The 144,179-nt window shown below is 41.8% G+C and overlaps 2 protein-coding genes across 4 annotated transcripts in view; both read left to right on the top strand.

Moving 5' to 3' along the window:
- Positions 1 to 28,486: 28,486 nt before the first annotated feature.
- Positions 28,487 to 117,071, top strand: MAP3K1 (mitogen-activated protein kinase kinase kinase 1). Of its 2 annotated transcripts, none has more exons than XM_060191331.1 (20): positions 28,487 to 28,527; positions 74,435 to 74,585; positions 80,369 to 80,569; positions 85,534 to 85,734; positions 88,325 to 88,441; positions 88,851 to 88,999; positions 93,480 to 93,601; positions 94,774 to 94,855; positions 94,971 to 95,154; positions 97,099 to 97,383; positions 99,320 to 99,441; positions 100,509 to 100,600; positions 100,870 to 101,059; positions 101,625 to 102,900; positions 103,986 to 104,138; positions 105,378 to 105,540; positions 108,602 to 108,733; positions 110,753 to 110,895; positions 112,407 to 112,538; positions 114,355 to 117,071. In XM_060191331.1, the coding sequence occupies exons 1-20, from the start codon at positions 28,502 to 28,504 to the stop codon at positions 114,502 to 114,504; spliced, it is 4,071 nt and encodes a 1,356-aa protein (XP_060047314.1). In that variant the 5' UTR covers positions 28,487 to 28,501; the 3' UTR covers positions 114,505 to 117,071. The 2 variants fall into 2 exon arrangements, with proteins under 2 accessions (XP_060047314.1, XP_060047313.1); XM_060191330.1 differs by lacking the exon at positions 28,487 to 28,527 and adding an exon at positions 28,558 to 29,742.
- Positions 117,072 to 143,565: 26,494 nt separating this feature from the next.
- SETD9 (SET domain containing 9) overlaps positions 143,566 to 144,179 on the top strand; it is a 15,004-nt gene continuing 14,390 nt past the window's right edge. For both annotated transcript variants that reach the window (XM_060191329.1, XM_007538440.3), the window contains exon 1: positions 143,566 to 144,074. In XM_060191329.1, the coding sequence (XP_060047312.1) occupies positions 143,977 to 144,074 (98 nt within the window). In that variant the 5' untranslated portion in view covers positions 143,566 to 143,976. The remainder of the gene's footprint in view (positions 144,075 to 144,179) is intronic.

The following is a 144,179-nucleotide window of genomic DNA, read 5'->3' as shown; positions in this document are numbered from 1 at the left end:
AGAAGCTTTATTCACGAGCGGGCAAACATGTGCTCTCCTGTCTTTCTCCTCTGGCGGCAGAGAGAGACCCTTAAACTAACCACCACACAGATCTCTCCAGCATCCTTCTCTTTACGCGGCCGCACCAAGAACTCTCCAACTACTTAGCATAGAGGGTGGGGAGAAAGAGGGCCCACGAAACTAGCAAGGACCAAACCAATATGAAACATACCAACAATTCAGAAGTAGTAATAGGTGTAGGTGTAACTTAAAATAGAAGAGAAGGCAGCACCATAAAAAATAATAATAAAAAAAAAGCAAAAGCAAAATCAGGAATGTCATCATAAGCCCTTTTTCCTGTTTTCCTAGAACCTTGCCCTCACTATAAAGTAGCAATGTCAGGGACTTTCCCAGTCTACAAAGGGAGACTGGGTCATCCTGCCCTGCCACTCAGGGAAGACTGGTCCTGAAATGAGTGCAGCCTGCAATGTCCCTAGCTGTGGCCATGAGCTGCTGAGCACAGACCAATAGGGACTCAGAGGTTACACAGGCTCTGGTGCTCAATATAAATATATATGGGCCCTGGGACAAGTGAATGAGGGTAAATAGTTAATTTTATTTATAGACTTTTTTCTTTTTTTAAAAAAATTTATTCATTTTTTATTCCCTTTTGTTGATCATTGTTTTATTATTGTAGTTATTATTGTTGTTACTGATGTTGTCATCATTGTTGGATAGGACAGAGAGAAATGGAGAGAGGAGGGGAAGACAGAGAGGGGAGAGAAAGACAGACACCTGCAGACCTGCTTCACCACCTGTGAAGCAACCCCTTGCAGGTGGGGAGCCAGGGGCTTGAACCAGAATCCTAATGCTGGTCCTTGCGCTTCGTGCCACATGCGCTTAACCCGCTTTACTACCACGCAACTCCCTCATAGACTTTTTTCAAGATTGGAAGCTACTCTCTGCCCTAATCCAACTTTTTTCTACTCCGACACCATCTTCTCCAACATTTTTGTTGAACTTCATGTTATCTATCAAACTCAAACAAAAACTACGATAGTTGTGGGCCTCTAAGGAACATGCCTAGACTGAACATCCTAGCTTCTTTCCACACTAAGACCTCTATTCTTATCTTCTCTCTTGCTACTTTTTGGTTCCTGTTCATTAATCATTTTGTCCTACTTTTTATCTTTCTGCCTTTTTGCCACCAAGTTGCAAATACTATCATGCATCTATCCTGACTTCCTTGAGCAGACAACTTCACCAATGTGTTCTGGAACCTCACCTCTCCATAACCCTACCCCATTAGGGAAAGACAGAAACAGGCTGAGGATATGGGTAAACCTGCCAACTCACATGTCCAGTGGAGAAGCAATTACGGAAGCCAGAACTCCTACCTTCAGCACCCCCAAAATAATTTTTGATCCATATTCCCAGTAGGGGAGAAATGATACGTAGAAGATGACTCTGACCTCTAATTCCATCAGGACCCAGAGAAAGAAGAGAAAAAAGGGAGGGGCAGTGAATGTAGTAAACAGATGTATGTGTGACTTGGAAAGGAAGAGAATAACCACAGGGGGGAATAGGAGGGTGAGGGGTAAATATATACAAACATAGACAGAAATAACAGCTAAGCCATATCTACAACCTTAAGAGAACTGCTGTAGCTTACAATGAAGGGATTGGGGATTCAGAACTCTGGGAGTGGTGTGGAGTTTTACCCCTGTTATCTTCTATTTTTTAAAATCAATATTAAAGCACTAATAAAATTAAATCAAAAAAGAAAAAAAGGCAAAAACATATATAGATAGGTAGACAGATAGTTATAGAAATAATAGTCAAACCTTATCTCTGACCTTGAGAGAACCTCTACAGTTTCCCATAGGGAATGGAGACACAGAACTCTTGTGGTGGGAATGGTGTGGAACTGTACCCCTGTTATTTTGGAATTTTGTAAATTGCTAAAAGAGAAGAATAAGGAGAAGGAGAAGAAGAGGATGAAGAGGAAAAGAGAAGAGAGAAAAAGAAAAAAGAGACTATTTATTATTATTTAAACTATTTATTTTCCTTTTTGTTGCCCTTGTTGTTTTATTGCTATAGTTATTATTGTTGTTATTTATGTCATCATTGTTAGATAGGACAGAGAGAAATGGAGAGAGGAGGGAAAGACAGAAAGGGGGAGAGAAAGACACCTGCAGACCTGCCTCACCGCTTGTGAAGTGACTCCCCTGTAGGTGGAGAGCCGGGGGCTCAAACTGGGATCCTAACAGCAGCCTTTGCACTTTGCGCCACATGTGCTTAACACGCTGTGCTACCACCCAACTCCCTCTTTAGGTTTTTCTATGTATACTATCATGTAGTCTGCAAATAGGGAGAGTTTGACTTCTTCTCTTCCTACCTGTGCCCCTTTAATTCCTTGCTCTTGCCTGATTGCTATGGCAAGAACTTCCAACACTATGTTGAATAGTAATAGTGATAGTGGGCAGCCCTGTCTAGTACCTGAACTGAGGGGAAATGCCATTGCGTTTGATGCTGGCTATAAGTTTGATATATATATACATATTCCACTACCTTCAGGAATTTTTCATCTATTCCCATTTTTTGTAGCTTTCATAAAGGGATGTTGGAGTTTGTCAAAGGCTTTCTCTGCATCTATTGATATGACCATATGGATTTTGGTCTTGCTTTTATTGATGTGGTGGATCACGTTGATTGATTTACATATATTAATCCAATCTTGCATCCCTGGGGTAAACCCAACTAGGTCATGATGAACAATCTTCTGAACATACTGCTGTATCCGGTTGGCTAGAATTTTGTTCAATATTTTAGCATCTATGTTCATCAGAGATATTGGTATGTAGCTTTCTTTTTTGGTTGTGTCCCTGTCTGCTTTTGGTATCAAAGTGATGTTGGTTTCATAGAAGCTGGGAGTATTCCTGTGTCTTCAGTCTCTGGAAGACTTTTAAAAGTAGAGGTATTAACTATTCCTTGAAGGATTTGTAGAATTCATTTGTAAAACCATCTGGTCCAGGACTTTCATTCTTGGGAAGGTTTTTGATAACTATTTCAATTTCATTGGCTCTGATGAGCCTGTTCACATTATCTAGTTCCTTTTTATTTAATTATGGAAGTACATAAGTATCTAGGAAATTTTCCATTTCTTCCAGGTTCTCTAGCTTGGTGGCATAGAGTTGTTCATAGAAGCCTCACATGATATGTTGAATTTCTGTGGTGTCTGTTGTGATATCTCCTCTTTCATTTACAATATGATTTATTTGGATCTTCTCCCTTTTTTATTTTGTGAATCTAGCTAAAGGTTTATTGATTTTGTTCACTCTTTCAAAGAACCAACATTTATTTTCGTTGATCTTTTGTATGGTTTTCTTATTTTCAGTGTTATTTATTTCTGCCCTAACTTTAGTTATTTCTGTCTTTATGGTTGCTTCAGGGTTCCTTTGTTCTTCTTCTTCTAGGTCTTTAAGATGTGCAATCAGGCTGTTTATTTGTGCTTTTTCTTGTTTCCTAATGTGTGCTTGTATGGCTATGAACTTCCCTCTCAGTACTGCCTTAGCTGTGTCCCAAATATTTGACATATTGTGTCTTCATTTTCATTGAACTCTCAAAACATTTTGATTTCTTCCTTTATTTCCTCTTTGACTCAATAGGTGTTAAGTAGTGTACTGTTGAGCTTCCACATTTGGGGACTATTAATAATCTTTTGTTGATTATTGTTAGTTTAATTCCACTGTGGTCTGAGAAGATGCTTGAGATGATTTCAATGCTCTTGAATTTTCTGATGTTGTCTTTGTGGCCTAACATATGGTCTATCCTTGAGAACGATCCATATGGACTTGAGTAGATGTGTATTCCAGTTTCTTTTGGTGAATGGCTCTGAAAATGTCCAAATATTTCTAGTTTTCCATCTCATTTAGCTCTCTCATTTCTTTTTTTTAAAGATTTTATTTATTTATTTGTTTGTTTGTTTATTTATTTATTTATGAGAAAGAAGGAGAGATAAAGAACCAGAACACCTATGGGCATCTAATCTTTGATAAGGGGGCCCAAAGGATTAAATGGAAAAAGGAGGCTCTCTTCAATAAATGGTGCTGGGAAAACTGGGTTGAAACATGCAGAAGAATGAAATTGAACCACTTTATCTCACCAGAAACAAAAATCAACTCCAAATGGATCAAAGACCTAGATGTCAGACCAGAAACAATCAAATACTTAGAGGAAAACATTGGTAAAACACTTTCCCACCAACACCTCAAGGACATCTTTGATGAATCAAACCCAATTGCAAGGAAGACTAAAGCAGAAACAAACCAATGGGACTACATCAAATTGAAAAGCTTCTGCACATCCAAAGAAACTATTAAACAAACAGAGAGACCCCTCACAGAATGGGAGAAGATCTTCACATGCCAGACATCAGACAAGAAACTAATCACAAAAATATATAAAGAGCTCAGCAAACATAGCCGCAAAAAAGCAAATGACCCCATCCAAAAATGAGCAGAGGAAATGAACAAAACATTCACCACAGAGGAGATCCAAAAGGCTAACAAACATATGAAAAACTGCTCTAGGTCACTGATTGTCAGAGAAATGCAAATTAAGACAACACTAAGATACCACCTCACTCCTGTAAGAATGGCATACATCAAAAAGGACAGCAGCAACAAATGCTGGAGAGGATGTGGGGACAGAGGAACCCTTTTACATTGCTGGTGGCAATGTAAATTGGTACAGCCTCTGTGGAGAGCAGTCTGGAAAACTCTCAGAAGGCTAGACATGGACCTTCCATATGACCCAATAATTCCTCTCCTGGGGTTATACCCCAAGGACTCCATAACACCCAACCAAAAAGAGGTGTGTACTCCTATGTTCATAGCAGCACAATTCATAATAGCTAAAACCTGGAAGCAACCCAGGTGCCCAACACCAGATGAGTGGCTGAGAAAGCTGTGGTATATATACACAATGGAATATTATGCAGCTATCAAGAACAATGAACCCACCTTCTCTGACCCATCTTGGACAGAGCTAGAAGGAATTATGTTAAGTGAACTAAGTCAGAAAGATAAAGATGAGTATGGGATGATCCCACTCATCAACAGAAGCTGACTTAGAAGATCTGAAAGGGAAACTAAAAGCAGGACCTGATCAAATTGTGTTAAGTAGGGCACCAAAGTAAAAACCCAGTGGTGAGGGGTAGACATGCAGCTTCCTGGGCCAGTGGGGGTGGGAGTGGGCAGGAGGGATGGGTCACAGTCCTTTGGTGGTGGGAATGGTGTTTATGTACACTCCTAGCAAAATGTAGACATATAAATCAGTAGTTAATTAATATGAGGGGGAAAATCAATTGTATGTCTCAAAGTTTCTCAAAAGACAAACTGAATCTTTTTAATATATAAGCTATGTATTTGATATGCGGACTCTCTCAAAAGCCTAGACCAAGTAGATTAGAAGCTTCCAATAGCACAGCTATATACAAGATACTTGGTACTGTACAGCAAACCATAACAAAGAGACTTTTCAAAGTTAACCCAATTAACAAATAATGTGATGATAATATTAACTATCGATTGTCTTTTTGAACCCTAAGACAGCAGGAACCTCACATCTTCACTATAGAGCCCCTACTTCCCCCAGTCCTGAACCCTTGGATAGGGCCCACTTTCCCGTATACATCTCCCAATCCAAACCAAATAATATTGCATCCGCCGATCACAACCTAACCAAAGCAACGATTGCCACCTCAACATGCTTCACCTCAGACTGTATCCAGAGACTTCACGTGTGGAATGACAACCCTTCAGCTTCATTACTCGGGTGAGACCTTTCCTTTTATAGTACACTCTAATTTCATCTCAGGTAGTTCACTTTCTAACAAAGTCCCATAGCCTAGATATACACCAGTTTCTGTGAGAGAGAGCTTATGTGCACACGTATCCATAAACTACTGCAAAATATATACCTGAAAGCAGAAGTACACTAGAGTTTGCAGTGAGTACCTCCCTAACACTTCCTCTCCACTATTCCAAGCTTGGGATCCATGATTGCTCAACAAATTGTTTGGCTTCATATGTTAACTCTCTTTTCAATCACCAGGTTCCAGATGCCACCAGGATGCTGGCTAGGCTTCCCTGGATTGAAGACCCCACCAATGTGTCCTGGAGCTCAGCTTCCCCAGAGACACACCTCACTAGGGAAAGAGAGAGGCAGACTGGGGGTATGGACCGACCAGTCAACACCCATGTTCAGCGGGGAAGTAATTACAGAAGCCAGACCTTCTACCTTCTGCAACCCTCAACGACCCTGGGTCCATGCTCCCAGAGGGCTAGAGAATGGGAAAGCTACCATGGGAGGGGGTGCGTTATAGAGATTGGGTGGTGGGAATTGTGTGGAGTTGTACCCCTCCTACCTTATGTTTTTGTTCACTAATCTTTTCTTAAATAAAAAATTAAGAAAAAAAAAAAAGAACCAGACATCACTCTAGCACATGTGCTGCTGGGGATCAAACTCAGGACCTCATGCTTGAGAGTCCAAAGCTTTATCACTGTGCCACCTCCCAGACCATGCTCCCTTATTTCTTTATTGATTTTCTGCCTGGATGATCTGTCAAGCTGAGAGAGTGGGGTATTGAAGTCCTCTACTATTACTGTGTTGCTGTTAATATATTGCTGTAGCTCTTTCAGTAGATGTTTGATGTATTTAGATGGCTTCTCACTGGGTGCATAAATGTTAATAATTATTCAGTCCTCTTGAATGATAGATCCTCTAGGCATTAAGTAATGTCCATCCCTATCTTTTTTAATTTTATTTATTTTATAGTCTATCATGTCAGATATGAGAATAGCTGTTCCTGCCCCTTTTTGTGGGTCACTGGCTTATATGATCGTTTTCCATCCTTTCACTTTGAGTCTGTGTTTTCTTATTTTTATTTATATATTTAGACAGAACAGAGAGAAATGAAGAGAGGAAGGGAAGACAGAGGGGGAGAGAAAGATAGATACCTGCAGACCTGCTTCACCACTTGTGAAGCAACTTCCCTGCAGATGGGGAGCCAGGAGCTTGAACCAGGATCCTTGTGCAGGTCCTTGCACTTTGCACCACCTGCACTTAACCTTCTGTGCTGCCGCCTGACTCCTTTCTGCGTTTGTCTTGTTGAGTTAGGTGGGTTTCCTGTAGACAACATATTGTTGGGTTGTGTTTTCTGATTCATCTTCCTACTCTGTGCCTTTTAATAGGTGAATTCAGGACACTGACATTTATTGATATCATAGATTGAAGATATTTTAATACCATTCTTGTAGATTTTTAGAGTGTTCTGATATATGCATATTTATGGTGGTCTGACTTTATAAGAGACTTTTCAGAACTTCTTTCAGGATAGGCTTGGTGATAGTTGATTCTTTCAACTGTTGCTTGTCTGAGGTTTTCATGCCTCTATCTAGTCTGAATGACAGCCTAGCAGGATACAGTAGTCTTGATTGAAAGTATTTCTCATTGAGCACTTGAGAGATAGATATCTTGCCATTTTCTTCTGGCCTGTAGTGTTTATGTGGAGAAGTCCACTGCTAATCTTATGGGTTTTCCTCTGTAGTTGACTCTTTGTTTTTCTCTTGCAGCCTTCAGGATCTTTTCTTTATCCTTATTCCTTTCCATTCTAAATATGATGTGTCTTGGTTTCTTTAAGTCTGAGTTAATTCTGTTTAGGACCCTCTGGGCTTCTTGAACCTTTATGTCTTTGTTGTTGTCTAGACTAGATAAGTTCTCAGCTATTATGTCCTGAAGAATGCTTTCTTCCCCTTCTTTCTTTCTTCCTCTGGTAAGCCAGTAGTGTGTATGTTATTTCTTTTGAAGTTATCCCATAGGTCTCTGTTGTTATTTTCAGTATCTCTTAATCTCTTTTTGAGATCTTTTACTTCTTTTTTAGTTGTCTCTAATTCATCTTTGATCTTGCTAATTCTGTCTTCAGCCGCATTTATTTTATTCTCTCTCCCTGCTACTGTTTTTTTTTTAATTTCCTTATTGGGGAATTAATGTTTTACATTCAACAGTAAATACAATAATTCGTACATGCATAATATTTCCCAGTTTTCCATAGAACAATACGACCCCCATTAGGTCCTCTGCCATCCTTTTGTACCTGTATTCTCCCCCCTACCCACCCCAGAGTCTTTTACTTTGGTGCAATACACCATCTCCCTTCTACTGTTTTCTGGAGTTCATCTATTTTGTTATCCTGTTCTGATACTGTTTTAGCTTGTTTAGCTAGTTGTGTTCTTAGCTCAGCTATTTCACCTTTCAGCTCTTTAATAACCTTGAGATAATTAGGGTTTTTTTTTCCAGAGTCTCATTTGTTGTTTCTGCATTTCTGATGACAATTCTTTGAAATTCTTTATTCCCATGTACCCTTACCCACTTTTAAAAAATGTTGTCTGCCTTATAGGAAATAAATCAATCTGTCCTTATTTGCATGGGTGATTAGTAGTAAGTAATTCAGAAACCTTACTTTTAAAAATCAACAAGTAAACTACTGTCAAGAATCATTTTTTTCTTATTTTATTTATTTATTTATTATTGGGTAAAGATAGAGAGACATTGAGAAGGGAAAGGGAGTTAGAGACAGAGAGATACCTGCAGACCTGCTTCACTACTCATGAAGTTTTCCCCTTGCAGGTGAGGACAAGGGTTTGAACCTAGGACCTTGTGCATTGTAATATGTGTACTTAATTAGGCACACTACCACCAGGCTCCCAAGAATAAGTCTTTTCTAACTAAGAAATTGTTTCACTCAGGTGTAGAATATAGCTAATGAATGCAAGCAAAATTTAAAAGGAAAGGAAGGCAGAAAAGACAGAATCAAGAAAGAGGCAATAGCATCCAAACTCCTTTTTAGGGGCAGGGGGTTTGGTGGTGGATGTGAAACTATAAACCTGAAATCTTACCATTTTATAAATCAATGTTAAATCACCAAATATTTTTTAAGAATTTTTTTTTTCTAATACTAAGTTCTTGATGGAAAACATTGCCTCATTTTCCACAGATGAAGGTTATACTTTATGACTACTGTGTGGTGACTGACGCAGCAGAAACATAGGGCCAGAAGTTTTCCTACTACTTTATAACTCCTGAAATATAGAAACAAGACCAGCAAATGAAGACTAATAATTTGAATTTGGACTATTGTCCATTTGTGTCAGATTTTTTTTTTTACAAAATATTGGAGATGAAAGAGATGGTTGGTATCTTCTAGTTGAGAATTGTCAGGGAAGGGACCGAATGATTCACCCAAAATGACTAGCACTGAGCAGATCACTTTCTCTCCTCTCCTCTCCTCTCCTCTCCTCTCCTCTCCTCTCCTCTCCTCTCCTCTCCCGGATCAACTAGGAATACCAAAGGAGACCTCCCGGACCGAAACAAGACAGGACTAGAATGACCACAGGAACCCAGTAAATCACCCGTGAGTACAAACACGCATGGCTGGTGACAGAGAGGAGAGAGGGGCCTCCACCAACAAGGGGACAGCTGAAGGGAGGAAAGGACTCCCCAGAGACTCACCAAGTGCAACTCTGAGTCTCCATTGCTACTACCCTCAGAATCTGGAGCAGCAACAGGGAGGGACACCAGGGGACAGAGATCTAACCGGGAAACTCAGGAGAAGACCTATACCTCCGTGGCATAGCTGAGGGGCTGTGAAAGTCTCTTTGCATAACCACTGGATTATCTCTGCCACACCCTGCTTTATCTCTTGGTCAGGAGTCAGTGATTAAGCGAAGAAGCCTATTGATAGTTTAAAAGCCCTCAGACTCCCATAGCCTACAGGGAAGAAAAAAAAAGAGGCTTTTACACCACTGAGTTCCAACTCAGGGATTGAAAAAACTGTTAACTTCCACCACGGTAAAACCTTTAATTAAATTACTTAGACATAAGTCAATCCAGGCAATAGTGATCAATAATTTGAAAAGTACTGATAAAGGGAACTCATAACATAATATATAAAATGGTTAAAACAACAAGAAGATATATTGGAGACTCGAACCAGGACAAGAGTCCAGCTAAAAGTCCTCCAGAGGGTGAAGCACAAAACAACGAGTTCAACATCCAAACATTAGCTAAGGAAATAATAACAGGAGTGAGTAAAGAATTTGAAAAAAATTGTAATCAGAAATGCAGGAACAACAAATGAGAATATGGAAGAAAATTCTAATAATCGCATGGTTATTAGAGAGCTGAAAGCTGAAATCACTGAGCTGAGAAGGCAACTAGCTGAACAAGCTAAAACAGTATCAGAGCAGGGCAACAAAATAGATGAACTCCAGAAAACAGTAGAGGGCAGAGAGAATAGAATCTATGAGGCTGAAGACAGAATTAGCAAGATTGAGGATGAATTAGAGACAACTAAAAAAGAAGTAAGAGATCTCAAAAAGAGATTAAGAGATGCTGAAAACAACAACAGAGTCCTATGGGATGACTTCAAAAGAAACAATATACGCATTATTGGCTTACCAGAGGAAGAAAGAGAAGGAGAGGAAGAAAGCATTCTCCAGGCCATAATAGCTGAAAATTATTCTAGTCTAGACAACACCAAAGACATAAAGATTCAAGAAGCCCAGAGGGTCCCAAACAGAATTAACCCAGATCTAAAGACACCAAGACATGTCATACTTAGAATGGAAAGGAATAAGGATAAAGAAAGGATCCTCAAGGCTGCAAGAGAAAAACAGAGTCACCTACAAAGGAAAACCCATAAGATTAGCAGCAGACTTCTCCATACAAACACTACAGGCCAGAAGAGAATGGCAAGATATCTATCGAGTGCTCAATGAGAAAGGCTTTCAGCCAAGAATACTATATCCTGCTAGACTGTCATTCAGACTAGATGGAAGCATCAAAACCTTCTCAGACAAGCAACAGTTGAAGGAAGCAACCATCACCAAGCCTGCCCTGAAAGAAGTTCTGAAAGGTCTCCTATAAACAACCAGACCACCACAAATAGGACATATATCAAAACACTCTAAAACTCTACAAGAATGGCATTAAAATATCTTCGATCTTTGATATCAATAAATGTCAATGGCCTGAATTCACTTATTAAAAGACACAGAGTAGGAAGATGGATCAGAAAACACAACCCAACAATATGTTGTCTACAGGAAACTCACCTAACTCAACAAGACAAACACAGACTTAAAGTGAAAGGATGGAAAACTATCATACAAGCCAATGGCCCACAAAAAAGGGCAGGAACAGCTATTCTCATATCTGACATGATAGACTTTAAAATACATAAGATTAAAAAAGATAGGAATGGACACTACTTAATGCTCAGAGGATCAGTCAATCAAGAGGACTTAACAATTATTAATATCTATGCACCCAATGAGAAGCCATCTAAATACATAAACTTCAACTGAAAGAGCTACAGCAATATATTAACAGTAACACAATCATAGTAGGGGACTTCAACACCCCACTATCTCAACTTCACAGATCATCCAGGAAGAAAATCAGTAAAGACATAAGGGAGCTAAATGAAGAGATAGATAAACTAGAACTATTGGACATTTTCAGAGTCATTCATCCCAAGAAACTGGAATACACATTTTACTCAAATCCACATGGATCATTCTCAAGGATAGACCATATGTTAGGCCACAAAGACAGCATCAGCCTATTCAAGAGCACTGAAATCATCCCAAGCATCTTCTCAGACCACAGTGGAATTAAACTAACACTTAACAATCAACAAAAGATTAGTAACAGTGCCAAAATGTGGAAGCTCAACAGTACACTTCTTAACAACTTCTGGGTCAAAGAGGAAATCAAGGAAGAAATCAAAATGTTTCGAGAGTTCAATGAAAATGAAGACACAAGTTATCAAAATATTTGGGACACAGCTAAAGCAGTCCTAAGAGGGAAGTTCATAGCTATACAAGCACACATTAGGAAACAAGAAAAGGCACAAATAAACAGCCTGATTGCACATCTTAAAGACCTAGAAGAAGAACAACAAAGGAACCCTAAAGCAACCAGAAGGACAGAAATCACTAAAGTTAGGGCAGAAATAAATAACATTGAGAATAGGAAAACCATACAAAAGATCAATGAAAGTAAATGTTGGTTCTTCGAAAGAGTAAACAAAATCGACAAACCTTTAGCCAGACTCACAAAACAAAAAAGGGAGAAGACCCAAATAAATCGGATAGTAAATGAAAGAGGAGATATCACAACAGACAATGCAGAAATTCAACATATCATGCGAGGCTTCTATGAACAACTATATGCCACCAAGTTAGAGAACCTGGAAGAAATGAATGATTTCCTAGATACCTACCAACTTCCAAAACTAAGTAAAGAGGAAGTGGATAACATGAACAGGCCCATCACAGCTAATGAAATTGAAACAGTTATCAAAAATCTTCCCAAAAATAGAAGTCCTGGACCAGATGGTTTTACAAATGAATTCTACAAAACTTTCAAAGAAGAACTAATACCTCTACTTTTAAAAGTCTTCCAGAAGATTGAAGACACTGGAATACTCCCTGCCAGCTTCTATGAAGCCAACATCACCCTGATACCAAAAGCAGACAGGGACACAACCAAAAAAGAAAACTACAGACCAATATCTCTGATGAACATAGATGCGAAAATATTGAACAAAATTCTAGCCAACCGGATACAGCAGTATATCAAAAAGATTGTTCATCAAGACCAAGTGGGGTTTATCCCAGGCATGCAAGGTTGGTTTAATATACGTAAATCAATCAATGTGATCCACCACATCAACAAAAGCAAGACTCAAAACCACATGGTCATATCAATAGATGCAGAGAAAGCCTTTGACAAAATACAACATCCCTTTATGATCAAAACACTACAAAAAATAGGAATAGATGGAAAATTCCTGAAGATAGTGGAGTCTATATATAGCAAACCTACAGCCAACATCATACTCAATGGTGAAAAACTGGAAGCATTTCCCCTCAGATCAGGTACTAGACAGGGCTGCCTACTATCACCATTACTATTCAACATAGTGTTGGAAGTTCTTGCCATAGCAATCAGGCAGGAGCAAGGAATTAAAGGAATACAGATTAGAAGAGAAGAAGTCAAACTCTCCTTATTTGCAGATGACATGATAGTATACATGGAAAAACCTAAGGAATCTAGCAAGAAGCTTTTGGAAATCATCAGGCAATACAGTAAGGTGTCAGGCTATAAAATTAACATTCAAAAGTCAGTGGCATTCCTCTATGCAAATACTAAGTTAGAAGAAATTGAAATCCAGAAATCAGTTCCTTTTTCTATAGCAACAAAAACAATAAAATATCTAGGAATAAACCTAACCAAAGAAGTGAAAGACTTGTATACTGAAAATTATGAGTCACTACTCAAAGAAATTGAAAAAGACACAAAGAAGTGGAAAGATATTCCATGTTCATGGGTTGGAAGAATTAACATCATCAAAATGAATATATTACCCAGAGCCATCTACAAATTTAATGCTATCCCCATCAAGATCCCAAGCACATTTTTTAGGAGAATAGAAAAAATGCTACAAATGTTTATCTGGAACCAGAAAAGACCTAGAATTGCCAAAACAATCTTGAGAAAAAAGAACAGAACCAGAGGCATCACACTGCCAGATCTCAAACTATATTATTATAGGGCCATTGTCATCAAAACTGCTTGGTACTGGAACATGAACAGACACACTGACCAGTGGAATAGAATTGAGAGCCCAGAAATGAGGCCCCACACCTATGGACATCTAATCTTTGACAAAGGGGCCCAGACTATTACATGGGGAAAGCAGAGTCTCTTCAACAAATGGTGTTGGAAACAATGGGTTGAAACAAGCAGAAGAATGAAGCTGAATCACTGTATTTCACCAAATACAAAAGTAAATTCCAAGTGGATCAAGGACTTGGATGTTAGACCAGAAACTATCAGATACTTAGAGGAAAATATTGGAAGAAATTTTTTCCGCATAAATTTTAAAGACATTTTCAATGAAACGAATCCAATTACAAGGAAGACTAAGGCAAGTATAAACCTATGGGACTACATCAAATTAAAACGCTTCTTCACAGCAAAACAAACCACTACCCAAATCAAGAGACCCCTCACAGAATGGGAGAAGATCTTTACATGCCATACATCAGATAAGAGTTTAATAACCAATATATATAAAGAGCTTACCAGACTCAACAACAAGACAACAAATAACCCCATCCAAAAATGGGGGGAGGAATTGGACAGAATATTCACCACAGAAGAGATCCAAAAGGCCGAGAAACACATGAAAAAATGCTCCAAGTCTCTGATTGTCAGAGAAATGCAAATCAAGACAACAATGAGATATCACTTCACTCCTGTGAGAATGTCACACATCAGAAAAGGTAACAGCAGCAAATGCTGGAGAGGATGTGGGGTCAAAGGAACCCTCCTGCACTGCTGGTGGGAATGTCAATTGGTCCAACCTCTGTGGAGAACAGTCTGGAGAACTCTCAGAAGGCTAGAAATGGACCTACCCTATGACCCTGCAATTCCCCTCCTGGGGATATATCCTAAGGAACCCAACGCATCCATCCAAAAAGATCTGTGTACACACATGTTCTTGGCAGCACAATTTGTAATAGCCAAAACCTGGAAGCAACCCAGGTGTCCAACAACAGATGAGTGGCTGAGCAAGTTGTGGAATATATACACAATGGAATACTACTCAGCTGTAAAAAATGGTGACTTCACCGTTTTCAGCCGATCTTGGATGGACCTTGAAAAAATCATGTTGAGTGAAATAAGTCAGAAACTGAAGGATGAATACGGGATGATCTCACTCTCAGGCCGAAGTTGAAAAACAAGATTAGAAAAGAAAACACAAGTTGAACCTGAAATGGAATTGGAGTATTACACCAAAGTAAAAGACTCTGGGGTGGGTAGGTGGGTGGGTGGGGAGAATACAGGTCCATGAAAAATGATGAATGAAATAGTGTGGGTTGTATTGCTAAATGGGAATCTGGGGAATGTTATGCATGTTAAAAAAAAAAAAAAAAAGAAGAAGTAGAAACGCAAAGCAGAAATTGACTGAGTTTGGAGTATGGCACCAAAGTAAGAAAGCAGAAGTATACTAGAGTTTGCAGTGAGTACCTCCCTAATACTTCCTCTCCACTTTTCCAAGCTTTGGGTCCATGATTGCTCAACAATTTGTTTGGCTTTGTATGTTAACTCTCTTTTCAGTCACCAGGTTCCAGGTGTCATCAGGATGCCGGCCAGACTTCCCTGGATTGAAGACACCACCAATGTGTCCTGGAGCTCAGCTTCCCCAGAGACCCACCCCACTAGGGAAAGAGAGAGGCAGACTGGGAGCATGGACCGACCAGTCAACGCCCATGTTCAGCGAGGAAGCAATTACAATTACCTTCTACCTTCTGCAACCCTCAATGACCCTGGGTCCATGCTCTCAGAGAGATAGAGAATGGGAAAGCTATCGGGGGAGGGGGTGGGATATGGAGATTGGGCGGTGGGAATTGTGTGGAGTTGTACCCCTCCTACCCTATGGTTTTGTTAATTAATCCTTTCTTAAATAAAAAAAAAAAAAAGAGAAAAAGAGAAAAAAAAAAACAGTAACACAATCATAGTAGGGGACTTCAACACCCCACTATCTCAGCTTGGCATATCATCCAGGAAGAAAATCAGTAAAGACATAAGGGAGCTAAATGAAGAGATAGATAAACTAGAATTATTGGACATTTTCAGAGTCATTCATCCCAAGAAACTGGAATACACATTTTACTCAAATCCACATGGATCATTCTCAAGGATAGACCATATGTTAGGCCACAAAGACAGCATCAGCCAATTCAAGAGCGCTGAAATCATCCCAGCATCTTCTCAGACCACAGTGGAATTAAACTAACACTTAACAATCAGCAAAAAATTAGTAACAGTCCCAAAATGTGGAAGCTCAACACTATACTTCTTTTTTTTTTTTTTTTTTTTTTTTTTTATTTATTTATTTATTTATCTATTTATTTTAACTTTTCTTTTTTTTTTTTTTTTTTTTTATTTATTTAAATTTTTAATTTAAGAAAGGATTAGTGAACAAAGGCATAAGGTAGGAGGGGTACAACTCCACACAATTCCCACCACCCAATCCCCATAACCCACCCTCTCCCATGATAGCCTTCCCATTCTCTAGCCCTCTGGGAGCATGGACCCAGGGTCGTTGAGGGTTGCAGAAGGTAGAAGGTCTGGCTTCTGTAATTGCTTCCCTGCTGAACATGGGTGTTGACTGGTCGGTCCATACTCCCAGTCTGCCTCTCTCTTTCCCTAGTAAGGTGTGTCTCTGGGGAAGCTGAGCTCCAGGACACATTGGTGGGGTCCTCAATCCAGGGAAGCCTAGCCAGCATCCTGGTGGCATCTGGAACCTGGTGATTGAAAAGAGAGTTAACATACAAAGCCAATCAATTTGTTGAGCAAACATGGATCCCAAGATTGGAATAGTGGAGAGGAAGTGTTGGGGAGGTACTCACTGCAAACTCTAGTGTAATGCTGCTTTCAGGTATATATTTTGCAGTAGTTTATGGATACGTGTGCACATACGCTCTCTCTCACAGAAACTGGTATATGTCTAGGTTATGGGACTTTGTTAGAAAGTGAACTACCTGAGATGAAATTAGAGTGTACTATAAAAGGAAAGGTCTCACCCGAGTAATGAAGCTGAAGGGTTGTCACTCCACACGTGAAGTCTCTGGATACACTCTGAGGTGAAGCATGTTGAGATGGCAATCGTTGCTTTGGTTAGGTTGTGATCGGCGGATGCAATATTATTTGGTATGGAATGGGAGAAGCATACGGGAAAGTGAGCCCTATCCAAGGGTGCCAGGACTGGGGGAAGTAGGGGCTCTATAGTGAAGATGTGAGGTTCCTGCTGTCTTAGGGTTCAAAAAGACAATCAATAGTTAATATTACCCACACATTATTTGTTAATTGGGTTAACTTTGAAAAGTCCCTTTGTTATGGTTTGCTGTACAGTACCCAGTATCTTGTATATAGCTGTGCTATTGGAAGCTTCTAATCTACTTGGTCTAGGCTTTTGAGAGAGTCCGCATATCAAATACGTAGCCTATCTATTAAAAAGATTCAGTTTGTCTTTTGAGAACCTTTGAGACATACAATTGATTTCCCCCTCTCATATTAATTAACTACTGATTTATATGACTACATTTTGCTAGGAGTGTACATAAACACCATTCCCATCACCAAAGGACCGTGACCCATCCCTCCCGCCCATTCCCACCCCCCACTGGCCCAGGAAGCTACATGTCTACTCCTCACCACTGGGTTTTTACTTTGGTGCCCTACTTACAATTTGATCAGGTCCTGCTTTTAGTTTCCCTTTCAAATCTTCTAAGTCAGCTTCTGTTGATGAGTGGGATCATCCCATACTCACCTTTAACTTTCTGACTTAGTCCACTTAACATAATTCCTTCTAGCTCTGTCCAAGATGGGTCAGAGAAGGTGAGTTCATTGTTCTTGATAGCTGCATAACACTATACTTCTTAACAACTTCTGGGTCAAAGAGGAAATCAAGGAAGAAATCAAAATGTTTTGAGACTTTAATGAAAATGAAGACACAAGCTATCAAAATATTTGGGACACAGCTAAAGCAGTCCTAAGAGGGAAGTTCATAGCTATACAAGCACACATTAGGAAACAAGAAAAGGCACAAATAAACAGCCTGATTGCACATCTTAAAGACCGAGAAAAAGAACAACAAAGGAATCCTAAAGCAACCAGAAGGACAGAAATCACTAAAGTTAGGGCAGAAATAAATAATATTGAGAATAGGAAAACCATACAAAAGGTCAACGAAAGTAAATGTTGGTTCTTCGAAAGAGTAAACAAAATCGACAAGACTTTAGCCAGACTCACAAAACAAAAAAGGGAGAAGACCCAAATAAATCGGATAGTAAATGAAAGAGGAGATATCACAACAGACACTGCAGAAATTCAACATATCATGCGAGGCTTCTATGAACAACTATATGCCACCAAGCTAGAGAACCTGGATGAAATGAATGATTTCCTAGATACCTACCAACTTCCAAAACCAAGTAAAGAGGAAGTGGATAACATGAACAGGCCCATCACAGCTAATGAAATTGAAACAGTTATCAAAAATCTTCCCAAAAATAAAAGTCCTGGACCAGATGGTTTTACAAATGAATTCTATAAAACTTTCAAAGAAGAACTAATACCTCTACTTTTAAAAGTCTTCCAGAAGATTGAAGACACTGGAATACTCCCTGCCAGCTTCTATGAAGCCAACATCACTCTGATACCAAAAGCAGACAGGGACACAACCAAAAAAGAAAACTACAGACCAATATCTCTGATGAACATAGATGCGAAAATATTGAACAAAATTCTAGCCAACCGGATACAGAAGTATATCAAAAAGATTGTTCATCATGACCAAGTGGGGTTTATCCCAGGCATGCAAGGTTGGTTTAATATACGTAAATCAATCAATGTGATCCACCACATCAACAAAAGCAAGACTCAAAACCACATGGTCATATCAATAGATGCAGAGAAAGCCTTTGACAAAATACAACATCCCTTTATGATCAAAACACTACAAAAAATGGGAATAGATGGAAAATTCCTGAAGATAGTGGAAACTATATATAGCACACCTACAGTCAACATCATACTCAATGGTGAAAAACTGGAAGCATTTCCCCTCAGATCAGGTACCAGACAGGGCTGCCCACTATCACCATTACTATTCAACATAGTGTTGGAAGTTCTTGCCATAGCAATCAGGCAGGAGCAAGGAATTAAAGGCATACAGATTGGAAGAGAAGAAGTCAAACTCTCCTTATTTGCAGATGACATGATAGTATACATGGAAAAACCTAAGGAATCCAGCAAGAAGCTTTTGGAAATCATCAGGCAATACAGTAAGGTGTCAGGCTACAAAATTAACATTCAAAAGTCAGTGGCATTCCTCTATGTAAACACTAAGTTAGAAGAAATTGAAATCCAGAAATCAGTTCCTTTTTCTATAGCAACAAAAACAATAAAATATCTAGGAGTGAACCTAACCAAAGAAGGGAAAGACTTGTATACTGAAAATTATGAGTCACTACTCAAAGAAATTGAAAAAGACACAAAGAAGTGGAAAGATATTCCATGTTCATGGGTTGGAAGAATTAACATCATCAAAATGAATATATTATCCAGAGCCATCTACAAATTTAATGCTATCCCCATCAAGATCCCAAGCACATTTTTTAGGAGAATAGAAAAAATGCTACAAATGTTTATCTGGAACCAGAAAAGACCTAGAATTGCCAAAACAATCTTGAGAAAAAAGAACAGAACCAGAGGCATCACACTGCCAGATCTCAAACTGTATTATAGGGCCATTGTCATCAAAACTGCTTGGTACTGGAACATGAACAGACACACTGACCAGTGGAATAGAATTGAGAGCCCAGAAATGAGGCCCCACACGTATGGACAGCTAATCTTTGACAAAGGGGCCCAGACTATTAAATGGGGAAAGCAGAGTCTCTTCAACAAATGGTGTTGGAAACAATGTGTTGAAACATGCAGAAGAATGAAACTGAATCACTGTATTTCACCAAATACAAAAGTAAATTCCAAGTAGATCAAGGACTTGGATGTTAGACCAGAAACTATCAGATACTTAGAGGAAAATATTGGCAGAACTCTTTTCCGCATAAATTTTAAAGACATTTTCAATGAAATGAATTCAATTACAAGGAAGACTAAGGCAAGTATAAACCTATGGGACTACATCAAATTAAAAAGCTTTTTCACAGCAAAAGAAACCACTCCCCAAACCAAGAGACCCCTCACAGAATGGGAGAAGATCTTTACATGCCATACATCAGATAAGAGTTTAATAACCAACATATATAAAGAGCTTGCCAGACCCAACAACAAGACAACAAATAACCCCATCCAAAAATGGGGGAAGGACTTGGACAGAATATTCACCACAGAAGAGATCCAAAAGGCCGAGAAACACATGAAAAAATGCTCCAAGTCTCTGTCAGAGAAATGCAAATCAAGACAACAATGAGATATCACTTCACTCCTGTGAGAATGTCAAACATCAGAAAAGGTAACAGCAGCAAATGCTGGAGAGGATGTGGGGTCAAAGGAACCCTCCTGCACTGCTGGTGGGAATGTCAATTGGTCCAACCTCTGTGGAGAACAGTCTGGAGAACTCTCAGAAGGCTAGAAATGAACCTACCCTATGACCCTGCAATTCCCCTCCTGGGGATATATCCTAAGGAACCCAACACATCCATACAAAAAGATCTGTGTACACATATGTTCTTGGCAGCACAATTTGTAATAGCCAAAACCTGGAAGCAACCCAGGTGTCCAACCACAGATGAGTGGCTGAGCAAGTTGTGGTATATATACACAATGGAATACTACTCAGCTGTGAAAAATGGTGACTTCACTGTTTTCAGCTGATCTTGGATGGACCTTGAAAAAATCATGTTGAGTGAAATAAGTCAGAAACTGAAGGATGAATATGTGATGATCTCACTCTCAAGCCGAAGTTGAAAAACAAGATTAGAAAAGAAAACACAAGTCGAACCTGAAATGGAATTGGAGTATTACACCAAAGTAAAAGACTCTGGGGTGGGTGGGTGGGTGGGTGGGGAGAATACAGGTCCATGAAAGATGATGAATGACATAGTGGGGGTTATATTGTTAAATGGGAATCTGGGGAATGTTATGCATGTACAGACTATTGTATTTACTGTTGAATGTAAAACATTATTTCCCCAATAAAGAAATAAATTATTTTAAAAAATAACCTGAAGGCGGAGAGAGAAAGGGCATGGAAAATAGGGAGAACACTGATTGATAATATCTTCCCAGTGAGGTGAATGAAAACTCAGAATTGAGGATAAATTTGGCATGCAGTAGAGCACAGCTGGCTGGGTAAGAACACATTTTAAGTGCTGCATTAAGGAATTTGGTTTTTGTTTGCTTGTTAGGGAGAATCGGGAGTGGCAGGGCAGAGGGGCGGAGGAGAGACCCAAACACTGAAGCTTCCTTCAGTGCGGTGGGAGCCAGGCTCAAACCTGGGTCATCACATGGCAAAGCAGCATGCTATCCAGGGGTGCTGTTCTTGAGGCCCTGTTTGTTTGGGTTTTGCTTGTTTGTTTTCTCACATGAAGTAGTTTGGGTTCTCTGGTAGGCTGTAGAAAGCCACTGGTAAGAAAAAAAAAAATGACTAGCACTGACAGTGCTAGTAACTGACTCTTGGTTTGTTGCTATTCATATATTCACGTTGCCTTTTCTCCAGAAAATTATGGTTTGAGTTTTCCAAAACATCCTAAGTCCTTGAGATTGGTAAGATCCCCCCCCGTTGACTATTGAAATACTATAAAGTAAGAAATGTTATTCATAATCTCACTACATGATTTCTTTGGTGGAATTTTGCAGGACCTTCACATTAAAGGTGTATTTGGAGATCTAACCCCCTGGGCATGGGAAATGAAAACAAGAATAAAAAAAAAAAAGGGACTACATGAAACTAAAAAGCTTCTACACATTGAAAGCAAAGTATACAAGGGTAACCAGGCCACCTAATAATCTGAGAAGATATTTGCACATCACAGGTCAAACAAGCAGCTGATATCAAGTATCGAGAGAAATCGGGGAAAATGTATGAACACTTTAAATGTATTTTGCAACAGCGATAGATATGATTTAGTTACAAAAACCAAACAGAAAAAGACCATTTTGTCATGCACGAAAGAGAAAACAGCAGTCGAGGCCAGGTGGTGGTGCACCTGGTTAAGCTCACATATTGTAATGCCCAAGGATGCAGGTTCAAGGCCTGGTCCCCACCTGCAGGGGGAAAGCTTCACAAGTGGTGAAGCAGGGCTGCAAGTGTCTATCTCTCTCCCTCTCTACCTTCCTCTCCTCTCTCAATTTCTCTGTCTCTATCCAGTTGTAAGTAAATAAGTTAAATTAAACCTCAGTTAAAAAAAAAAAAAAGAAAAGCAGCAGTCAACATGGTTCCCAAAGAACTCAAAGAATCATTGCAGGTTAGCAATAGTAAGCATAAATTAGGGCACTGTAAGATCAAATTTCATAATTTGTACTTTTATTTGAATTTATTTACTTTATTTTATTATTGCCACCACAGTTATTGCTGGGTTTCAGTGTTCACCGTGGTCTCCTAGTCAAGATCTCTAGATGCCTGCCTCCATGGGTGGCCAACACTATATCATTTCTTCTCCAAAACAGAAGATTCCGGGTGCATCTGGGTGACAAGTCTAGCAGATAGAGACTTGTCTCAAGTGGCCTCCCCCAGGGCTCTGTTCTGGCTCCTACGCTATTTAATATTTACATCAATGACCTCCCAGAAACTTCTTCAAGGAAGTTCATCTACGCTGATGACATCTGCTGTGCAACTCAGGCATCCAAGTTCGACATCCTCGAGGAAACACTCACGAAAGACATGTCTCTGATATCTGATTACTGTAAAAAATGGCGACTAATCCCTAGCACTACAAAAACGGTATCATCTGTTTTCCATCTACACCATGCCTCGGCCTCGCGTGAGCTTAATGTGCAGCTTGACGATATGAGAATCCGGCATGAAGCCCAGCCAGTCTATCTTGGCGTTACTCTCGATCACACTCTGTCATTTCACAAACATCTCATAAAAACTGCAGCAAAGGTGGGCACGAGGAATAACATCATTGCAAGACTGGCCAGCTCCTCATGGGGCACGAGCGCTTCCACACTACGATCATCATCTCTGGCATTATGCTATTCCACTGCAGAATACTGTGCCCCAGTATGGTTCCGTAGCCCCCATGCCCACTTGGTCGATTCCAAATTATATTCCTCCATGAGGATAATTTCTGGAACCATCCGTTCCACCCCGGTTCCATGGCTGCCAGTTCTTAGCAACATCGCCCCGCCAGATATTCGTCGGGATGGGGCATCATCTAAGTTCATTTCCCACATCTACGCTCGACCGGACCTGCCAATATACGCGGATATCTTCGCCCACCCTGTCCAACGCTTGACGTCTCGTCACCCAATCTGGTCCCCTACGCCTACACTGAACTTCTCTGTTCCAGTCTCTTGGAAACAGAGTTGGCAGTCAGCTGAGGTAAAGAACAAACACCTCATCACAGACCCCTGCAAGCATCAACCCGGCTTTGACCTAGCACGTTATGATTGGGCCCTCCTCAATCGCTATCGAACAGGCCATGGCCGGTGCGCCGCTATGTTCCATCGCTGGGGAGCCAGAGACGACCCGAACTGCCCCTGCGGCTACAGACAGACTATAACCCACATAGTCAACGACTGCCACCTTTCCAAATTCAAAGGAGGTCTCGAAACTACATCAGGCTCAACCTGACGCTGTTGACTGGCTACGGAAGAAGAGCAAACTCTAGAAGAAGAAAAAGTGTTCACACTCCAAATCCACTGTTCTGATAACCACTTCCATCTTCCTATCTTAATTTTTTTTTTGGTTTGTTTCTTTTATTTCATAGGACAGAGAGAAATTGAAAGGGTAGAGAGGGAGAGAGAAAGACACCCACAACACTGCTTCACCACTCATGAAGCTTCCCTCCTGCAGCTGGAGACAAGGGCTTGAACCTGGATCCTTGCACATGGGATTGTGTATATTCAGTTGGTCACACCACTGCCAGACCCTAGTTGTAGTTTTATTTTAAATATAAAATTCCAACAGGGCATGGTGGTGGCTCTCCTGATAGAGTGTACAAGATACTGGGTACAAAGACAAAGATTTAAATATAAAAACCAATTGAACTGTTCTCATTGGTTACTACAGGCTTAAAGTACATGTAATAGAGGCAAAATAATTAAATGACTAGTTAATAAAAGAGAATCTTAAATACTTACATTGGATTTTTAAAATACTTATTTGTAGAATCTTCAGGTTCACAAGACAGCTCATCTGGAAGGACACTCTGCCCTTGCACTACTTAGGTTCAAATCCCAGTACACTACAAGAGATAATATGGCACTAAGGAAAGTATCTGTGTTGTGGTATTTCTGTTCGTATGTCTTTCTATCCTCTATATTTCTCTTTCTAAAACAGTTGGCTTCTGTAATTGCTTCCCTGCTGAACATGGGCACTGAAAGTTTGATCCATACTCCCAGCCTGTCTCTCTCTTTCCCTAGTAGGGTAGGGCTGGGGAAGCAGAGCTCCAGGACACATTGGTGGGGTTGTCTGTCCAGGGAAGTCTGGCTGGCATCATGCTAGCATCTGGAACCTGGTGGCTGAAAAGAGAGTTAATATAAAGCCAAACAAGTTGTTGACTAATCATCAACCTAAAGGCTGGAGTAGTACAGATGAAGAGTTTGGGGGGGGGGGCTCTGTTCTGTAGATAGTTAGTAGGCATATTTTAGTTATATTCCAAAGGGCCTGTGGAACCCTAAAGTAACCAGAAGGACAGAAATAACTAAAATTAGAGCAGAAACAACATCGAAAATAAGAGAAACAAAAAAGGTCAATGAAGCCAAATGTTGATTCTTTGAAAAAATAAACAAGATTGACAAACCCCTAGCCAGACTCACTAAAAAAAAAAAAAAAAAAAAAAAAGGTAGAAGACTCAAATAAACAAAATTATAAATGATAGAGGAGATATCACAACTGACACCACAGAAATCCAGAAAATCATGCAAAACTTCTATGAAGAACTATACGGCACCAAGCTAGAGAATCTGGAAGCAATGGATCTTGTTTATTAACCATTTTGTCTCACTTTATATACTGCCACCTTCCAGACTCCAAGTTGCAGACACTATCATGAATCCATCTGGGCAAACCACCTCACCAATGTGTCCTGGAACATAACCTCCCCAGAGCTCTACCCGACTAGGGAAATATGGAAACAGGCTGGGGATACAGATTGACATACCAATGCCCATGTCCAGCTGAGAAGTAATTACAGAAGCTAGAACTCCTACCTCTGCACCCCAAAAACAATTTTGACCCATACTCTCAGTGGGGGAGAAGAGATAGGAAGAATAGGGTAAGAGGGCTCTGAACTCAAGCTCCATTAGGACCCGCAGAGAGAGGAAGAAAAAGGGAGGGGGCATTGGATGTAGTAATAGGGCTATGTGTGGCTTGAAGGGGAAGAGAGAACTGCACTTGGAAGAAAAAGAGGGCAATTATGTACAGAAGTAGACAGATAGTTGTAGAGATGATAGTTAACCCATGTCTGCAACCTTGAGTGAACTGCTGTGGCTTGGAATGGAGGGATTGGGGATTCAGAATTTTGGTGGTGGGAATGGTATGGAATTAGACCCTTGTTGACATGTAATTTTGTAAATCAATATTAAATCACTAATAACATTTTAAAAAATGGCTGCTGGTAGCAGTGATTCAAAGTGCAGTCAAGGAGACCAAAAACAGGAAGAAACCAAGTTTAGGTGGCCAAGAGGTGTTTCACCTGGTACAGTGCACATTACCATGTGTGAGGACCTGGGTTTGAGTTCACAGACATCACATAGAAACTCCTGCAGAGGGAAGCTTCACAATCAGAAGAGTGGTATTGTAGTGTCTGTCATCTTCTGTCTGAAAAGAAAGGGTGTGTGGGGGAGGGGAGCACTGGGAACAGTGGATCTGTGCAGGTACCTAGCCTCAGCAATAACCCTGGTGAGCAAACACGGCTAGACCAATTCTCCTACAAGTACTCCATAATAAATATTTTAAGCCTGATGGAACCCCAGATCTCTATTCTCAAGTCCACATTCTTTTTTTATTTATCTGATTCAAACGTAAGTCTCACAGAGATATGAAAACACATGCACACACACACAGGTATACAGAGATCTGGAATTCTATTCAAGCCAACCCAGTAAGTATCCACTGATAAAAGTATTTGTAGATAGAATTGTTTCATGTAATTTTATAAATACAAAAATTAATAAACAATATCTCAAGAAGAAACTTTTTGTATGTGTATAGTAGGTATTTAATAAGCACATGATGAATATGCAAATTGACATATTTCTGCCAATGCACATTAAATTTGATAATGGCAATGTCAGTGATATTTATGCAAAGTGAAGAATTGCACTTAATCCTGCAAATGGATGGGATGTAGGAACTGAAGTGTGACTTAGGCAATTCCCAGAAGTAATATATGGAAGCAGTGATCTGTAAAACACTAATGAAAAGGTTACTAAAATTGTCGTTGCATAAATGAAACCAGCACAAGCCTTATTCTATTTGAGAGAAGATGGAAATAAAAGGCTGAGAAATAGTCTGAGCTTTCAGAGCAAAAGCAACCTTTTTTTTTTTTTCAAGATGTTGTTTATTTATTAATGAGAAAGAGAGGAGACAGAGAGATAGGGAGAGAACCAGATATCACTCTGGTACATGTGCTGCCAGGGACTGAACTCAGGACCTCATGCTTTAGAGTCCAGTGCCTTAGCCACTGCACCACCTCCCAAACCACAAAAGCAACCTTTGAAGAGATATGCTTTCTTTGTGTAATTAAAGAAATCAGATTAAGGCAATTCAACATATGCCTCTGGACTGTAATATAAAGCAGGTTTGGGCCAGGTGGTAGTGCAGCAAGTTAAGCACACTTGGGGTGAAGTGCAAGGACTGGGTGAAGATCTAGGTTCAGGTCCCTGGCTCCCCACCTGCAGGGGGGTCGATTCACAAGTGGTGAAGCAGGTCAGCAGGTGTCTATCTTTCTTTCCCCCTCTCTGTCTCCCCTCCTCTCTCTGTCCTATCCAATAACAATAACAAAAATGAGACAAATGCCCTTTGAGAGCAGTGGATTCCTAATGCAGGCACCAAACTCCAGTGATAGCCCTGGAGGCAAGAAAAAAAAATTAAAATAAATAAATAAATAAAAATTAAGCAGGTTCCAGCAGCATCAAAACTAGAGCTGAATCTTAACTATGTTTAAGACCCCAAACTACCACTGCAGTCCCATGGGATAAATTCTACATAAGGCAAAGGGAAAACACTCTTGTCAGCCAAGTATACCCTTTGATTATGTTTCTCTCTTAAAGTGGGTTTGTCCGTGTAGATGCTAAGGGCAACTGGATTATTTACATAGAAGAGTGCATGTAAATAAAGAGATAAAAGGTTTTGCTAAGTCCATCAAAATGGGAGCAATTTTAAACAGTTAAAGGCATCCACTTAGCTTTTGTCATTTACAGGTACCTGAGTTTGTGTGTGTAATTTTCAAGGTTTTTCTATCTAAGTAGGAACAAAGACAGTTTATTCTTTTCAATTTAGGATTTAGTAGGCATGACAATCCGGGATGACCTGGGAAATGACTACTATTTTGGTTTGGATGATACTCTTGGCTACCCTTCAAAGAATACACAATTACATACAGTCTAAATAGAGACTTAATTTTTTAAAAAAATATTTATTTTATTTATTTATTCCCTTTTGTTGCCCTTGTTGTCTTATTGTTGTAGTTATTATTGTTGTTGTCGTCGTTGTTGGATAGGACAGAGAGAAATGGAGAGAGGAGGGGAAGACAGAGAGGAGGAGAGAAAGATAGACACCTGCAGACCTGCTTCACCGCCTGTGAAGCGACTCCCCTGCAGGTGGGGAGCCGGGGTTCGAACCGGGATTCTTATGCCGGTCCTTGTGCTTTGTGCCACCTGCGCTTAACCCGCTGCGCTACATCCCGACTCCTGAGACTTAAATTTTTTAAGAGATTTACCTAAACTTTGAAAATTTGTACTGTTAGGTGCTAACAGTCAAGACACGAGCTCATTTGTCAAAATCAGGGTGGTTTAAGAAAAATCACTAGGATACCACCTTCCCCCTCATTTAACTTTTATACACAACGGGTTTTCATTTATTATTTATTCTTAAGAAGTCAACAGTTTTGTAGACAATTCAGATACTTGTCTATACATATGAAGACTGACAAAATAGCTCTCACCTTTCTTTTCGAGAGACACGCCCCCCCCCCCAAGCCCCCAAGTCTTAATGTTTCCTAAAATGTTAAGGATTCTGCTCCTAGGCTCCAGGGCAGGTGCCTTCCCAGACCAGCCAGCTCCTGGAAAGGAAGGTCTTGAGAGAAACCAGCCCGAAACTGAAGCCCTACTGCCTGGAAAAAAAGGTAGAAAATCATTAACATATAAATGGCTCTTTTCCATTCCAAAGCACCTTATCACAGAAACGCCCCCGGGGGCCTGGAAAGGCCCGAGCGCCCGGCCCCGCGACTCCCCGCTGCCCGGGTGGGGGCCGGCGGGGGGTGGGGGGGGGGAGAGGGAGGACGTGCGGCTGCAGGCGTCGGGCTCGGGGAGGGCGGAGACCTGGCCCGGGAAGGGTGGCTTCATGCAGCACTTCCTGGCGCAGAGCTGGGTCCTTCCCCAGACGTACTGCAAGTGGTGTTTCCCAAGGGCAGCGGAGAAAAAAGAAAAAAAAAAAAACTTTCTGCAGAGACACCGCCCCCCCCCCATGACTCTCTTTCTCACCAGTGGCAGGTGGGTGGGGGGACAGCAAAAACGGGTGTCCCACATGGGAGTCTGCAGGCTGTGAACAAGATGTTCCATGGAACTTGGGAGTTTTGCTGTTTGCAGCACGACTTGGCTGTGGGGGCCAAAGGAGGTTGAGAGTTTGGTCTTTCAACAGGATCATCGTTTTGGGGCGGCACCTCTGTTGAATTTAGGACGCCTTTCGTTTTGCTCAAGGCGACAGCCCGGGTGCCACCTGCGCGCCCCCCACGGGAAGGGGCGTGGCCCGAGTCCCCGCGCGCCCCCTGGAGAGCCGAGCGCCACCCACGCGCCGCAGAGCCCCGCGCTCGCGTCCCTGCACCCGAGCCGGGCGCGTCGGCCGAGATTGCGGCGCCCAGGAAGCCGCACACTGCCGTCCCCAGGCTCCTCCCATCGCCCGCCGGGGCGGCCCGGGACTACCTGGCGGCGGGGCGGGCGCTGCAGCGCCGCAGACCGGGCGCCCCAGCGGCCGCCGCATCCCCGCGCTCCTCGCCCGCCGCCACCGCGCCCGGCCCACCCCGCTCACCTGCCGGCCCCGGCCGCCCCGCGCCCCGCGCCCCGCGCCCCGCGCCCCGCGCCCGCCAGCCCGTCTCCGCCGGCTGCGCTCCCGCCGTTGGCGCAGGCGGCCCTACGCCGGCGGCGCAGCGCCCTCCCGTCCGCCCGCCCCCTGCACTCTCCCCGCCTCCTCCCTCCCTCTCGGGGGCCGAGCGAATGTAGCCCGCGAGAGAAAATGGCGGCGGCGGGGAATCGCGCCTCGTCGTCGGGACTCCCGGGCGCCCGGGCTGCGAGCCCCGAAGCGGGCGGCGGCGGAGGGGCCCCCAAGGCGAGCGGCGCGCCGGCGGCCGCGGGACTGCTGCGGGAGACGGGCAGCGGGAGCCGCGAGCGGGCGGACTGGCGCCGGCGGCAGCTGCGCAAAGTGCGGAGTGTGGAGCTGGACCAGCTGCCCGAGCCGCCGCTCTTCCTCTCAGCCTCTCCGCCGTCCTCGTCCACCTCCCCGTCCCCGGAGCCCGTGGACGCGGCCGCGGGAGGAAGCGGTTTCCAGCCCGTGGCGGTGCCGCCGGCTCACGGAGCCCGGAGCCTCGGCGGCGCCCACCCCGCGGAGCCGGCGGCCGCGCCGGACGGCGGCTCCCAGAGCCCCGCGGGGGCCGAGCCCGGGGAGAAGCGCGCGTCCGCCGCCGAGCCCCATCCCGCAGCGGCCCCCGCGGGGTGAGTAGCTTGGCCGGGGGCGCAGCGGTGCTGCGGGGCGAGCGGGGGCGCAGGGGCAATGAATGGAGCCTGGGCACCGCGCGGCGGCAGGGGGCTCGCCGCACCCGCACCCGCCCCCCGGGGGCGCTTGGCGACCCGTCGGCATCTGGGGGACACGGGACGGGGTGGGGGCGCGGGGCAGGAAGGATCCCGAGACTTTGTTATTGTTCGCCGACAAGTGACAGACGAGCGAGCGGCGCCGTGGGGACCGGGGAGCGAGGTGCGGAGGCCGGGCGGGGTTTGTGGGCTCCGGGCGGTGCGCGAGCCCGGGGCAGGGGGCACGGCATCCCGGGGGCCGCGGCTCCCGACTGGGGTTCCGGGCAGCGCCGGCGGCTTGGCCGGAGCGTGCGAGCGGGCGGTGGTCAGAAAAGGGGCGGGGTGGCCGGGCAGCCACAGCCCGGGGCTGGCTGGGGTCCGTGCGGGGGTCGGTGGGCAGAGGGGCCTTGGGCGGGGTCCCCGCGGCCGTGACAGGCGCAGCCCCGTGGCAGGCACCGGGGATCCGAATGGAGCCGGGCGGAGCCCCGGAGCGGATGGCTGTAACGCCTGTCAAAACCTTTGCCCGGGGCGAACGGGCTGCGCCGGCTCGGGGGCTGCCACCTGATGGGACTCGGGTTTCCCGATCGCCCCCCCCTTCCGCTCCCCTGGGGGCTCGGGGTGCTCCCGGGAAAGGCCGACTGCACCCCGATTCTCTTTGACTTGGGTTTGAAGTTTGAATCTGGCCTTTGAAGTTTGCATTGGGTAGAGTGGTGCCAGAGCCCGGGACCGGATGTGTCAGCCATTCAGTGTCTGAGCGGAGGGGACCGGAGCCCGCAGCCCCTCTGGCGTGGTGGGCGACCGCGGCGTCCGAGCCTCCTTCCCTCGCGGCGCGTCTGCGCGGGCTGCGGACCCCGGGGCGGCGGTGCGGGGCTCCCCGGGCCAGGGTCGCCTCTGCAGCCCGTGCACGGTGACCTCTGCACAGAGGTGCTTGGTCTCACCCTTTTTTGGGGGGTGGGGTGGGGCAACTGGAACCCTTTATGTTAATGGAAATCATTTTAAGTGTGACAGCCGCAATCCTTGTTTAAAAAAGGAAAGAAAGAAGAAAGAAAGAAAGAAAGAAAAGAAAGAAAGAAAGAAAGAAAGAAAGAAAGAAAGAAAGAAAGAAAGAAAGAAAGCTGGTCGCGTCAAACCACAGTTGAGTTTGAATTGCTGGCAGTGTTTGTGCGATTGTCAGCCGTTGCCCTGCAGTTTCCTGACTTTTACCGCTGAGTATTTTAAATACTTTCGTCTTAATGTTTGTTGCCCTGTGGGCTGAATTTGGTTTTGGTTCGTAACCCAAAATGATTTGGGTACTTTTTGGGGGGGGGTATGAAAAAGTTTGTTGATTTGTTTAAGGCCACACTGTTTGTTTGTTTGTTTGTTTTTACTTGCAAGTTGCGCCGCCCCCCTCCCCCCAGTGCTGTGGTAACACTGAGATTCAAGGAGCTGTGTGTGTCTCTGGTTTTTTCCCTTCTGTGTGCACTTACATATGCAATTTAGTCTTAACAAGAATCACATTCCTCTACACTTATCTTGTTTCTGTGCAGACTGGATTAAAATTTCACTACAATAATTCTTCTTCTAAGGCAACTGTTACACAAATGAACTCCAGACAAAAATATTTACACACCCCTCCAAATTTGAGGAATTAATCTTATTGTCATAAGACCATCTTTTTGGCTACAGCGAATAATTCAGAAAGTGTCAGCATTCTGGTCATCTTAATGAGCTATGAATAGTATCAGAACAACCGCTGTAATAACTATAGAATTGTTTATTGTGACTAAAGTAAAAAGGTAGATAGAATTCAGGGATTAAGTAATTCATGCTTAATTTTTTGCATTTTGTAACTTAGACTTTTCTTCCTCTTTGCTTAAGGGGAAGATTATAAATGCACAGTAAATAAAATTAAATGCTAATAAGCATAATCATTTTTAAAATGATTAAATTACACCCTATAAGTCTTGTCTAGAGGTTTCATTTAGAGTAAAATGTTGGTTCTCTTGACTTTTTAAGGTTGATTTTGCTTCCCATTTCCTTGTTAGTGGGATTAAAATTCATTTGAATCTTCTGACATACTTTGACTATAAGCAGTTCCGTAAAGTCTCAGTTGAGCTTTACATTTTACTTTTTTTTTGGCAATAATTACACACGGCTTTGGGGGAGAAATCTAATATTGAGATTTTTAAATGTTTCAGTAGTTGCAATATGGCTTTGAAGGTCCTCCCCCTTCTGTCTAAAAATTGAATGTATTTTTTAACAGAAAATTCTGATTTTTTTACTTCATGAGTTCTTTTAGTTTTTGATCACTAGATGTAAACATTGAAAGTGCAGAAAATAAAATTTGTGAAGAATAAATTTTAGAAGCAATATTCATAAAAAGAGAAAAAATTCACGTCTGTCCTTCCCCAGGGTAATGACTGAAATCAGTGAAAGTTTTGTGCCTGTAAGTGGCGCCCAAGGGTTTGGAATTTTTCCTTTTATCATAGAATTAGGGGCTTTTTTTCCCCCTTTCTATTTACTGTCTTTAAAATACAGTGTTACTTTCTGTTGAACAGGCTGTTGTGAGTTTGGTAGATATAATTATCCCATCCTATTTTTGTAACCAAAAATAAATAAATAAATAAATAAAACCCTAACTAGCAATTTTCTGACCTCATGAAAGCACAAGATATGCTGTACTTGTTAATGTTAGATTTTGTTTAAAAACTAGTAGACCGGGGAGTCGGGCGGTAGCGCAGCGGGTTAAGCGCAGGTGGCGCTAAGCACAAGGACCTGCTAAGGGATCCCGGTTCGAGCCTCCGGCTCCCCACCTGCAGGGGAGTCACTTCACAGGTGGTGAAGCAGGTCTGCAGGTGTCTGTCTTTCTCTCCCCCTCTCTGTCTTGCCCTCCTCTTTCCATTTCTCTGTCCTATCCAACAACAATGACATCAATAATAACTATAACAACAAAACAACAAGGGCAACAAAATAAATAATTAAATTTAAAAAGAAAAAAATAAATAATAAAAAAAACTAGTAGACTACTTTTATATCCTCATATAGACCTCACTTTTCACTTCCTTTTAGAAACTGTTAGGTTAGAAATATACCTTAGTGGTTTTTTGTTAATTAGAGGAGGTAAAGGAACACTATTACCTAAAGATAAGTTAAAATTTTTAATAGGCTATTTTATAAAGCAGCAGAAGTAGTTACATGGATTTTATAATTTTTGTGCTTTCTCTCTCTCCAAGTTGTATTTTAAATCAGGTAAGAAAGTTAATGCATTCTTCAAAGATTAACTTTATTAAGTATAATTCTGAAAGAGAAATATCTGAGCAAGAATTGTTGCCAGCTTTTGTTTTCTTTCCATATCTGATTTTGGCACAGAGGACTGGTTAATCAACATTCCTTAATATATGATTTCCAATATGCTATAATAACTCCATTTTGTTAGGTACAAAAAGCAGGAAGTAGCCCTGTCCATTGATTTTCTTTCACATCTCCTACAGCACCGCAAGCATAATATGTTGTTTACTTTAGAAATAGCTACCTGTGGACTAAAAAATTTCAAAGTATGGAAAGGAGTGTTCTCTTTGCTTTTAACAAGAGGAAACAAACAAACAAAACCCACAACTGCTGCTTGCTTGCCTGTGCTGTCTGCTGAGCAACCCTTGCTCAATGAGAGCATTCCAAAAGGAGAAATGATGGGAGGGGCAAGGCAGGTTAGTGGAGAAGGCATTCTCCTGAGGAAACATGGGTGTCTCTGATAGAAAGCACAACTCTTGTGCTCTGTTCCCTTTCCTCTTGGGTGGAGTGAAATCAGTGTAAAAGACAATAGAAAAAAATATGACACGGGGAAAACTAAGTCTCCAGAGTCTGCTAAGAGCTGCAGCCTATTGCATCTGTAACCGTCAAATGTTTGCTTTTACCAGATACAAGAAGTATATTCCGAGTTGTCTTTAAGAAGTAATTTGATAGGGCAGAGGGTAGATAGCATAATGGTTATGCAAAGAGACTCTCATGCCTGAGGCTTCAAAGTCCCAGGTTCAATCCCCCACACCCATAAGCCAGAGCTGAGCAGTGCTCTGGTTAAAAAAAAAGTAGTAGTTTGAGGATATTTTTAAGCATGGAGAAAATAATCAGAAGCAGGATTAAAGTAAATGACTTACTGCAAAGCAGTGAGTTTAGTGGTGTTCACTTATTGCATGAATATAAGAACATTTTAGCTGTGACTAAAAGCTGTTTATTGAGTATACTGATAGATGTTTCCATACCACTTATTCCTTGCCTCTGTGTGTTGGACATTAAATGCTTTTTTACCTTTTGTTATCACTGCAGCCTTGTGAGATATTGTCATTTCTGGTTTTGAGAGGTAGAAACTCACCTGAGATGCTCACATGACCCCACAAACCAGCCAACAGAACTGTGTTCAAGCCCAGTCTGATCTGACTACACATCTAATTTCATTCTACCACTCAAAATGTTGAATTCATTTTTTTTCCTTCTCAAATTAATAAGCAAATTACTGATCCCTAAGGAGGAAGTTGTTTTGCAGAAGCCCTAATAGACTAATAGGTCTCTACCTGGGTTTTGCCAGTACATGTCTCTTGGTAAGCAAATGCTTGCTTAGTTTTCTGTAACCTGGTCTCAGATTTGTAAAAGAAGCAGACTCAAACCATGCTAAAATCGGCTCAGAATGCTAGGCAGCGAGTAGACGTAGTTAGTGTTGAGTATTTCTTAGATTTATTGAATTGTGCTGAATTAAGTCACAAATGGAAGGAAATAAAAGAAGCTTGAAGTAAGATGATTCATTCATCTTTCCTTATAACACACAGAGAGGAACTGTTTCGATGTTAACCAGACCACACCACTCTTTGTTTTATTGTTGCATATTTTATTCATCCCACATCCGTGAGCTGATCATGTGAGCGCATCCCCTCTGTGTTGGTAGGTATGGACAGGCCTCACTGAAAATACCTCGCTAAGAGCTGCGAAAGAAATGCCAGTACAGAGGACACCACAGATTGAAATTAGTGTTCTGAATCTTATCTACAACATTCATCACTGCACTCCTGCAGTAAATACAATGCTGCCTCCCTAAATTTCTGGAAAATTATTTGGCCCTCATTTTTAAGAGCAGTCAGCTTTTTTCTACCTTACAGTCTGTCTATAGTTTATGCTCTTTCCCTGTGATTTCTTTCCCTTTTCTAAGTACAAATATATAGTGCAGCTTTTCCATTTGTACCTACACTCTGAAGAGGGATACATGCAGAACTACAGGTTCAGACATGATTTTTTTTTTTTTTTTTTCCTTACAAGAGCGTATGGGGAACAAGAAATTCAGTCTCTGCCAATCTGGTTTAAAGACTCAGTTTATATTACTAGTAACAACAACTCTACGAGTTAACAAAACATAGGGAAATGTAAAATATGCTCTAGGCCGAAGATCATGCTGAAGATATCCTTGTCTTCATTTACTTTATGACATATCACACTTGCTATAGGCATGTTTAGTATGGAAGGGAGTTCTGTGTTGTTAGTGATTGAGTCCTTTGGAATATCAGTCTAGTTCGTTTACTTAATAGACTGAGATGTTTTAGCATGCCAAGAACTGTTAAGTTCTTAAGATCTACCAAGCATATATTTTTGAAAGAACACTGTCAACCTGGGGATTATTAATGAACCCATCAAGGCTCTGAAGACTAGAGGAAGTTTTTGAAGCTTACACAGTGCTATAGTTAGGACATGAAATTTATCACTTGAAAGCAGAATGATCACACTGGTCTAACAGCATTCTGAATACTAAATATCAGTTGTTAACAGATAAGAAGCTCACCATAGATATCTTAGTAGCTTCTTCTGTCTTGTAGCACCTAGACTAGTGTCAGGGATCCATGAATATTAGGTGCCGATAAATGTCTTGATAAATTAATTTTTTTCCAAAGAGATCATTTTGAAAGTAGTATGTTGGGAGAACAACATCTATGGTGTGATTGTGATTTTTAATCATGGTTTAGCTTAAGGTGAGTTTTGAAGATCAAAGCTATGTCTTCTTTCTGCAAGGTCACTGCTGTTTTGTACCAGTAGTTGATACTTTGCAAGCAAGTTGTTGCTAATACTGACCGATTTTATGTAAAGCAATGCTTAGAACTAAGTTACAAAGTAATTGGAGCCATGCTTTAATAGCTTATGTTGAGAAATTGAGTTCCTGGTATTTGAAAGCTTTTAGCTGTTGGGCGAATGGGGGCTCCTGGTTTTCTTAACCCTGACATTTTCCCTGATGGTCCATTGCTGTCCTGGTGAACATTAATGTTAGAAGATCCTCAGGAAGCTGGGGATAACAGCTCACTTATTGAGTATGTTGTTTGCCCCTGCTTTCAAAACCGGCCCTCACTGCCTTGAAGGAAGATTTGGTGTTGTGGTGTCTCTCTCTCTCTCTCCTTTCCTTGTCTCTATCTGAAAATAATAATAATAAATACAGGAAGATCCTCCGGGCAGTCCTGAGGTTTCTGTCTCCAGCCCTCACCATGATGTCTCCTGAACTCCAGACACACGGATTAACTGTTCACATGATATATCCATATTCAGATGTTCAGAACCAGATTAGTGACTTTTCTCTACACTTTGACCTACTGAAAATATGTTCCCTGCTTGTGAAATGACAAAACTAGGACCTAGGGAGTTAACTTTCTTGTCTCTACTCTTTCCTTAGCTCATCATATCATATCATGGGAGTGATAACTCCCATCATCAGAGGCTAGTAGGTAGTCTGCTGTCATGTTTTTAGTCCAGTCTTCCGGGCTTCAGTCATTTCAACTTCAGTATAGTAGCCTCCTAACTTGTTTCCCATAGACATCTTACTCCCTTATATTCTGTTTTTCATATTGTGTAGCCAGTGGGATCATGCCAAAATGTAAATCTGATCCTAACAACTTTTTTCAAAAAAAGTAAAACACCAAAAAAAATTAATTTAAAAATTTTCAATTGCTTTGCATTTAAATAAAGAGCAGAGAGCCCTTTCCATACCCCGCTGCCTCTCTGCCTACCTGGACCGGCTCTCCAGTCCTGCCTCAGATCATATTTGCTCAAACCCTGCACACCACCTCCCACCACAGGGCCTTTGCACCTATCCCAGCCTTCAGCTCAGTTCTTTCACTGCACAGATTTTAGCTTGTTGGTGCTTCCTTAGGAAAATTTTCCTTGCCTGCTCTCTCAGAGTGGCTGTGTTGGCATATCCTTTCTGTCACTGCTGCAGTTTGTACTTCTTATCTCATTTGATGAATGGCTCTCTGCTCTAGAAGACTTTTAGATATAAGCAGGTAGAGCTTATGGGTGGGCAAGGACCCAGCATGATGTTGAATAAGTGGATTTGTGTAATGTGATATATAGCAAGTCCTATCAGCTGTTCTTTCTCTTTGGTCTTTAGTAGTAGGACCTAGCTGAGATAGGGTTCAAGGGCAAAAGTCTAGACTATCAGTGTTACTGAATTGCTGGTTTGTGATAGATTCATTGTCAAGTGTCTGGACTGTTGGTCATGCTTAAAACTTCAATGAAGTATGCTAATTTCATGTGATAGAAAGCAAATAGCTATAGAGCGAGCACCTATTACCAGGAAGAGGAATTTTCTAGCTATCTTTAATTTTTCTGCTTGTGTAGAATGTACATGTGCAGAAAGATGTTATGCATTAGTTATTCCTTTTTTTCAAGTTCTCAGAATATTATCTAAACTTAAACTACTTTCAGGATTCTTATCCCAACCCCAAATTAATAATGTATTAATTTGTTGCTGATAATAATTCAACATGAGATAAATAGAAGTTTACATTTGCATTAAAGAAAAACTTCTCTGGGCAAGTACTTTATGAAATTTCAGAAGGAAAAAAAAAGTGCTATAGAAAACGTTTTTAAAGTTTACAGGTGGTAACTTAACGCCAGAGCCTCCCTTATCTAGAACATGGTTCAGGTCTAAGAAGGCTTTACTGCCAAGGGGTTTGTAACAAAAGCTGTCCTTTGAAGTTTTTCGATTTTTGCACTTAGAACAGTTACAAGGTCATTGGCTCAGGGCTCACTGACACTTAAAAAATTGTTCTTGCAGTCTTGTCCATTTGGTGTCTGTTCCTAACATGCAGCAATGAAAAGCAGCCGATTAGAGTGCTAGGATTTGAGAAAAGGATAGGTTGTTTTTTTGTTGTTGTTGTTGTTTTTAAAGACATCAGTATAGGCAGAGAGACCTGGCAACAAAAGATGATTTGAAAACATGGCAATTGGAGGATGCCTAGCATTGGAATAGTCAGTTCCACATACCAGGATAGAGAAAATGACAAATTTATTTCCATTTTATATGGTAGTTCTATTTATATTCCAAAGTGCTTCTTAAGCATCAGTTTGATTGTTTGTAAAGTGTGATCATATTCATATATATATACCAACTGGCTAATTACTACTATGTAGTCATGTTTCTGCCTATTTGGTGAACTAAAGTTAGCTTATAATAGAAAGATTCCCATTCAAGATGGTGGGTTAAAGTATTCTGATCCTGGTTGGCCTTGATAATAATAAATGAGCGGTTATTCAGAATTTCATGAAGTTGGATGCTGTTCTTTAGAAATGCTTTGTAAGCGTTATCAGTGTGGTTAAATCTTTTGATTCATATGTTGTCGTTTTTAACTTTTTTTTTTTAACAGTCACCAGTATACGTACTGACCTTTCTTGTAGTTAGATTTTGAGGAGTTGGACAGTAAGTTCCAGCTTTGTGACACTGACCAAGCTGTTGAATTACTATAGGGATTTTGATTTAATGGGATAGTTACTTTCACAAGCATCCTGAAGGTCTTCATAACTCTTTTGTGACAAGAATTTTGAAGCAGACATGTCTCATTTCTTCTTTTTTTCTTTTCTTTCTTTCTTTATTCCCTTTTGTTGCCCTTGTTGTTTTATTGTTGTAGTTATTGTTGTTGTTATTGATGTCGTTCGTTGCATAGGACAGAGAGAAATGGAGAGAGGAGGGGAAGACGGGAGAGAAAGAGAGACACCTGCAGACCTTTTTCACCACTTGTGAAGTGATCCCCCTTCAGGTGGGGAGCTGGGGGCTCGAACCAGGTTCCTTACGCCTGTCCTTGTGCTTTGCACCAGCTGCGCTTAACCAGCTGCACTACCGCCCGACTCTCCTTTTTTCTTCTTCTTCAAAATAGTTAGTTGCTATATCTGTTATGCCTTCATAATTTCTACCACTATTCTTAAATTCTTTTGGAGTAGTAAATTATTTTCATTGAACTTTAGATTTAAAAAAAATGAAACAGGTTAATGTAGATATTAACATTCCTGAAAAAGTATTAGTGGTATATTTATTGAATGCCACCAGGGTTATCTCTGGGCTCTGTGCCTGCCTGATTCCTACGAACCTGATAGACATTTTTTTTTTTTTCCAGATGAAGGTGAGAGAAAAAGGAGTGAGAAGTAGAGGTAGCACTGGTGAAGCTTCCCCATGTAGGTGTTCCCAAGCGGAGGGCTTGAATCCAGGTCCTTGAAAGTGGCTAAGTGTGTGCTATACCTGGCGAGCCATCTCCTGACCCCCAGTATTAGTGTTGTTGTTGTTATTATTATTAGATTTATTTATGAAATTGGAAGAGAAGAAGAACCTGAGTGGCATTCTGGCATATTCAGTGCCGGGCGTAACCTCAGGAGCCCCTGTACATATTTTGGCTCTCTACCTATGGAGCCACCTCCCAAGTCACAAAAGTATCAGTGTTTTAATCTAAATTTGTTTTGAATTTTGAAAATTGTGTTTTCGTGACAAGAAAAACAAATTGATTCAGACTGGAAAAGGAGAGACAGAACTCTCACTATTTGTATATGGCATAACCTTCTATTTAAAAAAAAAAAAAAAGTGAAGAGATTCACAAGAAAGCTACCGCAGCTAAGAAATGAATCAGGAGGGCAAGATGGCAGTCTAGCAGCCAGTCCTGAGAGCCTGCTCTGGAGGAGGGCCGGTGTGGCTGATGACAGAATCCTCGGCAAACTCGTATAAAGAACCATTCCCACTTTGTAGAAGAGGACACCAGGAACCAGAGAAGCAAAGAAGCCGTTGTAACAGGGCACACCCGATAGATACCAGGTAGCCCCAGTATGCACTTCGCAGCCTCAGGGAGGAGGCCTCATGAGCAGAGAAGCAGCCCCCAAGTGACAGGTTCTACTGTGATTGCATCCTGACTTCCCTGGGCAGGGACACCTCGTCAGTGTCCCCAAGTCCCGTATCCCGTCAGGGAAAGCTAGCAACAGGCTGGGGGTACAGGTCTACCTACCAACATCCATGTCCACTTGAGAGACAATTATAGAAGCCAGACCTTCTGCACCCCATAAAGAATTTTGGTCCAGGGTAGGGGTAGATAGCCTCATGGCTATGCACAGAGACTCATGCCTGAGGCTCTAAAAGTCCCAGGTTCAATCCCCCACAGCACCATAAACCAGAGCTGAGTAATGCTCCTGTTACAAAAACAAAACCAAAAAAACAAAAAAGAATTTTGGTAAGAATAGGGAAGCTTCCAGTGGAGGGGATGGGACACGAAACCCTGGTGGTGGGAACTGTATGGAATTATTCCCCTGTTATCTTACAGTCTTGTTAATAATTGTTAAATCACTAATAAAATTGATTTCAAAAAGTAAATGTTAACAAAAAAAGAAAATAAAATTTCATTATTCTAGTGTACTCGCTATATAAGTTGCTATGTTATTTTATAACAGGATCCTGGGGTTTAGCATTTATAGAATAAATTTTGTTAATAAAATGATTGGCTAAGCCGTTTGAAAAGAGAACTTTTTTTTTTATTCAGTGGCTATCTTTATCATTTAACAGAAAGTGTTGGACTGTGTAGACAACTATGTAATTCACTGTGTGTGTTTGTGATCCTGGAGCCTCACACACACATGAGCACGTATACACTGCTTCTTGGCCAGCTTTTTCATTCTCTGTATGTCAGGTAGAGCGGGGTGTATGTCAGGTAGAGCGGGTGGCCTCAGAGATGGTGTGCAAAGTTGTACATTGGACGTGTGTGCAGGCACGGTGTGGCGGCGGGGAGATTCCACAGCAGTGCTTCACCATCCACGGAACTTTTACTGGTGTCATTATGCTCCCATGTGATGTGCAGCTCATATTCAGGGTCTTCGATTTTGTGTGGCATAAAGTTTACCTGAGAAACTATCTCCTAATCCCCTCCTGATGCCATTTTATTAGTTACTGTCTTTTTTTAATATTTATTTATTTATTCCCTTTTGTTGCCCTTGTTGTAGTTATTGTTGTTGTTATGTCATCATTGTTGTTAGATAGGACAGAGAGAAATGGAGAGAGGAGGAAGAGAGACACCTGCAGACCTGCTTCACTGCCTGTGAAGCGACTCCCCTGCAGATGGGGAGCCGGGGGCTCGAACAAGGATCACCTGCGCTTAACCCACTGCGCTACCTCCCGACTCCCAGGGGGATTAATGTTTTACAGTCAACAGGCTGCATAGTACTTCACCATATAGTAGATTAACCAGTTTACTAACTTTAGACATTAATATTGCTTGATTTCTGGTGGTTATTTTAAATAAACTTCGTTGACGACCATCACATATGTTTCCATCTAGTTCATTTAGTTTTGTAAACTAAACCATTACTAATGAAATTTCTGAGTCGAAAAACCTGTAAGCCCATTTCTTTTCTCTTACAAATTGCCAGGTTGCATTGACTTCACAGTCACAGTGCCCTTTGTGTGCCAGCCCAAGATCTACCCTCCTGTTTCCTGACAGTGCCACACTTTTGGGGATTAACTTGTACACAAGAAAGTGTCAGGAAAGAATCATTCATTTTATCTTACTGACTTAGAGGCATTCTTTACATGAGAATATTATCTCCAACACTGCTTTGTATTGTGTCGTGAATTTCTGTTACAGATTTTCCTGTAAAGGAGGTTTAAATATTCTTTGAAATCAGTGTGATTATTGTTTCTCTGTTTGCATTTTACACAGTGATCTTCAAAGGGCTAATGCACTGGAATGCTTGGGTGTATAGACTCGTGACTTCTAGTCGAGAGTTTATCCCACTATCAGCTAGTATAACTGGGAAGTTACTTTACTTCTTTTTTTGTTTAAAGATTACATTTATTTGTTAATGAGAAGGACAGGAGGAGAGAGTGAACCAGACATCACCCTGGTACATGTGCTGCCAGGGGTTGAACTCAGGACCTCATGCTTGAGAGTCCAGTGTTCTATCCACTGCGCCATCTCCTGGACCACATGGAAGTCACTTAACTTCTTTGCACTAGAATTTTCTCAACTGAAAAATGAAAATATACCTTTGAAGATGTTCTGACAACATAATTATTTGTATAATTCTTAAAATCATTGAATGTGCTATGGGCTATAAATGATAACTGGGTTTTAAAAAAGTATACATTCATTCATTTTATTAAATATATATTCATTTACTTTATTAAATATATACTGACTTATTTAAACTAGAGCACTGCTCACTTCTGGCTTGTGGTTCTAGGGATTCAACCTGGGACCCCCAGGCCTCAGGCATGAGAGTCTGATACACAACCAAGACTCCATCTCCACAGCCCAGTCAGCGAGAGCGGTTGTTCCCAGCTGCGGGGAATTGAAACTTCACCAGTGTTTTCTTTTTCTTTCTTTTTTTTTTTTACTTTTTAAAAAATATTTATTTATTCTTTTGTTGCCCTTGTTTTATTGTTGTAATTATTGTTGTTGTCGTTGTTGCATAGGACAGAGAGAAATGGAGAGAGGAGGGGAAGACAGCGGGGGAGAGAAAGACAGACACCTGCAGACCTGCTTCACCGCTTGTGAAGCGACTCCCCCCCGCAGGTGGGGAGCCAGGGGCTTGAACTGGGATCCTTATGCCGGTCCTTGTGCTTTGCGCCACCTGCGCTACCGCTCAACTTCCTCACCAGTGTTTTCTAAGCTGTTTTATCAGTTAAAAAATATTTTAATCTCTGATCCATCTGAAGATTAAGGATTCCAGCTTTACTTCCTCGAAGTAACTGGCTAGATATCCTAGCACTGTTTATTGATTAAGATGATCTTACTTATCATATAATAAGTGGTTGAAGTTTTCCCTCGGTGCATTTCTTTTTTTTCTTCCCCTCCCTCCTCTTTCTCTCTCTTTCACTCAGGATCTGAATTCCAAAATAGCCACCTTGCAAGATGTGTACACAGGGCTGGGCAGTGGTGCAACTGGTTAAGTGTGCATAGTACTCTGCACAAGGACCTAGGTTCGAGCGCCCCTGCTCTCCACCTGCAAAGGGACGCTTCACAAGTGGTGAAGCAGGTCTGCAGGTCTTTCTCCCTCACTATCTCCCCCTCCTATCAATTTCTCTCTTTTCTATTGAATAAAATAGGGGGTGTTGGCCTCTGGGAGCAGTGGGTTCATAGTGCCAGCACCAAGCTCCAGCTGTAACCCCAGAGACCAAAAAAAAAAGCTTGTACACAGATTTTGAAAAGTCATTCACTGAAGAAGAAAGGGTATGGCTGGAGATTTTTAGCTGTCTTTGCTGAGTCATCTTACTTGAATTCCAGTGCTTAAAGTGCCTTGCTTTCGGTGAGAACCCTGCACTCAGGGTACAGAGGCAGGGCTCTGCTGGGCACTGAAGCTGCCATGTGCCCATTCTGAACCCTTGTCCTCCAGCCAGCACCTCCCTTTTCCCCCTCAGACCTCCTGGTAATCCCTGCCACTGTCTCCCTAATTGATGTGCCTTTCTCACCCTTGTTGTCCAATCAGTCTCCAGCCCTATTGTTGCCAGTTCTCTACTAGCCTTGGAATCCACCCCCACAGCTGCTAACCCAGGGTCAGGCCACTGTCACCTCATCCCAGTTCTTGCAAAGCCTCGGTCCTAGCCAGCCTCCTGCTTTTGGACATGCCCTCCTCTGGCTTTTCTCTACTTTTCAGTAAGGGCGAGGCTTCTACAATACAGGTCTGATCTTGACACTTCAATCCCTGAAGCCCTTTCTTCACCCTCAGAATAAAGTCCAGGCTTCTTAGCTCAGCTCAGAAGTCCCTGGTGATCATCTCTGCCCTTCTCTGAGGTTTCATCAGATGCTTTGTTCATATTTTTTGTATTCCCAGCTCTCCTTTTTTCTCAACTAGCTAAGTGCAGTTTTCCTCTATTGAAGGCTCATCTTATTTCTTCTGTGGGATATTTTTAGTAAGCTTTTTTTTCCCTCTTTGCAATAAAGAATTACTGGCATTCTACTAAATATGTGTGTGTGTGTGTGTGTGTGTGTGTGTGTGTGTGTGCAGAAGTCAACACTGTTGTGAACCCTGCTAAATTTTAGGTAGTGTAAAATTACTCAGCATCTGAGTGAGACTTGCCACTTTTAAACTTCTTCAGTTTTTCTTCTATTACTGTAAATGTGGTCACGCCATAAAGAACAAGTGTTTACAAAGAATTGTTTGCATGGTACATGTTATTGTAAAGTGCATCAGATTTCCCTATTACTTTGTGTGGAAATTTCAGGGGGGAAAAAATTTTTTTTTCCCCATTTTGCCCATGAGGATTGCCTCTGGGGCTCAGTGCCTGTATAGTGAATCCACCGCTCCTACTGGCCACTTTTTCTTTTTATAATATTTTATTTATGTATTGAATAGAGATAGCTTTCCTCCCTGCAGGTGGAGACTGGGGACTAGAACCCCAGTCCTTGCACATTGTAACATGTGCATTCAACCAAGTGCTCCGCTGCCCAGCCCCCTCTTTCTTTTTAATTACAGAAACAGAGAGCAGTAGTGCTGCTCTGTTTATGAAGCCTCTCCCCTGTAGATGAGGACCAAGCGGTTGAGCCTGGGTTGAGCATGTGGTAATGTGTGCTCTACCTGACATTCTCAGTGCTTCAGAAAATATCTGGTACCAGGCAATATACTGCTGTCATAGAGAGTAATCCAAGGTCATTTCAAGCCACAGAACAAGCATTTTCAAATTCTTCAGAGCTTGAATGTGCCCCCTGGCTGTGTCCATCACAACATATATAGCAGTTCCTGGTCTCCACAGGCCCGAGGAGCTGAGGCGTTGTATATAAACAAGCACATCAGTCTTGGGACCTTCCAAGTTCCTTTTTATTTGGTCTGTGGGTACTAAAGCAGTGAGAGAGAGTCAAAGTAAACTTGTTCATCCTGAGTGCCACCCCTCATCCTCATATGGGCGGTGTCCCTTGGTGCCTTTCAGAAAACTTTTGAGTCATTTCTGTGAGCCAGGTAGCAAAATGCTGGGGACCCAGCAGGGCAGTAACCTTGGAGTTGAGCAGAGTAACAGCCTACACTGTACGCGTGGGCAAGTGTTGCTCTCCATCAGCTGGGGCAAGGAAGATTTTTCTGGGAATCCAGAGGTCCCACCCCTGAGCTTTGAAGATTGTTAAACAGGTGAAAGGGACTTTCTAGGGAGGTTTCGTCGCCCCAGGGTAGCTGTGGGAGGGTATGTGGAGAATTCATGGGTCCCCTGGTGCAGTGGCGTGCTGATAAGAGCTGCCAGGAATTCAGGTAGCTCTCTCTGGGTAGAGAACAGGGTGCAGACAGGACTCGGGAACTGAGCTGCAGCAGGATGCCAACTCTGTGGAGCTCTCTGCCTCTGGATTGCTCTCACAGACCAATTCTCCGTTCTTAAGGCAAAAGAAAAGGCCTTTGTAACTTGATAGGTAACCACAGCGCATTTGGAAGTGGGTCCGGAGGTCCAAAGGAGTTACATCAGTGCTGGTGCAAGATGGTTGGAGGCCACGTTTCTTACAGCTCCCCAAAGTTTCAGAGGTTCGCAGACTGAGAAATGTTTCTCATGTACAATGAATTCCATCCGCTCCAGAAGTGAATGTGTCTTTGGAAGTACATGTTTGTATTTCAGAAGTCATTCAGTGGAGTAATGACAAACTTGGGTCCCAGGAGTCCAACTTCGTTACCTATAATAAGTAGTACTTCTTACTTAGTGAAGTACAGGGAACCTCGGGCTTCATATCTCCAACGTGGTGTTGAGTGGGAGTTACTAAACCAGAGATAAGCATTTTTCTCTTTCTTTGAGAAAGGGTTAGAGGCAGATAAAAGAGAGGTAGAGGGAGACTGAGAAAAGGAGACACCTGTATTCACTGCTCTACCACTCATGAAGTTTCCCGCCTACAGCAGGAGACCAAGGGCTTGAACCTGGGTCTTTGCTCTACAGGGCACACCACCATCTGACCCCAAGTAGTAATTCAACCAGATAGTTGAAGTATGAGTCCTGATCCAGGGGGACATTCAGTCAGTATTAACTATAAACAATATTATTTCAAGCGACTGTGAAGACTCTTTTGGGTCACCAGGGAATCACTGCTCTTGGCTACCTTTTTCAGATAGAGACAGAAAGAGAGCACTCAAGCTTCCTCCGCCTGATGCTGCAGTATTCTCGTGTGGTGTATGTAACAGGGACTCAAACCTGGGTCCTACACGTGATCAAGTAGCCCCCTCCCCATGCTATTTCAGTAGTCTGGAAGACTCATTCTTAAGCCATTATAAAGTTAAGAATGAAGAAATTCAGGGGTCAGGTGGTAGCACACCTGATAGAAAAGAAAAGAAAATAAGAGATTCAAAATCACCATACTAGTTTCCATTAGTTTACCAAAGGCAGTTTGGTAAAATACACCTCTTGAGAGCGGTTTGATCTTTTTCTTATTATTTTGGAATTATTTACTACAATAATAGAAAGCTACACCTTTCTCTTTTGGATAGGACAGAAATAAATTGAGAGAGTGGGCTGGATAGAGAGGGAGAGAGACACCTGCAGACCTGCTTCACCGCTTGTGAAGTGACCCCCCCCCTGCAGGTGAGGAGCCAGGGGCTCGAACCAGGATCCTTCCACAAGTCCTTGTGCTTTGTACTATATGTGCTTAACCCAGTGTGCCACCACCCAACCCCTCAGCTTTCTAAGTCACGTGATACATGATAAGACTCGTCATTGGTTCTCATCACTTTGTTGGGTCCTATTGCCAGTCTCCTTTTCTCATTTGGGAAAGAAGACCTGAACTTCTCTGACCTCTTAGTTTCCTTCACATGTAACTTTCCAGAAGTCTGATTTGAAGATTACTTCTTGTGGCTAAATTTAGTAGTAATTATTTAAACAGCAATTTATTTTTTTAATTAATTTATTTATTTCCTTTTTGTTGCCCTTATTGTTTTCATCATTGTTGTGATTATTATTATTATCACTGATGTTGTTGCCGGATAGGACAGAGAGAAATAGAGAGAAGAGGGGAAGACAAAGAGAGGGAGAGGATAGACACCTGCAGACCTGTTTCACTGCTTGTGAAGCGACTCTCCTGCAGGTGGGGAGCCGGGGATTTGAACTGGGATCCTTACACCAGTCCTTGAGTTTCGCACCATGTGTGCTTAACCCACTGCGCTACAGCCCAAACCCCCCCGATTTTTTCTTTTTTAACTTTTAAGTACTAGACATTTTAAACCTGGGTGCTAACTGTAAAGTACAAGGAAAAATCAATGAGGGCTTAGAAAAGGGGGGGGGACACATTTATTAACTAGCATTTAGTGTTGAGAAAATATCTTATTCTTTGTGAAGCATAGAGCTATGCCAAGAGGGGTCCGGGTGGGGGCACACCTGGATGAGCAACGGAGTGCCATGCGCAAGGACCCACGGTGCACAGACCCAGTCCAAGTTCTGCTTTGTGATTTCCCGTCTGTTCTTATTTCTCAACTCCTGCGCGTGTGTGAGATCACCCCATGTTCATCCTTCTCTTTCTGCCTTATCTCATTTAACATAATTCCTGCAGGCTTCCATCCAAGATGAGGTGAAGAAGGGGAACTCATCATTCTTAATAACTGAGAAGTATTTCATTGTATATAGCACAGCTTTCTCGACAGCTCTTTTGAAATATAATAACTCGGATTCAAATTCTAAGAGATTTTGACTTTCAGATGAGTTTGGAGTGGGGCTTTTTAACTGTGACCACACCAGGGCACAGTATATTCACACAACCTTGCCCACTGCTGTCCTCATGCACAGAACTAAAGCTGAGCACATATGTATCTGACAGTAATTACTATTGTCTTGAGTTCATGGTAGTGAAGAATATTTGACCCATACTACTTCTGTCATAACCCATGTGGTTTCCTAGTCGTGATTGCTGCCATTGTCTATATTTAGGACCACTTACTGTATGCTACCAGCAGAGGATTTCCAGAGGGGTGAGAAATAAGAGCAAAGCCCTTGGGCTGGCAAGATAGCTCAGTTGGATAGTGTACTTGCTTTGCCATGTTCATGACCCAGAGTTTGAGCCCAGCCCCCACACTACTATACTCTGGTGTCTACCATAGGGAGCTACAATACTGTGGTGTCTTCCTCTCTGTCTCCCTAGCTCTGTCTTTCTGAAAAAGTAGACCCAGAGCAGTGAAGCCCCAGTGACCACAGAAGGGGAAGGAAGCCCTGTTGGGTCATGCTTGCTTCAGCATCGTTCTTCTAGCCTATTGTGACTGATTCTGAGAGCTGACGCTTATCTAATTTCGACTTCAATAAGTGAGGGAGCCAGCTTGTCTTTGGCACAGTGCAAACTGAAATCATTCTGCAGTTTTCTAAGTGGATAGTAAAAGAACATTCCCTTCACCTTGAGAGGATTTGCTAGGAGAGATTTAAATAGTGCCAAGACACAGGAGAGCAAAGCCTTGCCTTTCAGGGCACAGGGCCGTACCGGCAGTATTGGTGTCAAAGAGACAAGGTCTATGCTGAAGAGCTACTTGCTTTCTCCTCATTTCCTGGACCATTTTAGTGATAAAGTAGAAATCCATTAGACTCTAAAGTCAAAAAACATATTACAACTTGCTAAAGAAAAGAACTACATTACTGGGGGGGAGGGGGCACCCCCCCTTTACTGAAGAGCCTCCAGAATTCTGAATGTTCCAGATTATAATTACTAAATGCAAAATAGTGAAATTTCTTATCTGAGTAGAAAATATCCACCCTAAGACAGGATGATTATTTTTTCTGAATTCTCTCTTATCCCATTAACACATAACGTATGTCCCTCCCGGACACACCCTCCTCTCCAGCCACCCCCCCCCACACACACACACACAGATGTTTTGCTGAAGTACTTACTGCCTTTTTACTCCCCGATGCCAACTTGTTCTGGGGCATGCTATTATGGGTTCTTTGAACCGCTTTGCTATATATTATGGGTTCTTTGAACCGTTTACGTTAATTCTGTGCTACAGCATGGACCTCTCTGTATTGTCAGTGCTCCTGTACATTCTCTCTGCATTTCTCAGTACTTGGCTAATAGTCTCATTTTACAGAATATTTGTTGACTGTCAGTGGAATCAAATCCGCTGCACACTTTACCTGTGCCATACTTTTGCAGCTAGGCTGACTTCTTGCCCTCATACTGTCAGTGTGCCACTTCAGGAGGGCAGAGCACACAGGCTGCATGTTGTTGTATTCACAGAAATGGTGACTTTAAATCTGTCACAAGATACCCAAAGACATAGAAAATTGCTCCTCACTAATTACTGATTTTTAGGTATCTGAGGAAGATTTCCTACATTAAAACAGGGATGATAGCACTTAATCTAGGTCTTGTAAGAATAATTCCACATAAATAACAAAGTATATTTGAAATGTTCATTGATTTTTTTTTTTTTTTTGCCATATGTTTAAGCATTCATGTGTTTCAGAAAAAAGCTAGGAGTCAACATGTGCTTGCTGTGCCATAGAAGAAAATAAACTCTGAGCTGCAAATATGGCCCGGATGCTTAGAGCACAGACACAGCAGAAGTGGTCACTACACATGGGAGTTCAGTTTGGTGCAGCCACTATGGAAAACAGTATAGTGTTTACTCAAGATACTAAGAAAATACAGCTGTCATACAAGTCAGCAATTTCACTTCCAAGTATGTATCTAGAGAAAGTCCAAAACACTGAGAAGAAAATGCCCCTCTCCCCATTCATTACAACAGTATTTATAGTAACCAACAGAAGAGTGAGAAAGTGCCCATAGATGGATAAATGGGTTTGTTTTTTGTTTTTTTTTTACTGTACAAGTTTTCATCACAAGAAAAATACTCTGACAGTTAACAAACTTCAGCAATTATTTTGCAGCGTGTACAAAATCAAGACATTATGTTGTGCACCTGAAGCTAAAGTAATGGTCAGCATGTCTGTTTTGTCTCAGATTTTAGAAAGTGGTCATCGTTAGTATTTGTGGAATCTTCGGCCATTCCACGGTGTTTGCACCGGTGGCCTATGTCTTCCCCTCGAGCTAAGACACCTGCGTTTATTTCCATCTTTTAGTTGGTGGGTCCGCATCAGAAAGTTCAGGCAGCTGTCCCCAGCCAAGTGAGTTGGTATGGGCCAGATTAAAAATTCCTGAGCATCTGGACTGTGTTTACATACCTTCTTACCTCACATCTGGACTGTGTTTACATCCCTTCTTACCTCACATCTGGCTGTCCTGGCTCATGGTTTGAAGTAGCTGTCTTGGCTGCCTTAGGCATTCTGAAATTCACTGCATTACAACTGAGCATAGCTGTTTTAACGCTTTATAAACTAACTACCTATTAAAGAAAGAAAGAGAAAAAAAAAGCTAGTTGTCATTTCTGGTGGCTGGCTTATTTTTAAAGATTCACTTATTTTTTAAGAGTGAGAGGGACTGTGAGATAGCGCGCCGGGTAGTGTTTAAGTCTTTCCATGCCCAAAGCCTGGGTTCAGGTACCACACTGGAGACCACCACACTAGGGGAAGCTCCATGAATGGTGGAGCGGTACTATGGCACCTTTCTCTCCCTCCTCCCCTCCCCTTCTCTCTCTCTCTCTCTCTCTGTGTGTGTGTGTCTCTCTCCATATACATATGGCTAAAAAAGGAAAAGAAAGGGGGTCGGGTGGTGGCGCAGTGGGTTAAGCGCACGTGGCACAAAACGCAAGGACCCGTGTAAAGATCCCGGTTCGAATCCCCCCTCCCCACCTGTAGGGGAGTCACTTCACGGGCGGTGAAGCAGGTGTCTATATTTCTCTCCCCCTCTCTGTCTTCCCTTCCTCTCTCCATTTCTCTCTGTCCTATCCAACAACGAACAACATCAACAATGGTAATAATAATAATAACCGCAACGAGGCTACAACAACAAGGGCAACAAAAGGGGGAAAAATGGCCTCTGGGAGTGGTGGGTTCATGATGCAGGCACCGAGCCCAGCAATAACCCTGGAGGAAAAAAAAATTTTTTTAAAAAAAAGAAAAGAAAATGTGTGTGTGGGTGGGGGAGAACCAGAACATAGTTGTGGCATCTGGTGCCAGGGCCTGAACTCACATCTCTTGCATGTATGTCCTCCCTGAACCACCTCCCCGACAACTTGCTGTGATTTGAAATCTAAGGTTCATTCAGCATCCTTTCAGCTGGTATGTTTGTACTGTGCACCATACCTGGTTAGTAATTTGAATATAGAGATTTAGATCTATAACATCCAACACAGGGTGATGCCTAAGTGGACTTCAGTTTCTTCTCTGCTGTTGATAGAAGTTAAGGATTCCTGGCTTCCAAGTGTGGGGGCCTTTATTTCGTGTTCATCCTTCAACATCTTTGATAATTAATAGATTTAGTGTCTTCGAGAGAGCACAGTAATCTCCCTCGATAAACAAAGGAGATTATGTTTGAACTTTATCATGGAAAGGACACTCAGGTAAAGCTGAAATGTCAGGAAAAATAACGAACTTAGCCTTTCACTGTGCATCCAATATCCTCTTGGCTTTTGTTTTCCTAAAGTAGCAGTAGTAATGCGCTTGCTGTCCTGTGGACTATATGTATGCTGTTAATGTAAACTTACATTATGGGGCCGGTGGTGGCACACCTGGTTGAGCACACATGTTACAATGCACAAGAACCCGGGTTTGAGTCTCCAGTTCCCACCTGTGGCGGGGGAAACGTTTGCAAGAGATGATGTCTCTCTTCCTCTCTATCGCCCCCTTCCCTCTTGATTTCTGGATGTCTCTAGCCAATCAATAAATAAAGATAATTTAAAAGATGTTTGAAAAACTTACATTATTATTTAAACTCAATACACATTTACGACTCTACTTGCTACATACTGCTTCATACTGCTATGCAAAGAACTGATTTCTCCCCAGGCAAGAACTAAAGAGGAAACAAGATAAATGACTTCTTGTGTTTTCTTGCCAGTTATTGACTACTGCTTGGCAGTTTGATGGAAAAGGTAGAGAAAGTTGTGAGGTAGCTGTAGGGCTTTTTTGTTTGTTTTGTTTTGTTTCTGGATTTGACAGTATTCTTGAAGACACTGAGATGAAGTTAGTTTTGGGATTGCTGTCTCTTTATGGTACAAATGATATGTGAGGAGGAAAATAAAAGAGAAACAATTGTGAGTCCCCCCCCATCCCTCCAGAAGAAGGAAGAAGGATTTCAGGTCATAGTCCTAACACGTTTTATTTGTGAAGTTTCAAAGATGTAGCGTGTGGAGAGTAAGAGGAGCTTAATTCAGCAGCTGCTCCATCTCTGAGACGGAATTCTCTCTCCTCCTTCTCCTGGCTGCTTCCCTCTCAACTTAGTTTTGCTCAGCTGAAACTTGGGCTGCCCAGGATTTCACACAGTTGCCGAGGATTAAGAAATAAGTGAGGAGCCCCGCTTGGCAGTCTTGATTCTCATCCAAGCTTGTGGAGAAAGTCTAGCTCAGATTTCTCCCTCTGACAAGTGCCAGGATTTCCTGGAATAGAGTGGTGTTGAACTTGAAAAGGAGGCTAACTTGATGTGGGACTGAAAAACAAGGCGTCTTCGTGCAAAGAGAAAAAGATCATCGGGGCCAGGTGCTGGTGCAGCTGGTTGAGCACATGCACATGTTACAATGTGTAAGGACACATGTTTGAGCCCCTGATCCCCACCTGCAGGGGAAAGCTTCATGAGTAGTGAATCGGTGTTGCAGGTGTCTCTCTGTTTCTTGCCCTCTCGACCTCCCCCTTCCTCTCAATTTCTGGCTGTCTCTGTCCAATAAATAAAGATTAAAAAAAAAAGAAAAAAAAGATTAAAGATTAAAAAAAAGTAAAGATCAGCAGCAGTCATGCTGTGGGGTGATGGCCACAGAGCGGCTGTGACTAGTCGCCTCAGGACCAGCAGTGTTGGTGACCTAGTGGGCATGTGAGCCCTTGTGCTAAAGGGCAGGCAGGCCAGGGAGGCAGTGGGGTGGCAGCAGAAGTAAGCTGGAGGGGGAACGCTCGAGGCCTTCAAAGACAGGAGCATTTTGAGCTTGGTTTGCTTGGATTTGTTGTAAGGCAGGAAGAGGGAAGAACACTTAGAAATGTGGAGGGTAGGGAGTCGGATGGTAGCGCAGTGGGTTAAGTGCATATGGTGCAAAGCGCAAGGACCAGCATAAGGATCCCAGTTCGAGCCCCTGGTTCCCCACCTGCAGGGGAGTCGCTTCACAGCCGGTGAAGCAGGTCTGCAGGTGTCTTTCTCTCCCCATCTCTGTCTTCCCCATCTCTCTCCATTTCTCTCTGTCCTATCCAACAACAATGACATCAATAATAACTACAACAATGAAACAACAAGGGCAACAAAAGAGAATAAATAAATATTTTAAAAATATATAAAAAAAAGATATGTGGAGGGAGGAGCAAAGAGAAGAGTGGGTTTTTTTAAATTTTTTTTTTTTTGCTTTTTTTTTTTAGTGATTTAATAATGATTGACAAGATTATGGGATAAGAGGGCTACAATTCCATACAATTCCCACCACCAGAGTTCTGTCTTCCATCACCTCTATTTGAAGCTTCCCTATTCTTTATTCCTCTGGGATTATGGACCGAAAGATCTTTATGGGGTGCAGAAGGTAGAAGTCTTCTATAATTGCTTCTCCTCTAGACATGACATTGACAGGTGGATCCATACTCCCAGCCTGTTTCTGGCTTTCCTTAGTGGGCAGGGCTCTGGGGAGGTGGGGCTCCAGGACTCATTGGTGAGGTTAGCTGCCCAGGGAAGTCAGGCTGGTGCATGGTAGCATCTGCAGCTTGGTGGCAGAAAAGCAAGCATTGAGATTTAAAGCAGATCAAATTGCTTAATAATCAGGAACCTAGAGGTAAATAGCAGATGAGGTTTGGGATCTTGATACTGGAAGAAGCTAGTAAGTCTATTTTAGGTATATTCCAAGGGGCCCATGACTTCACTAATTTTTGCCTGAGCCTGACAACAAAGAAGAGGCTTTATTAATGTTCCAGTAGTGAGTTGTGTTTTCCTGAAACACTGACATTTCTCAAGGAGGCTTGGAGGGTGCTTGGCTGAGTATTAACTAGGAAGCCAGTCTATGATTAAAAGTTTGCCACAGTTATAAAGTATGTCCACAGGAGTTTTCTGTGTGTTTAAATGATGGTAGCTCATGGTGTAACAAAACATTCATTCACTCAAATCTATTACAAATTGGCTATCTGCCAGGTACTAGAAATAAGCAGTGATGAAACAAGACATAAATCTTTGCTCTCATAGAGATGATTTATCTTGACAAAAGCCAGGGTGCCTGGAACCCATTTCATCGTTTCTGTTTACATTTTTAAATTTTTTTAATGGACTTCACTTCAAATAACATGAACACTTCTTTAAAAGCGACCTTCCTTGGCCTAAGTGTTCAGCAGAGTGCTTTGTGCCCACGCCTTCCAAATGGCTCTTAGCATTTCTCTGCTCTCTTCATACTTGTCAGGACCTCGAAGCAAGTCTCTGTCCCACTTTATAGCGACCCTAGAATGTCCCTGACTAGCTGTCAGGTTTGTGTTGAAGGTACAGCACACCTTGGGACTTGATCCCAGAGAACTGTCTTGGTGTTAATAAAAATCAAAGTTTTAAAATGACTTATTTTTAGAAAAATAATTCAGAGGGGCTGGGTGGTGGTACAGTTGCTTGAGGCCAGTGTACTACTGTGCACAAGGACCCGGGCTCCAACTCTCAGTCCCCACCTGCTGGGGGGTGGGGGAGAGCCTCACTAGCAATAAAACAGGGCTGCAAGTGTCTCTCTTTCTCTCTCAATTTCTCAATTTACCCCCCCAAAGAAACTTTAAAAAGTAACTTAGAATATATCTAGAAATAGTTCTATAAATATTGCCTGTTATTTTGCATAACTTATAGGCTTTCTTGAATGGAAACTGCTAAGATTATGGCTAATGGCCTGATAGTTATGCAGTTGATTTCTGCTTTACAGAGGGAGGGAGAGAGAGTAGCTGTTGCGGCATTCATAAATTATGTCCCCTAAGCCATTTGTTTTAATATTTTATTGATTTGATTTTAATCAGAGAGACAGACAGACTGAGACTAGAGCACCCAATCAGCTCTTGACTTCTTGTAGTTCCAGGGATAGAACCTGAGACATATAGGACATTGAACATAAAAGTTTCATGCACAAACTAGTACTATCTTCTTACACTGTTTTTAAAAATTTATTTATTTATTTATTTAAGAAAGGAGACATTAACAAAATCATAGGATGGGGGGGTACAACTCCACACAATTCCTGCCACCCAATCTCCATATCCCACCCCCTCCCCAATAGCTTTCCCATTCTCTAGCCCTCTGGGAGCATGGACCCAGGGTCTTTGTGGGTTGCAGAAGGTGGGAAGTCAGGCTTCTATAATTGCTTCCCCACTGAACATGGGCGTTGACTGGTTGATCCATACTCCCAGTCTGCCTCTCTCTTTCCCTAGAAGGGTGAGTCTCTGGGGAAGCCTTCTTACACTTTTTAAGCGATTCTTTGAAGTTTTGTGTTATTAAAATGTGTTCGTGAATATCAGATGATAAATAAGAAAGGCCTTGAGAATGGTTACGCTTGGTTATTGTTGAACAGTTTGACCACTCATTCAGCAGACGTGTGAAAAGAAAGGCCCCAGGAGCATCCTGTGCAACCTGTCACCCTAAATCCTTACTTGGGACAGTGACAAATGGTTTCAGTCCCTATCTTAGTTCGTTTGACTATTGTTTTAGTTTTATTCATATTTTAACATAAAACTATTTATTGCAGCACCTTCCCAAGTCTTGAAATAAAATTGACATTCTAGAAATAGACGCATTATTATTCATGCTTATGCTTCATTTAAAAAATGTATCTGGGGGCTGGGTGGTGGCGCACCTGGTTGAGTGCACATGTCACACAGTGCGCAAGGACCTGGGTTCAAGCCCCCAGTCCCCACCTGCAGGAGAGAAGCTTCACGAGTGGTGAAACAGTGTTTCAGGTGTCTCTCTGTCTCTCTCCCTCTCTATCACCCCGTCCTTCTCAATTTCTGGCCGTCTCTATCCAATAAATAAATAAAGATAATAAAAAAACTTTTTTTTAATGTACCCTGCCAGCTGTGTCCCATCCTCCACCCCCGTCCACACCAGGAGACGTCAGACTTGAGGACTCTGGGATTGAGGCTCTAGCACTGCCTCTGCCCAGACAGAACCAGTTTGCTGGCACGTCCTCTGCCCCAGCTAGTTCTGCCTTCCCTTCTGACTGCTTACCTGCTAGAGTGGCAGCTTCTGCCTCTCCTCCTCTTAGGCACAAAAGTCTTGGAGCTTTTTCTTCCTCTTAACCACAGGGGAACCAACAGCCATTATTAACAAAGCTATAGACACAAGTTATGAGAGGGGCTGGAGAGACATGGTCATGCAAAAGAATTTCATGCCTGAAGCTCCGAGGTCCCAGGTTCAATCCCCAGTACCACTATAAGCCAGAGCTCGCTCTCTCTCTCTCTCTCCCTCTCTCTCATTAAAGTAAATTTACAAAGAAAGCTTTTTCTTCCCTTCACTGAAATATAGATGAGTCTCCTACATTCGTGATCCGTAGTTGTACCAACCATTTCTTCATGTTTTCCTGGGGATGGAATGTATATCTTCCAGAGGCTCTTCTCTTTCTTTTTAAATACTTATTTATTTTCCTTTTTGTTGCCCCTGTTTTATTGTTGTAGTTATTATTGTTGTTACTGATGTCGTTGTAGTTGGATAGGACAGAGAAATGGAGAGAGGAGGGGAAGACAGAGGGGGAGAGAAAAAGAGACACCTGCAGACCTGCTTCACCACTTGTGAAGCGACTCCCCTGCAGGTGGGGAGCGGGGACTCGAACCAGGATCCTTAAGCCGGTTCTTGTGCTTTGCACCACATGTGCTTAACCTGCTGCGCTACCTCCCGACTCCTGGCTCTTCTCTTACTTATGCAGTGCCCCTCAAAAAGCTGATGGTGGATACTTATACAAAGACTGTAGTAAAGTTATTTGTGTTTTAGTGATCTTTCTGATCTGGAGGTTTTTATTGGAAAAATTCTGCTTCTTCATAGCCTGCCATGTTCCACTAGCAGGCATTTGAGAGTGGGTACTGTGCGAATGGAAATTGAATGCCACACAGGCTTTGCCCTCAAGTAAAATACAGTTCAAGAGGCAAGGTCAGCCTGTTGCTTATGCAGGACAGTTATGGAGTACCTCCATCATGCCAATCTTTCTGTTTGAACTGGGGATATGAAAGCTAAGACTCAGCACTGCTCCCAAACATGCACAATCAAGTATCAGAGACAGGTATGAAGCCTGCCATATCCTGAGTGGGGATGGAGTTGCTGTCATTCAAACAGGAATAGGACAGTAACGGGATCCATATATCACAAGAACAGGAAGTTAGATTCACTAAGATTAGAAAATGGTTATTGCGGTATCTTTTGAAGTACGTACATGCTAAGTCACAAACCAAAACCTGTCCCATTAAAATAAGTGCTGAGCTGTAGCTTTTGCTATAGTGAAAAGATGTTGGCATGTTTATTAATTAATACCTCCTGAGTTTCACTGAAATGAAGAAGATAGTTCTTAGGTAGATAGAAAGCAGAGATTCAAGTTACATTTGGGACCGAATGTTGGAATTCTCTTTGAAGTGATTAGCAGCCAGACGACATTTTGGACATAAATACTTGCCTGTTAACATTGTTAGGGGGAGAGTGCCACCTACTGAACTTCTTTTTTTCTCACTTTCCTTCTCATTCCATTCATAGAATGTTCTGTTTCTCTTTGAATTCCTTCACTTCTCCAACTGTGCTACAGCTGACTCCAGTAGGTAGCTGATGCCAGACAGTGAACAAAGGAGTTAAGTTTGCTCCTGACCCTGTCTGCCAGTAGAGCGACTTGGGTGGCTGGTCTTCTTAGAACAAGTCTGTGTCTCCAGAATTGGCTGTAGAAACGAAATCTAAATTTACGGAGGATTCACTGCACTTTTCAGAACCTTCCCATTATTTTCTTGGCTTTTTGTTTTGTCCTAAATCAGGACTTCAGATACTGAGTGAGAAGGAAACGATAAGCAAGTGGCTAGGGGGAAAAATTCATTCCAAGAAGTTGCTGAGGGGACTGGAGAACACACAACACTGGTCTCGATCTCCTTGCGATGCCTCAGTCTCCAAGAGGGTTACGTTAGTACAGAGATTGTTTGATCACAGCTTGCCTGTAGGCCGTTTGGGGCAACTCCTGAGGTCAAGCTGCTACTTCGGAGTAATCCGTATGGCGTTTTTTTGGAGTTCTTGACAAGGAGATATGAGCTCATCAGTGAAAGGCTGAGAATGTGAGTACTAGCAAATGCATCATTATCAGGATTAAAAGATTTTGAGAGATAAGAACTAACTCACTGGATAAGACACCTGCCTCATCTTGCACAAAACCCAGGTTTAAGTCCCAGCACTCCGTGGAGTGTCGTGTCGTGGCAGCAGGGGCAGCTCTGGTGTAATGTCTCTATGTCTGAATGAATAAGCAGCCTGGGCCTGGTGAAACCACATGTGCTGGAGGCCCCAACTCATTCCAAAGTGGGGCCAGGGAGATAACATAATGATTATGCAAACAGACTCTTGCAGGAGGCTCCAAGGTTCAGTTCCCTGTGCCACCATAAACCAGAACTGAGCAGTGCTGTGGGGGAAAAATATTCGGAAAGTTAGGTTTTATTATTAGTTTTTTTTTCTTTTACTGCCACTCGGGTTATCCCTAGGGCTTGGTGCCTCCATGAGGAATCCACCACTTCCACAACCATTCATTTATTCTTTTCTACTTTTCTTCCTTCCTTCCTTCCTTCCTTCCTTCCTTCCTTCCTTCCTTTCTTTCTTCCTTTCTCTCTCCCTTCCTTCCTTTCTCTCTTCCTTTTTTTCATTTTTGACTAAGAACAGAAAGCAATTGTGTGGTAGAAGGAGGGATAGATTGGGAGGGGGGAAGGAAAGGGAGACCTGACCTGCATTACTTCTTCACCATTAGTGAAGCTTCCTCCTGAACTTTAAGGTGGGAACACGTTAAACCTGGGACTTGAACCCAGGTCGTTGCATGTGTGCAAGGTGTGCCACTGCCCAGTCCCAAGCTTTTGAGAATTTCTAATCACCACGACTTGTAGTCTTTTGGTACATTTAGTGTTTATCATAATTTATTGCTTAGCATCAGTCTTTCCACTTTTCACACTTACTTACTGGGCCATGCAAATAGAGTGACTTTTTTTTTGAGGGCAGTGGGCCATATGCTTGATTGATTTATACTTGTCCATGTGAACAGGCTGTGCACAGAACATTGAGGAATGATATTTTATAATAAAATCCTGAAGTATGAAATAGCATGAGGTGTGAAAATTCATTCCACCAAAAATGTTTATAATGTCTAACCCAAATTTGTCAACTTTGTGTCCTACTTACCAGATGTAATTAGTCAATGCTTAGCTGTTTTCCCCAGATTAAATAAATTGCATCCTAAGAGAGTAGATGTCAACAGTGTGTATGTGCATACGTACGTGTGCGTGTGTGTGTGTGTGTGTGTGTGTGTGTGGCATTTACATCTAGTCATGCTGCTTAAGTATAAGAGTGCTGTTGATAATTAGCTGAAATGGAAATATTATGTGTAAACATTATGGCTTTTGATGGTACATAAGTAGAACTATTTTGTAGTAATTGTGTTTAAAATGACCCATTCGAAATTAACACTGTATCCCAGTTTGACTTCATTAAAATAAGAAAACTGCAAACTGTCACCCTATGAATTGAAACAAATAAAGCATTTCTAAAATTACTAGATTACAAGAAAATAGCTATGTGGCTACAGAGAACCGTTCACTGGAGAGTTGGTTAGAATTCACATTGGGCCAGCAGCATCATGGGAGTTGACGTGATCCTGGAGCCTTCATGTAGCTGTTCTCATTTCAGACAACTGCTTCACTTTTAACCCCCTTCCAGAGCACTGCTCAGTTCTGGTTTATGGTGGTGCTGGGGATAGAACCTGGGACCTCAGAGCTTCAAGCACAAAAGACTTTTGATATAACCATTATGCTTATCTTCCTAGCCTTGCACAACATTTTTTTCCTTATAACACCTATGCAAAATGATTGTGTCTTTTTTAAGATGATAAAAGTGTATTTCTTTGAATTGAGGGATAAGGACTAGGAGAATTAGTGTTTCTGATTCAAAATAACCATAAAAATCCAAATTTTGTGGTCTTGCCTTTCTGGAAGTTTTGTCCTTGAAGTAATCACTTTCTAAGAATATTACATACGTAATGACATGTAACTTGCCAATGTTACTTATATCTAACATAGATAGTGATTTTTGGGGAATGCTCAGTCTAAAAGTTGACTATTTCCCAGCCTGTGTTTCTCAGCAGTGTAAAAAGAAGGAGGCTCGCAAATGAGGAAAGCACTGGCGTAGGGTTTTTAATGGATTCCTGTTAGCAGTAAAGCAATACTGTCACTATAGGGTCTATAAAATCTGAATCTTAGTTCTTCCAGACTGGTCTAATATGGACCAGTTTCTCTGAAAACTGAAACCTTTATAAACAATCAAGATCTATAAAGGCAAATTTTCCCCTTAAAAGAACTTACAGTATATTTTCTGGCTTATTGAAAATAGTCAAATATAGATGTTAATTGCATATATGTTAGTAACTTCTTAATACATAATGATACATATTTTAGTATAAATGATTGTCAAGTTCAAGAACTATTTTTCTGGTACCTGGTGATAAGTAATGATGATTATAAACACAAATGGTGATCTTAAGTCTAAGGATCAAAGTGCTAGCTAAAAACCAGTAGATTTCATCAATTTTAGTGGGTTACTTTAAACATCATAGTAGAACTGAAATGAAGATTAGGTAAACCTGTAGATCTTACAAATGGTACTTGCATGTTCATAAAGGCTCTATTGACTAAAAAAAAAAAAAGAGGAGGGCAGGGCTTTGAAGCCAGAATTCTGCTCACTTCGAGGTCTTAGTCTACTTAGTTAATCTGTTGCTAGGGTTTCACTATCTCTAGGATGAAGGTGTGGCTGAGCTTGTGGCCTGAGTGACACCTAGCAGAGTGCCTCATACAGAGCTGGGGTTCCACACAGTGTGACGCCTAGCAGAGTGCCTCATACAGAGCAGGGGTTCCACACAGTGTGACGCCTAGCAGAGTGCCTCGTACAGAAGAGGGATTCCACACAGTGTGACGCCCAGCAGAGTGCCTCATACAGAGGAGGAGTTCCACACAGTGTGACGCCCAGCAGAGTGCCTCATACAGAGCAGGGGTTCCACACAGTGTGACGCCCAGCAGAGTGCCTCATACAGAGGAGGAGTTCCACACAGTGTGACGCCCAGCAGAGTGCCTCATACAGAGCTGGGGTTCCACACAGTGTGACACCCAGCAGAGTGCCTCATACAGAGCAGGGGTTCCACACAGTGTGACACCCAGCAGAGTGCCTCATACAGAGCAGGGGTTCCACACAGTGTGACACCCAGCAGAGTGCCTCATACAGAGCAGGGGTTCCACACAGTGTGACACCCAGCAGAGTGCCTCATACAGAGCAGGGGTTCCACACAGTGTGACGTCTAGCAGAGTGCCTCGTACAGAGCAGGGGTTCCATACAGGGCAACTCCAGCCGGGCTCTTCATGAGCTGCCATAGTGATTGTAGTATTTACCTGTGCTGTATGCTCACCGTGTATGTGGTACTGCTCTAAGTACTTCAGTCCTGTTCATTTAAAAAATACGAGATGCGAACTGTATGTCAAGGATTTCTTGTTTGGCTGGTTTTTGTTTGTTAGCTTTGTTTTGTTTTACCAGAATACTGTTCAGCTTTAGTTTAAGGTGGTGCAGGGGATTGAACCTGGGACTTTGGATTCTCAGGCAAAAGAGTTTCTTCACATAACCATTATGCTATCTACCCCTACAGTGCTGCTTTTTTATCTCCTTTTTACAGAAGGAGAAATTAATGAGAGAAAAAAAGGGAAGTTTACTTCCTTGGCTTCTGCCATCAGGCGTGTTTGGGGTGGTATGGCCGCAGACAGAAGGTAACTTCCTTTAAGCGCTTGACAGATACACCGGCTAGTTGTGTGCTACTAGGCTGTGTATGGTAGGCATCATTACCTCCCAGTTTTTTTAAAAAAGAGGTTTTAATTTTTATTTATTTTTAATATTATTTTATTTCAATGAGAGAAAGACAGTGAGAAAGATACAGAGAGAGACCAAAGCACTGCTCAGCTGTGATTTATGGTGGTGTTGGGGGGATTGAACCTGGGTCTTTGGAGACTCGGGCATGAAAGTCTTTTTTCATAACTCCTAATGCTATCTCCCCCACTCACTCGCATTTTATAGTGAGGAAACTGAGGCACAGAGAGGTTTAAACAACTTAAACCAAAGTCACATAGCTCAGAAAGTGTCAAACCTGGGATTTGAAGCCCGGCTCATGCCTCTCACGTGTGTTTGTAGTCTGGCTTCTGTATCTACCCTGTCCGGAGTACTGATATGTGTCCTTCGAATGTGTCACTTCTGTTTTCTAAGAAAACTATTTGAATTTGTTATTATGTACAACCTCCAGGTTTTATTAGTCTGGGTGAGTATTACTGCTCCATCAATCCCCGCCCCCTCCGTACTCTCTAAACTCCAGTCTCCTGTGCGCTCTTGAATTGGTTGGCTCACTTGCTCTGTAGCTGTCTCTGAACAGAACAGTACTGCTTCCTTGGCCATCACCTTCACTCCCTGGAGCACTTTTTTTTGTTGTTTGGTTTTTGCCTCCAGGGTTATTGCTGGGGCTCAGTGCCTACACCATGAATCCACTGCTCCTGGTGGCCATTTTTCCCCCTTTTGTTGCCCTTGTTATGGTTATTATTGTTGTTGTTGATGTCGTTGGTTGTTGGATAAGACAGAGCGAAATGGAGAAAGGAGGGGAAGACAGAGAGGGGAAAAGAAAAACAGACACCTGCAGACCTGCTTCACTGCCTGTGAAGTGACTCCCCTGCAGGTGGGGAGCCAGGGACTCGAACTGAGATCCTTCCGCTGGTCCTTGTGCTTTGTGCCATATGCGCTTAACCCGCTGCGCTACCGCACTTCTATCAGCTAAAGACACACAGCTTCTTGGTCAGCCAGTGGCGTGCCTAGTAGAGCACACACAAGCCTTCAAGCACAGCATTTATTTTTTTCCTTTTCTTTTGATAAAAGTAGAAGGGAACAGCAAATGAGGGAGAAAGACACCTGCAGCACTACTTTACCGCTGGTGAAAATAAATGCTGTGCATACACTTAGTCCTGGGAATAATCCTGGTGGCAAAATAATAAGATCTGAGTAGTAGTGCTCTGGCCCTCTGCTTTTTTCTGTGTATCTCTCTCATTAAAAAATAAAATAAATAGAAATAAATATAATCCTAAAAAAGTGCACGTAGGGGCCGGAGGAGCTAGAATAAGGGTTGCATTTGGTTATGCAAAAGATTGTAATGCCTGAGGTTCAATCCCCCATGCTACCATAAGCCAGAGCTGAACAATGCTCTGGTATTTAAAAACAGAAGGAAAGCACGTTTGTCAGAAAGTGATTCTTCCTCTGTGCATCCCAGATAATATTCCTGTCTGTAAATCAGATGGCATTACTATAGAAATAGCTGTTCCATGGATCTGAGAGGAGTCATCCTCCTAGCAAAGGCTGTAAGAGAACTTGTATACTGTCATTCAGCCCTAGACCTTCTTCTCCATTAATCCAGGAACATTCAAAAATAATTAAAAGGCTTATTGTTAGCATATAAGGTACTCAGTCAAATTATTGCATTTTTTTTTACTTTAAACCTTTTCTCTTTTATTAAGATTAATTTTTTTTTATTTGATAGGAGACAGAAAGACATTGGGGGGGGAGGAAATAGAGAGACACTTGCACCACTGTTTTGCAGCTAGTGAAGCATCACTCCCATACACACACTCCAGCAGGTGGGGATCAGGGATTTGAACCTGGGTCCTTGCACATTATTACATGTGCACTCAAGTGGGTATGCAACCACCTAGTCCCTCGACCTTTTCTTACTCTATGGAAGGGAGAAGATGTTGCAGTAACAGGCCACTTTCTTCATTTGATTGTTCAGAATATACTTAGACTGAGCAGATGAGGTAGGTGGCTTTGCAGTTGGAGCAGAGAACTTGCTTTGGAGTGGCCAAGTCTGATCCCCAGGTCTCTCTCACCCATAAAAGGAATAAATAAATGTATACAGATGAGCGGGTGGGGAAGACAGCATTTAAATGCAGCTGTCACAGTTCTTTGAAGATAGTTGTCTTATTTGAAATGTAGCCATATACTTATTTGAAAAAGATACACTTACCAGAGCTTCTAAGTAGGGTCTTTTTTAAATGAACTTCAAAATGGTCAAGGAGCAGCTGTCTATTTTAACCCCAAACACCTACTTTTATGCCATGAACTATGTACTGATGTTAAAAAAAAAAGACATTAATTAATGAGAGAGAAAGAAGGGAACAGATCTTCTCTCTGGCATCTTTGATGACAGGCATTGAACCAGGACCTCATGCCTACAAGTTGGGTGCATCCTGGGCCTTGCAGTATTCTCAGAGGAGAACCCATTGCCTTGCTGAAGACTACACATTACTACTGGTAGAGAGAGTTCCAGCCTTTTTCTCTAGTGTTACGTGAAAGGTCACTGACATTTATTCACCAGTTGTATTTTAGACATTCCTATTCCTAGATTTTTTCAAGTAGCACAAAAGAGGAATTCTTGAAAGGAAATACACATTTAGTCGGGTACTGTGAAATATTAGCATCCTTTTCCTTGCTTACTGATCTGTGCTCAACAACTAAGGAAAAGGATACTCTGACATGATCCTCTCTATTTTTTCCTCAAAAGGTCTCTTGGACAAGTAACACAGACACAACAAAGGAAGGAATAAACAGTGGAATTTTTAACACTGGATATCAAAAGAACATAAACTTACAGGATAAAAAGTATTTGAAACTGGGGGCCGGCCGGTAGTGCAGTGGGTTAAGCACACATGGCGCAAAGCTCAAGGACCGCCCTAAGGATCCTGGTTCAAGTCCCCGGCTCCCCACCTGCAGGGGGGTTGCCTCACAGGCAGTGAAGCAGGTCTGCAAGTGTCTTTCTTTCTCTCCCCCTCTCTGTCTTCCCGTTTCTCTTGATTTCTCTCTGTCTTACCAACAACAATAATAACAACAATAATGATATATAGAAAGGGCAGCAAAAGGGGAAAAATGGCCTCCAGCAGCAGTGGATTCGTAGTGCAGGCACCGAGCCCCAGCGATAACCCTGAAGGCAACAACATAAAAAAAGTACTTCCATGGGTTTTTGATAGAAAGGAAGAAATGGAACTTTCTTCAGGGTTTTCAGAAGACAATTTAATTTTACATTAAATCTAGTAGGTGATCCAAGTTCACAGACAAGAAGAAAAGTGTGAATCTTCCTCCCTGGGAAGATGGAAAGAAAAACAGTATTTAGAACTGTAGCTACAAATGTTATTGCTTTGATGACTGAGAAATGTCGATTTGAGAAAGATTTAGTTGAAGCATAAATATTCCAGTGACAGCTAGTAAATTTTCAGTTTATCTAGTCCATTTGTTTTGTCTGCCATTGGTAGCATTGCTTTTTTTTTTTTTTGATATGTCAGGATTTCATATATGTTGTAAGGTGATGACTGTTGCAGAGTCACAAAACATTTCCTTTTATGTGTGTTTTATTACTTTTATTAGTGATTTAGTATTGATTTACAAAATTACGGAAGAGAAGTATAATTAATTCCACACCATTCCCACCACCAGAGTTCTGCGCCCCCGTCCCCTCCATGACAACCTGCAGTAGCTCTCCCAAGGTCACAGTCGTGGGTTGGCTATATCTGTCTATATTTTTATATATTTGCCCATTTCTCCCACAGTCCTGTCCTCGCCTCCCGTTTAAGTCAAACCTTTACTGTTCGCCACTTTCAGGTGTCCTTTTTTCTTTTTCTCTCTCCAGATCCTTGTGGAATTAGAGTTCAGAGCCCTGTGGTCATCTTCCCCTAACCCTTCTCCCCCACAGGGAGTATGGATCAGGATTCATAAAGACTATAGGGAGCAAAAAGTGGAAGGTCTGGCTTCTGTAATTGCTTCTTCTCTGGACATGGGCATTGGCAGGTGGATCCATACCCCCCAGCCTGTTTCTGTCTTTCCCTAGTGGAGCAGGGCTCTGGAGAGGTGAGGTTCCAGGACACAGTAGTGAGATCATCTGCCCAGGAAGCTCAGGATGGAATCATAGTAGCATCTGCAACTTTGTGACTGAAAGGTGGTAAGATATAAAGCAGGACAAAATGTTTAATAAACAGGAACCAGAAAGTAGTACTTAGAGCAGATCAGAATAGGGAATTTAGTGTGGAAGGAAACTAGGAAGTCTGTTTTAGGTATGTTCCTAGGGGCCTGTGTCTTCAGTACTTTTTGCTCAAGTTCTGGTAGTCTCTGTTTTCCTACATTGATCATTACTTTTTCTTACATACCTGTCAGTTCACCAGTGATTGTCAATTTATATATCGTATGAGTTGATAAAGTATCCAGAATTAGTTTGATTCTTACCTAAGCTGTCTGGTTCTTATATTCATCTATTAACATCTAGAAAGAATGATTTTCATAACACGGACTTTGCCACTGCTCCCAGCAGACATTTTTTCTCATTTTAGTCACTGATGGAAATGTATGTATGTATGTATGTATGTATGTATGTATGTATGTAGATTATGGAGAGAGAGAATCCACTACAGCACTGCTCCATCACTTAAGAAGCTTTGTCCTTGTGCCTGGTGCACCTCTGAAACACTGGGACTTGAACCTGGGTTTGGCTCCTAGTCAAGTGTGCACACTCTACCAGCCAGGTGAGCTGTTTCCTGGCTCCTGCACTGAATCTTTGTCTTTTTCTTTTTCCTAGGGCCTCCTTCCCCTAGGGAGGAGTACCCCCTGCAGCTTTCTCTAAGTTTATCTGGATCTCACTTACAGGAAGCTCTATAGCTTTATGATTTTTGCTCACATGTAAACATATACATCTGAAAATCTAGCCTTAGTATTTTACCTAACGCTAGAGACTTGAAATGGTGATGTTATTTAAAGGTGCCACCTGATACTGGCTGGTGAGTTATTCATCTGTACCGTGGCTGATGTGTACAAGGGATATACATGTAATATTAAATCTTCTTTTTCTCTTATTAAAAAATAAAATAAAACTACCTTTTAGTTATAAATCAGTCTTGAGTAGAATTAAATGAAGAATGAATTTGTAAATGAAAGCCTAGGGTCTTTAAGTTAAAAAAATGTTCAGGGGCCACGAGGTGGCATACCTGGTTAAGTTTTCACACCATAGTGCACAAGATTCAAGAGCTTGGTTCACACCTGTAGGGGGAAAGCTTCTTGAATGGTGAAAGCAGGCCTGAAGGTGTCTCTCTGTCTCTTTCCTGCTCTCCTCTCCCTCCACTCTCAGTTTCTTTATATCCAATAATAAATATTTTTTCACAATGCATTTGTTTATTTTTTATTGTATAGAAATCAAAATCAAGGGGGAAGAGGGAGAGAGACACGTGTAGTACTGCTTCACCACTTGTGAAGCTTTCACTGTGTAAGTGTGGACCAGGGGCTTGAACTCAGGTCCTTCCTTGTGCCTTGTGACGTGTGCACTCAACAGGTTCGCCATCACCCAGCCCTGCTCCTTATTCCTTTTGCCACTTAGCAGTGTATCTGCTGCTCATCATAGTTGATAGCTATAAATATTTTATGTAAATTTTAAAAATACATTTTTTAATGGTGTCTGTAATTTGTAGCATACTGAGTGGTAGTAAACTGCTTATAATCATTGTTGATAATAAGTTATATTCTTGCTTCTGGTATTTGACCTCCACACTATTTAACTTTTGATGTACTTCAACTGGAATGTGAGCCTTTGTAGACTAAACGTTCATACATGTACCCCTCAAAGGCCTAAATAAGAAGGTTTGTACATCCTACTAGAACTCATTTTCTAAAAACAACAGTAAGATACCACTTCATGCCTGTGAGCATGTCATCAGAAAGAACAGATACAGCCAGTGTTGGTGAGCATGGTGGGTCTATTGGATGGGCCCACCCCCTGCAGAAAGCAGTACACCTCAGAACACCAAAAATGGTTCCACACAAAACACCTATCCAAAAGGATCTGTGTGCACTGGTGTTCATAGCAGCAGAGTTTGTGATGGCCCAAATTTGGAAACAACTGATTCCCAACAACAGATGAGCATCTAGGAAAATTAATGATATATAAAGAAAGAAAAGGGAAAGACACAGGCTGAAACTTGGTTTGGATGTGCTGTATTAGCAGCAAAAGAAAAGGCGGGGAGAGGGTGAGGAGAAGTGGGAGGGAGTTGAGAGGGTGTTAGGACTCAGTGCACAATGGTGAAGGATGTAAGTTGGTAGAGGGAGGAGTGTGCAGAAAACCTCAGGAGGTGCTGAGAAATTGTACCCATTTATCAACACCTGTCCTAGAAGCCATCATCTCCCCAAATTAAATGCTAGGAGGAGGAGGGAGGGAGAAAAGACAAAAGTCAAGGAAGAGGAAGAAAGACATAGTTTTCTTTTTTTTTAAATATTTATTCCCTTTTGTTGCCCTTGTAGTTATTATTGTTATTGATGTCGTCGTTGTAGGATAGGACAGAGAGAAATAGAAAGAGGAAGGGAAGACAGTGGGGAGAGAAAGACACTTGCAGATCTGCTTCACCGCCTGTAAAGCGACTGCCCTGCAGGTGGGGAACTGGGGGCTGGAACCGGGATCCTTTGCACCACATGCACTTAGCCTGCTGTGCTACCGCCCGACTCCGCAACATAGTTCTCTTTAAAAAAATACTACTACAGTTGTGCCCATGTTAAGAGAACAGGAACCCTTTGCTCTTGAAGAGACAAGTTGTGTTGTCTATATAAAAACACTGGATACTACCTGTTTCTTGTAACTGACAGAGCTGTGCCAAGGTCAAATGTTACGGAGCGTAAAGTGCAGTCTTCAGTGGGAGGCTAATCAGAGAGAGACGGGAGGGAAGGATACCACAGCACCGAATCTTCCTCCAGGGCACTGAGGACTGGACTCGAACCTGGGCCGTACAATGATTAAGCAGATGCACTATCTAGGTGAGCTACATCGTGGGCCCATGAGTCAGTGTTACCTACTATTCTTTTAGTATAAAATTAGATGTTCTGAATGTCATACTACACAAAAGATAAGTTACCACTGCCAGTGGTTTTGTAGCATCTTTCTTGCTGGCCAGAGGGAGAGGGCCAGCAGTTGCCAATGAGAATATGTCTGTGGAGAAGTCAGTTTATAGGGAAGTATTGTTTAGTATTAGTTTTGTTTGCTTATTTGTTTTTGACCTCAGATCCAGGTCAGTGGCTTTTAAGCACTTATAAGTGACTCATTCTCCTTTTGTCCTGTAAGAAACAGGGGCTATGGAATCATTTTTACTATTATATTCTATATTTTCCATTTATAGACACTATAACCTTAGACATGTCACACACTTTATCTGCAAAATGGAATGTTAAGAGTTCCAGTTTCCTCAGAATTGCCTGAATGGCCCATGTGAATTGGTTGGCACAATCCTCTGTCCACGGCAAGGGTTTGCTGGCCTTCCTTCTTGAAGTTCTGCACAGCCTCATCTAAGGCATTCTTTCACCTTTTGTGTGGATCCTTACAGTTTAAGGGTCCTACAGTGGACTTTTGTTTTGAAAAATAATTTCTCTAAGTAGACCTCAGTTGAGAGGCTCTGAACTCCTCCTGTCCCAGGTAATTCAGTGTATTTTCCATGGTTGCTTGATTTTCCCTGGGTACCAAGAGAACTGAGGTTGTCTCTATATAAAGTTAACCACATGGCCATTATAGCCTTTACTGTTCTTCCATTAACGAGCGGAAAATACTTCTTTTGGAATTATACCGTTATCTGATAATTTTGTAAATCAATTTTAAATCACTAATAAATTTTTAAATGCTTCTTTAAATCTTACAATAGTCACCATTGTAAAAGCTTATCAAACTTTTGTGTTTTCACAAAATCAGTATTAGTATACATATATATGAAAGTGACTTGTTAAAAACAAAATCAGATTTGACAGCAACCTGTCATACCAATGAAGATCAACTGATTAAGCCTCAGAGTCACTCAACTAGGGCATGAATCTTGGTTCTGCTGTGTATAGACTTGTGAAGTTGAGCATATTAACCAATCTCTTTAAGCCTTAGATGGTACCAACTTCATAGAATTGTTTGCTGTGGACGGGAAGTGTTCAGTTAGTTAATACATATAAAAGACCTAACCATTCTTGATATGCAATATTAGCTTTTTCTATTATGACACAGATGTAAATTATTTTTCCATATCACTATTTGTTGACTAGTATAATATTTGCATGCTAAAAGGTGGACCTATAAAAATTCATAATACATTTGTTAGAATCCCATTCCCCCCCCCACATCCTCTCTGCATCAGGGAAGTACATGCAATTAGTGTTCTGAACAGGTGGCTCTTTGGGTTTGCAAGGAAAAAAGACATGTTAGTGCTTATTTCAGTGGAAAAATAAAGGATTCAAAGTTTCCTCCATTGTAATATGTTATATGTGTGTATCTTATACTCCCAGGGAGAGAAAGGTATATTAAGATGCTTTATAGAGGGTCTTTGGATCAGGGAACATTCTTGCACCAGGCCAGCTGTGGACTGCAGATGTGTTCAGATATATAAGACAGGGGGGCAGAGGTAGATAGCATAATGGTTTTGCAAAGAGATTCTCATTCCTAAGACTCCGCAGGCCCAGGTTCAATCCTCCACACCACTAAAAACCAGAGCTGATCATTGCTTTTGGAAAGAAAGAAAGAAAGAAAGAAAGAAAGAAAGAAAGAAAGAAAGAAAGAGAAAGAAAGAAAGAAATATAAGGCAGGGTACCCTGAACACCAGACAGAACCCTTGGAAGGGAAGGGTAGTGTGGTTGAGTAAGCCCTTTAATTTTCTTGAAGGACGTATATATATATATTGCCTTTTCTACTTCATCCATTAATGACATTAATGATAGAAAAATCAGTAAAAGTTGCACTGTCATGGAAGAGTTCCCTCTGGTGGCAGAAGCAAATACTTAAATACTCAGATGCAGGAAACTGTTGTTTCCTACTGTGTCTATAATATTAGTGTTAAGATGACAAACTGCTGCTACTGTACAAACACGCACACACACACACACACACACACACACGTAAAAATAGAAACCATACTTACAGGCTTTTAGGTAATGAGACACAGAGTACCTTTGGTTTTTGAGTGACTTCAGTTCAGGTTAAGACCAGATGGTGCAAGGCCACACAGACCCTGTTAAACATTTTAGATGGTCTAAGTCCAGAGGGAAACCATGAGAAGGTTTTGATGGAGGGAGTGATGCTGACTGCTCTGTGGATCACAGACTGGGTGGCAGTCAGATCAAAGGGAAAAGGTCCCCCTAGGAATCAATTACATGTTCATACCATCTAAGTTAGCAACTTGACGGGGGGGGGGGGGGTTGTGAATAGAAGGTATATGTTCTTGAAAATAAGTTTCTAGTATTGCTAACTGTCTTAATTTGAACACATTTTCACTCAGCAGTTCCATTTCTTTCCCTTTTTTAAAAATATTTATTCCCTTTTGTTGTCCTTGTTTTATTGTTGTAGTTATATTATTGTTGTTGTATAGGACAGAGAGAAATGGAGAGGAGGGGAAGACAAAGAGGGGGAGAGAAAGAGAGATACCTGCACACCTGCTTCACCACCTGTGAAGTGACTCCCCTGCAAGTGGGGAGCTGTGGGCTCCAGCTGGGATCCTTAAGCCAGTCCTTGAGCTTTGTGCCACGTGCACTTAACCTGCTGCGCTACCGCCTGACTCCCAGCAGTTCTATTTCTCAGCATTTCTGCTAGGCAGTTTCAGATGTGTGCAGAAGCTCACCTACTAATATGCATGTCTCCTATCATAACAGAAAGGAGGCTGCATATCCTACAAGGAGAGAGTTCTGTTTTTAGATTGGTGTCAGAGAGACACTGGTAATACTGATCAGATTGGGGATGAGATACTCAGAACATTAAAAGTTTTAGGAAGTTCGGGGAATTTGGAAGCTTCTGGTGTCAAAGCTCACTTTAGATTACAAGGTCACCCTTCTTTTGGAAAATTAGTCTGGAAACCTTTTAACACTGTTACTGAAGGGGAAAGTGTGTTTGCTTTTCAAACAAGAAGGTCAGAAGACAATTTTTGGTCTGAATCAGCCCAGGAATTCTATTCCTGCTAAAACTAAGCTTCCTTGGTCACGCGCACAGACTGAGCAAGATGGGTTTTTGAAAAACATTACTCTCTCCCTCCTCTGCCTCTTCCTCCTTCCCCCTTTCTTTTCTCTCCTTCCTCCCTCTTCTCTCCTGTTCCCCTTTCCTCTGTTACTTTCTCTTATCACCACCAATCTTATATTTTAGTCAGTAAAAAAAAAAAAGACTGTTTCTAGATAAAGAAAATGTTTTCCTTCTTTCTTTTTAAAATTTATTTCATCTCCTGTTGTGTCTTCGTGGTAGCCTTTAGACCTGTGCAGTGGAAGAATTCTACTTTAGGGCATTATGGCCCACTTGAAGATTTCAAATGTTCCATATTCCTTGCATTCCAAAAATTGTCTAAGTTAAGGAGTTAACAGATCAGTTTCTGTCCTCACAGTCTAGATGGTTCAATAAAACCAGTACATGCTCAGTTCTAACTAGATAGCTGGAAAATTCCTAGAGGAGTTTGAATTTGGCCTGCAGTTATCTTTAGTATGTCCTTTCCCTTGCAGTGTAGAAAAATTAACTGATCTGTAGCTTTATAGGATTTCCAAAATCATTACTGAAATTACTTTAGTATTTTTTAAATATTTCCCCAGAGTACAACTACTCTGTTTCCTTATGTTAGGCTTTAAAATTTATGTGTACCCCATGTGGACAGTACATTACATATGGATATGATTATATCTTTCAGCTTTACCTAGTAGGCTTTGTAAAATTCTCAAGTAACAAGCTTACAGATTTTTAAAAAAATTTTAATGCTCTTCCATATTACATTAGAGTAAAATGGGTTTTTTCCCAATGTTGTTATGGATTGATTATTGGATAGAGATAGAGGAATTGAGAGGGGAGGGGAGACAGAGAGGAAGAGAGACAGGGACACCTGCAGCCCTGCTCCACCTCTCGTGAGGCTTTCTCCCCACAGGTGGGGACCAGGGCCTTGAATCTGCAACCTTGCTCACTGCAATGTTTGCGCTTAACCAGGTGCACCACCGCCTGGCTCCTTAAAAGTAAAATGTTTGTACTAGATAAGTTCTACTCTTAATATATAGAATACCCCAAGTGCTTTGGTTATGGAATTACTGTTTTGAGAATACAAATTTACTTATCTAGGCTTTTAGAAAATCTGGCTCATAGTTGTGGTTAGATTTCACCTACCTTATTAAATATTTATTTAGTTTATTTTTTTTAAATGGACATATTCACCACATTGTGTATTGAATTAAATGATTAGAAATCTTTTGATAAAGGCTAGTAAAATGTCCCTTTTTTTTAAAGTAAAACACTCCTATTTGTCTGTTGTGTACATAATTATGTTAGTGTGTTATGATTAAAAAAAACAGTGCAATTTTTGTGAATGTGTATGCTAATGCAATTTTTTTTATTATCTTTATTTTTTTATTGGATAGAAATATCCAGAAATCGAAAGGGAAGGGGGTGACAGAGAGAGAGACACCTGCAGCCCTGCTTCACCATTTGCCAAGCTTTCCCCCCACAGGTGGGGACTAGGGGGCTTAAACCCAGGCACACTGTAACATGTTCACTCAGTCAGGTGTGCTAACCACCCGGCCCCGTTAATGCAGCGTTTAAGAGTTTAACAACCTGAAAACAAATATCTATAGCAGAACTTGCGCTAAGCCTGTACCTTTTTTTAAAATATTTATTTATTTTCCCTTTTTGTTGCCCTTGTTTTATTGTTGTTGATGATGTCATTGTTGTTGGATAGGACAGAGAGAAATGGAGAGAGGAGGGGAAGACAGAGAGGGGGAGAGAAAGATAGACACCTGCAGACCTGCTTCACCGCCTGTGAAGGGACTCCCCTGCAGGTGGGGAGACGGGGGCTCGAACCAGGATCCTTACACCGGTCCTTTTTAAGTAGAACTTTTCTTTCTAAAGGGAAATCGGGGTGTACTCATCACTTTCCGTGTTGAAAATTCAACAGTAGAGTCGTGTGCAATTCACAGTGACGTTTTCACACCTTGCTTCGATTGTCCAGGGCTGTTGGCAATGATCCTTTTATTATAGATCCACTGACACTGTAATGTAAAACCAGTTTTGTTTGTTCTTGGGGATTATTCTTCCTATATAAACCTCCTTGTTTCTTTTTTTATTTCAGTCGTGAGATGGACAGTAAAGACACTCTCAAGGGGTTGCACAAGATGGATGACCGTCCAGAAGAACGAATGATCAGGGAGAAACTGAAGGCAACCTGTATGCCAGCCTGGAAGCATGAGTGGCTGGAAAGGAGAAATAGAAGAGGCCCTGTGGTGAGTCACTCTAGGTTAACTGCTGTGAGGGGAAATGTGTAAGAAGAAGTGAAAAGAGGGAGTCGGGCGGTAGCACAGCGGGTTAAGCGCACATGGCGCAAAGCACAAAGACCAGCGTAAGGATACTGGTTGGAGCCCCCGGATCCCCACTTTCAGGGGACTCGCTTCACAAGTGGTGAAGCAGGTCTGCAGGTGTCTGTCTTTCTCTCCCCCTCTATCTTCCCCTCCTCTCTCCATTTCTCTCTGTCTTATCCAACAACAATGACAACATCAATAACAACAACAATAATAACTACAACAATAAAACAACAAGGGCAACAAAAGGGAATGAATAAATAATTTTTAAAAATAAAGAAATGAAAAGTTCAGCTTAAATAGCCGCTCTGGAAGCTTTTTCTTCTTCATTTGAAGAACAGTCTTTGCCTCTTGGACTCTGTGAGGACTCTGGTAGTTGGATAAAGGGGACACACAACTTTGATGAAGAGTGGTGACTTTCACTGGCCATGTGGTTATGAAATAGTGCCCCTAAAGTCTTATAATTGTGTAAAACCCAGCGAAATCACTAATTATATATATATGGCATGTACAAACTGTTGTATTTACTGTCGAATGTAAAACATTAATCCCCAATAAAGAAATTTAATATATATATATACAGGAAAACAGTTATCTTATTTGTTTGATATTCCAGCTACTTGAAATAAGACCATAACCACACAGCTCAAACTGTTCTAGTAAATAAGAGCAAAGCGCGAAATGCTTAAAGCAACACTGCCCTCTAATGTAGGATTCTAAGGTTCTTTTATTAGAGATTTGTATTGTGCTTTAAAAAATAAATAAATAAATAAACAGCACTGCTCAGCTCTGGGTAGGGGATCAGATGGGATTGACTTGGGACTTTGGCACTTCAGATACAGAAGTCTTTTTTGTACAACCAATATGCTATCTATACACCCCTCAACATTTTTATCTCTGTGGTAGGAGTCAAAGATTTTTTTTTTCCTTTCCTAGTATTTTTATTGAGGGAATATTGTTTTACAAGTCTGTTGTTGTCCCAGGAGTATAGCTTCATGCCCCAGCTATATATGACTTTGTGTTAGTATACATCTCCCACCACCAATGTGCCACCTCCCCCAACCTGGTGAGTGACCTTTGCTATTAATAACCCCAGACCTACAAGTCACTATCTTATATACGTTGCAATCTATCTACATCCTTGCTTGGCCTACTAGATCAGGAAATCACTTGCTCATCTAGTATTTGTCCTCCTTTTGACTTGTTTCACTTAGCGCAACCCCTCCCGGTTCCATCCATGTCTTAGCAAAAGGCAGAAGCTCATCTTGTATTTCATGAGTGAGTGTGAGAGAGAATCGGAGCATCACTGTGGCATATGCACTGCTGAGGACCTAACTGAGAACGTCACACATCCAGGTCTACTGCTCTGCCAAGGAGCAACCTCCTTGGCAAGATTTATCTTTTCTTAATGCTGGAGTTCAAAGATCTTCATTCCAGAAATCCTCCAGGAAAGCAAAACATAAAATAGATTTACAGGACTTGAGATAAACTGAAAAGATGCCTAAAGTTTAAGGAAGAAAACCTAGGAAACCTCTAAACTAGGAAAGGTAGACATGCTCCATATTTTGCTGTGGTGGTTGTTTTTGTTTGATTTCATTTTTTAAGTATGACAGTGCTATAAAAATTGATAAATAGGGGATGGGTGTTGGCGCACCTGGTTGAGTGCACAGTTTACAATGTGCAAGCATCAGGGTTCGAGGCCCCGTCCCCACCTGCTGGGGGAAAGCTTTGCATGTGAGTGGTGAAGCAGTATTGCAGGTGTCTGTCTCTCTCCCTCTGTATCACCCCCATCCTTCTTGATTTTTGGCTGTCTCTATTCAATAAATAAATGAAGATAATGAAAAAAATTGATATATATTTTTGTTCCTATAAAGGAAGAAGTAGATTTCAGTTGTTATTAGTGATCTAGCACCAGACTATAGCAGCAGATTTTTGTTTTACTTTGTTCTTTATTTTAAAAAGAAGAGGTAAAAGAAGAAGAAGAAGAAGAAGAAAAAGAAGAAGAAGAAGAAGAAGGAGGAGGAGAAGAAAGAAAGCAAGCAAGCAACATCCTCTGCCCCACCGTAATCCAGAGCTGAGCAGTGCTCTGGTTAAAAAAAAAAAAAAAAAAAAAAAAAAAAAAAGATTTGCTGCTTAGTTTCAGATTCATTAGGTCATAGTGTGTGTACTGGGGACGGAGGTGGGGGTAGGCATCATTATAAGTCACTGAACTACATTTACTATTTATAATCCACAAACTGTACCATTGGCATGTGATTATCTGGCTCTACATCCACCCCCGTATTCCTAAACTCTAAACAGCAAAGAAAGTCAAGTAAGCAAAATTCAGTGTCAGCCATTTATTTCCAGTGCTCAGTGGCCACAGGCATCTGTGTCTTCACAGGTGTGAAGACTTATTTACAGATGTGTCTTCATCTGTAAATAAGAAGTATAGTTCTAGAGCATTTCTGTCATCTCAGAGTTCTAATAGGTGTCTAGCAGATGAGGTTCTTAAATATCTCAAAGGCACCTGAGGTTCTAGACACCTGTTGTCATTAAGCTGCACTCTTCCCTCCACATTCTACCCACTGATTCTAAAATATAAAACCAATATAGACTACATCTGATCGCTTCTTTCTCCATCAACTTTTTCAGCTACCATATTGCCTCTGGGTCCTTTATTCCTCTTTACCCAAAGAAACTCCTACATTTTCATTTGTATATTCCACATGCAATGACATGACAACCCTTCACCATTTTGGTAATCATTTCAGAGAGTGGAGATAAAGAAATTAGAGATTGAGGGGCCAGGTGGTGGCACATCTGGTTAAGCACACGCATTACAGTGCACAAGGACCCATTCAAGCCCTGATTCCCCACCTGCAGGAGGAAAGCTTCACAGGCGGTGAAGCAGGGCTACAGGTGTCTATCTTTCTCTCCCCCTTCTCTGTCTTCCCCACCTCTCTTGATTTTTCTTTCTCTGTCCTATTCATCATAATGCTGGCACTGTGCTCCAACAATAATTATGGAGGCAAAAAAGAAAGAAAGAAATTAGAAAGTTATCTTAGAATAAAATTTTATGGAATCCTCTCGTAGATAATAGCAAATTTCTACTCAATTAATAGAACCATTGAATAAGTTAAGGTAAATGGAGTTTGATCAGTCTGCTTTTGGAGTTCCTTAAACTAGTGGACTCCCTTGGAGTGGAAATCACAACATTTTTTTTTAAAAGAAACCAACAGTTTATCCTTTATTGCATATGAACTAAGAGCATCTAGTTATCTGAGACCAATTTTTTTTCTTGCTATTCCTTTTCTTCTGAATACCTAAGTACTTACATTTTTAAAGAATAGAGGTAGGGCTAGGAAGATAATATAATGATTATACAAAACAAAGTTTGGGGTTTTTTTTCCTTTAGTTTTTTTTTTATTTCTTTATTGAGGAGTTAATGCTTTATATTCGACAGTAAACAAAGCAAAGTTTTATGCCTGAGGAATCAGAGGTCCCAGGTTCAGTCCCTAGCACCTCCATAGACCAAAGCTGCACGGTGGTCTGGTAGATAAAATAAATAAATAATAGGAGTAACGAGGGAAGAGAATATGGGATGAGACATATAATATGAACTTTTGAAAGCCCACTTAAACATCTTGTTGTTTAAACCATCTTATGTCATCCTTAAGATGTTTATAATCTACTTGAGAGTTCTTGTTCGTCTTGATTAAGTCTCATGTGTTCATCAAATCTGCCTTTAAATATAAGTGAAGTATCTTGGGTTGTGAACATTAGACTTCCACATAACAAATAAAAATAAAGTAGCATGAATGTTTAATATGCCAAATGCCTAGGGCGATCAAAGTAGCAGAAAGGCCTTCAGAAAGTTTCAAACCTGAAGAAGAATGTCAAGATGAATGTTAAGAGATGAAAGACATCTCCCTGGTGGTTTCACTCATAGGTGGAATCTTGATCTACGAATGAAGCCATTAGGTAGTTGCCTCATTATTAATCATTTCACTCAGCATAATCATTTTCAGTTCCACCCATTTTGTTCCAAAGGACACACCATCTTTTTTTTTTTTTTATTGCAGAGTCATATTCCATGGAATCTATATCCCATTACTTCTTTAGCCAGTCATCTGTTGATGGGCATTTAGGCTGCTTTCACTCTTTGACTATTGTGAGTAATGCAGCTATGAACACAGGGGTGCATATGTCCCTTCTAATTAGTGTTTGAGTGTCCGCTGGATAAATACCTCAGAGTGATATTGCTGGATCATGAGGTAATTCCATTTTTATTTGTTTAAGGACCCCTGTACAGTCTTCTAAAGGGACTGCACCAGTTCACATTCCCATCAACAGTATAACAGAGTCCCTTTTTCTCCACAACCTCACCAACGCCTGTCATTTCCTGTTTTGTTGATGTAGACCATTCTTTCAGGTGTGAGGTGGAATTTCAATGCAGTTTTAATTTGCATTTCTCTAATCATAAGTGAAGTGGAGAACTTAAAAGGCAGAGTTTTTAACTGAGCTTTAAAAGATAAGTCTGTAGGATTGGGCAAAGGTGCACTTGGTTAACACACACATTACCATGTGCTAGGACCCGGATTCTAGCCCCTGGTCCCCACCTGCAAGGAGCAAGCTTCAGGAGTGTGACACAGTGCTATAGGTATCTCTCTCTCTTCTCTCCGGTTCCCTCTCAGTTTCTCATGGTCCTATCAAATACAAGAAAATAAAAAAGATAAGCTTGTACTAGGTGAAGGTATACAATGGCAGATGTGAATTAGAAGGGAGAGTGTGCATTACAATCCAAAGAAGAGGACAGGTCAGTCGTGTTTGGAGAGCATAGTGATTAACTAGTAGAACAGAATTTTATAATCAAATGCTTTCAAATCATGCCCACTTTTGTTTCATTATCTCGCATGTTTTCAGTACAAAAGGAAAAGAAAACATTTATTTAGATAGATTTTTTTTTCTTTCTTTTATTAGATAGGACAGAGAGAAATTGAGAGGAGTGGGAGAGATAGGAAGAGAGAGAGAGAGACCTGCAGACCTGCTTTACCACTCATGAAACTTCCTCTCTGTAGGTGGGGAGTGGAGGCTTGAACTCGATCTTCAAGCACTGCAGTGTGTGTACCACCACCTGACCCTCTCTCTAGTCAAATAGATTTTTTTTAAACATTTTTCCATTTTTTAAAAAAATTATTTATTTATTGAGTAGAGACAGAGAAATTGAGAAGGGGGGAGACAGAGGGGGAAGAGAGACACCTGCAGCCCTACTTCACCACTCATGAAGCTTTCCCCCTGCAGGTCAGGACCAGGGGCTTAAACCCGGGTCCTTGTGCACTATAATGTGTGTGCCACCATCTGGCCCCATCAGATAGATTTCTACAGTAAAAATTTGCTTGTCTTCCACGTTTTTACTAACCTTTGCTGAATTTTGAATGTTAAATGATTCGACAAATTCTAAAGTTATCTGCAGAAACATTTTAATGGGTGCCAAGATCAAAATGAAATCTGTGTGAGTGGGATTAGTCTTACATTTATGGCTACATTTATATATGTGTGTGTGTGTATGTATATATATATGTTATATTTATGCTATATTGTCTGTTATAGTTGTACAGTATTTCATAGTACAGACTCACTGAGCTGATTTCTTCTGTTGTGTTAAACATCTGCTTACCTTTTCTGTCTTTTAAGTGATTAAAATATTGGAATCCTTCTTAATGTAGGTAGTCAAGCCAATCCCAATTAAAGGAGATGGATCTGAAATTCACCACCCACCAACTGAAACTCAAGGAGAGAGCCAGGCAAGTGCCACATCCTCGACCCCCAAAGGACGGCGCAGCCCTTCCCCCGGCAGCTCCCCTTCAGGACGCGCAGTGAAGTCAGAATCTCCAGGAGTAAGAAGAAAAAGAGTTTCTCCGGTACCTGTAAGTTGACGTTTCACCAGATACAGCCCTAGCATTTTGTGACACTAAAGAGTTGGACCCAGAGCAGTGGTTCTCAGAGTCTGGTCTGTAGAGCCTTGGCTGCAGGAAGACGACAGATGTTGACATCTTCCTTTGGGCTCATTAGGTCAAAACTAATTTTGTGGTAACAACATCACTTGCCACTTTCACCCACATTAATATTTACGAAGGTGAGTAGAGATTCTGACTCATTTCCCTGAATTAAAGTTAGGACACTAGGAATTACTTTTTTTTTTTTTTTTTTTTTTTTTTTTTTTTTAGTATTTTATTTACCATTCATTGGATAAAGACAGAGAACTGGAGCCGGGTGGTGTCAGGCACCCGTGTTACAATGTGCAAGGACCCAGGGTCGAGCCCCTGGTCCCCACCTGCAGAGGGAAAGCTTCACAAGTGGTGAAGCAGTGCTGCAGGTGTCTATGTCTCTCTCCCTCTCTTTCTGTCCCCTCTCATTTCGTGGCTGTCTCTATCCAATAAATAAAGTTAATTAAAAAATTTAAGAGGGAGACAGAGAAATCAAGAGGGAAGCAGGAGATCTTAAAGAGGTAAAAAAAGAGAGATAAGCTGTAGTGCAGCTTCTTTCCCCTGCAGGTGGGGACTAGATGTTGCTCACTGTAACGTGTACTCAGCTAGGTGTGCCACTGCCTTGCTTTGTGGCTGTTTTGTTTTATTTTTTTTTTTACCAGAGTACTGCTCAACTTTGGCTTACGGTGGTGCCAGACATTAAACTGGGGACCCCAGAGCCTTAGGCATGAAATGAAAATCTTTGTCATAATCATTATGCTGTCACTGTTGGAAACTGTACTCATCAATTGTATAATGTGGCAGACATTTTCTTCAAAGTGGATTGAATGAAATCATTCTAAGAAAGATAACTGAATTTTAGTTTTTGGTTTTATTTTTCCTCCAAAAGCCAAATGGTAGATTTCAAGGAAAAACTAGATTTTTGGAAAACTCGTACCCAGTGCTATAAAAACATGACAGTGGTCCAAGAATTAGACTTTTCTAATGCTATGGGAAATGCTATCAGTGTGGAGTTTTAAAATACATATATGGGAGCTGGACGGTGGTACAGCAGGTTAAAGCGTGTTAAGCATGTGGCGCGAAGGAGGACCCGCCTAAGGATCCCAGTTCAAGCCCCCGGCTCCCCACCTGCAGGGGGTTCGCTTCACAGGCGGTGAAGCAGGTCTGCAGGTGTCTGTCTTTCTCTCCCCCTCTCTGTCTTCCCCTCCTCTCTCCATTTCTCTCTGTCCTATCCAACAATAATAACAATAACAATGATACACAACAAGGGCAGCAAAAGGGAAAAAATAAAAAAATATAGTTTCTTAAAAAATAATAGTAAGATATATATATTTTGCCCAATGAAATGCTTGAATATTTGGAAGATCTGTAGAACTTAGTGAACCAGTATTTTTCAAATGAGCAGTGGGTGACAGACAAGATTATTCACAGGTAAATGATTCATTCATAGCCTGTAAGATAAAATATCTAGATTTTAATGAAATAACAGCAAGTTTGTTCATGCAGGTAAGTTTCTACTATACAGCCTCATTTAAGGAAAGCCAGCTTTTGAGATATAATGTCCTATCAGAGAAGATTAACAACTATTTGAAAAGAGTTTTCTAGGTGCGTGTCTTTGAGAAGCCAGGTTTGCTTCATGTATTTTAACCAAAACATCATATCACAACAGATTGTACAGAAACATTTATGAAGATCCCTGTCTTTTGCATTAAATCGGACATCAAAGGTGCTAACTTTCTGAGAGAGAGAACCCTAGTGACAGAAGTCCAAGAGAGAGTAGAGAAATGATTGAGATAGTGACCACATGAGACAAATTGGATCTTTCCCAAATCTACAGTTGTTAAATTAACTTTGGACATAATAATAATTTTTAAGCATAGCATTTTATATAGTAGTAAAGTCTAAGATGCCCATTGATATTTGTTGGATTTATGTTGACACTCCTCTAAGTAAGCAATTTCTAAAAACAGGAAGGAATGAGAGAGAGTTCACCTAGTAAAACAGATGTCTTACTAAGCATGATCCCCAGGGTTTCAAGCCACAGCAACATTTGGGCAGCATCACATCACCAGGGGAAGCTCCATAGATGATAAAATGGTGCTGTGAAGCCTCTCCATTTCTATCTCCTGTCTTTTTCTCTATTAAAAAAAAAAAAAATGAAAGTGTCATCCCAGAAGCATGGGAATTACACACACGCAAGACTGCCCTTTTCCCTGCCTACCTTCCCCTCCTCCCAATTAGCAGGACGCAGCAAGAGTGACTTATCTTTGCTCCCCTTAGCATCTGCTGAGGCAGGAATATTCCACACTGCTTCCACCGCATGTCTTACGCTTCAGCTAGGATGCCAGAAAAGTTGGGGACTGTTGGCACCACGTCCTTATAACACAGACATTGAATTGCAACAAGAAATGTTTTAAGGAGGCAAGTTCCAGCATGGAATATCTTATTAAGTTGCCACTTACATCATGTTTACTGATGTCTTATTGCCCAAAGCTACTTACATGCTGAAACTCAGAATCACTGTGGGAGAGGACTACACGGGAGTATAGATCCTAGAAGGTGTGGTTCACGGGAGCCATCAAAGTAAACGTCACTACAGCTCCCTTCCCAACTCACTTGGGAGATTTGCTAGATAAACTTAACCTCTTACTATTTTTTTTAAAATTACTTAGCATCTCTGGGAGTCAGGCGGTAGCGCAGCCAGTTAAGCGCAGGTGGCACAAAGCATAAGGACTGGCGGAAGGATCCCAGTTCAAGCCCCCGGCTCCCCACCTGCAGAGGAGTCACTTCACAAGCGGTGAAGCAGGTCTGCAGGTGTCCCTCTCTCCCCTTCTCTGTCTTCCCCTCCTATCCATTTCTCTCTATCCTATCCAACAATGATGACATCGATAACAAGAACAATAATAACTACAACAATAAAAAATAAACAAGGGCAACAAAAGGGAGTAACTAAATAAATATATTTTTTTAATTACTTAGCATTTCATTAAGTGGATGGATCAGTTTATCTAGAGAACCAGACATCTCATGCTCTTGTTACTTTAAAATACAAAAAGCTGCAGGGACCAGGCAGTGTTGCCCTCAGTTGAGCACACATTTTACCAAGAGCAAGGATCTGGATTTGGGCCCCTTGTCCCCAACTCCAGGGGAAGCTTCATGAGTGGTGAAGCAGTGCTGCAGGTATCTGTTTCTCTCCCTCTCTGTTGTCTTCTCCCCCTCAATTTCTCTCTGTCCTGTCAAATAAAAGGGAAAACTGGAGAAAATGGCCACCTGGAGCAACAACCCTAGTTGTAATTAAAAAAAAAAAAAAAAACTACAAAAACAGTTTTTTTCTGCAAACATCATTTTGTACATCTGTAAGCATTAATACTAGCAGGTCAAATAACGTGTGCATTTGTTTTCTACTGTTTTAGTTACTCATTTAAAAATTGGTTTCATTGATATATAATTCATTGCTCTATGAATCACTTACTGTATTGAATTGTATCATCTGAATAGCATAGGGTCCACTGTGCTACTGTTGCTGTGGTCAGTTCTTTAATGTTTTCATCACCCCCAAACGGAACCCCTGACAAACTGGCACACTCTCCAATCCCAAGCAAGCACTAATGTATTCTATTCACTCTGTATGTGGCATGCCTATTCTGGACATTTAATAGAATTGAACATTTACAGTGTGTGCAGCCTTTTGTTTTCAGAATTTAGAATGTTTTTAGAATGTTTTCAGGATTCATCCAGATTCTAGCATTTAGAATGTTTTCAGGATTTAGAATGTTTTAGAATTAGAATGTTTTCAGGATTCATCCAGATTCTAGCTTGTATCCATACTGCATTTTAGATCTTAGCATAATGTTCTATATGTCTGTGTATAGATTTCTGTTTACCCGGGCAGGGCTACTAGACAGCATAGTGGTTATACAAAGAGACTCTCATGCCTGAGGCTCCAAAGTCCCAGGTTCGATCTCCTGCACCACCATAAGCCAGAGCTGAGCAGTACTGTAGTAAAAAAAAAAAAAAAAAAAGATTCTGTTTAACCATCTGTTGGTTCTCGGATGCTCGGGCTGTTCCCCCTTCAGGGCTGTTCTGAATGGTGCCACTGTGAACATTTCTGTCAAGTCGTCATGTGTTCATAACTGTACATTTCTCTGGAGGTGGAATTACTGAATTATAAGTTTTCCAAAACAGTCGCAGCATTTTGCCTCCCCACCAGCACTGCAGGAGGGCTTTCCGTTGCTTTAGATTCTCACCAGCACTTACCTTTATTCAGCTAGAGAACAGAAAGAACATGTCACTGGGCACTGATGGGAAGACCACATTCTAGGGGCCCCGGCAGAATCAAGTGAGAGCACGTGTAGCACTGGCTCCGCAGGAGGACTCTGTCAGCCCCGGTGAGATGCCTTCATCTGAGAAGAGTCACGTCTTGTGGGCTCTTGCCGCACGTCCCCAGGGAGGGGCTGCTTGGTGTTCACAAATCGCCAGGTGCACAACTGGCAAGTTTGAACCATAGCTGCCCTTCAATTTTTATCACCAGATACAGTTGTCCCTGCTGACAAGGTGAATAAGGTTCCATGCGTTTTTATTTCGGGTCACATAATACTTGTCAAAGAACTCAGCTTTAGTGTTTTTACAGTTTAGAAAACTACCACGTTCTTGTTTCTTTGGGTCAAAAAAAAAAACACCTTTATGTACTGAGATGACTGAAATCCTAGACGTTTACTCGTGATGAGCCTGCCAACATTTGCAAAAGGTGTTTTTCTCCCATAATAGTATATATATTTAGGGGTGTGTGTGTGTGTGTCTCCCCAGAATGGAAAGTGTCATATGGGACTCTGGTATGACCTTCTACTGGTTATTGTATCTTATCGAGCAGTGAGAAATTTGCCTAATGAAAAACTCCTGTGAAGTTTCAGAACGGGAGGATCACACCCCCTAGAAGAGCCCCTTCACCAGATGGCTTCTCACCATACAGCCCCGAGGAAACAAGCCGCAGAGTGAACAAAGTGATGCGAGCTAGGCTGTACTTACTGCAGCAGATAGGACCCAACTCTTTCCTAATCGGAGGGGACAGTCCTGACAATAAATACCGGGTGTTCATCGGACCTCAGGTAGGATTCGCTGCTGATGCACATTTTACTAGTACTGACTGCTCAGTCAGGTAGATGTACCACACTGGAACATCCTTAAAGTCAGTCAACCCTATTGATAATTTCATTCTCTTTTATTAAACTGAAGTAATGTATTTTGGACTAATAAGCATTTTGTTTTAATGTACTGATGTTTTTGGTTTTTGCTTTTAATATACTTTAGAATATTCCTCTGCTTTCGGGAAGTAGAATGTCCCTGCCAAAATTTTCATAATCTGAAAGGGTATAAAACAAAGAAACAGGGAGTCAGGCAGTAGCTGTGTTAAACGCACGTGGCGCAAAGTGTGAGGACCGGCGTAAGGATCCCGGTTCAAGCCCCTGGCTCCCCACCTGCAGGGGAGTCGCTTCACAGGCGGTAAAGCAGGTCTGTAGGTGTCTTATCTTTCTCTCCTGCTCTCTTTCTCTTCCCCTCCTCTCTACATTTCTGTCTGTCATATCCAACAACGATGACACCAATAACAACAATAATAACTACAACAATGAAAACAACAAGGGTGCAACAAAAGGGAAAATTAAAAAAAAAAAAACTAAAAAAAAAAAAAGAAACAATTACCACTAATATATATGGAGAAAACATTCAAGCACTCCCAAGCCCTCGACAGCACTACTGTGTAGCAAAGGCGGGAAGGATTTGCTCCCTCCATGCTGCCGGCTGTAGGCAGCAGTCTTCCCTGAAGGAGGTGGGAAGTGCAGGGCAGTGCCAGGCGACATTCCGTATAGAAACACCCACTGCAAAACAAAGGTGGAATCTCACTGTCACTTTTTCCCCTTTATTTTTTTTTTATGTTAAGTCACTTAATTCTCTCTTTTTAAAAAAGACTTTTATTTATTTACTAATGGGAAAGACAGGAGGAGACAAAGAATCAGACATCACTCTGGTACATGCTGCCTGGGATTGAACTTGGGAGTTCATGCTTGAGAATCCAGTGCTTTATCCACTTCCTGGGCCACTTTTCCCCTTTATTTTTTTAAAAATATTTTCTTTATTTACTTCAGATAGAGACATGGGGCAGGGGTAGATAGCATAATGGTTATGCAAAGAGACTCTCTCCTGAGGCTTCAAAGTCCCAGGTTCAAACCCCTGCACCACCATAAGCCAGAGCTAATCAGTGGTCTGGTTAAAAAAGAGAGAGAAATTAAGAAGGAATGGGAAGCTAGAGAGTGAGAAAGAAATAGAGACACCTACAGCATTGCTTCACCACTTGTGAAGCTTCCCTCCTGCCTCCTACCTCCTGCAGGTGGGAACCAGGGGTTTAAACCCAGGTCCTTATGCATGGTAATGTGTGTGCACAACCAGATGTCCCATCACTTGGCCTCATTTCTTCCCACAAAATAAGGTACAGCAAGTTCTCACTTAACCTTGTGGATAGGCTTTTGGAAACTGCAACTTAGTGAAGTCGGTTTAGCTCTAGTCTGGTTAACACAGTTCAGAATTAAATCCCTTCACAGATTCCTCATCAGGGAACATCTTCTAAAACTTCTGAATTTTAAGACTTGGGACACTTACTGTGTTAAAACATAATTCATCTTCATACTCCCAGAGAGTTAAGTGATAGGGGGAGATGGCCAGAGGGCTCTGAACCCCAATTTCACCAGGACCCAAAGCATTTGTCACCAGGAATCTTGTTTTTATAGCATCACTGCCAGGGAAACAAATCTGGAAAACACCAGAGGAAACCATCCGCTATTGTGCTTATCTGAGAGAGAAGTGGAAAAAAGGAAGGACATTTGAAAGTAGTAATAGGTATAGGTGTGACTTAGAAAGGAAGTAAAGGCAGGACCACTGAAAAAATGGGCAAAAAATATAGAGACAGATAGTATAAAGTCAACCCATATCTGTGATCTTGGGAGAACAACTACAGTTTCCAGTGGAGGGAATGGGGACACAGAACTCTGGTGGTGTGAATGGTGGGGAATTACACCCCTATTATCTTATAATTCTGTAGAACAATATTAAGTCACTAATAAAAAATTAAAAAATAGTAATTTATCTTTATTAATTGACTCATTTTCCAGCCTGCTATTCTAGTTCAGAATCACAGGTGATCAGAGCTTATCCCAGTCACTTGGGCTCAAGATAAGAACTAGTCCTGGGCAGGACACCATCCCATCACAGGGGACACTCACTCACATATTCACACTCACCCAGACTGAGACAATCTAGGTTTGAATAGTGAACTGAGTGTGTACATCTTTGGAAAGTGAGAGGAAACTGGAGTGAAGACCTAGAAGCCCCCCAGGTGGACATGGGGATCATTTACAAACTGCACACTGGGGGTGATTCTAGCTGGCAATTGATTTCCTGCTCACTCACTCTCTTGCTCTCATCCGCCTTGTAGTGAAACACATTCTCTGTTTAAGCACCTGCTCTCCTAAGCCAGGCGTTTGTAGACCCAAAGTGGATGTTCCCTAAAGAAACAGGGAATGTAAGAATGATGTAGAAAAAGAGTCAAAAATGTAGTATAATTAACTTGAAAACACACAGTCAGCTTAGGCAATCTCATAGAGTCACGGGCTTACTAATTCATAGGTTTATATCTTGATTTTTCAGAATTGCAGCTGTGGGCGTGGAACATTTTGTATTCATTTATTATTTGTTATGCTCCGGGTGTTTCAACTAGAACCGTCAGACCCAATGTTATGGAGAAAAACCTTAAAGAATTTTGAGGTAATTTTTCATAAATACAGTAGAGAAAAATTGTCAACAGATTACTGTCATGGTGTACGTTGATACTTTTCTGTAAGCTCTCAATGTACAGCTGTGATTTTACAGCTCTAGGGACTTGTCGGTTTTAAGATACAAAGTTATATAAGAATCACTGACTGCTTCTAAGTAGTTTCCTTGTGGTCTATTGACCAATTGGTTTTTTTTTTCTTCTAAACAGAAAAAAGGAAAAAAATAAAATAAACACTGACTTACTACGTTATTGTCCTTAGTAAGCTGTAACTATTCTTATTTTTTAAGCTTCTTAGATCAGCTCTATGAAAATTTATTAAGAGACAATTCAACTTCTAGAACTCTCTATATGTATATTACAACACAAATATCATTGTCACTGTCTTTTTTCCAATGTTAGGTTGAAAGTTTGTTCCAGAAATATCACAGCAGGCGTAGCTCAAGGATCAAAGCTCCATCTCGTAACACCATCCAGAAGTTTGTTTCACGCATGTCCAATTCTCATACCTTGTCATCACCGAGTACTTCTGCATCTAGTTCAGAAAACAGGTCGGTACTTGTTAAGGAATCAAAAGCATCAACCCAGTGTGATGTAATTTTAGGGGTAATTCTCTTTTAATCTAGGTGTTAAGTTGCTGTGAAATGATTTTACTATTGAATCTTGGCTTTCAAGTTAACTTGAAGGGGAAGGAATATCATAGGTCATATATATATATATTCAGTGTTAGGAAATGGCCGGCACCCAGTTAAGCACAAAGAACAACACAAGGACCTGGGTTCAAGCCCTTTGTGGATAGGCTTTTAGCAACTGCAGCTTACTGAAGTCAGTTTAGCTCTAGCCTAATTAACACAGTTCAGAATTAAATCCCTTCACAGATTCCTCCTCAGGAAACATCTTCTAAAACTTCTAAATTTTAAGACTCAGGACACTTACTGTGTTAAAACGTAATTTATCTTCATACTCCCAGAGAGTTAAGTAATAGGGGGAGATGGCCAGAGGGCTCTGAACCCCAGTTTCACCAGGACCCAAAGCATTTGTCACCAGGAATCTTGTTTTTATACCATCACTGCCCCTTGCAGTTTATCTCTGACCTATCAAATAAAAATGGCCACCGGGAGCGATGGTTTCATAGTGCTAGTACCGAGTCCCAGAGATAACTAGTGGCAATAAAAAGAAAGGAAAGAACCAAGGAAGGAGGGGAGAAGGAAGCCCTTAAATAGTAGAATATAATATGTCCAGTTAATTAAATGGCGGGTTTAATAACACTCCGCATACATCATTTTGTGCCAAGCACCTAATGTTTTGGTTCATTCTGTTTGTACAGCAATCTAATTTGTAGGTTTTTTTTTTTTCCTTGCCTCCAGGGTTATTGCCGGGGCTCAGTGCCTGCACTGTAAATCCACTGCTCCTGGAGGCCATTTTTCCCATTTTGTTGCTCTTGTTGTTATTGTTATTGTTGTCATCGCTGCTATTGTTGGATAGGACAGAGAGAAATCAAGAGAGGAGGGGAAGACGGGGGAAAGAAAGATAGACACCTGCAGACCTGCTTGTGAAGCGACCCCCCTGCAGGTGGGGAGCCTGGAGCTCAAACCTGGATCCTTAAGCCAGTCTTTGTGCTTCCCGCCATGTACCCATGTGCGCTTAACCTGCTGTGCTACTGCCCAGCCTCCTGTTTGGTAGGTCCTAACCACTATTCTGTTGATAATGCAGATAATGAAGCTGGAGCACTGTGTTGTAGGATATGTCTGGTTCTTCAGTCGACAAATTAACAAGCAATGCAAAGTGGTTTTCCAAAATAACTTTCAAATATAGAGAACTGACACACCACTTCTTTCATAGATACTTTCAGAAGAATCCTCATTACAATTTATTTTTCCTGTGAAAAAATCAGTGTGTTCTTTTTTAAAATTTTTTAAAAATATTTATTTATTTATTCTTTTTGTTGTCCTTGTTGGTTTTTTTATTGTTGTAATTATTATTGTTGTTGTTGATGTCGTTCATTGTTGGATAGGACAGAAAGAAATGGAGAGAGGAGGGGAAGACAGAGAGGGGGAGAGAAAGATAGACACCTGCAGACCTGCTTCACCGCCTGTGAAGCGACTCCTCTGCAGGTGGGGAGCCGGTGGCTCGAACCGAGATCCTTAGCTGGTCCTTGCACTTGGTGCCACATGCGCTTAACCCACTGCGCTACCGCCGGACTCCCTTTAAACAGTGAGACTAGTCATTTGTCAGAGATCATTAGTTGTTACGCAGTTTCTTCTCAGATTCTTCCATTGCATCCTTGCTGGTAAGAATGAATCATCATAATTCTGAAGCATCTGAAATGAAGCCTAAAATGATAGCTGTGAAGATTTTTCAAGTTTCAGGTGTCATCATAAAAATCAATATGAATTGACTTTCTTTTCCAAAGTTTGTCTATTGCTTATAATGTACTCCAGAAAGGAGCCCTGCTTTGCTGGTGAACATACCTCCTATCCAGAGCACCCCAGTTTGGGAAGCACTGGCCTGAGTGATAGAGCCCCATGTTCATCTCATCAATCTTTTTAAGGAGTGTAGCTGTTTCAAACTCAATGAAGAATGTGATGAAATATGAACAAGGATCTAGTGGAGAAAATTCAGGATTTTTAACTATCAAAAAAAAAGCAGATGTTTGAACATTATCTTATTAAGTGAATTGGGTTTTAGAATCATCATTTGATGGGGTTTTGTTTGTTTAGAGATTTCCTAGTTTGTATGGCTTAATGACAAGTGAACCCAAAAATGGTCACAGCTCATTTGAGCAAAGTCGAAAGGATGGACTGGTGAGGGAAATAGAGAAGACAAAACAAAATATTAATTGTGCTTTACCTCAGGGGTAACACAGTATGAATAAACCCATCTGTTTAGCCTTCAGGGAAAAAAATTGAGGTGGTGGTGGGGGGTGTTACTTTGCTATCAGTCATCCCAGACCAATCTTCTGGGTTAAGATAATAGAAGTGTGGCATTGGCCAGGGGCAAAAACCTGAGCTTGTCAAGACTCCCTACTTGTAGGAGTAGAGGTGGGTTACAAGATATTCTTCTCAAATTGAGGTCTAATGCAAGGTCTACTACAAACTGACTTTATGATCTTGAACAACATATTTAACATCCCAGAGCATTATCTTTATGTTGGAAATATTAATCCATTCTTGATGGTTAAAGCAAAGATTTATAAAATAGAAACCAGAAAACCTGTCTCTGGTAGAAGCACTATACTAAATGACTACTGTTACTAGTTTACTAGTTATTGCTTTTTTTTTCTTACTAGTTTTTTTTAATGTACTTTATGTTAGGAATATTCAAATATATTGAATATAATTCAGGTATGCCCTTGATATATTTATAATATATCAATAATATATTGTCCCTCTACATGGAATCCTCCCATGCAAATTAAATTTCATCAAGTTATCTACTTTACTTGCCCTCTGGTATTTGTGCTATCTTTGTCCTTAGGGGCCTTTTTGATCTTTGGCAAAACTTTCTCACTATCTTGAGTATACTATTTGCTAACCTCCTTTTGTTCATTTGGTACTGCACTCTGTGGTATCGACATATCTCTGCCTACTTTATTCTTTTTTTTTTTTCTTGATGATTTGTTCCTACAAGTCTAGTTGAAAGGCTGTGTACATTAAAAATGTGAAATATTGGGGAGTCGGGCGATAGCGCAGAGGGTTAAGGGCAGGTGGTACAAAGCACTAGGACCGACATAAAGATCCCGGTTCGAGCTCCCGGCTCCCCACCTCCAGGGGAGTCGCTTCACAAGTGGTGAAGCTGGTCTGCAGGTGTCTATCTTTCTCGCCCCCTCTGTCTTCCTCTCCTTTCTCCATTTCTGTCCGTCCTATCCAACAACAATGACATCAATAAGAACAACAACATTTAGAACTACAACAATAAAACAAGGGCAGCAAAAGGGAATAAATATTTTTTAAAAAAATAAAAATGTGAAATATTTTTATATTTGTTTCTAGAAAAGTTGGACAATCTTATCCACTTACCCAAAATGTCTAAGATGAGTTTTCAAACTTCAGGTGTGGACTATGTGAATTATAATGTACCTTCTAGTAGTTGAAAATTTGAAGCTATTGGCATGGAGTATATTTGTATATAGTCAAACCTTAGTCAATTTGTTTATTCAAAATATATAAATACAGGATTTGAGGCACACATATATTCTCTAAAATGACCAGCATTTCCACATACTAAATTTTATATATAGCAAGAGGAGATTCACTTAGACACTCAATGACTGCATAGTTGTATGAATCTAAATTAAATTTACTGGAGGGTCCAAAGAGATGGTTCACAGAGTAGAGCACATGCCTTGCCAGACATACTGCCCATATTTGAGCCTCCTGCCTGGGAATGGCATGACCACCAAGGAGAGCACGGTTGTCATGTCTCTGTCTTATCTGTCTCTCAGGGAGAAAGTCAGCCTGGGAGTGTTGAAATCATACCTGACTCTGCAAAAAATGTAACAAAAAAAATTGCTTCATGTTATGAAGAGAAATAAGTATTTCTCAAACTGTCAAAATAGCCCCCCTGGATAGTGTGCTGCTCTGCTCTGTGCTTGAGCCAGGTTCAAGCCTGACCCCCACTGCATTGAAGGAAGCCTTGGTGCTGAAGTCTCTTCCACTCTCTCTGCCTCTGAGAGAAAAGGAAGAAGGAGAGAGAGGGGAGGAGATGAAGAAAAAAATATCTCTCAAATTAATGTGTAAGATGCTCCTAATAAGATTTTTTTTTTTCAGAAGATATCTTTATTTGAGTGAGAGAGAGAGAGAACACCAAAGTATTACTCTGGCACATACAATGCTGGGACTCAAAGAACTCGAGGCCCCATGCTTGAGAGTCCAACACCTTACCCACTGCACTACCTCCCAAGCCATCTAAAAGTAGAGTTCTAATAACCATTTTGGTATTCTAAACTAGCCAGAATTGGTTTTTGCATATGGCATTCATTTTGTGTCACAGTCTTTTGTGCCAGACGCTTTCGTTTCACCTCCTTTACAGCATAAAGGATGAAGAGGAGCAGATGTGTCCGATCTGCCTGTTGGGCATGCTTGACGAAGAGAGTCTCACAGTGTGTGAAGATGGCTGCAGGAACAAGCTGCACCACCACTGCATGTCGATTTGTATGTACATGTCACTTGTCCTTCTGTTCACTCGCCATGGCCGCTCTGTAAGCTAGCTGTATTAGTCTCGACAGGATGGGATTTTTGGAGTGGCCAGTGAGAGAGGAGGAGTATGTATCGAGGCCTTGTATGAAATTGCCAGCAAATTGGGTATTGGGGCATGTTGAGAGATGAGGTAAGTGAGCAAAAGGGAGGCACTAGAGTGTGATAGATGGAAGAAGCACCCAGGGAGTATAATCCAGCCATGCACAACACAGTTGGCAATTTTGTCCCTCCTTCCTTATACTATAAAATGTCTCAAACAGAAAGGATTCTTGACTGGAAGGTATGTTTAGAGGGAAGCAGTAGAAGAAGTCTGGGGCAGGGATTAGGGGAAAATAGGTATAAGCAAAGGTTTGGAATAATATTCTCAGATAATAGAGTGAGGCAGAACACTTTTGAAAAACAGTAATCAGAGTACACATTATTATCACAATGAATAAAATAGCTTCACCAAAGGTGTGGACACCAAAATAAGCTACTGTGTTTTCCTGCTTTGGAGTAAATGTTAATGCTAGATTTTTTTTTATATATAGTTTTGTTCCATTAAATTCTATGTTAGTCTTTATGAATAGTTATTACATATCAATACTCAATGTTAATTATTTTAAAAAGCATTTTACTTATTTAAGATAGGGGAGAGAAAAAGAAAACCAGACATGGGGATCAGGCGGTAACACAGCGGACTAAGCGCATGGACCCTCATAAGGATCCCAGTTCCAGCCCCCGGCTCCCCACCTGCAGGGGAGTCGCTTCACAGGCGGTGAAGCAGGTCTGCAGGTGTCTGTCTTTCTCTCCCCCTCTCCATCTCCCCATCTCTCTCAATTTCTCTTTGTCCTATGCAACAACAACAGCAGCAAGGACAACAATAATAATGACAACAGCTAGGGTAACAACAAGGGCAACAAAATGAGAAAAATGGCCTCCAGAAGCAGTGGATTCATAGTGCAGGAACCAAGCCCCCAGCAATAACCCTGGAGGCAAAAAAAAAAGAACCAGACATCACTCTGGTACATGTGCTGCTGGGGAATCAAACTCAGGACCTCATGCTCCAGGGTCTAACACTTTACTCACTGTGCCACCTCTTGGACCACAATGTTAATTAAGTCCTATTTTCCTTTTATTTTTTTCAGGGGCAGAAGAATGTAGAAGAAATAGAGAGCCTTTAATATGTCCCCTTTGTAGATCTAAGTGGAGATCCCATGACTTCTACAGGTAATGATTTTTAATGAGTGGTTTGGCTGTGTTTCATAAAAAGTGGAAAAAGTCTTCAGAGTGTTACTTAAGCCTGCTCATTACTTTCAGCAAGCTTTGTCAATTTTTCGTCTAGCCACGAGTTATCAAGCCCTGTGGATTCCCCTTCTTCCCTGCGAGCTGCACAGCAGCAAACCAGTCAGCAGCCACCTCTGGCTGGATCACAGCGAAGGAGTCAGGAGAGCACTTTTAACCTCACTCACTACGGAACTCCTCAGGTCCCTCCTGCTTACAAAGACTTAGCTGAGCCATGGATTCAGGTGAGTCGTTCATGTTCCCGACTTCTCAAAGAAGCATTTCCAACTCAGTTGGTTATTGCTCTCTTTAGCCGTTTATTTATTTTATTTTTTTAAAAAAGAACTTATTAGGGACCAGGCAATGGCACACCTGGTGAGGAGCACACATTAAAGTGCTTGAAGACCTAGGTTCGAGCCCCGGGTCCCTACCTGCAGAGGGGAGAGTTTCATGAGTGGTGAAGCAGGGCAGCAGGTGTCTCTCTGTCTCGTTCTCTCTTTATCACTCCCTTTCCCTCTCAATTTCTCTCTGTCTGTATCTAGTAACAAAGCAAATAAAAAATATTTAAAAAAAATAAGAGTGCACTTTTCTTTTAAGCCATTTTTAAAATTTGTGATTAATGGGGGTTTACAAGATTATAAGATTACTGGATAAAGTGTTAGAGGCAGTTTATTTCTGACTTTGCCCCACTATTCCCTAAGAAGAATGTTTTTTTTTTTTCTTGTCTTCATGATCTTAGTCCATTGAAACTTTATACACGTTAGTTAGTTTTCCCACCAGAGCACTGCTCAGCTCTGACTTATGATTTACAGGGGACTGAAGCTAGGGCCTTGGAGCCTCAGGCAGGAAAACCTTTGTGTATGATCATTATGCTCTCTCCCCCTCCCTTATTATAGACATTTAGATATGATTTGTTGTTGGGGCTGGGTGGGGGGCTCACCTGGTTGAGCAGACAAGCTACAGTGCCTCCCCTCACTACCCGCAGGGGGAGAGCTTCATGAGTGGTGAAGCAGGGCTGCAGGTGTCTCTCTGTCTCTCTCCCTCTCTATCTCCCCTCCCCTCTCAATTTTTGGTTGTTTCTACCCAGTAAATAAAGGTAATTTAAAAAAAGAAGGAAAGAAATTATTTGTTGTCTCATCTCCCACCATTAGTCCATTAGAAAATTTATAATTTAAAGATTACACCAGATAATATCTGCAGCAGAGACATAATGGAGTTAACTCTGAATTTTACTTGAGCTAATAGATGTTAGTGACTTTTGATAACTGTCAATTCAACTGAGTATAATATTTCTCCTTGTGATTTTTAAAATATATTTTATTTATGGAATAGAGACAGAGATAAATTGAGAAGGGTAGGGGAGATAGAGAGGAAGACCTTCAGCCCTACTGCTTCCCTTGGAAAGCTTTCCCCTTGCAGGCGGAGACCAGGGCCTTGAACCTCTTTGTCTTTGTCCACTGTAACATGTACACTCATCTGGGTACACCACCACGTGCCCTCCTTCCTTGTGCTTTTAAGTGCCTGGACATATCTGACATTGTATATAGTATGGTGAAGAGGTTTTATTGTTCTTTGTTTAATTCAGTTTTTCTCAGCAATAAAAACCACATTAACCCCAATCACTTCAATTTTGTTAGCTTTTCTTTTTTAAATTCATTTCTTTATTGGGGGGCTAATATTTTACAGTTGACAGTAAATACGGTATGCACATGCATAACATTTCTCAGGGTGTTTTGTTTTGTTTTGTTTTGTCTCAGTTATCACTGGGGTTCAGTGCCTGCACTATGAATCCACTGTTCCTGGAGGCCATTTTTCCCATTTTGTTGCCCTTGTTGTTGTTATTATTATTATTGCCATTGCTGTTGTTGTTGGATAGGACAAAGAGAAATCAAGAGAGATGGGGAAGACAGAGAGAAGGAGAGAAAGATAGATACCTGCAGACCTGCTTCACCGATTGTGAAGTGACTCCCTCGCAAGAGGGGAGCCGGGGGCTGAACCGGGATCTTTACGTGGGTCCTTGCACTTTGCGCCACGTACACTTAACCCACTACGCTACCGCCCGAACCCCCATTTCTCAGTTTCCCACACAACAGTACAACCCCCACCAGGTCCTCTGCCATCCTGTTCCAGGACATGAGCTTTTGGTAGCTTTTCTTCACGTTGAATTCACTGTGCTTGTTTGACTCTAGGTATTTGGAATGGAACTCGTTGGCTGCTTATTTTCAAGAAACTGGAATGTTAGAGAGATGGCTCTCAGGCGTCTCTCCCACGATGTTAGTGGGGCCCTGCTGCTGGCTAATGGGGAGAGCACTGGAAATTCCGGCGGCGGCGGCAGCGGTGGGAGCAGCCCTGGTGTGGGGGGCGTCACCGGATCTTCCCAGGCCGGCGTCTCAGGAGACGTAGTGGAGGCGTGCTGCAACGTTCTGTCCATGGTCTGTGCTGACCCTGTGTACAAAGTGTATGTTGCGGCTTTAGTAAGTAGTTTCATTCCCTAACTGTAGCATTATGGGCTTGCTCACACTTGAGATGTTCTGTTGGAGTAGGAGGAGGAGGAGTTTTTGTTATTTGTGATTCAACAGCAGTGTACAGAGTTGTAAAATTTCAGGGCCGTAGTGTTTTTATTTATTTATTTATTTATTTATTTCCACCAGGCTTATCACTGGGATTCTTTCTGCCTGTCTGCACTAGGAATCTCCTGCTCTTGGTAGCCATACCCCCTGAGGGGTGTAGTTTCACACCTGAATTTGTTCATAGAAGACATCATGCCCACAACCAAAGTCCTATGGCACCCCCACTAACTACAATTGTTGTAGAGGACTCTTTTTTTAAAAAAAATATTTATTTATTTATTTTCCCTTTTGTTGCCATTGTTGTTTTTTATTGTTGTTGTTATTGATGTCGTCGTTGTTGGATAGGACAGAGAGAAATGGAGAGAGGAAGGGAAAACAGAGGGGGAAAGAAAGATAGACACCTGCAGACCTACTTCACCGCTTGTGAAGTGACTCCCCTGCAGGTGGGGAGCCAGGGGCTGGAACCGGGATCCTTATGCGGGTCCTTGTGCTTTGCGCCACGTGTGCTTAACCTGCTGAGTTTAACCACCCGACTCCCTCTTTCTTTTTTTTAAGATTTAGGAAATTACAAGTTTCCATTTAATTTGCACTGCTCAGCTCTGGTTTACGGGTGGTGCTGGGGATTGAACCTAGGACTTCGGAGCCTCAGGCATAGGAGTCTCTTTGCATACCTATTTGTATATGCTGTCTACCCCTGCCAGTTTCCATTTAACCTGTTCATTTAGATTTTTGTTAATCTACTCAGATTTTCTTTCCTTTTTTTTTTTTTTTTTAGCTTTTTTAATTTTACTATTTTTTTTCTATTTATTTATTTTTCTACCAGAGCACTGTTCAGCTCTGGCTTATGGTGGGGGGGGGGGATTGAACCTGGATGTTGAATATTCAGATTTTCTTACCTACCACTTACTTTTCCCCCTTGAAGTAGCAATGTGTTGCTGCTCCTGGCTACATCTTTGACACCTTTACATGACCAAATCAAAAGTGCCTCATAGGATAGTGCAGTAAGCAAAAGAAATTGCTGTGAGATTTTTTTTTTTTTAGTTGACCTTAGTAGACGACAAGAATAGAGTCTGATGAACTCTGTTGTGTGGAGATTATGGAGCCTTCTTACAGAAGACAAGTCTGTGGGAGTCGGGCGGTAGCGCAGCAGGTTAAGCGCATGTGGCGCAAAGCACAAGGACTGGAATAAGGATCCTGGTTCGAGACCCCAGCTCCCCACCTGCAGGGGAGTCATCTCACAGGTGGTGAAGCAAGTCTGCAGGTGTCTTATCTTTCTCTCCCCCTCTCTGTCTTCCCCTCCTTTCTCCATTTCTCTCTGTCCTATCCAACAACAACGACATCAATAATAACTACAACAAAAAAAAAAAAAACAAGGGTAACAAAAGGGAATAAATAAATAAATATTTAAAAAGAAGAGAGGTCTGTGACACCTAGGACTTACGTCATCTTCCTAGCTTAGCCTGTTAGAGGCTATCTTTTATAAATGTGATAAGAGCATAAGGAGGCAACTGTGTGTATAATTTTGGAGGCTAATTTGACTGTCACTATTGTGAGTATGTCTGTCTTTAAAGTAAGATCTCTCAGTGTCACCCCCAGCACCAGCCTCACGGGAGCATCACACACAGGAGAACACCATGAGGAGTGGGGCAGTGCTCTGGTTTTGCTCCTCTGTGTCTCTCTCCCTTTCTGTCGTCTCTTTCTCTTTTTTTTACCCCATCTATTTATTCAACTATTTACATGTCCCTAATACTATTTTGTTTCTCATATTGTGTTACCTTAGTCCATTGTCCCTGATCCTCTTAATGTAGCTAAGCCGACCTCCTGTCTTTCCCCTCTCCAGAAAACATTGAGAGCCATGCTAGTATATACTCCTTGCCACAGTCTGGCAGAAAGAATCAAACTGCAGAGACTTCTCCGGCCAGTTGTGGACACCATCCTTGTCAAGTGTGCAGATGCCAATAGGTAAGGATCTTAAGATGAACTACTTCGAATTGACTTGTATTAACTGCCTAGCACTGGGTTCTGGACATAGCATGTTTATGCAAAAAGACTTTCATGCCTAAGGCATCAAAGGCCCCAGGACAATCCCCTGCACCGCTATTAAAAACAAACTACCATGTGGGAGCAACCTGGGGAGGGTGAAGGTTTCATGAGTGTGGCTGTTGTCTCTCTCCTTTCTCTGTCTCTTGCCCTCTAGCAAAGAGTCCACCAAGGGGCCAGGTGGCGGTGGCAGCTCATTGAACACACATGTTACAATATGCAAGGACTTGGGTTCAAGACCCTGGTCCCCACCTGCAGGGGGAAAAGCATCCTGAGCAGTGAAGCAGTGCGTTAGTCCTCTCTCTCTCTCTCCCTCTCTCCCCCTCTCACCCTCTTCCCCTCTCCCTCTCTCTCTCCTTCCCTACTTCCTTCCTTCCCTCCCTCTCTCCCTCCTTCCTCTCCCTTTCCTTCTCCTTCTCTCTTCTCCTTCCCTCTTGATTTCTCTTTGTTTCTATCCAATAATACATAAATTATATATCCCACCTAAACAGGGCTGGAGTCATACAGGCATAGACTAGACTAAATTAATTTATGAGTTAAACAGTACTTGATGTTTAACACAGAAGGCAAAAGTTACACAAGTACATTTAATAATTAATATTATTACTTATAATGACTCAGTTGACACAGTTTTAGCAGTGAAACAGCTAAAAATGTCTTTTTCTTCTGTGCCATCTTTAAGGGGGTGGGGGTAGTGACCTGCAGTGCAGTTGTTGACACATGGGGACAGTCTCTCATCTCCCTGCAAAAGTTTTCTGCAGAACACTCTCACCCACAACTGAGGTCCCTTCCCATCACCACACAAAAGAGTGCCCCAGAGTTCTCTTCATGCGTCCCTCCCCCTCCTTCCCGGGAGTCTTCCCTTTGCTTTGGTGTGATACACCACACTGGGTCCAGGTTTTGAGAATGCTTCTTCATAAGTCATTCCATTACTACTCTCCTTTTAGTGCATATTTCACCCACTGATGAGATGTTACTCTGGTTTTTAGTCGCACAAGTCAGCTGTCGATATCAACACTGTTGGAACTGTGCAAAGGGCAAGCAGGAGAGTTGGCAGTCGGCAGAGAAATACTTAAAGCAGGTAATGCACCTTTATCTAAGAGTATTTTATCCTGTCTTTTTTTTTTTCTTTAGCATTGTACCTAATCTCAGTCTCTGAGACAGTTACAGAGTTGTGACAAGATATTATAGCTTCCTGTAGTCAGTTAACTTTAGAAATGCTAACCTAAGAGAGATGGTTTTTTTTTTTTTTTAATTTCCACAGTTGAGAATATTTTTGGTGTTCTGCCTTTAATCATAGTTCGTTTTAGATCTTAATGTCACTGTTTTTCACTTGTCTTTTTCCTCTAGGCTCCATTGGGATAGGTGGTGTTGATTATGTCTTAAACTGTATTCTTGGAAACCAAGCTGAATCAAACAACTGGCAAGAACTCCTGGGCCGCCTCTGCCTTATAGACAGACTGCTGTTGGAATTCCCCGCTGAGTTTTACCCCCATATTGTCTGTGTTGATGTTTCACAAACTGAGCCTGTTGAAGTCAGGTAATTTTTCTCAACAAGACCTACTACTGGACAGGGGTAGATAGCATAATGGTTATGCAAAGAGACTCTTGTGCCTGAGGCTCCAGAGTCCCAGATTCAACCCCCCACACCACCATAAGCCAGAGTTTAGCAGTGCTCTGGTGTTAAAAACAAAAACAAACAAAAAAACCTACTATTTTTCTCACTCCACTTCCCAAAAGAGGCACATTTTAAATTAATGCAGACTCGGATTACAGACTTTAGATTCCTGATAATGACTTCATAGCCAACTGCATAAAGACTAAGTCTCATCTGTTAAAATATTATGGATTATAAATTCATAACCCTTCCAACCTATTTTGATATGTACAAGCTATTTGGACTGTATTTTAAAGAATTATTTGTTAGGGTGGGGGTATAACATAACGATTATGCAAAGAGACTTTCATGCCTGAGGCTCTCAAGTCCCAGTTTCAAGTCCCCACACCGCCATAAGCCAGAGCTGAGCAGTGCTCTGGTAAAAAATAAAATAAAGAATTATTTGTTCATACTGCAGTAGTTTTGTTTTGTTGTTTTTCCTTTTCAGGTATAAGAAGCTGCTGTCCCTCTTAACCTTTGCTTTGCAGTCCATTGATAATTCCCACTCGATGATTGGTAAACTCTCACGAAGGATCTATTTGAGTTCCGCAAGGATGGTCACTGCAGTTCCCCATGTATTTTCGAAACTGTTAGAAATGCTGAGTGTTTCCAGGTCCACGCATTTCACCAGGATGCGTCGCCGTTTGATGGCTATTGCTGACGAGGTGGAAATCGCTGAGGTCGTCCAGCTGGGCTTAGAAGACACTTTGGATGCTCGACATGACAGCTTTTCACAGGCCTCTGTCCCGAGCAGCTCTCCAGAAACTACAGAGAGTCATTCCTTTGAGCACACAGACCATTTAGAGAAAACTGGAAAAGGACTGTGTGCTACAAAATTAAGTGCCAGCTTAGAGGACGTATCTGACAGGCTGGCTGGCGTTTCGGTAGGACTTGCTAGTGTAACAACAGAGCAACCAAAGCCAATGGTGCAGACAAAAGGCAGACCCCACAGTCAGTGTTTGAACTCCTCTCCTTTATCTCATCATTCTCAAATTACATTCCCAGCCTCGTCAACCCCTTCTTCATCTGCCCCATCTGTCCCAGCCGGCACTGTAACTGATGTCTCTAAACATAGACCTCAGGGATTCATTCCCTGCAAAATCCCTTGTGCATCTCCTCAAACACAGCGCAAGTTCTCTCTCCAGTTCCCGAGAAACTGTTCTGAAAACAAAGACTCGGATACACTTTCCCCAATCTTTACTCAGTCAAGACCCCTGCTCTCTAGTCATGTACACAGGCCAAAGCCATCTCGACCTAGTCCAGGTAGCACAGGTAAACAGGGAGAGGCCTCCAAGAGCATGACGCTTGATCTGAACAGTGCTTCCAAATGTGACGACAGCTTTGGCGGTAGTGGCAATAGCAGTAATGCTATCATACCCAGCGATGAGACAGTATTCACCCCAGTAGAAGAAAAATGCAGATTAGATGTCAACACAGAGCTCAACTCCAGTATTGAGGACCTTCTTGAAGCATCAATGCCTTCAAATGACGCAACAGTGACTTTCAAGTCAGAAGTTGCTGTCTTGTCTCCTGAAAAGAATGAAAGTGATGATACCTACAAAGATGATGTGACTCATAATCAAAAGTGCAAAGAAAAGATGGAAGCTGAGGAAGAAGAAGCTTTAGCAATTGCCATGGCAATGTCAGCGTCTCAGGATGCCCTACCTATAGTTCCTCAGCTGCAGGTTGAAAATGGAGAGGATATCATCATTATTCAGCAGGATGTAAGTATTGCAGTATTATTGTTGTTCTTCTTCTTCTTATTATTATTATTGGATAGAAACAGAAATTAAGAGGTGGAGGGGAGGGAGAGAGACACCTGCAGCCCTGCTTCACCACTCATGAAGCTTTCCAAGTGCAGGTATAGGGACCAGGAGTTGAACCTGGGTCCTTGAGCACTGTAGTGTGTGTGCTTAACCAGGCATACCACCACCTGGCCCCACTATTGTAGTCTTTAGGAGGTTAGTTTTCTTAGACCATGCTAAAATAAATCTTTTTTTTTTTTTTTAGTATTTTTTTCTTTATTTTTTTAATTTCTTTATTGGGGAATTAATGTTTTACATTCAACAGTAAATACAATAGTTTTTACATGAGATCCTTTTATATATATATAAAATGGAAATGTTGACAAGACCATAGGATAAGAGGGATACATTTTCACATAATGCCCACTCCTAGACCTCCATATCCCATCCCCTCCCCTGATAGCTTTCCTATTCTTTATCCCTCTAGGACCCAGGGTCATTATGGGGTGCAAAAGGTGGAAGGTCTGGCTTCTGTAATTGCTTCCCCGCTGAACATGGGGAAGTCAAGCCATACTCCCAGCCTGAACATGGGGAAGTCAAGTCATACTCCCAACCTGTCTCTCTCTTTCCCTAGTAGGGCAGAGATCTGGGGGAGGTGGGGCTCCAGGACACATTGCTGGAGTCATCTGCCCAAGGAAGTCGGGTTGCTAGAATAAATCTAATTCAAAACGATGCTGTTAACATAAGCTAATCATCACAAGTGGGCTTTTTTTTTAACTGGCAATTATAATAACAGTACTTCCTACATATTTGTTTGAGCAGAAGTCCTTTCTGCCTATTACAAAGACATTTCTGGTTGGTTCTGTAATGGTGAGCACCTTTGCATTTACCATTGCTCACCAAGTACCCATTCAAAAGTCAAGTTGATAGGCAACTTGGGAAGCCCAACAGAGTAAGGTTTTGTGAGGCTCAAATAATTAACAATTCAACTATAAAATAAATTTAACAATAAAAGATAAAAAATAAGTTTAACAATAAAAGATTTCTTCTTGTTTGTTATATAGACACCAGAGACTCTACCAGGACATACCAAAGCAAAACAACATTATAGAGAAGACACTGAATGGCTGAAAGGTCAGCAAATAGGCCTTGGAGCATTTTCTTCCTGTTATCAGGCACAAGACGTGGGAACTGGAACTTTAATGGCTGTTAAGCAGGTAAAACCTATTTTCCAAAGTACACAAGTCATTGTGAATTCTGTTACTAGACATTGAGGCTTGAGTGGTTTGGGAGGAGACACAGTGGACAAAGGGTTGAGCTCAGGAGGATGAGGTCCCAAATGCAGTCCCTGGCAGCGCCTGTGCCAGTGTGATGCTCTGGTCCGCATTGTAAACAAATCCTTCAGGAATGTGAGGGGGCACCTTTGCATGCCATCCAGGTATGAGCTCCTCTCTGTTTTGAGGCTTCTTTATTATAGAATGCAATACCAAGATGGGTCTCATCTGAGTTGTTCTTATTTTTGCATTTGTATAGTGAATAGATTGGATTTTTTTTTTTAATTCCTTTCATCAACCTTACTTTTACAATTTTATCTTGGGATTTCTATGAGGATGTTTATAATGGAGCCTGCTTATAAAAATATGAAAATGATAAGGCTTTCCTCTTTAAGATATGTTAATATTTCTCCCATGGTTGTGCCCCGACCAGCGGGGCGGTGAACAGGGGCTAGGAACCTAAGGACCTGGAATGACAGGGACAAGAGACACGAAAGAACGACAGCAAGACAGGTTTCTGATCAAGCTGCAAAATTTTATTGTGTTCACAGGCATTATAAGGCTTTGGGAAGTGGGGGGAGATGCTGGAGGAGGAGGAGGGGGAGCAAACTTCAAAGTGGAATGTTCCTTGCAACAAACAATGGCCGAAACCATGTTTATTACCACAGCTGTGTGTTGTCTCACTTGATTACTGATAAATGGTTTACCTGAGGGGAAATGGCCTGCCCAGGGGGGAAATAAAACTTGTCTCGAGGGCTTCCGTTGTTTCAAAGCTTATAAAGCAGAGAAATGGTTCCTGGCATGGTTGGACTTTCCCAATTTTGTACTGTCAGTTTTAGAACATTGACTGTGTCCCAATTTTTTTGCCACTCTCTTAACATTTCACTGTCTCTTAATCTAAGTTCTTAATATTAAAAGGGTTTGATACTTTCATGCCTGAGGCACCAAAGGCCCCATGTTCAATCCCCAGCACTAAAGCTGAGCAGTGCTCTAGTAACTAAATAACCTAAAAATTAAGAACAATTTGACTGTTTCATGATATATCTGCGCTGCACTCATGAGCATAAGCATGGCCTGCTATTAGGAAAAATCAGATTTGTCTACACTCAATCACATTAATGCAAATTATAAGTAGAAAATCATCGGAACTCAAAACCTTGTAAACGTGTTTTTTTGGAACAGGTGACATATGTCAGAAACACCTCTTCTGAACAAGAAGAAGTCGTAGAAGCATTAAGAGAAGAGATAAGAATGATGAGTCATTTGAATCATCCAAACATCATTAGGATGTTGGGAGCCACTTGTGAGAAGAGCAATTACAATCTCTTCATCGAATGGATGGCAGGTATGTATGTCACATGTTAAATTACAGGTAGTAGTAAGTGGGTTTATCTTTTGGGTCAATATTATATTTAAGCAAAACCGATGTCCACTTTATTAGTTTGCATTTCTAAAAGTAAATCACCCCAAACAGGACTGTAAACTGTAAATGCTTCATCCTTCATTTAAGCAGAAGTAATTTATGGGCTGGGAAATAGTTCACTTGAATGGCACATGAGTCATTCATTACCTCTGTCTTTTAAACTTGCATAGTGTTTTAAATGATTCTGTAGAGGCTCAGAGAGGAAACAGCTCAACTGAGACGTACAAGAGCCTTATTTTTCCTGTTTGCCATTTTTTTTTCAATATTCATCCGGTTATTAATGAAAGAGAAAAACAGAGCGTCACCCTGGCACATACTATGCCTGTGATCGAACCCAGGCCCTCTTGCTTGAGAATCCATTGCTCTGTGCACTGTGCCCCCTGTCAGCCTGTGTGTTTGCTGTTGCTAATTTGACAGATTTCTAAAGTGTTTTAATATGACAATATAGAAATAAAATTAAGAGACTCTGGAAACAGCGTAATGATTATGCAAAAGACTTTCATACCTGAGGCTCTGAGTTTCTGAGTTCAAAGGTTCAATCCCTAGCACCACCATGAACTCAGAGCTGAGCAGGGCTCTGGTCTCACTATGTGTCTTTCTATCTGTATCTCTCATGAAATAAATGTTTAAGCCCCCCCTCCCCCCAGTTCAGGTGTGCCAGTTCTCTATATTTCACATATGAGATAAACCGTCTGGTTATTATTGTCTTTCAATTCCTTACAAACTTTTTTTTTTAGAATTTATTTTTTTTAATATTTATTCCCTTTTGTTGCCCTTGTTTTATTGTTGTAGTTATTGTTGTTGTTATTGATGTCATTGTTGTTAGGACAGAGAGAAATGGAGAGAAGAGGGGAAGACAGAGAGGGGGAGAGAAAGACAGACACCTGCAGACCTGCTTCACCACTTGTGAAACAACTCCCCTGCAGGTGGGGAGCCGGGGACTTGAACCGGGATCCTTATGCCGGTCCTTGCGCTTTGCGCCACATGCGCTTAACCCGTTTTGCTACCGCCCGACTCCCCCTTTTTTTTAAAGACTTATTTATGAGATGAAGGGAGAGAACCAGAGCATCACTCCAGCACATGTGATTCCAGGGATCAGACTCAGGACTTCCTAGTTGAAAGTTCAACCTATTATCCATTATGCCACCCCCTGGACCACTACACATAATTTTAAATGAGGCTTATTGAGTCAGAGTGTAGGTTGTCTTAAAAGTCATGACATTTTTTTTTTCTGTTTTTCTGTGTAAAAAATGTGTTGTGAATTTTTTGACAACTCAGTAGTATGACATGAAACCATGCCATTACTCCTGGACTTTTTACCTTCTGCTAAATAAAATGCTAGATGAATGGTACATTTCATAAAAAGAGAGAAGAGGGTGGGGGTAGACAGCATAATGGTTATGCAAAGAGCCTGAGACTCCAAAGTCTCAGGTTCAATCCCTCACACCACCATAAACCAGAGTTGATCAGTGCTCTGTTATTAAGAGAGAGAGTGGGAGTCGGGCTGTAGCGCAGCGGGTTAAGCGCAGGTGGCGCAAAGCACAAGGACTGGCATAAGGATCCCGGTTCGAACCCTGGCTCCCCACCTGCAGGGGAGTCGCTTCACAGGTGGTGAAGCAGGTCTGCAGGTGTCTATCTTTCTCTCCTCCTCTCTGTCTTCCCCTCCTCTCTCCATTTCTCTCTGTCCTATCCAACAACAATAATAATAATAACTACAACAAGGGCAACAAAAGGGAATAAATAAATAAATATTTTTAAAAATTAAAAAAAAAAAAGAAAAGAGAGGGAATCGGACGGTAGCACAGTGGGTTAAGCACAAGTGGCGTGAAGCACAAGGACCTGGTAAGGATCCCAGTTCGAGCCCCGGCTCTCCACCTGCAGGGGGTCGCTTCACAAGCGGTGAAGCAGGTCTGCAAGTGTCTACCTTTCTCTCCCCCTCTGTCTTCCCCTCTTTTCTCCATTTCTCTCTTTCCTATCCAACAACGGCAACATCAATAAAAAAAACTACAAAAAAACAAGGGCAACAAAAGGGAATAAATATTTTTAAAACTTTTTAAAAAAGAGAGATGAATCACACATTTCAGTAACAGTTCTATCCAAAATTGTTGACTTTTAAAGCTCCCTGAAGTCTTGACCTTCTAAAAACAAAACAACAACAACAACAACAAAACTACATACAGACCTCAGATTCTGTGGGGTGGTTCCATCCACCTACAATAAAGCAAGTACCACAGTAACGTGAAAGGCACACAGTTGTTTCCAAGTGCTTGTCTGTACGAAACGTAGTCTAAGTGTTGCAGTCGTATTATGTCTGAAAACAAGAACACTGCCTAAATTAAAGGTGACAAGAAATGTGAAGTGATTACATTGTTGGAAAAATGACACCAACAGACTTTCCTGGCACAGGATTGCCGCACATTGTCTCTAAGGCATAGTCAAATAGGGCTTTCCTGTAGTTCGGGAGGGTCCTTTGAAAATGTCTCCTTATTGATAGGTTAGGAGATGGTAGAACGATACACTTTGAAATCAGTTCCACTTCTAATTCAGAGTCTAAATTTAACATTTCAAATGTGAATGTGAGTGAGTTGGGTGGTAGCAGACCAGGTTAAGTACACATAGTATAAAGCACAAGGGTCCCAATTCAAACCTTCAGCTTCCCACCTGCAGGGGGATCATTTCACAAGCAGTGAAGCAGGTCTGCAGTTGTATCTCACTCTCTCCTCCTCTCTATCTTCCCCTCCTCTTTCAGTTTCTCTCTGTCCTATCCAATCAAAAAATGGGGGGGGGGGGAAATGGACGCCAGGAGCAGTGGATTCATAGTGCAGGCTGAGCCCCAGTGATAACCCTGGAGGCAAAAAATAAAATAAATAGTACAGATGTGAATGTGATCTCATGCAAGCACAAGCTTAAGTAAACCAAGTCAAATAAACAATTTTTAAGTATGGCTTAAGTTTACGGTAACCATTGTATGTTTGCCTTCCAGGGGGTTCTGTAGCTCACTTACTCAGCAAATACGGAGCCTTCAAAGAGTCCGTAGTTATCAACTATACTGAACAACTACTTCGTGGCCTTTCCTATCTCCATGAAAACCAGATCATTCACAGAGACGTCAAAGGTGGGGGATTTCTTTACTAAATAGAAAGCAAATGTAATGTTAAAATTTAGTCTTCTGTCGATGGTTTCTCACATGCGATCAGTTTCAGACTTGTTTCTTCTGAGTATCAAAAGTGAAAGGAATCTTCAGAGCCATATCATCTTTTTTCCACAAACAGAAAGTGACTTTTCCACAGTCTAATTGCTAATTGATTAGAAACCAAGTTATAGGAGCAGAAGCATTTCACCAGTGGTGAAATAAGCAAAGAAGGAAAGAAAAAGTTCCTTTTAAGAAAAAAAAAAAATGCTTTGTGGCCTGGGAGGTGGTGCAGTGATAATAAAGATTTGGACTCTCAAGCATGAGGTCTTGAGTTCTATCCCTGGCAGCACATGTGCCAGAGTGATGTCTGGTTCTTTCTCTCTCCTCCTATCTTTCTCATTAATAAGTACATAAAATATTTTTTAAATGCTTTAAAAATTTACTGCAGCCTCATTATTTATTTATCTTTTTAACTTTATTTATTATTGGATGGAGACAGAGAGAAATTGAGGGGAAGAGGAGGTAGAGATGGAGACAGAGAGACACCTGCAGCCCTGCTTCACCACTTATGAAGCTTTCCCCCTGCAGGTGGGGACCAGGGGCTTGAACCTGGGACCTTGCACACTGTAGTATGTGTGCTTAACCAGGTGCACCACCGCCTGGCCCCCAGCCTGATTTCTTTTTAAGAACAATTGGGGGGGCAGGGAAATAGCTTATTATTAGAGCAGCCCAGAGACCCAAGGTTCAAGCCCTGGTACTACCTTATGCCAGAGTTCAGAAATACTGTTGGCTACTACTCAGAAGAATTTTTTTTTTTTTAGAGAAATTTTAGTATTCTGTCATAAATATGTTTGCCTAGTGTTTCACATAATGTAGTTAAGTAACTTTATAGCTTTTTATTAAACTACAGTTATGAAACTATATATAGTTATAACTGGTCTTGAAGTCTTACTACATCTTCTTTATCTCCTTATGCCTTGATACTTTGCTTTTCAGATTTTCCTCCTGGGGTCTTAGATTTTATTTATTTTTACCCTGTAGAGGCCTATGTGTCTTTAGCCATAATGAAGTGAGAAGAGGAGAATTTATTTATCTGAACTTCTGATATATAGTCCATTTCCTTTTTTCTTTTTTAATTTATTCCCTTTTGTTGCCCTTGTTGTTTTATTGTTGTAGTTATTATTGTTGTTGTCGTTGTTGAATAGGACAGAGAGAAATGGAGAGAGGGAGGGGAAGACAGAGAGGAGGAGAGAAAGATAGACACCTGCAGACCTGCTTCACTGCCTGTGAAGCGACTCCCCTGCAGGTGGGGAGCCGGGGTTCGAACCGGGATCCTTATGCCGGTCCTTGTGTTTTGCGCCACCTGCGCTTAACTTAACCCGCTGTGCTACAGCCCGACTCCCTTTTTTTTTTTTTAAGTATTAATTTAGGGGACCGGGTGGTAGCGCAGCGTATTAAGTGCACTTGGCACGTAGCGCAAAGACTGACAGCCATTAAGGATCCCGGTTCAAGCCCCCAGCTCCCCACCTGCAGGGCAGTCGCTTCACAAGTGGTGAGGCGGGTCTGCAGGTGTCTATCTTTCTCTCCCCCTCTCTGTCTTCCCCTCCTCTCTCCATTTCTCTCTGTCCTATCCAGCAATGACAACAACAAGGGCAACAGAATGGGGAAAGTGGCCTCCAGAAGCAGTGTATTTGTAGTGCAGGCATTGAGTCCCAGAGATACCCCTGGAGGCAATAAATAAATAAATGTTTGTTTGTTTGTTTGTTTATGAAAAGAATAGGAGGAGAGAGAAAGAACCAGACATCACTCTGGTACATATGCTGCCGGGGATCGAACTTAGTACCTCATGCTTTAGAGTTCAACACTCTATCCACTGTGCCACTCCCGGATCACTGCCCATTTCCTTTTTATTAGAAACATTGCACTGAATTTTTTCTTAATGTCCTTTTGTTTTTAATCTACAAGATTATTTGCTCTTTTTTTTTTTTTCTTTCTCAACAGGTGCCAATTTGCTCATTGACAGCACAGGTCAGAGACTGAGAATCGCAGATTTTGGAGCCGCAGCGAGGTTGGCATCAAAAGGAACTGGTGCAGGAGAGTTTCAGGGACAGCTGCTGGGGACAATTGCGTTTATGGCACCAGAGGTGAGAGCAGCTTTCATTGTGGTGAGAGGAGCTCTGTCACATGACTTCAGGCTGTTTTGCAGTGGTAGCTAGCATTTCCCTACAAACTATAAAACTGTGACCCTACAGATGAGATGTTATTTACACTGATTTCAGACCCTTGTTCCCTGCCTTCTGTCTTTAGCTCATCATTTTCAAAGCTAGGTCTTGTTAGTTAGAATAACAGTTGTTGGGGCCGGGTGGTAGTGCAGTGGGTTAAGCACACATAGCGCAAAGCGCAAAGACCGGTATAAGGATCCAGGTTCGAGCCCCCGGCTCCCCACAGGCAGTGAAGCAGGTCTGCAGGTGTCTGTCTTTATCTCCTCTTCGGTGTCTTCCCCTCCTCTCTCGATTTCTCTCTGTCCTATCCAACAACAACAGTAATAATAATAACAAAAATAAACAACAAGGGAAACAAAAGGAAAAAAATGGCCTCCAGGAACAGTGGATTCATAGTGCAGGCACCGAGCCCCAGCAATAGCAAAGAATCATTACGTAATTTATAGTTGTTTGTAAGAGAACCAAAGTACACATACTAGAAATTTTTTAATTGTTCTTTTCCAAGAGAGAGGAACACATTGAAGCAAGTCTTAGTAGCAGTGGCAGAAGTCTGAATGTTGCTGTTTGGAACAATTTTGTTCAGAGCTCTTTCTGTACACTTGTAGTGATTGTTGCCCTTTTGAAGTGTCATTTTCTTATTTTTTATTTATTTTCCCTTTTGTTGCCCTTGTTTTCTTTTTATTGTTGTCGTAGTTGTTGTTGTTATTGATGTTGTCGTAGTTGGATAGGACAGAGAGAAATGGAGAGAGGAGGGCAAGACAGAGGGGGAGAGAAAGACAGACACCTGCAGACCTGCTTCACCACCTGTGAAGTGACTCCCCTGCAGGTGGGGAGCTGGGGGCTCAAACTGGAATCCTTACTCTGGTCCTTGCCCTTTGTGCCACATGTATTCAACCCGCTGCGCTACCTCCCTACTCCCTGAAGTATCGTTTTCTTAAGCACCCTGGAGCTCTTCTGAAATTCTGTGATATGGGGCCTAGGCAGTAGCACACCTGCTTGAGCACCCATGTTACCATGTGCAAAGACCTGTGTTCAAGCCCCTGCTCCCACCTGCAGGGAGGAAGCTTCACAAGTGATGAAGCGGGTTTGCAGGTGTTTCTTCATATCTCTCCCTCTCTGTCTGTCTCCCCTTCCTCTCTCAATTTCTGTCTTACCTAATTTAAAAGGGTGGGGGGCAGACACCAAGCCCCAGCAATAACCCTGATGGCAAAGAAGAGAAAAAGAAATTCTGTGATATGACTCTTTGGGGGGGGGGGGGGCACTCTCACAATTCTCCAAAATATGTTTGTGCCACAGAGAAGAGTCCATGTAGTTGCTGTTTGTACTGTTGTTTTTCCTTTGAAGTAAAAAAAACAAAACTGAAATCCACATCTACAGAAGCACTTTTCTTTTAACAAATACTGTCTACAAATTAATTCTCTGTTTTATTTTAGGTACTGAGAGGCCAGCAGTACGGTAGAAGCTGTGACGTGTGGAGTGTCGGCTGTGCGATCATAGAAATGACTTGTGCTAAGCCGCCGTGGAACGCAGAGAAACACTCCAATCACCTTGCTTTGATATTTAAGGTAATTCTAAAATCAGTTTCTTCTTTCCGCTAAAATTGGTGGGGGCCAGGGGAGTTCTCAAGGCTTCTCCTTAGCTGGCAACCTCACATGAAGGTCTATCATCCTTTGGGAAACGGGGAGAAAGAAATTCCAGGAATTTATTTGTTGTGATGAATCTTGGTGGCATGTGCAGTCTTCCTGAGCTGGTAGCTATGCTCTGTAATGCCACTGAATGCTGAACACATACATACAGTTCTTCATGCAGTTTTCATAAGTCCCCAAAAGAGTTTCAGTCCGATTTGCTGTTTTCCATATTTTAAAAATTCACAGCCAGTCACCGGCTACATCCTGTTCTACGTTCTTGACAGTAATTGTCTGGCAGATAGTTAGTTCTCATCGTCACTACCATAGAGTAGTTGTGCTGTGTGAGATTTTGAGTTTTCATGTCAGCTATGTGGTATGAATATGAAACTGTAGGCTCTGGAATTGTATAGGTCTGGTTTCAATATCTGGGTTTCTGTTTAAGAGCCTCAGAACTAGGAAAATTACTCTCTCTGCCTATTCCTGGTTTCCTCATTTAGCAAATTACATCTGGAGCAAAGTAAAGGACTGAGCACGCACACACCATCACCTCTGTGTGAAGGGGCTAGTGTTAGCCTCCCAGTACCTCTCATTTTGTCTAGCTTCCTCTTGCTCTCCCCACACTTTTTAAAAATTTTATTTAATTATTTTTCCCCTTTTGTTGCCCTTGTTGTTTTATTGTTGTAGTTATTGTTATTGTTGTTATTGATGTTGTCATTGTTGTTGGATAAGACAGAGAGAAATGGAGAGAGGCGGAGAGAAAGATAGTCACCTGCAGACCTGCTTCATCACCTGTGAAGTGACCCCCCTGCAAGTGTGGAGCCGGGGGCTCGAACCGGGATCCTTACGCTGTGGGATCTTTACTCCGGTCCTTGCACTTCGCAACATGTGCTTAACCCGCTGCGCCACCGCCAGGCTCCCTCTTCCCACACTTCTGTAATTTCCCCAGTCACCTGGAAGAAGTTCATATGGTTTGTGTTTCTAGTGTATCTTTCTACTTTGAGTAGCTCTTTGTACAGAAACATTAGAAAACTTGCAATGAAACAAATTGGGTAGAACTTGGAAAATGAAAATGAGAAAAGTAGATTTCATTGAATACAGATACTTTTTCCTCTCTGGTTGAGTTTTGATGTACTTATACTTGTTTATTTGAAAATTTTTTTTTTTAATTTTTAAAGATTTTGTTTATTCATGAGAAATGACAGGAGAGAGAGAGAGAACCAGATACCACTCTGGTACATGTGCTGCCTGGGATTGAACTCAGGGCCTCATGCCTGAGAGTCCAATGCTTTATCCACTGCACCAACTCCCAGACCACTTAGTACATCTTAAAAAAAAAAAAAAAAAAGACAAAAAGGAAACAGTAGTTCAATCTGATTGGAATGTGTGATCAATTCAAAAATCCTAAAACTTGACTCTTAGTGAACCCTCCTATCCAACGGGTAGGTTTTTCCACAGACTCTTTGTCAACAGAATGCTCACTTCCTCTTCAAGTCCTCCGTGTACAGACAGGATGCATAGAGAGGTTATGAAATGAGGGCAGGGGTAGATAGCATAATGGTTATGAAAAGAGACTCTCATGCCTAAGGCTCCAAAGTCCCAGGTTCAATCCTCTGCACCACCATAAACCAGAGCTGAGCAGTGCTCTGGTAAAAAAGAGAGAGAGAAAGAGATTATGAAATGATAGGCACCTTGACTTCTGTACCCAAAATTCCAGCCTTGGAAAATCTCGATGCTTTGGTGTTTTCTCCTTCAGATTGCTAGTGCAACTACTGCTCCATCAATCCCTTCACATCTGTCTCCTGGCTTACGGGATGTGGCTCTTCGTTGCTTAGAACTTCAACCTCAGGACAGACCTCCATCAAGAGAGCTACTGAAACACCCAGTCTTCCGGACTACGTGGTAGTCATGTCTACAAACCATCATGGAGGCAGGATGCTCAGTAAGAGGGGAAGAAGAAGAAGAGAAAAAAAAAAAAAAACTTTTGTGGGCAACCACATTGATAATCTACTGGCGTTTGTGCCACTGAACTAGAACTTTGTGCTATGAATGAGACCGGGGCGGAACCGTTACCTAAGTATGTGATTGACAAATCATGACTTGTACCTAAGCTTAGTATGCAAAAGTCCACAATTAGTGCAGAAACTGTAAATTGTGCCTTTCAAAGAACTGGCCCTAGGTGAACAGGAAAGCAATGAAGTTCGCAGGCTAATTAACAAAAGCATCATTTTATTTGGGGGAGCACTTTTTCAGCAATATTAGCGGCTGGGGGGCTCAGGATCTGTTTTTAATGTTCCAGCTACTCTTCTGTTTCTTATCACAGGCAGGGGGTTCTGCAGTTCCATTGAGTTTAGGCTTTTTGTGTTGTTTGCTCTGTTGTCACTGGCTATAAAAATCAGTCTCTGCCTCTCGTAGGTCAGATTATGCTATGAGTAGCAGTAAATAAATATATTTTTTAAAGCTGGTAATTCTTTATGATGACCCACAGTTGACCCTTATTATTATTATTTTTTAATACCAGATCAATTGTGGGTTTTTATGTGCATTTTACTGTTGGCCCATCCATTTCGTTCTTGGAAATTATGGTTCTATATTTTCATTTCACCTTAATTTTTGTTTGATATTCAGGGAAAGGTGATCTTTTCAAATCAGAAAAAAAAAAAGAGTAGAAGTAGGTTTGAGCTAGAGTTGATTAAATATCTTGCTATTGCAAGAGTTTTTAAAATGCAGATAGAATTTTGTTTGTTTTTAAAATTGGCATATAAAAGTCCTACCTTCATTGAGTCAGTCACTGCTCTTCTCAGGCAGGTCATATAGAAATTAAGTGAAAATCAACTGTATTCTGTGATGCAGCTTGCAACAAAGATCAAGATTACCTTGAAATATATTTGAAAGTTTTGATGTGTGTGTTTCTTTGGTCATTTTGTAAGAAACTTCAAGACTTCACCCCGTTCGTTTTGCCCCATAGATGACAGCTCACTGTTCATCACAGCTGACACTGACTGACACACAAACTGACACTTTTCTTCCACCACGCATCATCTCTTTACAGCAGACTTGGCTGGTAGAACATGAAATGTTAACATACTTAGTTACCAAGGAATAAAGCTGTTTTTACACAGTAAATTTGTCCTGAACTTCGAAAACCTGTTAGAAGTGAAGTCAGATTTCACCAGCCTCCTACTTCCCTAGAGATTGCACAGCCGGCTAATGGTTTTAACCTGGCTTCACTCCTGATGCATGGAATCCGAGCAGAGAACCACAGCTGTTTATCTTTTCGTGTGAGTCAAGTGCCGGTTCATTATATAACAAAACTTTTTACATTGTTAAGTTTTAACTCTTCCGAAGCCAGTTGAATTGTTGCAGAGTGAAATAGAATTGATTATTCTCAAAGACTCAGGATAAACTAAATAAGCTATATAGAGTACATTTCAAATGTACAGTACAAATCGGAAGTAAAAATCAGTTACAAGTTTACAGGGATATATTGCATATAACTTTTAGGGCAGTTTTTTTTTTTTTTATGTGAATGTGTTTCTTAGAAAAATTTTACATTCCTTTGATTTGAAAGATTGGCAATATTTGAAGAGTTAAAAAAAAACCTAGTATCAAAATGTGAAGTTTGGTAACTCTAAACATGTTATATTTTACTTTATTTTCGTTCTATTAAAAAACAAACAAAAGAAAACTTACAAATTGTCAGAGTTCTAATCAGATTGTTTTCAAGTCTCCTCTGTGCAAGCTTTAAAGAATATGCACTCTTGCCATTTTATGTACTGGAAGATCATTGGTCAGATCAAGTCTGTGTCTGACAGAAATGTAAACTGTATAAACTGAGGAACCTCAGCTAATCAGTATTACTTTATAGATCACCATGCCCACCACATTTCAAACTCAAACTGCCTCTAGGTGTCAAAATCCATTGTGTTTGAGTTTGTTTGCAGTTCCCTTGGCTTGCTGGTAATTGTGGTGTTTTGTTGTATTGTTTTGTTTTCAATGAAATGTGATATAATATTCTTATTTTCTTTGGATCAAAGCTGGACTGAAAATTGTATTGTGTAATTATTTTTGTGTACTTAATGTTATTTGGTACTCGAGTTGTAAATAACGTCTACTGCTGTTTATTCCAGTTTCTACTACCTCAGGTGCCCTATAGATTTTTCTTCTACCAAAGTTCACTTTCACAATGAAAATTGTATTTGCTGTGTGATTATGACTCCTAAGACTTCCAGGGCTTAAGGGCTAACTTCTCTTAGCACCTTACTGTGTAAGCAAATGTTAAAAAAAAAAAAAAAAAAAAAAAAAAAAAAAAAAAACTCTGGGTTAAGAAAATTTGGCTTATATCCTTCATTATTTTAAATATATTGAGATATTTTAATTAAAATTTTTACCCCATTGAACCAATTTTATAGTATTTGTACCTATTTTGGTGTTTTGTCTTTATAGTAAATAAAAGTTTTTGAACAAAGGTAATTATCATTACTTTTATTTATTTTGAAATCACTTTGTAACTACAAAGCTCTGAGAGGAAAAATTCTCAAGCCCAGGAGGTAGTACAGAGTCAGGTACTGAACTTGAAGTATCAAGTCCTGAGTTTGAACCCTAGCACCTGTGTGACACACGAGTTTTCTGTCTGTCTCCCTCTTTTGTCCTGTATAAATTAATTAATTCTTAAAAAATAATTACTCCTAAATACTTTTTATCCAAAGACTTCATTCAGGTTCAGTCCACTGCCCTTTCCTACGTCCTGTAGCAAAAAGTTCCAAAGCAAACTGTGTATTGCTCTCTGTCGTCCTGTTTCTTCACTGTCATTTAATCTAGAATCATTCCTTACTTTTTCCTTGAAACTACCATGGCCTTAATTTTTTTTTTTTTGGCCTTAATATTTTTTTTAGATTACAGTTCACTGTTTTATTTTTTATTTTTATTTCTTTATTTATAAAAAGGAAACACTGACAAAATCATAGGATAAGAGGGATACAACTCCATACAATTCCCACCACCAGAACTCCATATCCCATCCCATCTCCTCCCTTGATAGCTTTCCTATTCTTTATTCCTCTGGGAGTATGGACCCAAGGTCATTGTGGGATGCAGAAGGTGGAAGGTCTGGTTTCTGTAATTGCTTCCCCGCTGAACATGGGCATTGGCAGGTCAATCCATACTCCCAGCCTGTCTCTTTCTTTCCCTTATTAGGGTGGGGCTCTGGGGAGGCAGAGCTCCAGGACACATTGGTGGGGTTGTCTATCCAGGGAAGTCTGGTCAGAATCATGCTAGCATCTGGAACCTGATGGTTGACAAAAGAGTTAACATACAAAGCCAAACAAATTGTTGAACAATCGTGAACCTAAAGGCTGGAATAGTGCAGATGAAGAGTTGGGGGGGAGGGTACTCCATTTTGTAGATAGCTAGTAGTCATATTTTAGTTATATTCCAAAGGGCCTATGGCTATACTAGTTTTTTCATTTGTTTGTTTGTTTTCCCCTGAGCCTGAAATCTGATATGCAGGTGGACCCAAGTTTTGTCTGGAGAGATGATGTCATGGCTGGAAAAGGAACAGAAAGCTGGATCAGGGAAGAGAGTAGCTCCCAAATATGGGAAAGGTGTATAAATATTGTTGACTGTAAACCCTATCGATGTGATGTGATCTGGGGCCCATATTCAGCTTAGGAGCCTATGTGACCTCTGCATCCCTGTAGATCTGAGCTCACATTCTGTGGTCATGAGTAGGAACATTCCAAGCTGCCCAATAATCGACCCATCTTCCTCAGGTGTAGCATAGAGTATGTTGTCCATCTTCCCTTCGGAGGATGGGGAATATTCTCTACCGTTGTTGATGCAAGTTGAGGCCAAGATCCTATGAGGGCCCACAAAGGGGTCCATTTTGTTGTTCCTGATAGAAATGACTGGTAACAATGGAGAGAGGTATTTATTTGAGGTCTAGGCCCAACATGTCTTTTTGGGAATCTCAGGACTCCCCAACTATCAGGGCCCCAGCTGATGGGGTACAGGTCATGGTTTTATATAAGCTCCTCAATATTAGCTTGGTGCTTCCAATTCACAGTATCCATTTGTGACCAGGTTATCACAGAGGTGATACCAGCTTTGAGCATCTAAGCAGACTTCATCTGGAAAGTCGTCTTTTCCCTTTGTAATTAATATCCACCTTTCCATTAAATATTCTGTGGAGATGATACCTTTTTTAAAGATCTTTATTATTTTATTAATAGAAATACACAGAGACCAGAGCACAGTTCAGCTCTGGCTAATGGGGGTACTGGAGATGGAACCTGGCAGAGTCTCAGGCACAAAGTGCTTTGCATAACCATTATGCTATCTCTCCACCTTAGATATGACGCTTTGAAGCTACGTCTAACATCCAACTTTATCTCTCTGTGCTTAGTTTTCTTGACTGCTCTGGTGGTTGGCATACGGGGATTTTCTAGCTCTTCCCTTTCTTCTATCATTTTATTAATGTAAATTTTTTATAAAGAGCAGCTTTCTTGGGACCAGGCGGTGGCGCACCTGGTTAAATGCACATATTACAGTGTTCAAGGACCCAAGGTCAAGCCTCCTGGTCCCCACCTGCAGGGGGAAAGATTCATGAGTGGTGAAGCAGGGCTACAGGTGTCTCTCTCTCTCTCCCTCTCTATCTCCTCCTCCCCTCTCAATTTCTCTCTGTCTCTATCCAATAATAAATAAAAATATTTTAAAAGATTAATAATGGCTTTCTTTTATCCTAATTATTTATATCAAAATGAATATGTGAATTCCTCTTCAGTAAGATAAAATCTATTATTATCATTATGCATTCACTCAGATTGTCAGATTTAGCCAGTGGGATAAATGGAGAACTAGCTTCTCTGTTAATTCACAGGTCACCATGATCCCTTCAACATTTCCTTACTTTTAGACATTGTACATTCTCTGCTTCAGGCCTAGAAACAGCCATTTTCCCAAAAAGCCAGAATTCCTTTGATGGAGAGTCATATTTGAAAACCAAGATATGAGTGCTGGATATATTCCCTCTTGGTAGTTATAGAATATATGTACATATATTTATTTTATTTTTTATTTCAGTTTATTTTATTTGTTAGCAGAGCACTGCTCAGCTATGGTTTATGGTGGTGCAGAGATTGAACCTGGGACTTTGGAGCCTCAGGCATGAGAGTCTCTTTGCATAACCATTATGCTATCTACCCCTGCCCCTGTATATAACTTTATGTATACATACATACATAAATGAATTTACATCAGAATTCTACCATTATGATTCAAAAATATAAACTCAGGAGGTAAAGGAGACAGCATGGGTCTGCAAAAGACTTTCATGCTTAAGGCTCCAAAGTCCCAGGTTCAGTCCCCCACATCACCTTCAGCTAGTCATGCAGTGCTCTTCTAAAAAAAAAAAAGACTTAAAAAATTACATCAAAAACAAGATAATTGGGCTCCGGGTGGTAGTACAGCGGGTTAAGCACACATGGCACAAAGCGTAAGGACCGGAGTAAGGCTCTCAGTTCTATCCCTGGTTCCTCACCTGCAGGGGGAGTCGCTTCAGAGGTGTTGAGGCAGGTCTGCAGGTGTCTTATCTTTTTCTCCCCTTCACTGTCTTCCCCTCCTCTCTTGATTTCTCTCTCTGTCCTACCCATCAATAATAACAACAGCAATGATAAACAACAAGGGCAACAAAAGGGAAAAAATGGCCTCCAGGAACAGTAGATTCATAGTGCAGGCACTGAGCCCCAGCGATAACCCTGGAAGCAAAATAAATAAATTAAATAAGTAAATAAATAAACAAACAATTTAGTAATTGATTTAAGAAAGTAGTATGGACATTGAAAAAATATAAAGAAATAAATTGAAGTAGACACAAATGGAAAAATCTGTTCATGGAGCAGAAGACTAGTATTGTTAAAATATTGGCCCCAAATCATCTACAAATTCAAAATTCCAAGGAATGGGGAGAGTACATGAATAATTTCTTCACTAATGAGAGTACTCAGCCAATTGACAGAAAAAAAAATGCTGAAAGTCACTATCAGAGAAATGCAGATCTAAACAACAGTGAGATACCAGTTAACACCTCTGGGAATATCGCACATTAAATAGGAGCGGGGCTGGCAGGATGTGAGGGGAAAGGAACACTTGTAGACTGTTGGCAGGAATTCATATTGGTTCAGCTCTCATTGAAATAGTCTGGGTTTTCTGGAAAACATGGGAATGGACCTAACATGTAATCAAGCAATTCTTCACCTAGCCATCTACCTATTCATGTACTCTCCCCATTTTTAAGGGGGTTACTTTTTTGTTTAGTTTTAGTTTTGGCTCAGTTTTGTGACCCTTTATATACTTTAGTTATGAGCTCTTTGTCTTATGGAATTGCATATAAATACTCCGGAGAATACTCCGGAGCCAGTGGTGGTGCAGGGGCGGGGTGTCAGTGCCCCTAGTTAAGTGCACATTTCACCGTGCACAAGGACCCAGGCTTGCGCCCCTGCTTCCTACCTGTAGGGGGAACACTTGAGCGGTGAAATAGGTCTACAGGTCTTTCCGCCTTTCTGTCTCCCCTCCCTTCTCAAATTCTGTCAAATGAAAATGGGGGGGGGGGAGAAATAGTTGTCTGATCTTCCAATAGAGGGGATGGATGGAGAACTCTAGTGGTGGGAATTGTACCCCCTCTCATCCAATGGACTTGTCATTCATTATTAAATAAAATAAAAGTAGAAAAGTGGTCTGAGAGGTGGTGCAGTGGTTAAAGCAGTGGACTCTCAACCATGAGGTCCCAAGTTCAATTCCTAGCAGCACGTGTACCAGAGTGATGTCTGGTTCTTTCTCTCTCTCCTCTTATCTTTCTCATTAATAAATAAGTAAAGTCAGGTGGTGGTAGATAGCATAATGGCTATACAAAGAAATTCTCATGCCTGATACTCTGAAGTCCCAGGTTCAATCCACCCGGCCCCTAAAAAAGAATTCTTTTTTTCATTATTCTTTTTTGTTATATTTATTTTCCCTTTTGTTGCCCTTGCTTTTTATTGTTGTTGTAGTTATTGTTGTTATTGCTGTCGTTGTTGTTAGATAGGACAGAGAGAAATGGAAAGAGGAGGGAAAGACAGGGGGAGAGAAAGACAGAGACCTGTGTAGACCTGCTTCACCGCTTGTAAAGCGACTCCCCTCCAGGTGGGGAGTCGGGGGCTTGAACCAGGATCCTTATGCTGGTCTTTGCACTTTGCACCACTTGCTCTTAGCCCACTGCGCTACCACCTGACTCCCAAAAGAATATGTATATATGTATATATGTATTCTCCCATTCACAGGATGTCTTTTTGTTATAAGGATGGTTCCTTTTGCTGTTCAGAAATTCATCAGTTTGATGTAGTCCCCCCAGCTTATTTTTGCTTTTGTTTCCCTTGCTGTTGGACTTGAGTCTCTGAAAACATTTTCAAAGCAGACATCATAGAGTGTCCTGTCAGTATTTTCTTCTAGTTTATGTTTTCTGGGCTAACATCCAAGTTTTGGATCCATTTTGACTTCACTTTGTGCATGGTGAGATGTGGAAGTCCTGTTTCAGTCTTCTGCATATCATAACCCAACATCCCCAGCACCACTTATTTAAATGATCCTCCTTTTTCCATTTAATGTGCTGTGCCCCCCGTGTCATACAGTAACTGCCTATAAATACGGGAGCTTATATCTTGGATTTCAGTTCTGTTCCATTGATCTGTGTGTCTATTTTTGTTCCAGTTCCCGCAGTTTTGATTACTGTAGCCCTAGATGGCTGTATTGATGTTTTAAAAAGCAGTTTCCATCAATATTATGCATTCAAGAAAATTACATCGGATCTAAAAGCAAACAAACTCATTAGCAAAGACTAGAGTATGATATTGTAAGCCAGTAACAGAAAAAAAAATCAGGAATTGTTACCTTCATATGTGAAAAACTAGACTTATAGCTGAAAAGAGAGAAAAATGCTATTATGATGAAATTACATAGTGATCAAAGGGATAGTCCGTCAGAGAGATATAATTCATTAATATCTACGTACCCAACACAGATACACATAAGCAGATAAAACACTTGTCAACATGCTTAAACCAAGGCACAGTAACGCTGGAGGAGTTAGGGGTCTCAATATACTACTTACATCAGTGATTAGATAATCCAGATAAAACTCTAAATGGAACAGCTACTGAGACAGATCTAATAGATGCATAAATTTAAAGCAATAATAATAACTAGGGCCAGTGAAATAGTTCACTTGGATAGGGTGCTGCTTTGCAATGTGAATGGTCCAGCTTCAAGCCCCACCCCCATCACACTAAAAGAAGCTGTGGTGGTCTCCCTCACCTTTCCTTTATCTCTAAAAAAAAAGGGGGGAACCAGGTAGCAGTGCACCTGGTTAAGTGCAAGTGTCTGTCTGTCACTCTCCCCTCTCAATTTCTGTCTCTATACAATAAATAAGTTAATAAAATATTGATAAAAACAAATAAATACCATCATAATGACAGGGTTGTGGCACACACGATAGAGCATACACATTGCCCTGGGCAAGAATCCAGGTTCTTGACAAGCAATGGGAAGAGCACTGAGCTAGCATGTGGGTGACCCTGAGCTTAATAGCCAGCACTGCCTATATTAGAGCTCTGCTTGTGTGTTCCCTCTCTCTCCAATAAAAAAAATGGGAAAAAAATGGCCTCCAGGAGCAGTGGGTTCATAGTGCTGGCACCGAGCCCCAGTGATAACCCTGGAGGCAAAAAAATAATAAAAAATAAAATGGAAACACCACATGACCCATCAGTACCATTCCTAGGCACTAATCTGAAGGATATTAAAACTCTAATTTGATTTTTTTTTTTTTTTTTTGCCTCCACGCTTGGTGCCTGCATTACGAATCCACTGCTCCTGGAGGCCATTTCTTCCCATTTTGTTGCCCTTTGGTCATTATTGTTATTGTTTCCATTGATGTTGTTGGATAGGACAGAGAGAAATTGAGAGAGAGGAGGGGAGACAGAAAGGGGGAGAGTAAGACAGACACCTGCAGACCTGCTTGACCGCTTGTGAAGCAACCTCCCTGCAGGTGGGGAGCCAGGGGCTTGAACTGGGATCCTTATGGTCCCTGAGCTTTGCACCATGTGCACTTAACGCTCTGCGCTACCACCCCATCCCCTAATTTGATTCATAAGTAAAGGCTTGACTTTCCATGCCTGTCAACCCTTCACCCTCATTACTCGGGTAAGACCTTTCCTTTCATAGGATTCTCTAATTCCATTCCAGGAGGTTCACTTCCTAACAAAGTCCCAAAACCTAGATATAGACCAGATGCCGGAAGATAGAGCATATGTTCACATGTATCCATAAATTAGGGCAAAATATATACCTGAAAGCAAAAAATACACAATAGTCTGTAGTGAGTCAGTATCAAGTTCATAATGAAATAGTGTCTACTTAGACTTAGATACCCTCCTCACCTACTTCCTATTACAGTTCTCTCACTCACTCCAATGCTAACCTTATCAAAGCAAGGACTGCAAAAGCTGAATAAGGGCAAGAGACTGGCATACTTTAACGATGACTCTTTAGTCACTATCAGGCCATTCCATCAGTTGGGGCCTAATCAGGGAGTCCTGAGATTCCCAAACAGACTTGATGGGCCTAGAACTCGAATAAATCCCTCTCTTCATTGTTACCAGTCATTTCTATCAGGAACAACACAGTAGACCCCTTTGTGGGCCCTCAGAGGGCCTTGGCCTCAACTTGGATCAACAATGGTAGAGAATGTTCCATCCTCCAAAGGGAGACTGGACACCTGAGGAAGAAGGGTCCTGAAATTGGGGCAGCTTGGAACATTCCTACTCATGACCACAGAATGTGAGCTCAGATCTACAGGGATGCAGAGGTCACATAGGCTCCTAAGCTGATTATGGGCCCCAGATCACATCAAATCGATGGGGTTTACAGTCAACAATATTTATACCCCTTTCCCATATTAGGGAGCTACTCTCTTCCCTAATCCAGCTTTCTGGTCCTTTTTCCAGCCATGACATTATCTCCCCAGACAATAACTTGGACCCACCTGCATATCAGATGTCAGTCTCAGAGAGAGAGAGAGAGAGAGAAAGAAAGAAAGAAAGAAAAGAAAACTAGTATAGTTATGGGCTTCTTGGAATATAACCAAAATAGGCCTACCAACTATCTACAAAACAGAAACCCCCAACTCTTCGTCTGTACTATTCTAGCCTTTAGTTTCATGATTTGTCAACATTTTTTTTTTGGCTGTATATGTTAACTCTTTTCAGCACCAGATTCCATGATGCCAACCGGACTTCCCTGGGCAGATGACCCCACCAATGTGTCCTAGAGTCCTGCTTCCCCAGAACCCCACCCCACTAGGGAAAAGAGAGAGGCAGGTTGGGAGTATGGGTTGACCTGTCAACGTGCACTTTCAGCAGGGAAAAAATTACAGAAGCCAGACCTTCCACCTTCTGCATCCCATACTCCCAGAGGGATAAAGAATAGGAAAGCTATCAGGGGAGGGGATGGAATACGGAGTTCTGGTGGTGGGAATTGTGTGGATTTGTACCCCTCTTATCCTATGGTTTTTGTCAGTGTTTCCTTTTTACAAATAAAAATTCAAATAAATAAATAAATAACCAAAAAAATAAATTTTCAGAATTAAAAGTAAAAGGGCATTTCTAAGGACACAATTTGGGGAGATTTGTTTGTTTTACGTTTTGCATTTTACCTTCACTTCCTCCTTGTTCATTCTCCTTGTTGCAGCTAATTGTATTTTAGTGGTAATTCAACTTGGACTTAATTGTCCACAGGTGGGAGAATTATCTAGTTAATATACAATATCCAGAAGAGGGCAGCAGAGTAAAACTTTTCAGAATGACAATTGACTTGGGCAATAAGTGAATACTAGACTTTTCCTCATTTAGTTTTTAAATATTTTTATTATCTTTATTTTTTATTTACCGATTGAATAGAGACAGCCAGGAATCAAGAGAAAAGGGGGAGATAGAGAGGGAGAGAGACAGAGAGACACTTGTAGCCCTGCTTCACCACTCACAAAGCTTTCTCCCTGCAGGTGGGGACTGGGGGCTTGAACCCTGATCCTTGAGCACTGTAACACGTGCACTCAATCAGGTACACCACCACCCGCCCCCGCCCCCACCTATTTTCTTGGGGAAAAAAATCAATTAACTCAGTTGTTAAAATACTCAAGACAATCACTGAAAATTTGAGTTTTTTCCCCCCAATCTAAAATCCAGGGTGATGGGCTGGAGTATGATCCATCCTCAGCACTTTCCTGTTCTTTTTGCCACTCGGAGCTCTGGAAACACATACGCCTGGCACCTTCACTGAGAATCAGAGCCCGGACGGTCCTGCACCACAGCACCTGGACCTCTGCCATGGGAGGAGCTGTTCCAAATGGCTAAGTGTTTGCTGCTGCGTTTGTTTTCCTCATTTTCTTCATCTTCCTTTTTCTTCTTTTCCTTCATTTTATCAGAGCACGCAGTGCTGGATGAGTGAGGCAGGGGATTGATCTTGGCTCTGTGGTGACTCAGACATGAGTGTCTGTTTGCATATCCAGTTTTGCTTTTCCAGAGTCTGGGCTTCCTGGCTATCCCCTGACCACCTGGTGTGTCCGTTGAGATATCGCAGGTGTTGCTTCTCAGAGGGCCTCAGTCTTAGATATTGTAAATTTTGCCCTTTCTCAAAGAAAAAAATAACTATGTAATTCTTTTTTTTTAAAGAATTTATTTATTTATTTATGAGAAAGATAGGAGGAGAGAAAGAACCAGCCATCACTCTGGTACATGTGCTGCCGGGGATTGAACTCAGGACCTCATGCTTGAGAATCCAATGCTTTATCCACTGTGCCACCTCCTGGACCACAACTATGTAATTCTTAATAAATATGCAGGAATACTGAGGACCCATGTTCTGTTCAATACAGGCCCAGCATCTCAATCTCTCCCCCTCTGTTTTCTTAATTGGTAGCAGGGACATTATTGAAGGTCAGTACTTGCATGATGAACTCAGTCATCCAGGTGTTGCCATTTTGTTTTCTTTGCTTGATTGTTATTCACTCTAATGTTTATTGGGTCATTCAGAGGGTAAGTGAGAGCCTTTCCCCCCATGCACATTCCAGGAATGAGTCCAAAGATGCTTCTTCTCAGGCCCCTTGTGCTGGCCACCCCTTCTCAAGGCCCTGAAGCTGGTCATTCTGCTTCAAGCCAGATATCCTGCCTTTCCTGCACAGAACCCTCTTCCCATTAGAGCACAGGTGAAGAGAAGTGAAACTCTTATCTCTCCTAAGCATTAAGTTTTCCTTATGTCTATGGAGTTTGAAGGTTTTGTAGCAGTGATGACCACATAAGTGTCAAGATTTCCACACAGAAGTCGAAGCATCCAGGGTTCAGAAAGAGTGCTTTCGGTTTCCTGACTGTTGATAGGAAACATTTTATTCAGGTGCATCATGCCTTTAAATAGCTTTCGAAAGGGGGAATTCCTTCTTTTCAGGCAACATTCCAGTCTATGGACAGAAGGCCCGAGAAAATAGGAGCCCACATCTGAGCCAAATACAGAGGTTCAGGGGGTCACCTGGCCTGCAGGCTCCTGGAGGCTTCCCTGAGTATGTCTTCAGGGCCAAAGCTGTGAGACTTCTTTAAAATGACTTAGCATAAAGAAGGCAGGCAGTCAGGTGAGGGGTAGGGCTGCAATTTCCTCTGGAAGCTCCTGACTCAGCCATGGGAGGCCCACATCTTCCCTGGGTCATTTAGTGACAAGAGGCTGGAGAGCCTGTGGGTCCAGGGGATTGAACCTGGGTCTCTGGTGACCCAGACATGAGTGTCTCTTTGCATATTCACTCAAGCTTTTCCAGAGACTGGGCTGCTTGCTAGCTAGACCACCTGGGGGTGTCTACCTAGCAGCTGTCCTGTGCGATTAGAGGAGGTGAGTTCTGAGCACCCACACACGTGTCCCGGCCTGCTAGGACATCAGATGGCAAATGCTGAGTCCATCTCGGGGCCTGTGGGGACCAGAGCTCCTGATTTGCCGTCTCTAAAGCCCAGGTGTGAATCTATTATTAATTCCAGCTTTGCAGGAGGTTTGGTGCTATGGTCTCTTCCAGGCTCTATTTCTGCTCCTCCCTTCTCTGCCTCTCTCCCTTTCTCACTTCTCATTAATATTTTCCTTATAAACTCATTTTGCTCCTCTGATGCATGCCTTAATCTCTCTCTTAAGCTCTCCAGATGCATGCCTTAATATCTCTCAGAATTTCTAATAAAGATTATATATATAACATACATATATATATATATATATATATATATATATATATATATACACATAGACATACATACACACACACACACACTAACTATGCACTTGAATTCCAAGGTCATCTCTAATTCTATGTTGTTTAAAGTGTTTTTTCACCTCAATAATTTATTTTTCTTTATTGGGGGATTAGTAGTTTACAGTCAACAGTTAAATCCAGTACTTGGTACATGGGTAACATTCCTCAGTTTTCCTTTATACTTGAAATTATTTTTAATGTTCTTTATTTACTGGGTAGAGACAGGCATTGAGAGGAAAAGGGGGAGATAAAGAGGGAGAGAGAGAGGCACCTGCAGCCCTGCTTGGCCCCTAGGCAAGCTTTTCCCAGGAAAGTGTTGATAAGGGGCTCGAAATGGGGTCCTTTCCCGTTGTTGCCTGGGCGCTCAAGCAGGTGAGCTGTACCTAGGTTTCAATGCAAGTATCTAAGCCTACTAGGCCCTCCGCTGCCTTCATGTTCTAGGACGTGAACATTCCCTGTTCCAGCCCAGTGTTTTAGACCTATCTTTTTGGTACAATACACAAATTCCAATTCAAGCTTCTTCTGGAAAGTGTGTGTGTGTGTGTGTGTGTGTGTGTGTGTGTGTGTGTGTGTGTAGGAAGAATTTTTGTTAGATTACACCTATAAGTTGCCAAGGTATAGTACATCTGGTTAAGCCTTGACAAGTGCTGGATGGTTCTCTGTATCTCTCACTGTGGCCTCTCAGTTCCTGTCTGTCTTTATCCAGTAACAAATATGGGGACAGGTTACACCCATGCACACATACTAAAGTGCCAAGGAAGAGCTGTGAGAGCAAGGGGAAGATAGAGATACAGAGAGGGGGGTGGGGGAAGCCCCCAGCAGAAAAGCCTGCATCTGTGTCTTACGGATTGGGTTTGAACCTGGGTTGTGCCATGCCAAAGCAAGTTCACTCTGCACAAGCGGTTTTTCATGTATGGATGGCACATTGGACTCAGGGAACTGCTGTTGTTTCCCCCAAGGTGTTCCCCAGCTTGGCTCTTGCCATCCCCATGCTTTCTGTCATTTTCTGGGAAGAGACTACATTGGGAGTTGCTGTATGGGAGCTGAGCTGCAGTGTGCTGTGTGTCCACAAGGCGACAGCAACCCCCAGAGTTGTGTGTAGAGATTTTTGCGGAAGGAGGAGAGCTCAGGCTTTGTGGTCCCTCGATGTCAAGGTTTGAATTACCCATAGGATTCCCAAATCATATGCTCTTTCCTCTGGGGTGTGGTGACTTGCATGTGGCATTCCAAGTGGAAGGGGTTTCTCCATTGGTCTGGGAATCTTGTGAATTCCAGTGTTCAGCTGCATTCTGCTGCGTGTCCACGAGTGGGCAGCACAAGGACAGCAGCCAATGAGATTACTGGCAGGGTTCCCGTCGGCCCCCCCCCCCCCCCAGCTCTGTGGGGCACTCATTCATACTACCGTCCTAATGGATTCACATAGTTATTACAATTATTTTCCACTAGATGGCAATAAAGTGAAATGAAGAAGAGACGCTTTTGCTAGCTATACAAACTAGTGGAGATTTCGTTTTCTTTTTTGTGGATTGCTTTAGATCTGCCCTTCAAAATATTTTCTCTAAATACAGGTAAGTAATGTAGATACAACACAGGTCACATAGCAATCCTCATCTTCCAAATATCCCTAAACCTCCCCTACAAAGAATCATAGAAGCCTGAACCCAAAGGTGCCAGTGAAAAGAATATTGTTAAAGAAACAGAACTTCAACTTTATTTAATAATGAGCAACAAGTTTGTAGTATAAGAGTGGTACAATTTCAAAAAATCCCTACTGCCAAGTTTTCCATTCGACCCCCTCCACTGGAAGCTTCCCTATTCTTTATCCCGCTAGGAGCATGGACGCAGGATCATTGTGGGGTGCAGAAGGTGCGAGGTCTGGCTTCTGTAATTGCTTCTCTGCTGGACATGGACACTGGCAGGTTGATCCATACTCCCAGCCTTTTTATCTGTTTCCCTAGTGGGGCAGGGCTCATTGGTGAGATTGTCTGCCCAGAGATCTACATTTTTTAGTATATATATATATATATATATATATATATATATATATATATTTATTAATTGGGTAGAGACAGAAAAATTGAGAGGGAAGGGGGAGATAGTGAGAGAGAATGAGAGACAAAACACCTACAGTTCTGCTTCACCACTCATAAAACTCCCCACCTCCTGGCTGGGGCAAAGGAGGGGGGCAGGTGGAACGGGAGTTCAACCTGGGTCCTTGTGAACTGGGCTCAAACCTGCCTCCCACACACAACAAATGCCTTATTCAAATGCGCCACTTAGCTAGCTCCAGTGATGTAAGTTCTTGTTTTTTAAGACCAAGTTGTCAAAGAATTTATTGCCTGGCTAGTGAATGATCAAGGGAGAAGAGACTTCCCAGAAGCTACCATCTTTGATGAACTCTGATACAGACATGAGATGGCTACAGTTCTTGACACCTTGCCACTGGGGATTTTATAAAAATGGTTGCTTCAAATCAAAATTACAGACAGGAAATAAGCATATCGCTATTCCAGACAACCTTCACAACATCACATGCCAATCACGTTGGAGACGTTTAAAATTTCTACTTCTGTATATGTAAAGGGTGTATTCTGAAGCCATAATGTTTTGCAAACTAATACTTTTTATTTTAATAAAGTTCTAAAATGTACAAACCCATTGCTAAAATATTTTTAAATATGAAAGCAGAAAGACTGGTTTTCTTATTTTGAATATCCTATCCCACTTACACTTAGCAATGAAATTATTATGATATCATTTCTACATAGAAATCATTCCAATCACAATATATGTGCATTATAGTAAGAGGACAAAAGAAGACTGGCAGTCACTGTGGTAAAATCAGAGAACTTCTTAGAATGTTTGTCATTAAAATGATCTGCTTTGGGGCCGGGTGGTGACGCACCTAGTTGAGCGCATGTATTACAATGCACAAGGACCCGGGTTCAAGCCCCCGGTCCCTACCTGCAGAGGGAAAGCTTTGCGAGTGGTGAAGCAGGGCTGCAGGTATCTCTCTCTCTCTCTCTCTCCCTCTTCCCTCTTGATTTCTGGCTGTCTCTATCCAATAAATAAAGATTTTAAAAAATGCTCTACTTTCTATGTATCATATGTAGACTTACATAAAAAATTAAAGCTTCTTAAAAAATACTTTGTCTTGTGATCCAGGAGGTGGCACAGTGGATAAAGTGCTGGATTCTCAATCATGAGGTCCCAACTTCAATCCCCCGCAGCACATGTACTGGAGTGATGTCTGGTTCTTTCTCTCTTTGCCTATCTTTCTCATGAATAATTAAATAAATTCTTTAAAAAAATACTTTGTGGATCAACAACACATAGAGAATGTTCCATCCTCTGGAGGGAGACTGGACAACATACTCTTTGCTACACCTGAGGAAGATGGGTCCTAATACTGGGGCAGATTGGAACGTTCCTACTTATGACCACAGAATGTGAGCTCAGATCTACGGGAATACAGAGGTCACATAGGCTCCTAAGCTGATTATGGGCCAGATCACATAAAATCAATGGGGTTTACAATCAACAATATTTTTTTTTCTTTATTGGGGAGTTAATGTTTTACTTTCAACAGTAAGTACAATGGTTTGTACATGCATAACATTCCCCAGTTTCCCATATAACAATACAACCCCCACTAGGTCCTCTGAATCCTTATTGGACCTGTATTCTCCCCACCCACCCACCCCCACCCCAGAGTCTTTTAATTTGGTGCGATACGCCAATTCCGTTTCAGGTTCTACTTGTTGTTTTTTTTTCTTTTTTTTTTTCTTTTTTTTTACATTCCCCAGATTCCCATTTAACAATACAACCCCCACTATTTCATTCATCATTTTTCATGGACCTGTATTCTCCCCACCCACCCACCCACCCCGGAGTCTTTTACTTTGGTGTAATACTCCAATTCCATTTCAGGTTCGACTTGTGTTTTCTTTTCTAATCTTGTTTTTCAACTTCGGCCTGAGAGTGAGATCATCCCATATTCATCCTTCTGTTTCTGACTTATTTCACTCAACAGGATTTTTTAAAGGTCCATCCAAGATCGGCTGAAAACGGTGAAGTCAACCATTTTTTACAGCTGAGTAGTATTCCATTGTGTATATATACCACCACTTGCTCAGCCACTCATCTGTTGTTGGACACCTGGGTTGCTTCCAGGTTTTGGCTATTACAAATTGTGCTGCCAAGAACATATGTGTACACAGATCTTTTTGGATGGATATGTTGGGTTCCTTAGGATCTATCCCCAGGAGAGGAATTGCAGGGTCATAGGGTAGGTCCATGTCTAGCCTTCTGAGAGTTCTCCAGACTGTTCTCCACAGAGGTTGGACCAATTGACATTCCCACCAGCAGTGTAGGAGGGTTCCTTTGACCCCACACTCTCTCCAGCATTTGCTGCTGTTACCTTTTCTGATGTATGACATTCTCACAGGAGTGAAGTGATATCTCACGGTTGTCTTTATTTGCATTTCTCTGACAATCAGAGACTTGGAGCATTTTTTCATGTGTTTCTTGGCCTTTTGGATCTCTTCTGTGGTGAATATTCTGTCCATGTCCTCTCTCCTCCCCATTTTTGGATGGGGTTATTTGTTGTCTTGTTGTTGAGTTTGGCAAGCTCTTTATATATGTTGGTTATTAAACTCTTGTCTGATGTCTGGCATATAAAGATCTTCTCCCATTCTGTGAGGGGTCTCTTGGTTTGGGTAGTGGTTTCTTTTGCTGTGAAGAAGCTTTTTAATTTGATGTAGTCCCATAGGTTTATGCTTGCCTTAGTCTTCTTTGTAATTGGATTCGTTTCATTGAAGATGTCTTTGAAATTTATGCGGAAAAGAGTTCTGCCAATATTTTCCTCTAAGTATCTGGTAGTTTCTGGTCTAACATCCAAGTCCTTGATCCACTTGGAATTTACTTTTGTATTTGGTGAAATACAGTGGTTCAGTTTCATTCTTCTGCATGTTTCAAGCCATTGTTTCCAACACCATTTGTTGAAGAGACTCTGCTTTCCCCATTGAATAGTCTGGTCCCCTTTGTCAAGGATTAGATGTCCATAGGTGTGGGGTTTACAGTCAACAATATTTATACGCCTTCCCCATATTAGGGAGCTACTCTCTTCCCTGATCCAGCTTTCTGGTCCTTTTTCCAGCATGGCATCATCTCCCCAGACAATAACTTGGACCCACCTGCATATCAGATGTCAGGATCATAAAAAAAAAAAAATCCTAGTATAGTCATGGGCTTTTTTAGAATATAACTAAAATAGGCCTATTGGCTGTCTACAAAATGGAGACCCTCAACTCTTCATCTGCACTATTCCAGCCTTTAGGTTCACGATCAATCAACAATTTGTTTGGCTTTATATGTAACTCTTTTTCAGCCACCAGGTTCCAGATGCTACCATGATGCCAACCAGACTTCCCCACCAATGTGCCCTGGAGCTTCGCTTCCCCAGAGCCCTACTCACTAGGGAAAGAGAGAAGAGGCAGACTGGGAGTATGGGTCGACCTGTCAACGTCCATGTTCAGCAGGGAAGCAATTACAGAAGCCAGACCTTCCACCTTCTGCATCCCACAATGATCCTGGGTTAAAGAATAGGAAAGCTATCAGGGGAGGGGATGGGATACAGAGTTCTGGTGGTGGGAACTGTGTGGAGTTGTACCCCTCTTATCCTATTGTTTTGCCAATGTTTCCTTTTTATAATTGAAAAAATTAATTTAAAAAATTGGGAGTTGGGCTGTAGCGCAGCGGGGTTAAGCGCAGGTGGCACAAAGCGCAAGGATAAGGATCCCAGTTCGAGCCCCCAGCTCCCCACCTGCAGGGGAGTCACTTCACAGGCGGTGAAACAGGTCTGCATTTGTCTATCTTTCTCTCCCCTTCTCTGTCTCCCCTCCTCTCTTCATTTCTCTCTGTCCTATCTAACAATGATGACAACAATAACTACAACAATAAAACAAGGGCAACAAAAGGGAATAAATAAATAAATTTTTAAAAAAAATTTTTTAAATATGTTGTCTGGTGCTAGGAGGTGATGCACTAGGTTGAGTACAAATATTACTAGACACAAGGGCCTGAGTTCAAGTCCCTGCTTCCCACTTGCAGGGGCAAAACTTTGAGTGGTGAAGCAGAGCTGCAAGTATCTCTTTTTCTTGCCCTCTTCTACCTCCCCCTTCCCTCTCAATTTCTGTCTATCATAAAAGAAAGGGAGAAGGAGGAAGAGGAAGAGGAAGAAGAGGAAGAGGAGAAGCCACCTTGTGTCTGCTGAACTCTCCTGGGGCAGGATGACACATGAAACCAAAAGATTAGTCACAGAGACCTAAATTGTGTCTGATACCCTGAATGTATCTCCTTCTAACATGAACCCATAAAGGAAGAGGACAAATAATGGACTCCCCGACTCACACACACTCCCCACCCCAGGGCCAGAACCTTTTTATAGCAAGTTTACAATGCATCAAGAATTCCAGGTTACAAAGGACTTAACTGAGCAGGAAGCAGGACAAACAGTGGGGTAGGTGGGTAAACAGCTTTGGGAGACAGTAAGTTGGTAACTGGTCTGTATCTCACTCAGCAGGTGGGTTGTCGCGTTCTCAGTAATCCTCCCTTCATTCATTTCCAGGGTCAGTTTACCCAGGGGCTTTTGGGTCCTAGGTGATTTTGCCACTGACCTTCATCCAGGTTAGAAGAGCTTACAGGTAACTGTTGTGGGTACCTCCAGGTGCTGGCTTAGGCATCCAATATAGATCAAGTCTGAAGTCACCAGTTATCTAGTTAGAATGTGCTGGAGCATGGGGAAGCGGTTACGGAAGCCAGACCTTCCACCTTCTGCACCCCATAATGACCCTGGGTCCATACTCCCAGAGGGATAAAGAATAGGAAAGCTATCAGGGGAGGGGATGGGATATGGAGATCTGGTGGTCAGAACTGTGTGGAATTGTACCCCTCTTATCCTATGGTCTTGTCAGTGTTTCTATTTTATAAATAAAGATTTAAAAAAAAGAAGAATGTGCTGGAGCAGTGAGTGGATTCTCTAGGCAGGTGCTGAGCCCCAACCCTGGTAGCAACATATATATATATATATTAACTTTGCCCAATCTTATCAATATGCAATAGACAACTATAGTGCACAGAACTTGGCATTAACTTCAGTAACCCTATGAAATGCCTTGTCTCACACATTCCTTCTCAGAAATGTGGACCGTAATATGAGATCTTCACACTTGATTTTTAAATATTTTGTCTTCAGACTCCAATGCAATTATAGGTAGAATTTAAGAAATAAGAACAGAAAGGGAAAACACAAAGTGGATCTCTGGGAGTGGTGTATTGCACCCAAGCAAAAGACTCTGAGGGCCTAGAGCATGATGGCACAAAAGGACCCAAGTCAAAGGTAAGAGTGTTTTGCAGATACCTATCCTGGGAAGATGAGGAAGTGTATGGCATGTCAACAACCATTAAACCCCTGATAAAATGACTGTAACAAAAGGAAAAAAGTTAGGGGGGACACTTTTAAAAAGGGGGGGTAGATAGCATATTGGTTATACAAAAAGATTTTCATGCCTGAGGCACCAGAGGTCCCAGGTTCAGTCCCCCAAACTACCATAAATCAGAGCTGAGCTGTGCTCTGCTAAAAATAGTCATCAAAAGCTCCCAAAACTTTTGTAATATTCACTGACAGTTTCATCTCAGGAGCTAGTCAATTCAAAATATTTATTAATCAAAATAGGAATTTAATATCTATTACATGTTAACGTGTGTGACACATTTATGAAAATAGTTATCCCCCCACAAAAAAGTAATATGATCGGAATTTTTATAGTTTTGTAAAGTCTATTCCATTTCTGGTTTATTAAAAAGGGGAATTTTCATATGTAGTCTGCATGCAGTCTATCTAATCACATATCATGTAAGTGCTGGAAAACTGCACTGTACTCCTGTGAGAGGATGGGAGTAAATAAAGAAAGCGGATATCTAATCACTGTTATGAAGATTATTTTAACAATACAGATCCTTTAAATGATTCTAGGGAAAAGACTGGCAAAACAGTTTACTTGAATAGTGTGCTGCTTTGCCATGGGCATACTGGGGTTTGAGCCCAGCAGCCCCCATCCCCCGGCACATTGAAGGAAGCTAAGTGTTGTGGGCTCTCTCTCTCTCTCTCTCTCTCTCTCTCTCTCTTTCACCAAAGACAGAACCATGGTCCTATGGTCACTGCCTAACAAGCATTCCTGAATATCATTCCCAGATAGTCAATGGACAGCCATCAGATTGCCAATAACTGCAAAAAACCAAAACATTTGTATGTTTGGAATATTCCAGTTTATTTGAACCAGAATGCAGATAGAGTCCTTGTACTATCACTGGTTAATATGCCTTTCGAAAAAATGATTTTTTTTTCCCCAGGCCTGGCAGCGGTGCACCTGGTTGAGCATACATGTTACAATGCTCAAGGATCCAGGTTCAGGACCCTAGTCCCTATCTGCAGGGGGAAAGCTTCACAAGTGGTGAAGTAGTGCTGCAGGTCTCTCTCCCCCTTCCTCTCAATTTCTGTCTCTATCCAATAAAAAATAAAATAAAATAAAATAAAATGAAATAAAATAAAATAGTGGCTATACCTGCTCATTCACACTGCTGATGCTTCTTTCTTCTCCTCCTTCTCCTCTTCCTCCTCTTCCTTTTAGTGACAGAGATACAGAAAGAGAGACCAGAGCACTGCTCAGCTATGGCTTATGCTAGTGCCGGGGATTGAACCTGGAACCTGGCACCCTGATGCATGAGTCTCTTTTGCAGAATAACGATGCTGTGTCCTCCCCCATTCACATCTCTTCTACCTGTTTCCCTTTGAGAAACTGAAATTCTTGGCTATTTCATGTTTCTAAATTACATTTTTCCAACTACACTATAATCTTTTGAAGCTGTATCCAGCTATCTATTATCAGAATAAATGTTTACTAGTTTTACTACCCACATTAAATGATCTGACAGTTCAAAGAGCCTGCAGACCCACCATCGATAAATACCCGTTTCTCTTCCAGCAGAGAAGTACAAAACCTAAGTTCTGCTTATACCTCCTTACACCCCTTCCCATCAAACATACATACTAAACTTCCACTCAAGAAACAAGGAAAAGAGACAATTCATTGTCTAGTTTGTTTGTACACTTTGAAAAATACTTTTCTTGGACAGAGAACTTGCCCTTCCTTAAATAAAACATTGGAAGAACATTTTATTTTTGGATACTAGCTCATTTATTGACATAAATTAAATTTTATTTATTTATTTATTTTACCAGAGCACTGGTGCGGGGTTTTGAACCTGGAGTCCCTAGTGTCTCAGTCATGGAAGTCTTTTGTATAATCATTATGCTATCTCTCCTGATATCACTTTCCACATAAAGAAAACCCTTATCTCCCTTCCCTAAAAGTGACAAGAAGGAAAAAAATGACTTTCACTTTGCTTACCCAGAAACAAAGAATGTTGGTGAGTTCACAGCTGAGCAATTCCCTCTGGTACTTTGCTACAAGACTGCCTTCTTATTTTACTTCTTATATTGTCATCTCAAACCTCCAATTTCTCCCCATACATTTTCTCAGGTAAAATTCTGCCTCATCTGTTCACTGAGAAGTGAGCTATCGGGTCTAACCCTCATCTGGCTTCAGCCGAGTCCACCAGTACATTCTGCTAAGCTCGCACCCTGCTGCAGTTGAAGATGATGTCTCAGTGAGGTAGCTCATGCTGTAGGGTGTGTGCCTTGCCCAGGTTTGAGCCCTGATACCACATGGGAGGTATCAGGAGACAGGAGCTGTGAGAGGGATGCTGTGGTGACACCACACACACAACACACACACACACACACCACACACACACTCAACTGAAAAAGTGGCCTCAGAGTGGTGAAATCATGCATTATGAACACCACCAACCCCTGGGGGTAGGGGGATGAAAATATGTCTCTGCTCTTGCTGGAGGTAAAACTCTCCACCAGCTCCCATCTTCTCAAGGGCTTTGTTCTGAAAATTCTCCTCACATCTATATACATTGCTCTGAGTGTGCTGAGTACCTTGCTGTGTGTGTGGCTGATCCTAGTCCGAATACCACACAAGAGTGCTGTGACACTGGGGTAAGTTCTGGCACTGTGATACCTCTTTGTCCCTTAACTGAATTAAAAAAAAAAAAAAAAAAAAGTTGTCCCGGGAGTGGTGAAATTATGCATGCATGAGAATTTGGCTCTTCAAAGAGGAAGATACATTTTTAAAAATATTTATTTATTTATTCCCTTTTTACTACCCTTGTTTTTATTGTTGTAGTTATTATTGTTGTTGTTATTGATAATAAGTAGACCTTTCCCACTTAGAGAATTTCTTTTTTTTAATGTATTTTTTTAAATAGTTATTCCCTTTTGCTGCCCTTGTTTTATTGTTGTAGTTACTATTGATGTCGTCGTTGTTGGATAGCATAGAGAGAAATGGAGAGAGGAGGGGAAGACAGAGAGGGGGAGAGAGAGACACCTGCAGACCTGCTTCACCACCTGTGAAGCGACTCCCCTGGAGGCTGGAACCAGGATCCTTAAGCTGGTCCTTACACTTTGCGCACCTGCGCTTAACCACTGCCCAACTCCCAGGAAGATATTTTTAATTGTTGAAATCTGACTCTGAACTTACTGAAGTTACAACCCACTTAAATGACACAAGCCCTCTTTGTGAATCTCTTCGGTAATGATAATACAAATTATCTTTTCTATGGCTTGTAGGTGTAAGAGAACCTTAGCCAGATGCCAGGACCCTGAGATCCAACCTGTTTCTGGGTTGAGAGAAAATAACTTCAATCACTTGTAGTTTATCTGAAGAGTCTGGAGGGTGTGCCAGTGATCAAAACTCAAGGCAGAGTGTTTATTGATAAGTACAGCAAAAGGAACAGGAAGATCAAAGATGCTTTTGGGTAAACACAGTAGGAACAATTTTCAAAGCACAAATTACTTGCAAGGTGTGGGAGACAGCTAGAATGTGTTAAGCCTTGACTATAATAGTCTTTGTCTGAATGTCATCAGTTAGGTGCAATTTTCTGATGCTTCAGAAAATATTCAGATCACTCTATTGTGCACAGAACGGAACCCTTCAGGGAAGTAGCCAGAGGTTAAGATATGCATTTTGCATAATTTCAAGGCCTGTGGGCTGCCATTATAACTCTCTGACACTCTTCATACTTCTGCCTTGAGGAAGAGGGGTTGTGACAAAAAGGAGAGCCTGAAGCCTCACTTACTAGGCACCTGTTAACAATAAACCAGACATGTTTTGTAAACATGAAGGTTTTAGGTAAAAATCAATAGAAATGGGAGTTCTGCGGTAGAGCAGCTGGTTAAGCGCACATGGTGCAAAGCGCAAGGACCGGCAGAAGGATCCCGGTTTGAGCCCCTGGCTCCCCAACTGCAGGGGAGTCGCTTCACAGGCGATGAAGCAGGTCTGCAGGTGTCTCTCTTTCTCTCCCCCTCTCTGTCTTCCCGTCCTCTCCCCATATCTCGCTGTCCTGCGTAACAACTACAACATCAATAATAACTACAACAATAAAACAACAAGGGCAACAAAAGGGAAAATAAATATAAAAAAATTAAAAATAAATTTAAAAATCAATAGAAATATCAAGAAATATCAATACTTTCTCACGAGGCACTTTTTTCTTTCTTTTTAATTTTAATTTTACTAGTGCTTTAATATTGATTCACGAAATTATGGGATAACAGGATTCCACATAGTTCCCACCAACAGAGCTCTGTGTCTCCACTCCCTTCCTTGGAAGCTACAGTAGCTCTCCTGAGGTTGCAGATGTGGGTTAACTATTATTTCTACAACTCTCTGTCTATACTTGTATATATTTGCCTCCCCCTTTCTTTTCCATGGTCCCATCTTCTCTTCCTTTCCAAGTCACACCTACATCTATTACTACTTCCAAATGTCCTTCCTTTTTTTTTTTTAATTTATAAAAAGGAAACATTGACAAAACCATAGGATAAGAGGGGTACAACTCCACACAATTCCCACCACCAGAACTCTGTATCCTATCCCTTCCCCTGATAGCTTTCCTATTCTTTATCCCTCTGGGAATATGGACCCAGGGTTATTATGGGATGCAGAAGGTAGAAGGTCTGGCTTCTGTAATTGCTTCCCCACTGAGCATGGGCGTTGACAGGTTGATCCATACTCCCAGCCTGTCTCTCTCTTTCCCTAGTGGGGCAGAGCTCTGGGGAATTGGAGCTCCAGGACATATTGGTGAGGTTGTCTGTCCAGGGAAGTCTGGTCAGCATCATGCTAGATTTCAGGCTCAGGGGGAGAAAAAAAAAACTATTATGGCCACAGGCCCTTTGAAATATAACTAAAATATGCTTCCTAGCTGTCTACAAAATGCAGGACCCCCCCAACTCTTCATCTGCACTATTCCAGCCTTTTGGTTCATGATTGTTCAACAATTTGTTTGGCTTTGTATGTTAACTCTCTTTTCAGCCACCAGGTTCCAGATGTCCTTCCTTTTTATCTCTTCCCTCTCCACATCTGATGGAGTTGGAGTTCAGAGCCCTCTGGTTATCATCCCCCCATCACCCTCCGCCTATCATTTCTTCCCTATTGGGACTAAGGACCAAAATTCTTTTTTTTTTTTCTACCAGAGCACTGATCAGCTCTGGCTTATTATGGTGGTGCGGGGGGGATTGAACTTGGGACTTTGGAGACTCAGGCATAAGAGTCTTTTTGCATAACTGCCCCGACCAGCGGGGCGGTTAACAGGGGCTAGGAACCTAAAGACCTGGAATGACAGGGACAAGAGACACGAAAGAACGACAGCAAGACAAGTTTCTGATCAAGCTGCAAAATTTTATTGTGTTCACAGGCATTATAAGGCTTTGGGAAAGGGGGAGTATAGGGGGAAGGGGGAGGCAGAGATGCTGGAGGAGGAGGAGGGGGAGCAAACTTCAAAGTGGAATGTTCCTTGCGACAAACAATGGCCGAAATCATGTTTATTACCACAACTGTGTGTTGTCTCAATTGATTACTGATAAATGGTTTACCTGAGGGAAATGGCCTGCCCAGAGGAGAAATAAAACCTGTCTCGAGGTCTTCCATTGTTTCAAAGCTTGTCATCTATCAAGCAGAGAAATGGTTCCTGGCACATAACCACTATGCTATCTAGCCCCCCCGCCCCCCGTCCTGGACCAAAATTCTTTTTGGGGTGCAGGTGGGAGTTCCATCTTCTGTAATTGCTTCTCTGCTGGATATGGGTGTTGGCAGGTCAATCATACATCCAGCCACGAGGCATTTTTATAATCATGATTTATAACCTCAATTTAGGGTTTGAAATGGAAAGATACAGTGACTCGAGTCAGGTGTCTGGAGAGGCTGGAGAATACAGCAGGAGGTCAGGGTGAAGAGCCAAAAGGAAGAGGGTATTTTGGATGACATACTCCACTCCCGTCAACCTCTTATTATTATTTATCTGACAGCCTGTTGTTTCTCACTTACCTAATTTAAAGTCTTAGGGATATTATTAGAGACAGACTATCTAAGACACTATCAACCCCATGGCCTAATTAATACTTACAGAACACTAAACCCACAGTTAAAGGTTAAACCTTCCTTTTCCTCTTTGCTTCTTTCCTTGCTACTCTCTCACAAGTACTGTCACATAGGGAAGACGTAAGTGAGCCTTACTGAGCCACCTTCGGGCCTGATACATATTCCTTTCTACTGAGCATTACGTTTCCCAAGTTGAGACAGAAGCTGCAGTATAAAACAAGCGAGTAAAAAGAACAGAAATCATACATGCTCCAACCACAACAGAAACAAACTTCAAACTTATAGAGCTGGCAAAATAAGTCACTTGGACAGTGCACTGCTTCACCACTTGTGGGACCCAGGTTTGAACCAGGCATTGAAGAAAATGACAGTACTGTGGCTCCTTCCCACTCTCTGTGCCCCCCCCCACCCCTCACCCCTATCTCTATCTGAAAAGTGAACCTGGAGCAGTAAAGCCCCAAAGATGAACACACTAACAAAGTGATTCTAATGCAACCTCTAGAGAAATCCCAAATTCAGAAATTTAAAAACATACTTCTAGGGGTTGGGCAGTAGTACAACCCATTAGAGTAAAATCCACATGCCACCATGTACAGGGACCTGGGTTCAAGCCACCAGTCCCCACCCGCCCGGGGAAGGGAAGCTTCACTAATGGTGAAACAGTACTGCAGGTGTCTCTCTCTGTCTCCCCCTCAATGTCTCTGTCTCAAGCATGAGGTCCCAGGTTGGATCCCTGACATTACATACATCAGAGTTGGTCCTTTGTTATAAATAAACCTACCTTTAAAAAATAAAGAAAGATAGGGGAATCAGGCGATAGGTAGCGCAGTGGGTTAAGCGCAGATGGTGCAAAGCACAAGGACCGGGGTAAGGATGCCAGTTTGAGCCCTGGCTCCCCACCTGCAGGGGAGTCGCTTCACAGGCCGTGAAGCAGGTCTGCAGGTGTCAATCCTTCTCTCCCCTTCTCTATCTTCCCCTCCTCTCTCCATTTCTCTGTCCTGTCCAACAACGACAACATTAATAGCTACAACAATAAAACAACAGGGGCAACAAAAGGGAATAAATAAATAATAAATAAATATAGGCATATTACTATAAGTATAGAACGTACTTCTCTTTGGCTTCTTGTACACTTGAATTCTAGTCAGTATCTCTGAATGTCATTTATTAACATCCTGGAACAAAACAGATTCTATTTACCAAATTAGGTGAATCTAAATTTATACCATGTTATCAAGCAGGGTACCTGATGGCAAAACCTGTTGAGTTTGCCAAGCTCCTATTTGAAATTAGAGAAAAGAGAGACATGGGGTGGAGGGGGTTCCTGTTAGTTGGTGCAGTGGATAAAACCTTGAACTCTCAAGCATGAGATCCTGAGTTCAATCTCTGACTTTGCCTGTGCCAGAGTGATGCTCTAGTTCTCTTCCTCTCATTAGTAAATAAATAAGTCTTTGCAAAAAATAGATACTAGCAAATATTTATTTGTTTACAGGCAGAGAGCCTGAGAGACCACAAGCTTCCCTCAGTGCTGCGGATTCATGCATATCCTCGTGAGCGGCTTCGCCTGCCGGGTCTTACTCTTGGTTTCAATTTCAAACAGAACAGGTTATTCCTGACTCCACTAACAACTATCTGTCTGAATTTCCATCCATTTCGACCTCTGCCATCGACACCTCGGGCGGGACGCCAGAATAGGGAGACCAGACCTCTGCAGACCCTGGAGGTGGAGCCCACACAGTCCAACTTTTTTATTATTCTTTATTTATTTATTTATTGGCTAGAGACGGTTAACAATCCAGAGGGGAGAGGGAGGTAGAGAGGAAGAGAGACACCTGCAGCCCTGCTTCACCACTCGCAAAACTTTCATCTTATTTACACTGTGCTTCTGTTGCAAGCAAAATGTAATTATCGGGCGGAGGGTAGACCACATAATGGTTATGAGAAGACACTCTCGTGCTTGAGGCTCCAAAGTCCCAGGTTCAATCCCCCGCACCACCATAAACCAGAGCTGAGCAGTGCTCCGGTATATATATATATATATATATATAATCATGGATTGCTCAGATAAGTGAAAAGCAATTTTTTCTTTTTGGAAAAATATATATATTCTTGGAAATGAACCTAGAACAGCTGCTCTGAAAAATATCAAGTGGCAGGCCTGGGGGGGTGGCACAGGTCCCTGCGGGTGGGGTCCGGGGAATCGAACCCTGGTCCTGGAGCACGGCGCCGTGTGCGCTCAGCCGGTCGGTGGCCGGCACACTGCCCGGTGAGCGCCGCGGGTCGGGACGCAGCAAAGCGGAGGCGCCAGCCGCCCCGCACCGGGACAAGCCTCGTCTCCGCGGGGCCGAGGTGGCTGCAGGCGGCGGGCCGGGCGCTCCTCCCCGTGGGGCGGGACCGAGCCGCGCTCCCGCCTCCGCCGGCCGCGTCGTCACCGCGGAGCTGGACGGCCATGCCGGGCTGCCTGTGGCGGGACCTGTGGGGACGGTGGCGACGTTACAAGTACCGCTTTGTGCCCTGGATCGCGCTGAACCTCAGCCACAACCCGCGGTGAGAAGCCCGGCAGCCGGGCGCCGACAACCCTTTGGCCTCCCGGGCCAGGCGGCCGCGGCAGCGCTGGGTACTGGCTGGCCCGGGGGGGCGGGACCTTTGGTG

Source organism: Erinaceus europaeus, chromosome 5, assembly GCF_950295315.1.
Source record: "Erinaceus europaeus chromosome 5, mEriEur2.1, whole genome shotgun sequence".
Classification (NCBI taxonomy): Eukaryota; Metazoa; Chordata; class Mammalia; order Eulipotyphla; family Erinaceidae; genus Erinaceus; species Erinaceus europaeus.
This window is presented reverse-complemented; position numbering and strand designations above follow the sequence as displayed.

What these genes read in the sequence shown, in the direction of transcription:
- MAP3K1 (XM_060191330.1), top strand. Translation starts at nt 28,595, where the DNA reads ATGGAACTTGGGAGTTTTGCTGTTTGCAGCACGACTTGGCTGTGGGGG. An exon ending in CAGAGAAATACTTAAAGCAG is followed by an intron (nt 100,601 to 100,869) that starts GTAATGCACCTT and finishes TTTTTCCTCTAG; the next exon opens with GCTCCATTGGGATAGGTGGT. An exon ending in CATTCACAGAGACGTCAAAG is followed by an intron (nt 108,734 to 110,752) that starts GTGGGGGATTTC and finishes CTTTCTCAACAG; the next exon opens with GTGCCAATTTGCTCATTGAC.